Source organism: Acipenser ruthenus, chromosome 5, assembly GCF_902713425.1.
Source record: "Acipenser ruthenus chromosome 5, fAciRut3.2 maternal haplotype, whole genome shotgun sequence".
In the NCBI taxonomy this organism is placed as follows: Eukaryota; Metazoa; Chordata; class Actinopteri; order Acipenseriformes; family Acipenseridae; genus Acipenser; species Acipenser ruthenus.
Window position 1 is genome coordinate 31,379,903 of NC_081193.1, and position 144,179 is coordinate 31,524,081.

The 144,179-nt window shown below is 39.5% G+C and overlaps 3 protein-coding genes and 1 long non-coding RNA gene across 8 annotated transcripts; all 4 read left to right on the forward strand.

Moving 5' to 3' along the window:
* The first annotated feature begins 23,310 nt into the window (after window positions 1–23,310).
* Window positions 23,311–57,602, forward strand: LOC131737116 (chitin synthase-like). Its single transcript, XM_059023982.1, has 19 exons — window positions 23,311–23,416; window positions 26,597–26,732; window positions 27,350–27,532; window positions 29,256–30,331; window positions 31,057–31,152; window positions 39,040–39,213; window positions 40,031–40,214; window positions 41,036–41,134; window positions 42,297–42,438; window positions 43,260–43,460; window positions 45,943–46,227; window positions 46,332–46,511; window positions 46,626–47,010; window positions 47,440–47,498; window positions 48,226–48,290; window positions 48,637–48,747; window positions 51,381–51,598; window positions 53,117–53,222; window positions 54,465–57,602. The coding sequence occupies exons 1-19, from the start codon at window positions 23,382–23,384 to the stop codon at window positions 54,555–54,557; spliced, it is 3,828 nt and encodes a 1,275-aa protein (XP_058879965.1). The 5' UTR covers window positions 23,311–23,381; the 3' UTR covers window positions 54,558–57,602.
* Window positions 57,603–67,261: 9,659 nt separating this feature from the next.
* On the forward strand, window positions 67,262–100,659 carry LOC117969334 (chitin synthase chs-1-like). 3 transcript variants are annotated; one of them, XM_059023983.1, is made up of 19 exons: window positions 67,262–67,367; window positions 70,526–70,661; window positions 71,279–71,461; window positions 73,173–74,248; window positions 74,974–75,069; window positions 82,903–83,076; window positions 83,894–84,077; window positions 84,899–84,997; window positions 86,155–86,296; window positions 87,118–87,318; window positions 89,801–90,085; window positions 90,190–90,369; window positions 90,484–90,868; window positions 91,298–91,356; window positions 92,084–92,148; window positions 92,495–92,605; window positions 95,252–95,469; window positions 96,988–97,093; window positions 98,336–100,659. In XM_059023983.1, the coding sequence occupies exons 1-19, from the start codon at window positions 67,333–67,335 to the stop codon at window positions 98,426–98,428; spliced, it is 3,828 nt and encodes a 1,275-aa protein (XP_058879966.1). In that variant the 5' UTR covers window positions 67,262–67,332; the 3' UTR covers window positions 98,429–100,659. The 3 variants fall into 3 exon arrangements, with proteins under 3 accessions (XP_058879966.1, XP_058879969.1, XP_058879967.1); XM_059023986.1 differs by lacking the exons at window positions 67,262–67,367; window positions 70,526–70,661; window positions 73,173–74,248; window positions 74,974–75,069 and having other exon boundaries at window positions 71,348–71,461; XM_059023984.1 differs by lacking the exons at window positions 67,262–67,367; window positions 70,526–70,661; window positions 71,279–71,461; window positions 73,173–74,248; window positions 74,974–75,069 and adding an exon at window positions 80,483–81,500.
* A 24,214-nt stretch (window positions 100,660–124,873) lies between these two features.
* Window positions 124,874–137,862, forward strand: LOC131737117 (uncharacterized). Of its 2 annotated transcripts, XR_009328688.1 has the most exons (5): window positions 124,874–125,286; window positions 126,595–126,717; window positions 130,598–130,712; window positions 137,223–137,457; window positions 137,772–137,862. XR_009328688.1 is itself a non-coding variant. In XM_059023987.1 (2 exons), exons 1-2 carry the CDS (start codon window positions 129,254–129,256, stop codon window positions 130,607–130,609), a joined length of 1,260 nt encoding a protein of 419 aa, XP_058879970.1. In that variant the 3' UTR covers window positions 130,610–130,712. The 2 variants fall into 2 exon arrangements, 1 of the variants encoding a protein (XP_058879970.1); XM_059023987.1 differs by lacking the exons at window positions 124,874–125,286; window positions 126,595–126,717; window positions 137,223–137,457; window positions 137,772–137,862 and adding an exon at window positions 129,254–130,501.
* Window positions 137,863–138,015: 153 nt separating this feature from the next.
* On the forward strand, window positions 138,016–141,699 carry LOC117969335 (uncharacterized). 2 transcript variants are annotated; one of them, XR_004662525.2, is made up of 5 exons: window positions 138,016–138,124; window positions 138,350–138,475; window positions 138,820–139,621; window positions 140,126–140,205; window positions 140,757–141,699. It is a non-coding gene; the product is annotated as an uncharacterized LOC117969335 (long non-coding RNA). The 2 variants fall into 2 exon arrangements; XR_009328689.1 differs by having other exon boundaries at window positions 138,350–139,621.
* The last annotated feature ends 2,480 nt before the right edge of the window (window positions 141,700–144,179 follow it).

Here is a 144,179-nt window from a genome sequence, read left to right on the forward strand (position 1 = left end):
AATGCAACTTAGCAAAAAAACGTTTCCAGAATTAAAACAGTGTCCAAAGTCCGTATTCAAAATTGCAGAAATTAGTGCTCGATAAGGCCCTAATGTCACAGTTCAGTTGCAAATGAAAATGCACAAAAACAACTAAAGATCACAGATTTAAAAAAAAAAAAAAAAAACATCACAGTATCTAAAACTGTTTAATGATTACCAGTAACTGTTTTACATTCCTGTAGCTTGTCTCGTTAGCTTTTTTTTGCTGCATTTTCGTCATGTGAAATTGGAGGAAGCGCTGTGCAACTGCACAATAAAAACAGACTGATTTGGCATGCGAGAAAAAAAAAACACGGGCTGTGATGGATAAACAAGTACATTGTAACACTTAAGAGATGGGCTTTGTATCAGAAAACTGGTGACAAAGTCAGAAATCGCGTGTGATGGCTAAGTGCATTAATTTGTTACATAAATATAATGGGAACTGATTTGTTTCTTAATACAAGGATGGTAAAATGCGACTGACATGTAGCTGAGTGTCATACATCCAAGTGCTGACTGTATTATAAAAATGTAATCGTTTGCACTAGACCAGGGGTCTCCAACCCTGGTCCTGGAGGGCTGTTGTCCCTCCTGGTGTTTGTTCTAACTGTACCCTAAATTACTTAATTGGACCAATTAAGTGCTTATTAGAAGCTTAATTGGTCCAATTCATTAATTTAGTGTACAGTTAGAACAAAAACCATGAGGGACACCAGCCCACCAGGACCAGGTTTGCAGACCCCTGCATTAGATTATAAGCATAGCCTACTTGTATCTGTTTGAATCAAAGTTTCATTGAAAGCCCTTTTTAGCCAGACAAGTTAAACTTCAGTGTGTACGCCTGTAACTCTTAGTAACTTCTAAACTTGAATGACTGGTTAACACACATTATGAATATGGCCCTGTAACAGGGCGAGCAGCCCTGTACATTGTTTTGTGTTATTTTTAGAACGAGGGTTCATCCTCCGCCCCTGTGCAAAGTATTGTTTTTGTTTATTATGATTTATTGTATTTATGTCGGCGAGCGCCGTATGTTTGTTATTGTTTCGTTTATTTTTAAAACGTGTCCTGGCAGAGGCGAGATCGGTGCTCGTCCTCTGCCAGGAGTAATAATTAATAAACTCGTGCAGAAGGTGAACCATCTCCCGAATTAATTACGGGATTAATTTTGTTGCTAATTGGGAGATGGTTCACCTTAATAAAAGCCTGCAGCTCTCTAGTTCGGGGTGGGTGATAGAGACGGAGAGCGAGAGAAGGTTTATTTAAAAACGAAACTAAAGCATAGCCTACAGGAACAGTGACAGCGACTGCCCAGCCTGACCTGTATGGTTTATTTATTTTGGATTTTGTGTTCGAGATTTGTTTTTGTTTACACTTTTATTTTGCTCTGTGAGCAAGTGTTCTTTTGTTTAAATATTTATTTTATTTTTGGATTCATTAAATAAAACGGCGCCCGCGCCACTGCACAATACCTTTTTGTTTTTGTTGTCCCTTCTTCTGCCGTGACGTCAGACCACTCAGCCGTTCCTGCCACACGTGGTGTCCTGCGTGGGATCGCAGCGCCTCCAGGACGCAGGCAGAAGAGGGTACTGCAGGTTTTTTCGTTTTTTTTCGTTTTTGTGTGTGGAGAAAAGGAGAGTGAAGAGGTGGATGGGAGGAAGGAAGATGGGAGGAAGAAGGAGGATGAGGGGACAGCAGCCGCTGCAGCAGCAACAGCCGCAGCAAGTCTGCCTTACCTGCCTGTTGGGGGAGGAGTGGTGTTTTAACTGTGGGGAGCCATGGCACATTTCCCCTGGCACCTTCCCCATATGGCAGGAGGAGGGGACACAGACAGAGGTGAGGAGGAGGAGGAGGAGGAGGCAGAGAGGAAAAGTGGAACGAGGGGAAGAGGAGTGGTGCACCAACTGCATGAGATACGGGCATGAGGAGCACCACTGCCTGGAGGTCTTCAAAGACACGGACCTGGAGTGGGAGGAGCCCGAACATCCTGCGCCTAAAAGGGAGGAGCCCGAACGTCCTGCGCCTAAAAGGGAGGAGCCCGAACGTCCTGCGCCTAAAAGGGAGGAGCCCGAACGTCCTGCGCCTAAAAGGGAGGAGTCGGTGCGTCCACGGCCCAAGAGGGGGGAGTCGGTGCGTCCACGGCCCAAGAGGGGGGAGTCGGTGCGTCCACGGCCCAAGAGGGGGGAGTCGGTGCGTCCACGGCCCAAGAGGGGGAAGGCCGAAGGTCCACAGCCCAGGTACCTGCCAGCAGAGGGGGAATACCTGCTGGTGCCGCCTCCATCTCCATGGGAGGACTGTGAGTCACTCCCACCTCCGCCAGCAGAGGGAGCATTCCTGCTGGTTCCACCTCCACCGCCCGGGGAGGACTGTGAGTCGCTCCCACCTCCGCCAGCAGAGGGAGCATACCTGCTGGTGCCATCTCCACCGCCCTGGGAGGAATGTGAGTCGCTCCCACCTCCGCCAGCAGAGGGAGCATGCCTGCTGGTTCCACCTCCGTCTCCATGGGAGGACTGTGTGTCGCTCCCACCTCCGCCAGCAGAGGGAGCATTCCTGCTGGTTCCACCTCCACCGTCGTGGGAGGACGACGTGTCGCTCCCACCGCCAGCAGAGGGAGCATTCCTGCTGGTTCCACCTCCACCGTCGTGGGAGGACGACGTGTCGCTCCCACCACCAGCAGAGGGAGCATACCTGCTGGTGCCACCTCCGTCTCCGTGGGAGGACGACATGTTGCTCCCACCACCACCACCAGCAGAGGGAGCATGCCTGCTGGTTCCGCTTCCACCACAACCAGCAGAGGGAACATGCCTGCTGGTTTCCCTGTCGCTGCCAGAGGGGGAGGAGCCGCCTTCGCTGCCAGAAGGGGAGGAGCCGCCTTCGCTGCCAGAAGGGGAGGAGCCGCCTTCGCTGCCAGAAGGGGAGGAGCCGCCTTCGCTGCCAGAAGGGGAGGAGCCGCCTTCGCTGCCAGAAGGGGAGGAGCCGCCTTCGCTGCCAGAAGGGGAGGAGCCGCCTTCGCTGCCAGAAGGGGAGGAGCCGCCTTCGCTGCCAGAAGGGGAGGAGCCGCCTTCGCTGCCAGAAGGGGAGGAGCCGCCTTCGCAGCCTGAAGGGGAGGAAGCCCTGCCGCCTTCGCAGCCTGAAGGGGAGGAAGCCCTGCCGCCTTCGCAGCCTGAAGGGGAGGAAGCCCTGCCGCCTTCGCAGCCTGAAGGGGAGGAAGCCCTGCCGCCTTCGCAGCCTGAAGGGGAGGAAGCCCTGCCGCCTTCGCAGCCTGAAGGGGAGGAAGCCCTGCCGCCTTCGCAGCCTGAAGGGGAGGAAGCCCTGCCGCCTTGGCCGCCTGAAGGGGAGGAAGCCCTGCCGCCTTGGCCGCCTGGAGGGGAGGAAGCCCTGCCGCCTTGGCCGCCTGAAGGGGAGGAAGCCCTGCCGCCTTGGCCGCCTGAAGGGGAGGAAGCCCTGCCGCCTTGGCCGCCTGAAGGGGAGGAAGCCCTGCCGCCTTGGCCGCCTGAAGGGGAGGAAGCCCTGCCGCCTTGGCCGCCTGAAGGGGAGGAAGCCCTGCCGCCTTGGCCGCCTGAAGGGGAGGAAGCCCTGCCGCCTTGGCCGCCTGAAGGGGAGGAAGCCCTGCCGCCTTCGCAGCCTGAAGGGGAGGAAGCCCTGCCGCCTTGGCCGCCTGAAGGGGAGGAAGCCCTGCCGCCTTCGCAGCCTGAAGGGGAGGAAGCCCTGCCGCCTTCGCAGCCTGAAGGGGAGGAAGCCCTGCCGCCTTCGCAGCCTGGAGGGGAGGAAGCCCTGCCGCCTTGGCCGCCTGGAGGGGAGGAAGCCCTGCCGCCTTGGCCGCCTGAAGGGGAGGAAGCCCTGCCGCCTTGGCCGCCAGAAGGGGAGAAGCCTTGGCCGCCAGAGGAGGAGGAGCCCCTGCCACCTTTACTGTCAAGAGGAGAGGAGCAGGAGCTACCTCTACCTCCACCACCACCACCACCATTGGGAGAAGTGGAGCTCCTGCTGCCGCCTTCATGGCCAGGGGCTCCCCTCCCGCCGTCAGCATCGCCTTGGGTCGCCTGTGTCTCCCTTGCGTCTCCAAGGGTTGCTGCCGGTCCTGCGTCACCTCCCGAGGGTCCGCTGCCGTTGCCTCCCGAGGGTCCGCTGCCGTTGCCTCCCGAGGGTCCGCTGCCGTCGCCTCCCGAGGGTCCGCTGCCGCTGCCGTCGCCTCCCGAGGGTCCGCTGCCGCTGCCGTCGCCTCCCGAGGGTCCGCTGCCGCTGCCGTCGCCTCCCGAGGGTCCGCTGCCGTCGCCTGGGGTCGCCAGGGATCCTGCTTCACCTGGGGTCCCTACACTGTGGTCGGAGCCCCACGGAGGGGAGCTGCCGGCCATCAAGAAAGGGGGGGAGGTCAGGAGACCAGCTCCCCCAGCCGCACTTTCGCGGCCAGAGGTCATGTGGTCGGAGCCCCACGGAGGGGAGCTGCCGGCCATCAAGAAAGGGGGGGAGGTCAGGAGACCAGCTCCCCCAGCCGCACTTTCGCGGCAGGATATTGTGTGGTCGGAGCCCCACGGAGGGGAACTGCCGGCTATGAAGAAGGGGGGGGAGGTCAGGAGACCAGCTCCCCCAGCCGCACTTTCGCGGCAGGAGTTTGTGTGGTCAGAGCCCCACGGAGGGGAACTGCTGGCCATGAAGAGGAGGGGGAAGGTCAGGAGACCAGCTCCCCCAGCCGCAATTTCGCGGCAGGAGAGAGTGTGGAGGGAGCTGCCGGCCACGAAGAATTGGGGGGTGCCGGAGATTCCACCATGGCCACCCCCCAGAAGCAACTCTCTTCCCCCTCGTCCGGGACTTTGAGACTGAGGGGGGAGGTGGCCGTTGGGGCCATGTGTGCGTTGCACAAGGGGGGGGATATGTAACAGGGCGAGCAGCCCTGTACATTGTTTTGTGTTATTTTTAGAACGAGGGTTCATCCTCCGCCCCTGTGCAAAGTATTGTTTTTGTTTATTATGATTTATTGTATTTATGTCGGCGAGCGCCGTATGTTTGTTATTGTTTCGTTTATTTTTAAAACGTGTCCTGGCAGAGGCGAGATCGGTGCTCGTCCTCTGCCAGGAGTAATAATTAATAAACTCGTGCAGAAGGTGAACCATCTCCCGAATTAATTACGGGATTAATTTTGTTGCTAATTGGGAGATGGTTCACCTTAATAAAAGCCTGCAGCTCTCTAGTTCGGGGTGGGTGATAGAGACGGAGAGCGAGAGAAGGTTTATTTAAAAACGAAACTAAAGCATAGCCTACAGGAACAGTGACAGCGACTGCCCAGCCTGACCTGTATGGTTTATTTATTTTGGATTTTGTGTTCGAGATTTGTTTTTGTTTACACTTTTATTTTGCTCTGTGAGCAAGTGTTCTTTTGTTTAAATATTTATTTTATTTTTGGATTCATTAAATAAAACGGCGCCCGCGCCACTGCACAATACCTTTTTGTTTTTGTTGTCCCTTCTTCTGCCGTGACGTCAGACCACTCAGCCGTTCCTGCCACAGGCCCTATAAGTGTTGATACACTTAGAAAATATGACAAGTCTAGATCTTACTCAAGTCTAAATTCCTTGTTTTATATGTGTGTCAAAAAGATACGTATGTGTTTGTTTGTTAATGTTTAGCTTATAAACAGTTACCAAAAAAAAGTTTTACATTTGGGAATGAAATATAAAATAAAATTGCACAATAACCAGTCTGATTATCTCCCCCCTTTACAATGTCAAAAACATCTCCAAATAATTTTAAAATGCGCAAAAAAAAAAAAAAAACGATATACTGATATGTGTTTTTAAATAGAAATGATATATCAAGAAATACATTTGTTCATAAGGCACTTTATATGTAATATATGTTCATAGATCAGTCATTTCTGCAGTTTGTATCTATGATTATGTATAAAAATAGGCTTGCATATGGCCTTTTTGTTTATAAACTAACAAACAAACACAATGGTTGCTAGGTTGCTACCATAATTTAAGGGAAACTTGGATCATAGCCACACTAAGGTATCATTGTATAAATCTAACATGCCAACATCATTTTGTGTTAGGCCATCACTTGTGACTCAGCTTCTTGTGAAGTCACACGGTCATAGCTCACTTTAACCTAGTCTTTATTCTTTATTGTGCTGTCTATCTATGAAGTACTTGTCTCTCCTCCTTGAATGGATTGGCTTTCCATCCCTTGAATAGAGAGACAGTTGTCATGTCCAATTGCAACCTGGAACTAACAATGCATTTTTTACATAAAAAATAATGTGCTGCAAGTAAGAAGAAGTACAAGTTTTTTATTAATGCGTAAAAACTATCCAGAATTATAACCGATACTTGTATGATACCCCTCCTCTGATCTCTCTATCTCTGTTCCTCTGGAATCTACCACACTATCTCCCTCTTCCTCCGCTAAGAACCTTGGAGTCACCCTGGACCCCTGCCTCTCTTATTCCCAGCACATCTCCACTCTGGCACGCACTTGCCGATTCTTCCTGAGCAACATCCGAAAAATCCGACCCTTCCTCACCAACTATGCTACCCAGCTCCTGGTCCAGGCCCTGGTACTCTCCCACATAGACTACTGCAACTCCCTCCTGGCTGGCCTCCCTGCGTCCGCCACCCGTCCGCTCCAGCTCATCCAGAACTCTGCTGCCCGCCTGGTGTTCTCTCTGCCTCGCTTCGCCCACGCTACTCCACTACTCCGCTCGCTCCACTGGCTCCCGATCACCGCTCGCATCCAGTTCAAGACTCTTGTACTAGCCTACAGATGCCTTGACCAGACTGCACCCAGCTACCTCCAGACCCTCATCTCTCCCTACACCCCCACTCGACCTCTCCGCTCCGCCTGCACTAGAAGACTGGCTCTACCTCCGTTACGCTCCCCTGCCTCCCGAGCCCGCTCCTTCTCCACCCTTGCTCCGCAGTGGTGGAACGACCTTCCTACAGATGTCAGGACTGCCCAGTCCCTGACTACATTCCGGCGCCTCCTTAAGACTCACCTCTTCAAACAGCACCTGTAGAACTCCTCTGTTGTATCTTGGGACACTATCACCCTTCATTTAAATGTGCTTTATTTTGCTCTTATCTGCCCCCTATTTTACTGCATTTAATCCTGTACTTCAGAATATTGTAATCTGCCAAGTGTTTAACCTGTAGTATTTTGTACTTAATCATATCCTGATGTAACTATCACTATTTAATCATATCCTGATGTAACTATCACTATTATCTGCTGTATTATTGAATTGTGGTTTGTCACATTTGAACAAAAATTATTGTATTTCTTGCTCTTATTGTATTACTTGTATTGTAACACTTGAATGTATTTGCATTTGCTTGCGATTGTAAGTCGCCCTGGATAAGGGCGTCTGCTAAGAAATCAATAATAATAATAATAATGATGTAATTACTTGGCATACCCAAGTAAACCCTCAGATAGCAACTCATAACACAACACAACAAACATTTGGTTTGACCAGTCTGTAGTCACTGCAGCAGTTAATAATGGAAAGATCTTTGCCCTATAATGTCACAGGCCAGCTTCCGTTCCAACCCCTGTTGTTTTAAATACTAGAGTACAAGTGGCTTGGACAAAAAAAGAATGATCCTAAGACAATTGATAAAACAGTAGAAAAATGAAAATGTGCAATGTCTCTACCTTGTTCTTTCTCTCATTATGTGTATTTTCTTCTAGCTACATATATGATGTATGCTGATTTATGCAAGAAAAGTATTATTAAGTACCTACAGTTATTTCCATGTGATATGGCTCAAGATTGCTAACAACATTATTATTCAGGGTTTACATCTGTTTGAATCCCAACAATTTGGATCCAATAACGCTAAAACAAGCAGCAACTGAAATCAACTGCACAGGAATTCAATTATTGGACATTACTAATTGGATTACAGCAATGACAGCCAAATAAATCATTTTATATTTGAAGAGGGGCAGGAGAGGTGGGGAATCTGTGAACCTCAGATGGTTATTTGGAGAAAGGGCAACATTCTGGAAGATGGGAATTTTGCCTGCAAATGATGACCAAAATGAAATATTTACCTTGGAAACTGTTTCACCTTTAATGCAACTACCATAGGGTATATTTGCAGAAATTAACTTGTTTATTGTCACATTCTTATGTTTTCCATGTGTATCAAACTTTATGTACTGTAGGTCCACCTCTGCAATTTTGCAAATTGTTCCTACTTTGCATGCATTTTTTATGTCAGTGCTGTCCTTAAACAACTTCAGAATGCTGTTCAGAACTATGAGAACTGATACATATTAAAATATATATTTAAAGATGGTGCTGACATAAAAAAATAAATAATGCAAAGTATGAAGAATGTACTTAAATGGGCCTAAATAGGATTTGATACATATGAAAAAAAACAATGTGGCAATAGCAGGGCTCCAGACTATGACTAAAATGGTCACCATTTGACCTAAGAATAGTTTTGGCAACTGATGTTTGGGGTTGAGGCACCATTGGTTCCTGACACTAAAATACTGCCTTTCCCTTTACGGTGGGTGTGGCAGGGCAGAAGAAAAGCCCTACACATAATTAGGGGGCAGGGAAAAGCCCTGCATGTAAATAAACGTATTGTGTTTAATGTATTATTATTTAAAAGATATGTATTGTTTGTGTTTATTTAAAATACGATGTGTCCATTGGTTATTGTTTAGTTTAAGTGTGGTCTGACAGTGTGGTGTTAGCAGCTTGTCTCTGCCAGACAGCTCGTGAGAATGCGTGGTCAGCAGTGAATTAATTAACAGAGTTGCTGTCGACCATGCTAATATTAAAAACCCTGTACAGAATGTGACCATCTCCATGTTCATTGATTAATTTAATGCTAATCTGGAGATGGTCACCGGTATAAAAACTAGCAGTTTTTGCCAGTCGGTGTGGGTGTTTGGAAGGAGGAATGTGAGCGAGCTGAAAGAAAATCTAAAACAAAACAGAAAGTAAAAGCAATTGCTACTCCTGCTGGGCAGACCAGCACGGAATTTGTTTGGTGTTTTGTGTTCAAGATTTGTTTTTGTTCAACCTTTTATGTGGTTCTGTGAGCCGTGTTTTGTACAATCTTTTGTTTTATTTTTGTGTGAATAAAAACCGGCGCATCAGCGCCTTCATTCGCTAATACCTGTGTCTCTGTCAGCTTTCTGGTCTGGGAACGTCAACACTCAGCCTTCTTGTTACAATGGGTTTACACTAGGCAATTATTATTAGCAATACTTGCTGGCAATAATTGCTAGAAATGTTTCTAATCTGCACTTGTTAGCAATGTCATGGCAATTCAGTGATTCAACCAAAAACAGAAATGAGGACTTTAAATAATGGCTACATGTGCATAACAAATATTATTATTAGTTTATTTAGCAGACGCCTTTATCCAAGGCGACTTACAGAAACTAGGGTGTGTGAACTATGCATCAGCTGCAAAGTCACTTACAATTACATCTCACCTTAAAAGGCGGAGCACAAGTGACTTGCTCAGGGTCACACAATGAGTCAGTGGCTGAGGTGGGATTTGAACCGGGGACCTCCTGGTTACAAGCCCCTTTCTTTAACCACTGGACCACACAACCTGCATGTTTAACTAAAGAAAATACTGTACACATATATAAAAACATATTCAATATATTTATATTGGGTATTTAGGTTATTAAATAAATATAGGGTTTCATGTTACCTATAGTGAAGCTGCAAAGTATACAGTCCTTTGTAGCTCCCCAATCTCAAGGTAAAATTGTTGCCTGTGTCGTGTACTGCTGTTTTACAGTACAGTATGCAGTGTAGGCTACAATTCAGAACAATGTTTCTTCTAAATATTACTTAATCTTTTCATCTGTTTAAATAAAATGACCACATAAATACAAAAATAAACAGTAGTACTGTAATTGACTTTTTTTTTTTCTTAAATCTTAAAAAAAAAATGTATCTACTTTCATCAGGATATAGATTACCTCAACACTGAAATGTGCAGTTAGCAAAATAATTAATCAACTAAGGTCAGTGGCGTAGCTGGAGGGGGGGGGGGGTCTGTAAAGAGTTAAGAAAGCATAAACATGCTAGTGAATGAGGAAAAAAACTAGGGAATTAAATTAAATTCAATGCAGCTTATAGATTGCAGTAGAAGAACTGCTATGCACTAAATTTAACTCTTAGATTGTGTTAAAGAAGAAAGGTTTGGAAGTATCTAAAACATATGACAACGGTACAGCATGTGGCGAGTTCATTGAAGTAACTGGGGATGAAATAAGAGGTGATTTACAGAAAGGGGTTCACAGTGCAAATTAGATTTCCATTCTGATTGACTGTGGAACAGATGTAGCTGGGAGAGATAATGTAATGGTGTACTGTAGGTATGTTTCTGCAGGTCTGGTAGTAAATCATCTGGTAGGCTTAGCTGAACTAGTTCACTGTCATGCACAAGGAATCTTAAACAAAACCACGAATTTGCTTGGAAATGATGACAAAGAATGTTCAGATTGGTGGAGAGACAAACAGCTTTTGGAGCCAAGGCCAAAGCAAGTTGTACAGGAAATGGAAAAAACTTGCTTTGTAGGGGTTTGCCATTTGATTTGCCATTTGATTTCTTTTCAAAGGTTTCACAGCTTAGCTTTATACTGTAGAATAATAATGTAATTATTCCAAAAAGCTGTTGCAATTACTGAGAACTGTGTCTTAACAATTAAAAGTATTAAAAGCCATTACAAAATGGCAAACTAGAGAAAGGTTTGCAACATGTGGCTTCCAAACCAGAGCCTCATCCACAGCAGCAGTCAGTCAGACAAGGGCATCAGCAGGGCCACCACCAGTAGATTTCAGGATATTAAACTTAAGGGCCCCCCAGAGTTCATTTAAAAATGACCTGAACACACAAAATTGTTGAAATCACAGTTTGGGACTTTGAGTAAAGGTTTGGCTACATGATTAAGATTTCCACTGAGGAGGGGGTTTCAGTGTTTTTCAACTGCCTGCCATGATGCATGGCCTGATAATCCTGTTGACTTTGGTGATGAACAAGTAGAAGTCTTACTGAATTGGTATACCTTTTAGTACAGAATAATTGCAAGGTTGATGCAGTTCAACCAGAATGGAGAATGCTTAAAACACTGGTCAAAAGGTCAGTGTATGGCTAAATCCTGCATTGGTTTATGGCAGGTCATGCTAACCTTTTCGCACAGATTTAAAAAATCTTCTACCTTTACTGCCGATATCAGCTGCCCAATGAGAATGTGGATTTTCTGAACAAAACAGAATAAAATCCAAGCTACGCAACTGTGGCAATGTGCCCCGCCCCTGTGTGCATTTCTGTGTTATATGTTGCGTGTGGTGTGTTAATGTTGGTGTATAGATATTGCTGCACGGGTTATAAATGGGTGTGTGTAGCACAAGTTATTTAAAATGTATAATTGTATTTAGGCACGTGCATTTAAAGTATTTAATATGTGAGCACGGGGTTGCACAGATTTAGTTCACGTGCTGGGATTCAAGTGAATAATTAATTGGTAATTGAATCCCAGCACAATTGTTGATATAGATGCACGTTTCATTCACTCGGGGTTGTGTGTTCGGTGAGTGGAGAATGGGTGTGGGTGAGAAAATAAAAAGTAAAATAATGTAAACATAAGTTGTTTAGACTCACCGTGTTTGTTTGTCTATTCATCCACTGTTTGTTTAGTGTTGAAATGTTTGACCCAGAGCCTTGTGTTAAGAACTAGCTTTCCTCATGTAAAAGGAAACAAAGACAAAATGGCACATCCTGGCCAAGTGAAGTAGACATTTTAACTGTTGGTGACACTGGCTGAACAATAAGAAAGACTGGATAGTTGTATATCGTTCGCAGGCTTAAGTTAAGGCCAGGTTCCAATTAATTAAGAAATGCAATACCAAAAGGCAGAACTACAGGAAATTTGAAGTTAACTTTTAAAAGTACCAGAACAGCAGATCACATGCCAAGAAGCACAGGCCATGCAGAGCAAGTCAGTGTCAGGCAGTATAGATGAACAACTAGGCTGCAAACAGTTTTTTCGTGGCACCCAACAATTGTATTTGTCACCAAATATGTTTGATCAAACTGCCAAATAATTTTTCATAGACTATCATTCAATCCATGCATTTATCATGATTGTAACAAAAATTATAAATAAAAACAAAGTGGATTCAGATTTGCATAAAATGGTCAGATTAGAACATGGTGACTGGAAAATAATAAACAGGCCAATCACAGGCCAATCAAGTGCACCTTTGTCTACAGCAGGAATAGGACAGCAGTGAGCACAGCGTTGCAGGAACAAAGTCCTCAATAAAACAATTTAAACTTCCTGGTTTGTTTTAATCTTCTTTCATCTGGTTATTTTAATACAGTCCCTTTTTACACATTCTCAAAAGCACTCAGGTGTGCTCATGCCCTGTTTGTCTTGTGGTTGCACACTTCTTTTGTTACAAGTACATACTTCTGTTACAGGCTGTTTTTCAGGGTATTAAAATGTCACTTAAGTTTACAGTTCTTTGGAAAAGTTATGTTATTTAGTTTTTGCGGTCCTGCAACACTACACAAGCCTTCAATTAGACTTGGTAAACAAAACCAGTTGCAGACGTTTTGTTAAGTAACTCACATACATAAACATTAGCTTGTTCTGTTTTTCACTTGCACAGATAAACAACTAAACACTGTTGTTTTGGCACAAACACACCTCCAATACAATCCAGCTTAAATCCTAAGCGATACAGTGTAGTATTTGAATCCTTACTGTTTTTGTACGATTTTCATTGGCACCCACAGCACCTCCAACTGGTTGCGTCTCTTTTCGAAATCACGTACACCTCGGTGACACTGTACTACATGCTCTACTCTCTCTGCTCTCCCCTCTTCCACTGCCTGGCTGCGTTTAATATACCCATAATTCCCGCCTCCCCAGATCAGTGATTCGTGGTGATACATGGGATTTATAGTTGGTATACACACGCTCCCATTTACTACAAACCTGTGCTTTTTTATTTTAAATTACTATCAACGAAAATATACCTGTTCCACTTTTTCTAGCGATGTACTTTACACCTGTGCATTATTTGTAACACAATCGCGAGTTGCTTTTTAAATTAAACTAAACCTTTATTTATGTTCTCAACAGTTTATACACACAGAGATGACAATGCAGTATTGCTAGCCCAGTGACATACATTACAAAACCCCACTTTTCTATGTATGACCCCGCTATCACTGCTTTGTCACAATATAATTTAAATACAAATGAAACTTCAAATGTGAACTTACCGTGCTCAATCCTGGAAGAGGAGCAGAATTCAGATAATACTGTGGTAACATTCAATGCTGCCAACATATTTTCGGCACTTAAAACTCCACGCCATTAGTACCAGAAACACGGTTCAGTTTCTTTACTGATTTTTTTCTCTCTAACATTCTTTCTGGATCTTTAGAAGAGAGATTTTTGCTCTATTTTTAGGCTTCAACCAAACTTATCTGCTTCCGTTTGCGCAATACTACCACTAAATAAACAGTACAATTCTATAAGCCTAAAATGTCTGTTTTTCTTTTTAACAATTTTTTTATTCATTTTCCAATTTTTCAATGTCCAATTATTATTCAACCTGGCTCACCGCTGCAACGCCCAAACTAACTCAGGAGAGACGTGGACGTGCACTTGCGTCTTCCGAAATGAGTGCCTTCAGTCGTCTCCTTTTTTCGCTCTGTAAGCCCGCCGTACCTAACGACCTAACCCCTACCCCGCCTGGGCAGCACTTGGCCAATTGTGCGCCGCCCACTGGGAACTCCCGTCCATGGTTGGCAGTGGCATAGATTGGATTCAAACTCCCTATAGCTCTCCAAGCTATAGGGCACATCCTGCACTCTGGGTGGAGTGCCTTTACTGGATGTGCCACTCGGGAGCAGCCTTAAAATGTCTGTTTCATGTCAACCGATCACACAAGATTGAATGCGAGTCCACATTATGAAGCCAAAATTTTGCAAACCAATAGTACATACAGTGCGTAATGTGCACACAGCTGCGGGCACCAATGGTCATCTGAGTAGTCCAGACCAAATGAAACATTATCAGCATCTGTGGTTGCTGAGAAAAAAAAAAATTAAACATGTCTACTGGAGCCTGAATGTAATGCTGTTGATGCTATATTCCTGCATAGTAATTGTCAATTAACAAAATAATCATTAATGTCAAAGAATGTATTCATTTCTGCATACAAATTCTTCATTAATGTTAAAGATGTCAGAAATGCACAGAATGAAGACGTTGTCATCAAAAGAGTGCTGTACAAAAGAGTACACCACAATGCTTTTAGGAACAAGAACATATTAAAAGAGAGAACACCAGTCAGGCGTCTGCTTCAAGAATGGTCCCATTAGAATTCAATGAGGATAGAGTTCTTAAAATAAAAAACTACAACAAGGTCTCAGGTCATTCCTGAGAGGTACAAAAGCCTGGTTTACAAGCAATTACATGAGGAGATAGGTGACTTGACCTTACAGGGTGACTGCACTGGTGGCCAGGTGCTGCTTCTACTAGCTGAAAATGAGAGAAGAAAATGCGACTTAAAACAGAAGCCAATTCAGCTTACAAGAGCTCCATTGCAGAGTATCGTGTGCCCTGCAGTAGTAGGAATACATACTTTTGCTTGCATTTTCTGTACACCCTTTTTAGGGTTTGTCATAGAAGTTGCAAGTACAGAAGCAAGTGCCTTTAGGTCAATAAGTGCTTCTCCCTTTTATTTATTAATTTATTTTTATTGTCAAATGTTTGGTTTTTCTTTTTGTATTTTGCAGTGTTCCTCAGTTGACAGACCTGGCTTTCTGGTTTAAAGGTTAAAATAATTATTTTGTTCAGTGACGCTTCTACATTTTTGTGATGTGTGAGTTCAATAGGCTTGTCTGACCCCAGGCCATATTGAATGGTTGCGTTACCCTTCCTACTGTAAGTATACTTTTTTTTTTTTTTTTTTTTTTTTTTTTAAATTTAGTCGTCGCCAATTATTTTTACCCTGGTTTTCACCCCAATTTAGCATGCCCAATTATTATCTGTATCCCCGGCTCACCGCTCGCAACCCCCCCGCCGACTCAGGAAACGGAGGCTGAAACACGCGTCCTCCGAAACGTGCTCCTTCCAAGCCGTCATTTTTCGCACTGCAGATCCACAGCAATGCTACCAGACCTATAGTGCCGGAGGACAACACAGAACTGGCGGCTACGCTGCAGAGCCACAGGCGCCCTATCGGCCACAGGGGTCGCTGATGCGCGGTGAGCCGTGGATTCCCCTGCCGACCTAAGCCCTCCCTACCCGGGCAGCGCTCAGCCAATTGTGCGCCGCCCCCTAGGAACTCTCGGTCACGGTCAGCTGTGACATAGCCTGGATTCGAACCTGCGATCTCCAGGCTATAGGGCACATCCTGCGAGGAGCGCCTTTACTGGATGCGCCACTCGGGAGCCCGTTACTGTAAGTATACTTAATTTTGTACACACTAAAATCACTCCTGCCTCACAACTTCACTTGTAAATCAGTATCTCCATAATCAGACCATCAAACCTCTTGGTGGCCTCCCTGACAAGTGCCCTTCTCGCCTAGACAGATTCACAGTTGTGCCATATTCTCTCCATTTCTTAATAATGGACTTTACTGTGCTCCGGGGGATATTCAATGCCTTGGAAATGTTCTTATATCCTACCCCTGATTGGTGCTTTTGAAGAACCTTATTGTGGATTTGCTTTGAATGTTCCTTCGTCTTCATGATGTAGTTTTTGTTAGGAAATATACTAACCAACTGTGGGACCTCCCAGAGACAGGTGTATTTAACCTGAAATCATGTGAAACACCTTAATTGCACACAGGTGGACTCCATTCAACTAATTATGTGACTTCTAAAGACAATTGGTTGCACCAGAGCTTATTTAGGTGTGTCATAGCAAAGGGGGTGAATACTTATGCAATCAATTATTTTCTGTTTTGTATTTGTAATTAATTTAGAACAATTTGTAGATTTTATTTTTCACTTTGACATTATGGACTTTTTGTGTTGATCAGTGGCAAAAACTCCTAATTAAATCCATTTTGATTCTATGTTGTAACACAATAAAATGTGGAAAAGTCCAAGGGGGGTGAATACTTTTGAGCGCCACTGTATATATTAAATAACTATAACTATATTTACTAGATTTGTTGGCACAGTAACCCTGCAAATAGGGCAGCAGTGCGGAGTAGTGGTTAGGGCTCTGGACTCTTGACTGGAGGGTCGTGGGTTCAATCCCCAGTCGGGGACATTGCTGTTGTACCCTTGAGCAAGGTACTTTACCTAGGTTGCTCCAGTAAAAAAAACCCAGCTGTATAAATGGGTAATTGTATATAAAAATAATGTGATATCTTGTAACAATTGTAAGTCGCCCTGGATAAGGACGTCTGCTAAGAAATAAATAATAATAATAAATATGAGGTCAGTACTACAAATGTATTTTTGAGATGAGGCTCAGATACTATGGTGATGGCAGCTTTAAAAAAATGTATTAGCAAAGCCTACACACTCGAACTTAACCAAGAAAATACAGCTGTGTACTGAGATTGAAGCAAAATCTCTAATCTTTAGGTCTTTATCTTAGAAGTGTGCTTAAGTCTCTGTGATTTCCCAATGTAATATAAGCTTGCTGTAGTAGGAGATGACTTGTTACCAACCAGGGTTTCCTAATGTGTTTTGCTTTTATAAATCTGTTCAATAAACATGACTACTTCACAATTTATCTCCTGCTCTGTTTGAAGTATCACTTACCTTTACTGGGCTGCTTGAATGGTAAGTCTAGAACAGTTTTTTGAAAATAAAACTTTATTTTATTCATAAAAACAGTGTTCAGTCTTTAAATAACTAATGAATGTTTTGTTAAAAATGATAACAATGTATTCAAACATTTTGTGTTTTGCTGTAATTGATAGACAGATAATCAAGAAGTGTAAGAACCTGGATTACAGAGAAATGAAGTCCTCTCAAAAATTTCTCAATATATGTTCACAACTTATAGGAGTTATAAGATATAAAAATCCATTCACAACAGTAGCTTCAGTATTTAGTATTTGCGGTCCTGCAACACTACACAAGCCTTCAATTAGACTTGGTAAACAAAACCAGTTGCAGACGTTTTGTTAAGTAACTCACATACATAAACATTAGCTTGTTCTGTTTTTCACTTGCACAGATAAACGACTGAACACTATTGTATTGGCACAAACACACCTCCAATACAATCCAGCTTAAATCATAAGCGATACAGTGTAGTATTTGAATCCTTACTGTTTTTGTACGCTTCTCGTTGGCACCCACAGCACCTCCAACTGGTTGCGTCTCTTTTCGAAATCACGTACACCTCGGTGACACTGTACTACATGCTCTACTCTCTCTGCTCTCCCCTCTTCCACTGCCTGGCTGCGTTTAATATACCCATAATTCCCGCCTCCCCAGATCAGTGATTTGTGGTGATACATGGGATTTATAGTTGGTATACACACGCTCCCATTTACTACAAACCCGTGCTTTTTTATTTTAAATTACTATCAACGAAAATATACCTGTTCCACTTTTTCTAGTGATGTACTTTACACCTGTGCATTATTTGTAACACAATCGCGAGTTGCTTTTTAAATTAAACTAAACCTTTATTTATGTTCTCAACAGTTTATACACACAGAGATGACAATGCAGTATTGCTAGCCCAGTGACATACATTACAAAACCCCACTTTTCTATGTATGACCCCGCTATCACTGCTTTGTCACAATATAATTTAAATACAAATGAAACTTCAAATGTGAACTTACCGTGCTCAATCCTGGAAGAGGAGCAGAATTCAGATAATACTGTGGTAACATTCAATGCTGCCAACATATTTTCGGCACTTAAAACTCCACGCCATTAGTACCAGAAACACGGTTCAGTTTCTTTACTGATTTTTTTCTCTCTAACATTCTTTCTGGATCTTTAGAAGAGAGATTTTTGCTCTATTTTTAGGCTTCAACCAAACTTATCTGCTTCCGTTTGCGCAATACTACCACTAAATAAACAGTACAATTCTATAAGCCTAAAATGTCTGTTTTTCTTTTTAACAATTTTTTAATTCATTTTCCAATTTTTCAATGTCCAATTATTATTCAACCTGGCTCACCGCTGCAACGCCCAAACTAACTCAGGAGAGACGTGGACGTGCACTTGCGTCTTCAGAAAATGAGTGCCTTCAGTCGTCTCCTTTTTTCGCTCTGTAAGCCCGCCGTACCTAACGACCTAACCCCTACCCCGCCTGGGCAGCACTTGGCCAATTGTGCGCCGCCCACTGGGAACTCCCGTCCATGGTTGGCAGTGGCATAGCTTGGATTCAAACTCCCTATAGCTCTCCAAGCTATAGGGCACATCCTGCACTCTGGGTGGAGTGCCTTTACTGGATGTGCCACTCGGGAGCAGCCTTAAAATGTCTGTTTCATGTCAACCGATCACACAAGATTGAATGCGAGTCCACATTATGAAGCCAAAATTTTGCAAACCAATAGTACATACAGTGCGTAATGTGCACACAGCTGCGGGCACCAATGGTCATCTGAGTAGTCCAGACCAAATGAAACATTATCAGCATCTGTGGTTGCTGAGAAAAAAAAAAATAAACATGTCTACTGGAGCCTGAATGTAATGTTGTTGATGCTATATTCCTGCATAGTAATTGTCAATTAACAAAATAATCATTAATGTCAAAGAATGTATTTACTTCTGCATACAAATTCTTCATTAATGTTAAAGATGTCAGAAATGCACAGAATGAAGACGTTGTCATCAAAAGAGTGCCGTACAAAAGAGTACACCACAATGCTTTTAGGAACAAGAACATATTAAAAGAGAGAACACCAGTCAGGCGTCTGCTTCAAGAATGGTCCCATTACAATTCAATGAGGATAGAGTTCTTAAAATAAAAAACTACAACAAGGTCTCAGGTCATTCCTGAGAGGTACAAAAGCCTGGTTTACAAGCAACTACATGAGGAGATAGGTGACTTGACCTTACAGGGTGACTGCACTGGTGGCCAGGTGCTGCTTCTACTAGCTGAAAATGAGAGAAGAAAATGCGACTTAAAACAGAAGCCAATTCAGCTTACAAGAGCTCCATTGCAGAGTATCGTGTGCCCTGCAGTAGTAGGAATACATACTTTTGCTTGCATTTTCTGTAAACCCTTTTTAGGGTTTGTCATAGAAGTTGCAAGTACAGAAGCAAGTGCCTTTAGGTCAATAAGTGCTTCTCCCTTTTATTTATTTATTTATTTTTATTGTCAAATGTTTGGTTTTTCTTTTTGTATTTTGCAGTGTTCCTCAGGTGACAGACCTGGCTTACTGGTTTAAAGGTTAAAATAATTATTTTGTTCAGTGACGCTTCTACATTTTTGTGATGTGTGAGTTCAATAGGCTTGTCTGACCCCAGGCCATATTGAATGGTTGCGTTACCCTTCCTACTGTAAGTATACTTAATTTTGTACACACTAAAATCACTCCTGCCTCACAACTTCACTTGTAAATCAGTATCTCCATAATCAGACCATCAAACCTCTTGGTGGCCTCCCTGACAAGTGCCCTTCTCGCCTAGACAGATTCACAGTTGTGCCATATTCTCTCCATTTCTTAATAATGGACTTTCCTGTGCTCCGGGGGATATTCAATGCCTTGGAAATGTTCTTATATCCTACCCCTGACAGGTGGACTCCATTCAACTAATTATGTGACTTCTAAAGACAATTGGTTGCACCAGAGCTTATTTAGGTGTGTCATAGCAAAGGGGGTGAATACTTATGCAATCAATTATTTTCTGTTTTGTATTTGTAATTAATTTAGAACAATTTGTAGATTTTATTTTTTACTTTGACATTATGGACTTTTTGTGTTGATCAGTGGCAAAAACTCCTAATTAAATCCATTTTGATTCTATGTTGTAACACAATAAAATGTGGAAAAGTCCAAGGGGGGTGAATACTTTTGAGAGCCACTGTATATATTAAATAACTATAACTATATTTACTAGATTTGTTGGCACAGTAACCCTGCAAATATGAGGTCAGTACTACAAATGTATTTTTGAGATGAGGCTCAGATACTATGGTGATGGCAGCTTTAAAAAAATGTATTAGCAAAGCCTACACACTCGAACTTAACCAAGAAAATACAGCTGTGTACTGAGATTGAAGCAATATCTCTAATCTTTAGGTCTTTATCTTAGAAGTGTGCTTAAGTCTCTGTGATTTCCCAATGTAATATAAGCTTGCTGTAGTAGGAGATGACTTGTTACCAACCAGGGTTTCCTAATGTGTTTTGCTTTTATAAATCTGTTCAATAAACCTGACTACTTCACAATTTATCTCCTGCTCTGTTTGAAGTATCACTTACCTTTACTGGGCTGCTTGAATGGTAAGTCTAGAACAGTTTTTTGAAAATCAAACTTTATTTTATTCATAAAAACAGTGTTCAGTCTTTAAATAACTAATGAATGTTTTGTTAACAATGACAACAATGTATTCAAACGTTTTGTGTTTTGCTGTAATTGATAGACAGATAATCAAGAAGTGTAAGAACCTGGATTACAGAGAAATGAAGTCCTCTCAAAAATTTCTCAATATATGTTCACAATTTATAGGAGTTATAAGATATAAAAATCCATTCACAACAGTAGCTTCAGTACATGACATAGAAATATCTGAGATGTTTCCAGTTTTTAATTAGCATTGTTAGCAGCTTCTAAGAATACCCAACTTTAAAAACCTATTTGGCATTTTGAAATGTACAGTGTTAAAGTATCCTATCCTGTGAGTCACAATCTTGGCATTCATCTTTGTCAAAGCAACCTAGACAACAGACTTGCGAAATTCTGAAATTTCGCTTTCCATTTGCTTGTTGCCCTGTGCTGTTCATCCTTGCAATGGAAGATATCACAAGTCCCATCGGAGTTGTAAAAGGGTTTTGTGCCTATATAAGTGTACGCTAACCATAGCATACACATAGACTGGAAAACAATACTCTGTTTGAGATGGTATTCAAGCCCAAGAAGTGTACAGTAGGTGTTTGACAACACTGCAAGGTCTCATTAGCTGTTATTATGGGAATTGTCACAACCTCAATCAAGAATACAGCTAGAAGAAGTTTCAATTTTCTTTCATGTCAAATATTGAAAGTCAGTTTTTAGGATTCTGTGAGCCTCAAGAATGAGTTAAGACATCAAGGTGACACCTATTGTCAGGGTGCAGAACAGAAAGTGGAATCAATTCTTATTATTGATTTCTTAGCAGACGCCCTTATCCAGGGCGACTTACAATCGTAAGCAAATACATTTCAAGTGTTACAATACAAGCAATACAATAAGAGCAAGAAATACAATAACTTTTGTTCAAGTGTGACAAACCACAATTCAATAATACAGCAGATAATAGTGATAGATACATGAGGATATGATTAAATAGTGAGAGTTACATAAGGATATGATTAAATACAAAATACTACAGGTTAAACACTTGGCAGATTACAGTATTCTGAAGTACAGGATTAAATGCAGTAAGATAGGGGGCAGATAAGAGCAGAATAAAGCACATTTAAATGAAGGGTGATAGTGTCCCAGGATACAAACAGAGGAGTTCTACAGGTGCTGTTTGAAGAGGTGAGTCTTAAGGAGGCGCCGGAATGTGGTCAGGGACTGGGCAGTCCTGACATCTGTAGGAAGGTCATTCCACCACTGCGGAGCAAGGGTAGAGAAGGAGCGGGCTCTGGAGGCAGGGGAGCGTAGCGGAGGTAGAGCCAGTCTTCTAGTGGAGGCAGAGCGGAGAGGTCGAGTGGGGGTGTAGGGAGAGATGAGGGTCTTGAGGTAGCTGGGTACAGTCTGGTCAAGAATTCAGTGGCAGGACCTCTGGGAGTGATGCATGGGGGTGGTGCCTAATCACAGTCATTTCTTTCAAGTCACTGGGACAGATCTATAGGCAGATTTGGCAGGGTGAAAGCCCTGCACTTAAACATAAGAAACTGTGTAACAGAAAGCCCAAATATGGGCATAATGTTAGGAGACAGGTGGCCGAATTGTATAAATGGGTAATTGTATGAAAAAAATAAATGTGTAAAAAATAATGAAATTGTATGTAAATAAAAAAAAAATAATGTGACATCTTGTAACAATTGTAAGTCGCCCTGGATAAGGGTGTCTGCTAATAAATAAATAAATATAATAATAATAATAATAATAATAATAATAATAATAATAATAATAATAATAATAACAACAACAACAACATGCTATTACCTGGATGCTGTATTACATGGCTGCTAAGTGACATAAGCATGATATCACTTTTCTGTTTTTTTTTATTTGGGACCATAATGTTGTGAATATATATCTGCATACAATTATAACCAGAAACTGATCCCCACTACCGGCCACAGCTGCATCTCCGCCTGACAAATTAAAATACAACATACTGCATTAGGCAAAAATGTAGTTTGTGTTGTGTTTGAAATAAATCCATGAAATAAAAAAATGGGTACGACAACCATCAGAAATAGTCTCCTCATCTGTTTTAGACTTTTTAAAAACAAAAGAACTGACTGGATAGGTATAATTACATGGCTATAATTAGGCTAAGCGTTTATTAACATAGTATCTTCACGGTTCAAGGTATGTACTGTGGTTATGCTGGATTTATGCTGTGGATGAGTGTTAAATGAATGGCTATACCAAAGCCACTACAGAGTAAATACACTGTATAATACTGTATGAGATCACTGCCCATTGGTCTTGTCCATTGGAGCCTTTAGCACAGCTGACTATTGCCACAATGAGGCAGCCAGAGAGCTCCTGATGAGCATCCCACCTTGGGTCCAAACCTGAAGTGACACAAAACACAACCACACCATTTACTAAATCTTTGCAGTGGAAATGCTTGACAAACTCTGTTCCTGGGGGAAATAAATGACCTTAGTTTACCCCTGCGAGCTACAATAGTTACATAAATATAGTAGCTTCACAGAAAAAGTCTACATACAAAAATACTTTGGCATTACAGGATTAATAATACTTTAAATAACAGCAGGTACAATTTGCCTATTCTATATATACCATATAGAGATTGGAATATAACTAGTAAGTATTGTGGTATGCTGATGTAGCACCCCACCTTACAAAGCATCCTGTTTAGAAGCGACAGTATTTTAATTTATGCAAATTGTACCACACCTCTACTTACAGGGGGCATTTAAAAGAGACTGCAGTCATTCTTGTAGGTGCAGAGCACAGTGTGACAAAAATACTAATACAAAATATATAACAAAATAAAAAGAAAACAATGAAAGACACAAGAAAGAAGAGAGAAGAGCTCAGGTAATATACTGTATATCTATATTTATGTGTATTAGTTGTGGAGTAGTGGTTAGGGATCTGGATTCTTGACCGGAGGGTTGTGGGTTCATTCCCAGATGGGGGACACTGCTGCTGTACCCTTGAGCAAGGTACTTTACCTAGATTGCTCCAGTAAAAACCCAACTGTATAAATGGGTAATTGTATGTAAAAATAATGTGATATCTTGTAACAATTGTAAGTTGCCCTGGATAAGGGCATCTGCTAAGAAATTAATAATAATAATAATAATTAGTTTATCTATCGTGGAAGTAAATACTAAAGTATATAACTAAACATTACATTTGAAATCATACATTCTTCTATTACTGCTATTTGACATAGGACATAATAAGTGAATTGTGAATTGTGAAGTGAAGAGTATGACATGATGAAAAACTGGAATTAAAAAAGGACAACAAAGAAAAATATATACTTTTCCCATTCCTCATCATGAAAATGTAAAATTCTTATTCCACATTTTAAATGGACATGTAATCACAATAATATTACATCGCTCTAGTAATTTCCTATGCGCCAGGGAATCTTTCTTTGGTATGTGCATAGTTTAATTTTTGAAGTTTTAATCAAAGTAGTGGAACTGAGCATGGAAGTGTATTTAATATGACTGTTAGTTGATTTTATTAACAATGGTATACCAGTTGGTCAGAATAGGCAAGGTGGATTCTAATTGTGGCGAGATGGAGGACAGAATCTGCTTTATTTTTTTTTCCTCATGACCGTACAATGTACAGAGTAAGAAAGTGTGACATACTCTTTTGCACAGCGGTATCGTCGCTATGCTTTAGTGCGAGAGGTCCCGGGTTCACGCCCGCCCTCCGCCTGTGTGTGGATTGCATCGCCCTGTGTTATGCGCCTGCCTGCGTTAACCGAGATCGCTACAGTATGTTTAATCGAGAAATATCTAGAAATACCTTCTGTAAAGTGTGTATAATAGTGATCAGCAGGGAAAGTGAAAAGGAATTGTTCTGAACAGGAAAGTCTTTTAAAAAACGGTAATAATAATAATAATAATAATAATAATAATAATAATAATAATAATAATAATAATAATACCACCATACAATAAAGGGCTTGATTCTACTGTATGCCTTAATATTTTTTTTTCATCTTAATATGTAAAATATATTGCCATTTCTCTGTCCACAACTTTACCTACATTCACATTAAAACCTTTTGTAGCATGTAATGCAAGTATTTTAACAATGCTCGAATTACGAGGGGGTTGGGGGGACAGATTAACGCCGTTTTCAGTTTTTAATTTTTTGTCCCGGTCGTAAACAGTATCTTAACTGTTCAATCATCCTGGTTTTGCTACTGTGTTCTCTTTTTTTATTTAAGTACAGACCTGTAGCAGTGTGCTCAAGCAAGGCAACAGCAGAAGCATTATGTTAGCTCCATTCAGAAAAAAAGATAAATATTTCTGATTATATATTTATTAATACAAATAATAATAATGCATACGTATAGCGTGCACAGTATATAGAAAACTACAAAGCGTTATGTAATTCAGTATGTTAATATAACATTATTCAGCAGGTTTCATTCAACTTTATGAAGCAACATTATTAAGCCCCTTTCACACTGGCATGATCTACCCACGTCAGAACCTACCCGGGCAGTACCCGGTATCAATGCCCCGGAAGCAGCTTGTTACTGATGTTTCCATCCGAGCTTCTCTGGATCAAACCGTCACCCACATTTTTAATTAGAGCCAATGGCTGCGTTCACGTACGCATATTTTCCTAATGCTGCACAGATTTTGTGCAAAACTTGTCCAAGTTCGCCATCTGCGTGAACTCATCCAGAAAAGACGTCACCAGGGCACGCATATCCCGAGCGCAGATTCTGCGCAGATCGCGCATCTCCCGACAGGTACTGCGCTGGAGCAGCCGCGGCTCAAAACAATAGACGAGCGTTGGCTGACAAAGAAGTGTGTAGGCAACCAGATACAATCCTCACTCCATGTGGTACTGCCACCTAGCCAGGGGGTGTAAATCGCCTTCGAGTCTGTTATTAATTATCTTATGAATGATTTGTAATACAAATTAAAATGATTTGACTCTACACAGTTATTATACTTTTCAAATATTCAGATATTTATTCTAAAGGTTTAAACATGTAAAAAAAAAAAAAAAAAACTAAACGGTTGAAATACACCTAAAACCGCTGTGTTATTTTCAGCAGGTGTAATTGGTTATTGATGAAAGGCTATCAGGGACAGGGAATAACCTACTTTGAATTAAGGAGAATAAATCAGCTTTAATAACAGGTAGTTGAAGTGAGACATGTGACCATATGTGCAAGTATTTGAACTATTTTTGTCCCAGATCAAAATACAGTACTGTCTAACAAACCCTTGTGAGAGGGCGGGGGGAATCCTGCCCGTTATAATACTCATTAATTTGTCTCACATCACAAAACATACGTTTATATTATCTCTTTATAGCAGGGACTGTTTCTACTATACATTTTCTGATCGTGCTGTAAATTATGAAGCTGGTAGAGCACAAAGGGAACTTTGATTGTATCCACTTCTTCTGTGATTAGAATTTCTCTCAACACCACCTCCATTTTGGTTCTGCTCAGAACTGTTGTTCATCTACCAAAGCTCTCCATGCTGCATCTGCACAGACCGTGACGTCAGACGCAGACTCCCGTCTGCAATATAGCCGTCAAAAAAGTATTGTGAACGCACCCAATGTTTCTACATCCCTGCTGCAATCTGACTCATGTTGTGTCTCAATCAACAAAAATATGGCTAAGCAGAATAAATAGAAACGTTCAAATATGTTGATTTTCTATTAATACTAGCCTTCATGTGTGTCCTGGGATATTGTGATTTACATTGTGAGTTTGTAGTCTGAGAGGAAAGCATTGATTGGCTGTTCTAACAGTCACTTCGGGCTCACATTTTAGCCCCCCACCCCCATTTTTACTTCAACTTTTCTCACGATCTGTGTTCCTTTATCACCACCAGATGACACCATTGTATCAATTGTGCCAAAGCTTTCTTAGAAATGTTATGTACTGTACATTCTCTGTTCTGATACAACCATGCCTTGCTTAATTGTTTACTATGGTATAATTTATGATACGCATTGCTTTGAACTGGTCTTTTTTTTTTCTTCTTTTTAAAACAGGAAGACATGGGACCCATTTCTACTTGTGCCCTTCACAGACCAAGAGGAGAAAACAGGCAAATTGTTTGTGTTTTTGTATTATGTCATCATTTTCATTATTGGTCTGTTAGTGCTTGCATTTGGCTTCTTCAGTAAGGTAAGGCAGATACATATTTAAAACAATGTACAATTTCCAAACACAATACAACACAATTCAGTATCCTTTCGTTACTGCACACAATCTAATGTCTGTTTATCATAACTTCATTAAAATGTTGCTTTTTATGTTATATAGTAATGAATACTGTAGTATTACTGTTTCTGCTCAGGGACATTTTTTTAAATGTCATATTATTTCAACTGCTGCTTTAGCTCGATTAGTGGCAATGAAACATAAAATAACATTGGAGTTAGAAGATCCTATATAGAAGTCCCAAAGGCAGTTGTTAACCCTGAAAAAGAACTGTAGGGGGTGCTACAATCTTGGAATTATGATATAAATTCAGAACAATATTGCCACAAGTCAGAAAGCTTTCTTTCTAGCTAATCTAAGCTCTTTTATAATGAAAAACATTATAAAAGAGCTGAGATTGGAATATGTCCTTGTAGAACAACAGATTAATTGTTTCTGTTCATCTTCAAATATCAGCTACAATTTATGTCATTTTCCCTTTGAAATATATTTCAAGCACAATGTTGGATTTATACCTGATGTGTATATCTTATTTACAAGACTAAATCCTATTAAATTAAAGTTTTCCCCTTCCCCCACAGTCTGCCTTAATGATGTTGATTAGTGTGTCAAGTCCAGATGCTACCACGATATCAAATAGGCCTTTCAGTCTGTTGTTTCTTGGGTGTGGTCTGATTGTCCCCAATGTGCTGGTGTTTCTGAAAATGCTGTGGAAAATTACTTTTACAGACTCAAGTTTACCTTCTAAAGAGGTTTTGTTTTTGGTAAGTAACTGTTCTTGAAACCATCTTCTGTTAATAAGTAGTTAGGTTAACCAAATTGTGTGTAAATTAAGTAAAGAAGAATTGTTTTTGTAAGGCGTGCTAGTCAAAAATCAATATTACTGGCCCCCTTTATTGCGCTAAGATTATTTTGGTTCTTCTCTTTGCTAATTCAGGAGATGCATATATTTCAAACACAACTATTTACATAAACTGCTGCAGCACATAAGTCACATCCAGTGGTGTAGTCAAGCCAGAATTAACTTAAGAACATTTACTGATTTGTTATGAAAATGCTTATTTAGTGCCCGACCGCTCTAATTTAGGTGCCTGGACATCAATGAAGCGATCCATTTTCTGTCGGGAAATCAAATCAGTCTTTCCATTGAATACACACTACGAACAAAAAGATCTGTGTCCGATTCCCTACATACCAGTTTCGATGGTACACTCCGAATCTGAGTCCCTGGCGTGTATTTTAAATGTTTACAGTCAAATCTCCCACACAATCGTCTGATTCAGTCAGTCGTCATTGTGATGCAATGAAAAGAACATTAGGGACTTCTATTACAAACTACAGTATTACTTTAAGAAGCCTAATAATTTTTTTGTAAAAATGCTGACGGCAAAAGTGCATCCTACGACTGTGGCCATAAGCACGGGTTTAAAGCAGCTTTGTACATCGGTCACAGAGACCTGGGGATTGGAATGAACGACTGCCCTTGCAATCGTTCATTCTGCCGTTGGTTTTAAGATGCTCACATTTATTTAAAATAATAAAATAAAAAAATAAAAAACTGGCAAGTAATGTTATAAACTATTTTTCTGCTTTGCTTTTTTCTTTCACAACTTACATTACCAGAACCGCTGTTTGTTTGTTTTTTTGTTTTGTTTTGTTTTTGTTTTTGATCCACGAAAAAAATAAAATATTCAGAATGTAGTGTACAATTAAATTGACCGAAACTATCGGCAGGTGGTCTTTAAAAATACATTTAAAAAACCAAAACAATTTAAATTGTACTGATACAGTTATTAAATTGGTGACGAATAAAAAAAAAAATGACTGTTTGTGTGATTCGTAGTTTTATTGGATGCAGAGCTCCAGAAAAAAGACGGGAGGAGAACGTGATACACTCATAGGACAGGGCATCGTGGTGATTGAAGATCTGCGCTAGTGATGACATAATCGAAAGGATTAGAAAAATAAATAAATAAATAAATAAATAAATAAATAAACACGCATGATAAAAGCAGTGAAAACATAACCAAACCACCATAGACAACATTAACCTGCTGATGCTTTCAAAACAAGCCAAATCTGACTGGAAAAACGCCAGCACGAGTTTGTATAATTTGTTTAGCTATATTTTAATTGGCGTTCCGGTTCTTTAAGAATTAGGATTACACCACTGGTCACATCAACTGATTGCAGCTAGATGATTGGATTGAGGTTGAACTGAAGTGATTTGGTGAAGCAGCAGCAACTTGTCATCTGTTTTGTTTCTAAAATATCTGCTAGTTCCAAAATTGAAGTATAACGTAAACCTACGCCAAGTTGCTCTTTAACATCAATAGAATGCAATTGTGTTTGTGGAAGCCATCAGAACTTACAAATAAGTATATACTTACATCCATTGCAAAATACATGTTTTTTTTTTTCTTCTTTTACAATGAACTACAACAAATCCTCTGATGACGTGTAATATACACTTGTTCTGTCTTTCAGGTGTGTGGGATTGAACTACTTGTAGCTTTTGGCACGACAGTTCTCACAGTGGTTGCCATGCCTCATTTCGACATTATTACTAATATCATGATCCTGAACAGTGTCTGCATACTGCCTGCTGTAATTCAAGTAATACATCCAACCATGGACAAAATGACAAAATGGTTAATGCTCCCTCCACTGCTTTCCATTTTCCTAGTGCTTGTAGGTTTTGTGCTTTTCTTTGTGGGTTACCAAATGCAAAGAACAACTTATGGTGTGGTTGGCAATAAGGACATATACCTGTACATTGGGCTAGCCATAGGGAGCACTTTATTGGTCTCCCTAAACTGGTGGGAGAACTTTACATCCATGATTAAGAGCAAAAGACTAGACAGAATTAGACTTGATCTGGAAGCCTCCAGAAACATGACCTACTTGATCTCTAGTGTAGTGCGAATTGTTGTCACAGGTATTGTGGTAGGTGCGTATGTCCCACTTTCAGGTCAAAGTTGGTCTTCCATTAGAAATGTTTCAAGTGATAAAATTACAATTGTCCTCAGCCTGTTTGCCATACAAGCAATTTCCTCGGCTTTGTGTCACTGGTTTGGGGTCATTGCTTGCAAAATGCATGCATTTCGACGTGGTTTTACTTTGCCCACGATCTTTACCACTCCTGCTGTGTTTGTTGCTTTCCTCTTCATGCTTGGGATGCGCTACAACACAGTTAAGGGTGCCTCTGGTGTTGGGAATTTTTCTCTGACTATGTACTGTGGTGAACTTAATTCCACTCTTGGCAACGGGGTTCTTGTAGCTGAGATGCTCTTCAGAGATGTTAGCTATGGTTTCTGCAGCAATATCAGAGTAGGGGGTCAGAATGGATTTGGCATGGCACTGCTTGGTGTCTCAGCAATTAGCTGGTGGATAGGGCTGGTACTTTCCACACTGTATGTCTGGTTGACCAATATGACACGACTTGAAAGGACTACAGAGCTCTTTGTTCGACGGCTGTATGAAGCTGCATTCGTAGACCAGTCCATGCTGCTCAACACACGGTTCCACATTTGGTTGTCTGATATCAAAACCACAGAAGCTAGGTAATCATCTTAATTTTTTTCCCTGAGTGTTTCTGTTCGCCCATTGAATCCTTTTCTTATGACTATATCATTCTGAGAAACAAGCTGCTTCTACCACTTCCTCTTTATCTGAATTGTTGCTGATATCTTAAAACTGTTTTGGCAATTGTTTAAACAATTTGAGTGATTACCTAATCAGATAATGTTTTATTAGTCTGACTGGATGTGTCCCAGAATTGCTTCATTACCATCCCATTTGTAAAGCAAAACGAAAGTGGGATTTTAACACTATGTTCCCTTATCTAAAAGTATGCGCATTAACTTACCTACAGTCTTACAGTCAGGAAACATAATTAGGGATAACAAGATTTGTATAGATTTTTTGTTTTTTTGTTACAATACAATAATGTAATTGTCACAACAAGTAGGCCTTGTGGTCTTGCCCACCAGAGCCTTCAGCTCAGCCAGCTTTATTCTAAAAGGAGGCAGCTCACCCGGCATCACTGCAAAACCTGCTGCAAGGTGGAGCGTGAAACAAAACAAACGAACATAGGGGGAAGTAGTTGTTTACTGAGTGGATTAAAGATCATTTAGTTCCCTTCCCGATATAGCAATATACTACTTCTTATTAATCATCCATATGAATTGTGCACATACGAATGTGATGACAATACTATACTAATACACCAAAAAACAAAATCCCTACCACAGTAGTAATATATATAAATATATATTTTTTCTTTCAGTATAAAGACCTTGGACCATGTGACAGTTTACCTGTGTTCAACAATGTGGCATGAAACATATGATGAAATGATGACATTTATTTCCTCATTGTTCAGGTAAAAATTATTTTGGAAGCTAAATCCCGGACGGGAGCAAGAGAATTCGAGGCAAATAAAGTATGCACACAGGTGTAGTACGGTCAGAACATTCACGCAAAAACACTCAGGGGAGTGTTTTCAACGTACGTTCAAAACACTATACGTGTTTTTAGTGTACGTTTAAAACACTATACGTGTTTTTAGTGTACGTTTAAAACACTATACGTGTTTTTAGTGTACGTTTAAAACACTCCACTAGTCACTTTCAAAACACTCAGGTCACGTTCATAACACTCTACTTCTATGTTCAAAACAACACACTACGTACTTTCAAAGCCTCACGCTCAAAACACCCTATACGTTACGTTCAATTTACTACTTATTATTTATTACTTTCAAAACACTCTTAAGGGCTATTTATAGTTAGGCACGCAAAAACAGCACCCGTCTCTTCATTCTTCCATATGGAACTCTTTATGTGATGCGCGTACAAACTCTGACTGAGAAATTGTCAAGCGTAAATGTGCGCATTGGCATAGTTTAGCGCGTCCGCATACAAAAACATTGCAACCGAAGAAGAGGGATTTGTTTACTGCTGCTATACAGACATATGAAAAAAAGGAAGAGGCAGTGGTGTGTCCGCCCTCTAAATAAAAACAGGGAGAGAGTAGGTGAATTTACTTCAACAGTGAAGGAAATACGTATTTTAGATGAGGAAAAACATTTCCACACTAAAACAAGGCAACAGTTCGGGGAATACCACCGGGTTGGTTGTTAAGGCCCTAATGTGATTATTATTATTGGTCAACATTATTAAAACAAAGCGCCATTTTACAGAAATACAAAACCAGTGGTGCTCCCCGTCACTTGGACTAAAATTAAAGTAAAATAGAGAGATATATACCATTAATTTCCAATTTTTCTGCTATTTCTTGCCATGTGTGGCGGCCTTCTTTTTATTGTCTTTAACCACTGACACTGGCACCATAAAGAACATTACGTTTCGACTTTAATAATTAAATTCTCGTTGATGTGCTTTTTTCTGTGGTAATCTCTGCGTGAGAGTCTGACACCCACTACCTTTTACATTATTTCTGATTGATCCATTGCAACGCTGTTTTGGTGTGCATTACTCCATTTAAAACAATAGTTTTAAATTATGTTGTATTTTATCGCGTCTGGTGTACATAGCCCTTCAACATGCACGCCCAATCCCATTGACGCGTTTGATTTGGCATTGTATGCTCCAGAGCTGCGCTTACACAATGGGTGCGTTGTTGTAGCACAGATTTCCACAGATCTGCACAGTTGTGCGAGGGATGCCTCGTGACGTCACAAAGCTCCACACTCAAAAATCTGTGCAGATCCAGCACAGCCCAGCCCAGAACCAGCGGAGTTTTGAAAAGTAGCTGCGGGAGGCTGGCTGCGGCTGTGAATCAAAGAGACGATGCAGAGATCATGAGTGACCTGCCAATCGTAATTCAAATAGCTACTAAAACTACTGCTGCCCCCCTTATTAGTGGAGGGGAACGACATGTTATCTTCATGCAAAGAAGGGTGAACAGCCTTGTCAGCGCTATATCAAATAAACGTTAACACTTAAAAATAAGCGTCTGTTCTGTAATTCATGGTGAATTGCAGACATGGAATTAAATTATTAGAATTAGAAGTGCATTCATCATGAACTCCTATTTTATCATGCTAATAAATTAGTTAATACGTAATTCATCATGAATTACAGACACTTATTTTAAAGTGTTACCCACATAAATAAATGAATTAATCAATATAAAATAATAATAGTAAATTCACTGGGCGTGAGCTGGGGGGGAAAGATAAGGCAGAAGAAGCAGCAAGGAGCAGTTAGTAGGACAGAATGTGGTCACCGACTGGGGCCGACGCTGTCGACATCCCAGGGGCGGAGGACCCGGCAACCGAAACAGGATAGAAAAGAGGTCACCGACTGGGGCCGACGCTGTCTACATCCCAGGGGCGGAGGACCCGGCAACCGGAAACAGGATAGAAATGAGGTCACCGACTGGGGCCGACGCTGTCGACATCCCAGGGGCGGAGGACCCGGCGACCGGAAACAGGATAGAAAAAGAGGTCACCGACTGGGGCCGACGCTGTCGACATCCCAGGGGCAGAGGACCCGGCAACCGAAGGAGGAGATTAAAGAGGTACCCAGCATCTGAGGCTTCTGTAAGGGGCGCTCGTAGAACCCCTGATTGGCCGAGACATCACGCTGCCTGGGACCTGAAAATAAGGACAAAGCATTGAGGTTAGTATAGGACTCGGCCCGAGTGACCACATCCTGAAGAGAGGCAGAATAGAAGAGAGCCTCGAGTGAGGTGAGCGCAGGAGCTGCGACAGGACAGAGTTTGGCCGGGGGTCCGCTCTGACTCACGCGGTGAGAACCCCTGAAGGTAAGGGAGGCGGCTGCCTAGCCCTGAGGTCAGTGAGACCATGAGACAAACAAGACGGCACATGCCAACGCATAACATAAACAAAAGACCAGAAGGACGAACAGAGGGAGATTAGTAAATTTGTTAGTGGGACGTGACTATGTGTATACCTGCCGCTCAGTGGAGAGGAAAAAAACCCTTGTGGCAGATTAGGGGAAAACCTCTGGTGGCCCCTGGCGAACAGGTAGCCCCCACTCCGGGCATGCTAGCGATTTTAAAATGGGCTGCAACTATATCGGAGGAGATGAATGAACGTAATAATCTACTGCGGAAGAGGACCAGCGGCCCATGGTCTTGATCAGACTGTGGTTGATGCTGGATCTTGCAGCGGAGGTAGCTGCACCTATGCGAAATGAATGGGGAGAATACAGCTGAGGAGGGAGGCCTGCTCTAGAAAGGAGGGTGGAGAGGTGGGCTAATTAGGAGATCTTCGTCGCTGCAGGGAAGCTTGAAGCTGAAGAAACTGTGTATTCTGAGCTTCCGAGGAAGCCGAAGAAGGCTGTGAGTGATGTTGGCCCTCGCAGCAGAGGGGGCTGTGCCTACGGAATGATTGGGGGGGAGGCCCGCTCTGGAGGCAAGATAGGTTGGAATCCAGTGACGAGTGATCCTAGGAGCGAGAGAAATCAATGAGGGGGTGAAGTAGAGGAGGGAGGCTTGCTCTGGAGGGTGGAAGGTGGGTTAAGAACCAGCAATGAGTGATGATAGGAGCGAGAGGAATCAATGAACCGAGGGTCCTGGGGGGGGGGGGGGGTTCTTGCTGGGGAGATACCTTGATGATGAAAGGGGCAGATAGGGGACTCTACTTGACAGCTGAATGGACTAACCACGTTGAAATTGATCCCTCTTGGAGGTACGACCGAATGGTGAAGTAAATCAGAAGCAGAAGAAACTGCGAGTTCTGAACGTAATAATCTACTGCGGAAGAGGACCAGCGGCCCATGGTCTTGATCAGACTGTGGTTGATGCTGGCTCTCGCAGCGGAGGTAGCTGCACCTATACGAAATGAATGGAGAGAATACAGCTGAGGAGGGAGGCCTGCTCTCGAAAGGAGAGTGGAGAGGTTGGCTGATTAGGAGATTTTCGTCGCTGCATGGAAGCTTAAAAGCTGAAGGAACTGTGAATTCTGAGCTTCTGAGGAAGCCGAAGAAGGCTGAGAAGCAGATGAGATACCTTGATGTTGAAAATAAGGGTCAGATAGGGGAATCTGCTTGACAGCTGAATTAACTGACCGCGCTGAAATGGATCCGTCTGGAGGTACACGACTGAATGATGGAGTAAATTAGAACTGTGGATTCTGAGCTCCGAAGGAGACCGAAGAGGGCTCAGATGCAGATGATCTCCCTAGGTAGATCCTTGTATGGGGAGAAGTGGCGTTTCAGAAGAGTAGAATGAGCAAACTGAGAATGGTCATTGATGCGGACAGCGGGAAAGTGAGGCAGAAGGGAAGGCTCTTAAGAATCAGCTGTTAGGCAGATGGTCTCCAAGAGGAGGTCTTCGTAAGGGGACAAGCAAACTTTCCAAAGAGTAGAGATGAGTGAATGGAGAATGTCTGTTGATATGGGCAGGCGGGAAGGTGCAGCAGGGGGGGGGGGGTCTTTGAAGATTCCGCAAAGAGTCAGACAAACTACTGGTATGGAGAGAATGGTGGGAAGAAAAAAATCCCTAGCTGGACGATGAAAGCCATGATCTGGTTTGATTTGAAGGAATAGGATGAATCCGATTCTGGCACAGAACGTTTAAAACACTGACCAAGCTGTACAATATGAAGCTGTCGAAGGAGGGAGAGAGCTGCAGATATGAAATGCTGAGCAGATTGAAGGAGGTTACTGAGAGTATGATTCAGTCAAATGACAGCTGGTGAAGCTGGTGAATCGGGGGGGGGGGGGGGGGGATTACGCAGCAGACGAGACCAGTCGACGGAACTTGAATACTGTTGAACTTGAATTAAGTGGAGGCCGAAGAGGAGCTGGAACTGACAGTTGAGGTAGCAGCTGGAACTGATGAACGTGTGTAAATCGACTGCTGGGGAAGCTCAGCACGCTTTGTGCTCCATTTACTGGAATGGAGGGCAGAGATGAGATGTTGACTATCCTACGTGTCAGTTAATACGGGATCAATCGGCAGTCTGCTACTATCATGTCTGCTTGAAATGGAAATGGAAAAGGTGAACTCACATTGAGAGACTGGGTTTCACAACTCCAGTTATTCTCCTAGAGTGGAACTCCTTAACTCATAAACAAGACAGATTTCCAGTCTCACCGCGTCTCTCACCATGTATTAATGCTGTAATATTTGAGAGGATGTGTGGACATATGAATAGATTGCTGAGAAAGACAAGCACCTCCTATTTTTGATTTGATGGGGATTAGCATTAGCCTTGACTGCGGAATGCTTCCACGATCTGCGTATTGGAGGAAAGCGGAAGCGTTGGAAGATCTGGAGTAGTGCAGGTACAGATTTAGACTGTGAACTAAAGCAACTTGCATGCTATAATAGTGAGTAGATCTGAAGAGGGAGCAGAGATCTGCTGCAGTGAGGAGCAATTAACAGTAGAGGACGGGATCTGCTGAACGGTGCAGAGATCTGAGGAAGTAAACAAAGAAGTGCTGTCAATAATGAGCGGTGGTCTGCTGTAGAGAGAGAGAGAGAGAGATCTGCTGAAGCAGTGATCTGTTATTGTGAATGGTGGACTGCCATTGGTAGAGCGAGGTGGTCTTCTGCAGAACGCAGATATCTGCTGAAGCAGGGATCTGTAATAGTGAATGGTGGATTGCCATCGGTAGTGTGATGATCTGCTGTAGAGCACAGACATCTGCTGAATGCGGTGGATCTTGGACTGTGAGTTAAAGTGATTTAGATGAAGCCAGAGATGGAGAATACATAGAGCTGAGGCCGCTGTAGAACCTAAGAGGGGGAAGAATCCACTGCTCTGAGGCTGTTGAAAAATCTATTGATTTGGTCGGGAGCAGTCCGCCTCAAAGGGGCGGGGGGAGGGGGGGTAAGAGTTGAAATTGAAGAATGTCATTTGATATAGATAGACAGGGGATGAGGCAGGAGGGGGAACTCCCGAGAATCCATCCGAGTGAGAACTGCGGGAATAGATAGAAAAGCTGTAGTGTCCGAGCTTTGCAGCGAAACCAGAATGGTTTAATGTATAGAGAGAGAGCTTGTGGTATTATACTGCCATCCAGAGGTTATGATTGGAATTACATCATTGACTTGAGTGAATCAGGGTAGAATCTATGAAGTTATTATGATTAAAATCCTTGTCTATGTAGAACAACATTTGCTTATTCCTTTAGATTTGAATAATAAATATTCTAGACGTGTTTAGGACAGATAGTCATGAATATAAATAAGTTAACGCAGTATTTAGATGTCATGGTTCGGCGCGTTGAATTCGTCTCTGCAGTTGTGAAAGCGCAGCAACAGGAAGCCGGAAGATTGCAGTGCTGGGGAGCAGAGCACGCAGAGCCTGCTGAAGCTGCCTGGTCACCATGACGACTTACCACTCCCCGCAGTCACTCAATAAGGGCGTTGCCGTGGTAACCATAGTCTGTGAGGCGCCGGTGGAAAAGTTACAGTACAATAGTGTCATTGGAGAATGTTGTGACCAGTCGAGTCACGAGCCGCCATTGGTTAAAAATTGAGTTTAGAATTGGCTGGATACGTCTTTAAAAGGTTGAACGTAGCTGATGGAGGTCCAGGGCAGGATCTTCTGATGGAATGGTAATTGTGCTGGCTCTGTGGGAGCGGGGGAGGGGCGTCTGATTGCAGGCGAGGAGTAAAGAAAGATTCCGCCGACAAAACTTCGTAGTAGAATTAAATAGAGCTAAGGTAAGGCAATCGCAGACAACGGGAATGTCGATGTCATGTCGAAGGAGCTTGAAAGTTTAACGGCGGACCAGACTTTCTGATAAGGTTGCAGACAAGTTGAGTAATGAAGCTGCGCTTTGGACGGCTATGATGCCGAGGTGGAGACTGGATGGAACAGGAAAGAGAAGCTGAATGAAAAGAAAGATCACCTGAGCAGGTAAGTAAATGATTGATAATATCTTGGCAGCGATGTGCAGAGAAACGACCTGCGTGAGCGAGGCAACGAAGTTTAGATATTAGCGATGAAGCACGAAACGACGGCGTCTAAACGTTTGCTACAAAACGAAACACTAGACAGAAAAGGTGCAGGTGATCAGGTCTTAAATAGTAAATAGATACTAATTAACGGGAGATTAGAAAATTGAAAGATTAGAGATTAGCGCCCCCCCCAGCTCTACGCCCCCCGAACCTCGCAGGCTAACATTTAAACATAATGTACTAATCCATGATTAGTAATGTATTGTAATGTCGGGTCTCACAGTACCGCCGAATGGGACTTTTGGTTTGCTACCTTAAACTTGCGTGGGGGGGGGGACAGGGGCTGTACAGAGTGTGTGTGCGCTGTCCTGTCTTCCCCGCATTTTGTGTGCGTCACCATGCGTGAGTCTGTGAGTGGAAACGTGTTTCATGTCAAGGCAGTGCTGGCGTGCTGCCTGGGGTGTCACGTGCACAGTGCAGCTGTCTGTATATGGGGTCTGTGTTGGGTGCCCTGTGATTTGTGTTCTGTTCCGCCAGTCAGCTGTTTGCTTGGGACCGAGGGTCTGAGCGATTGGTCAGTGTGCATGTAAATGTGCCCTTGTGTGTGTGAGCCAATAGGGCTCAGGTGGGATCACTATTTAGGAGCCGCCTGCAGGCAGCTTTGTGTTGTGTATTGTGTGGTTGGCACTGCTTAACTGAGCTACACAGTCGTTTGCCTGCAGTTCAATTTTCAATAAAAAATAGCAGTTTTAACTGCTTTGAACTGAGATTTGTGCGATCTTCATTTTTTCCGTTGCGGACCAGATACACCTCCGCCACAATATATTGTTGCAATAAAGTTAAGATACAACAATTACATCAAACTGACTCTGTTTAAAATGAAAACTAAGTTATAATGGACTGCAAATAAATGCAATCCCCATGTGTGATACATTGTGATAAATAATTAAATGTAATTATGTTTCATTATGTACATCAAACAATTAGAAGTCATTAATTATGCAACTACATATAAATAGTAGACCATGTTAAACCATTAGTGCTTTTTTTTTTTTTTTTTTTTTACACATGGAAGCTGCCATTTCGGCTCTGTTCATTACAGTTTCACTGACACGCTCGCTACTTTAAACATCATTTAGCCGGTTCTACAAGTCTTCGAGTGATCGTCAACTGCTCATTTGAAAACTAAGAACTTGGACACACACACCCCTCACCACCACACACCCACACACTTTGCCTACCACTGAAATAGATGATTGAAGAGTTGTGCTACTTTGGCTATTACTGATAATATATAGAGGGCATGTAATTGATGACTTATTTAGAAATAGACATTAATTAAAGCCTTATGTTTCCCCATTTAAAGACTGGACAGATACAGACCCAAACATCGGTCACAAAGAGACCGGTTAAGTTTGGAGGGACACATTTACTTCGATGATGCTTTTATTGAGGAGACCAATGAACAATCAGGAAAGAAGACCCTATACGCAAATACACATGTAGAGCTCCTAGTGAGGGTTATAGAAGAAGTATTCAGGTAAGCATCTGTAATAGGGGGTTGTGGGTTATCCGCTGACAGACCAGACACAGTTGTTGCTTTTGACCACGCCACTCAGGTGCGCAGATTTATTTGTTTGTTGCACAGTTGTTGTTGTTGTTGTTGTTGTTGTTTTAAAGTAATTATAAGGTGGCACCACTAGACCAGCACCTAGAATGGAGTGAGGTAAGTAGGAAACCATGTGACTGTACCAACAAGGGTATCGGGTGCATATACATGGATGGGAGTGTACACAGAGAAAGTGTGGACAGCAGTGTGGAGTAGTGGTTAGGGCTTTGGACTCTTGACCGGAGGGTTGTGGGTTCAATCCCAGGTGGGGGGACACTGCTGCTGTACCCTTGAGCAAGGTACTTTACCCAGATTACACCACTAAAAACCCAACTGTATAAATGGGTAATTGTATGTAAAAATAATGTGATATCTTGTAACAATTGTAAGTTGCCCTGGATAAAGGTGTCTGTTAATAAATAAATAATAATAATAATAAAGAGAAATAATAGATACAAAACAAAACACAGCTCATCAAAACAAAAGCTGACTTACAGGCAGCCGAGCACTACCTCCATGAAAAGGAATGTCCGACCCCAGGAACCTAGCACACTACGCCCCCTATTTATACTGCAGCGGGATACTAAAGGGATTCTAAGCTAGCCCTAGTGATACGTATTTCAATCATCCTAGTTAACACAAGGTGATTTTTAACACAGACGTAAGAAGCAGATGTGTTTCTCTTTCTACAGGTTTTTTTTTTTAAACTGTATGAAAATAAACTTGATATTTAATTTCTTTTGTTTAGGAGTTTTGGTAGCAGTAAGTACTCTATCTTCGATGAACATAAGCGCCTCTCTGATACTGGGGAACAGAAAATCATGAGTACTCCTTACGGGGGTCGAATCTGTTATGTCCTTCCAAATGGCAACCACTTGTACATCCACTTAAAAGATAAACTTCGGATACGTCACAAAAAGAGATGGTCACAGGTTAGGTCATGTTTTAAACTTTTTTAATGCACCATGTTATCAATACAACTACAGTAATCCGTTGTGTATCCAACTGCGGTGGGACCAGAGTAAGGGCGGATATGTAAATAGCAGAATAATTTAATCATGTTTAAAATACCATTATGCCCTGCTGGAACAATTACTATATTCCCACAATTATGTATTGAGATTAAGCTTTTATTAGGAGCTAGATCCTTTGTTTAGAAAGATACAGGGTATTAATGCTTGTGACAGATACAGTTGTCTCACGTGTGGGTGCATGCATTCACTGCTGAGTGACAGGCAGGAGATCGAGATAGAGGTTGAAGTTGATACGCCCCACAGGCGAACAGGATTTATTTACATATCAACACACTGAACAGCTCATGTGACACTATCAGCAATGGTTGCGCACAAAGCACATACAACACAGTGTAAGAAAACTTTGGTATGATCTACAATCTCTGAACTATTCTGTTCAATGTTAAACTAACATTGCTAAAGAGCTTGATCATGGCGGATAAACGGTTATGGCAGATATGTGACAGGTGGATACCTGACAGATTACTGTTCCAGAATCAGATGTTGTTTACTACCCATTAAATGCGACAATTTGAAGAAAAGAAAAACAAAACTTTACAATGCACTTTGTGCGACTCACTGTTATCTGTCAAAGTGATGTACTAGCCCTCGTGTTTAAGAACGATATACAGTTTGATCATTGATAATGAAAATTATACATATTGAAAAAAAATGTAATAAAAATATAATTGAATACATTTACTCATAAATCATGAGCTTTCTCTTTTGACTGTTTTCAGGTCATGTATCTTTACTATCTGCTTGGCTGGAAGCTTACCAGAAAATATCTTATCCGGCAGGACAGTGAAGACCATAAAATCTTGGAACAACAGCTGAAGGTGAAAACATACAGTATAAAGCCCGCCGCACACAGCCCGAATCTAGCAGTCCCGACTCTTCTCATCTCAACTGGCCGTACAGAGTCTGGATGAATCGTAGCAGTGTGCGTGCCCTTAAAACCAAGATTATGCAGATTTCAGTCGGGATGTCTTCAGATTTGAAGATTGAACATGTTGAATCTTTTTCAGACGCAGTTTCATACAGATGTGATCAGTCTGTGTGTGGCGGTTTCCGACCAAGACTGATTAGTCATAAGTGTGTCAACCAATGGTGATGCAGGTTTAAGTGACGTAGCTTGTCATTTAACTTGTCATACAAGATAGCAGAATATTGACAGCTTTAGTTCCACAGGTAAAAATACATTAGTCTTGAATTGCGGAATGTCCCGAATTAAAAAATACCACATATGTGCACATTTGAATAGTTTTTTAAGGCGTTTACTAATCAAAGGTAAATGATCAATTTACCTTTTTATTATCAATCTACTGGCAGCCTATATTTTGTTACTTCTGCGCTAAACAGAAGTAACCGGTGCGTCGATGTCCAATAGGTCACAAATCACAAGCCCCTAGATCCACACGTTGAGAAAAAAAAAAAAAAAAAAAAAAAACAAAGTCAAATAAAAATCAACAGGTTGGATTTTATTTACCACACGCTAAAATGTAGTAGACAAACTATACAAAAAGCCAAACGCTGCCTGAAACGTTTGCATGGTGTAAATGGTCAATAGCTAAATTAATAGTCTAAGCGTTTCTTTTGGTTGCCTCGCGGCGCTGTCTCCACAGTCTAATCAGCATACGATGCTATGCATAATGTGAGGGTCGCTATCATGGGCTAAGTTAATACAAAAATGTGTACAGGGCAGTATTAATTAAATCTGCATACATAGTAATCACCAGTATCTAGTTGTGGTCAGTAATTCAGTTTTAGCAGTGTGCGACACCCAGTCGGGAAAAACTCAATTGCGACGTCAAACCAAAAGTGAGCACAACTGATCGCAGAATCTGTGCATACTCAGATGAGATGAGTCGGGACGGCTTGAGTCGGGCGGCATGTTATGGATCCAATGTTTGTACTGCATATGGTGTTGTAACTGATCGTCTTGATTTTTGTTAAACTAGATAAATGCTTAACTGGTTTGTTTTCTACATCTCTTAACAGAAAGAGAAACAAAACACCTACATTCTGGCCTTGGATGGTGACATGAACTTCCAGCCATCAGCTTTAATGCTCTTGATTGACCGTCTTAGAATGTATCCCACAGTAGGAGCTGCCTGTGGAAGAATTCACCCAACAGGGTTTGGTATGAAGATATTATTTTCCTATCGGGTGCATAGATCTGATAATACTGGGACACAACTCTCATTTGAATTTTAAAAATATTATTTACTGCTATGGCCAAAGGTTTTACATCACTATAGAATTAGCTAATTTTGCTTCATAAAGTTGAATGAAACCTGCTGAATACTGTTACGTTAACATATTGAATTATACACCGCTTTGTAGTTTTCCATATCCAGTAAACGAAAAACTGACAAATTGAAAAATGTGACATTTCGAAATCTAACATGAAATACTGTGCTACTATTATGGCATCTTGTAGACTTTTTCGATATCTTTTTGCAGTTTCATTGATATGATGTTAAATAAAAGACCAACATTTTTTTTCAATCCTAAAATTGTAGGTGATGCAAAACTTTTGCCCATAGCTGTATATTAGATTTTTCAATAGCTTAATTTTACTTTGATATATCTCACCCCAATTGGGATGAAATGATTATTATAATGTATAGCATAGATTGGACATTTAACATAATACAACTATACATGCATTGACTTAAGGGCATGATGTGTTGTGTTGAAAAGAGTAGTTTTAGTATATTTTAAGACTGTGAGAGTAAAGAAAGTTCAAGCAAGTTGTAAAGAAGAATTTTTATAGCACTTGAGACACTGAGTAACATTTCAATCATCAACAACGTATGGCTTGAGGGCAGCAGGGAAGATAAATAAATAATAGTGTTAAAGTGAAGATATTTGAATTATCCAATCTTTAAAAGTCATTTATGCCAACACAGGACTTATACTTTAGCAAATGTATTAATTTTGTGTGGTGTTCTGTTTCAGGTCCAACAGTCTGGTTTCAGAAATTTGAGTACGCCGTGTGTCACTGGTTTCAGAAGACAGCCGAGCATGTTTTTGGATGTGTGCTCTGCAGTCCCGGCTGCTTCAGTTTGTTCAGGGGAGCTGCCCTGATGGATGACAATGTAATGAAGAAATATGCTACGAAAGCCACAGAGGCAGCCCAATATGTGCAATATGATCAAGGTAAATCAAATGTATGCAAATTGAAAATGTTAAATTGGCATTTGGAATTATAACACACCTTTAGTCTACACATGCATCATTTTCTGTTACTCCAATTTTGTAAAATATACTCTGCAAATAGCATTGCAATATCCTGCTCTATGAAATCCAGATATTGTATTTATTTACAAGCTACTGTATATATCTCTGCACCATTCTCAACTACTGTATCAATCCAAATGACATAGAACCTACCTTACTGTAAAGAAAAAATACCAGTGGGCTGCCATTATAATTTCCTGTTCCTCAGAATTATGTAAATAAGAACTTTGAAAAATAAAAAGCCACTGTAATATCCTGCCTTTTTCAGAAAAGTCACCGGCAGGTGCTATGACCCTCCCGCCCCCGAATAAGCCATACGTTATACAGGTATATCTCACCTTCCAACCGTGAGCACCCTCCCTGCCTTTATTTAAAATGCTTTCCCTGTTAAAAATGTACTGATGGTACGCATTTGCGTCTTAAAGAACAATATCGAAGTCCGCATTTTTCTTTATTGGTCCATATGCATACCTGCATACCAGTTATGTGAACCCCGGATTATAATTATGGCTACTGATTTTTAGTTTTAACCGATAAAACACCCCTGAAAGAAAAAAAATGAAATCGGTGTATAGCTAATAACACCTGAAAAACAATGGAAATGGTTAATCAATTCACGATGACCACACCTTTCCCTTTAAAAAATAAAACCTACTACTACAAAAAAATAAGTTTCCCAGTGCAGCTGGGCAGTGTTCTCCTTTCTGACTTGTATCTATCATTGATTCGTTCTGAATACTTTAAACCCACCCCGACTACTGAGTGACAGCACATTCCTACATTTCTTTTGGAGACTCCACTTGCGAGATTTAAAACGAGATTACAATTAGCAATGGAGGCTTGTTCATGGGATTTAAAGCTGCATTACAGTTAAGATACGCAGGATGTAAAACATTTGCATGAGCAGCGGAGCGCCACCTCGATCCTGCAGGTTGGTCGCCACCGCCTTCCCGTGGGCCCATGGTCAGATTCACCACCTGAGGTATATCAAATCCAAGCACGGCACTGTCAGCACCAGGAGCCCTGGCCCATCATGCCATCGCCGCACCAGCCAGCGACCTCTCACCCCCAACACCGTCACCAGACCAACAGCCTTCGAGGGGGCGATAGTGGAACTGTGGCAATGCAACTGCACCGGCCATTGGAGTGGGTATTGGCAAGTCGAACTGGACCCTGCAGCTCGCTCGAAGACAGCCTTCTCCATCGGGCAGTTCACTGTCATGCCATTCGGACTGTACAATGCCCCGGCCACTTTCGAGCGCCTGATGGAGAGGGTCCTGGTGGGTGTGCCCCGGACCGCTTGTGTGGTCTACCTAGAAGACCTTATGGTGCACGCTCCCACCTTCCAACAAGCCATAACCTTTGGACTGTCTTCTCCAGGGTACGGCAAGCCCACCTCAAACTTCATCTGGGCAAGTGTCACCTGCTGCGGCGAGAGACCACCTTCCTGGGGCACATCGTTGGGGCCAATGGAATCGCCACCGACCCAGACAAGGTGAACACGGTGCGGGAGTGGCCAGTGCCCACCTCGGTGGCGCATGTGCGCAGCTTCCTCAGACTGGCATCTTACTACCGGCGGTTCGTGCAGGATTTTGGCCAGAGATAGGACGCTGGTTCCAATGGGACCCCGACTGCTTGGAAGCTTTCAGAAAATGAACAAGTGGTGGCCTACTTCAGCAAGACGCTGGGGAAGGCGGAACGCAACTACTGCGTAACTCGACTAGAGCTGCTGGCTGCAGTGAAAGGAATCAAGCACATCCGCTCCTACCTGTACGGGCAGCTGTTCCATCTACAGACCAACCACGCCTCACTCCAGGCTGCTGTCCTTTAAAGAGCCAGAGGGACAGGTAGCCCGCTAGATAGAGGCCCTGCAAGGGTTCGACTTTGGCATCCGCCACCGAGCCAGCCACCGTCACGCCAATGCTGATGCTCTTCACCCCAAAAGCGATGGCCTGGTAGAAGCCTGGTAGCAAGATGCTCGCCATCCAGTTGGCGATCCTAACCTTCGATTTGTTTCCTGGTTCTTAATCCTGAAACACGATGAACAAGAATGCTACAATACTATACATAATTTGACAGAAATAACGCCCAAGCATTTTGGAAAGTAACCTAAAACACTTTTTTAATACAGTACATAAAAAGCGGAAGCCCAAAAAAAAAAAAAGCACCGAAAAGTCAAATTAAGAAAAACAGAAGCCCTGCTTATAATACTAGTTTCAGATGTTAAAATATCAGTCCCTCATCTGTGTAATCTAACATCTTGTTCAGTTTTGCACTGTTTTAAAATATATATATTTTGCATTAAATTATAGATAATATCTAGTAGCATTTTAATTTTTAGCATATTACACATGTAGATTTGAACTTTATTCTCTGATTTGTTTTGATTTGTCTTCAAAAGGTGAGGACCGCTGGCTGTGTACTTTGCTTCTACAACAAGGCTGGCGAATAGAGTACACTGCATCTTCTGATTCCTACACGAATGCCCCTCAGGAGTTTAAAGAGTTTTACAACCAAAGGCGGCGCTGGGGACCCTCATCTTTGGCAAACACTCTTGACCTTCTGAACACAGGAAAAGAAACTTCAAGGAAAAATTCATCTATATCAAGACTGTATATCCTGTATCAGATTTTACAAACCGCCTTCTCCATTTTAGCACCTGCCACAGTTTGTCTCATGATAGCAGGTAAAAAAAATATTAAAGAGAAGTTTGGGAGTCTTACTACAGACTCAGGTTTGCAGATTGTACATTGTTTTAGAAATGTGTTTTTTTTGTTGTTTTTTTTGCAGGATGCTTCACGTTTATCTTTGGCTTGAATGGAAATATCTCCCTTTTTCTGGCTGTTCTTCCTCCAGTTTTCTACATGGTGATCTGTTTCACATGTAAATCTGACAACCAAATCCTGGTTGCTGGTTTCATGAGTATATTTTATGCATTTCTCATGGCAGCCACCTTCCTCAGCATTATAGGTCAGTATAATAGAACATTGTTTTACAAATTAAATATAGTGCAACATAAATGTACTGGCTATTAAGAAATCTGGTAATTATAATAACAGCTTTTTTCTTCTTTTTTTCCTTTAGTTGACATGGTCAAGCAACAAACATTCATCACCCCCAGTGGTCTGTTTTTCATTTTTTTAGTGGTGCTTTACTTTGTAGCAGCTCTGATGCACCCCCAGGAATTCCACCTTGTCCTCTATGGATTTATTTATATAATTTGTGTGCCAAGTGCTTATCTGCTCTTAAACATATACACACTGGTCAACCTGAATAATATTTCCTGGGGAACCCGAGAGACAGCAACCTATGAGAAGCTGGGAACAAGAAAAGCCAAAAAATATGTGAAGTATGAAAAGAAGTGCAAATGTCTCTGCTGGAATTTAGAATTTCAAGTAAATGAGGACCAGAAAATATCAGCTTCCTCCAACCCAGAAGAAGTAGTGCTTCTGAATGATGCTTCTGAAAGGTACGCCGTCGCTTTGCAATTTAATCTCTCCTGAGACAGCAGTTCCCAAACTTTCTTAGCCCAAGGCCCCCACCAAATCAATCCATAAAAATGTGAACCTTTGTTGTTCTCCTTACAATCACCTAGTTTTGTTGCACAATGCCAATCTTGCTGCTACATTAGAGTGCTGCAACCACCCCAAACAAAACATCCAGGCCCCTAGTTTAGAACCACTGACATAAGACAGCATAAAACAAGTGCTGTGTTAAAATGTGGTCCTTTTTGTGTTTCATGTTTGTGTCAAATATGATTTATGTGTGAACACATTTTGCAAAACAATCAGGATTATACAGCATGGGAAACATCCAGGTTAAATGTATGAATTGCCTTTTTTCTAAACACAGTCAAAGGTGGATGTTAATACATTTCATTCAAATGTTTGTGTTTTAGCCAAAATGAAGAAACTGAAAACTTTGAGGCCGGTGCAATAGATGACACTGTGGATGAAAGTAAGAACATAATTTATCTAGATATTTATTTATTTTAAAATAAGGGTTAGAGATCAGATACATTATTTATTTTTAAACCAATACAATATTTATAATAGTTATACACTTCCTGTTTAAAATCATAGACGGCATATCTCACTGATATTGGATAAGTGCCCATATCCTGTCACTGACCCTTAAGGCCTTTGCACACTGGATCTGTTCCGTCATGGCATCTCAAAAAGTCGTCCGTCAATCCATTGCACACTAGATGCGTTAATATCGTACTTTAGAGCGCTGATGTGCAGTAGAGGCTTTGTAGTAAATATACCTAGTAAATTTTTATTACAATTTTTAGTAAAAAATAAATACAATTCTGTTAATTCTTACATAACTTTAAACACAAAAAATGTTAAATGTAGTATAAACTTAATGATCAACAAACGCTGATGGAAAACGTTTGCTAATGATGACGTTTCTACTAGACTACAATAATGTTGTTACGCAATACATAAATAATAATAATAAAAAAAAATTTCAAGTTAACTGTAAAATCGTATAAGTGACTTGAAATCTGCAACTTGTTGGAGCTGAGAACAATTAAAAAGGTCTAATTAAGCAAATGATTTGTTCAATTATGGGTTTAGTTAAGTAATTGAAAGCTCAGTTGGAATGAAAACCCAAAGACGCTGGGGTCCCCGAGGATCGGGGTTGAAAACAATTGATTTTAATGTTATCTTTATTTAAGGATGGATTCAGCAGCTTCAAGAGAACACAGATCATATTGAACTTGTTGAAGATAAACTTGATGAAGTAAGTTCCTTCTTTTTATAATAATAAAAAATACTTTAAAATAAATAAGCCTACAGGTTACAAATAAGTGATTTATATTTACATAAAAAAGTCAAGTTAAACTAGACAACACTGGGGCTTCAATAACAACCCCCCCCCCCCTCAAAAAAAAAGGTTAAACAAGACTGTTAGAACCCTTTACTTTAGTATAAACAAGTGTAAAAGAAATGAACTAAATCCTAGATTTTTTACCACGTTTGGTCCTGTACAGCAGTTGTAATGTAACTTGGTAGTACATTTGTTATTTCTATGTACAAAAAAATGAATGTGTGATTCTAAAAACATTATAACCATTCATATATTTCAGGATGAAATTCCCTTTTGGAAAGGGCTCATACATTATTACTTAGAACCTCTCAAGGAAGATAAGCAGAAACAATCAGAAATAATCAAAGACCTCAGAAACCTCAGAAACAAGGTAATTAAAAAGACTATTAACTGTAGCTGCCCCCAGCAACCCCTCTCTTAATCAGTGCTGATATGTTTAAGTTTCATTCACCATAGTTTTCTGATTCCTCATACTGCAACTGTTTCCGAATCACATTCCACATGCTATAGGAAGTGTGTGTTTAAAACACTGTACGACTTTAAAAAGAGTGGGCAAATCGTTTGACCAAAAACAAATAGTTTTTTGCATGGAAACATGTACGGAAGCCGTACTTTACGAGATTTCAGCAGTGAAAATCCAGTTTGTGACATAACCTTGCGTAACGTTCTACTATAGTAAAGGCCGTCCCAAGCAATCCTTTATTATCTGAGACCTGCTTTAAGTAGCCATGTCAAGGTTCTTTTGATCAAATAGGAAAACAAAGCATACAGTACGAGGGGTTTAGAGACCTCTGTTCAGTATTTTTGTTTTTTTATGTCACACCCTTTATTTAGTGTTTCAAATTATTATAAGTGCTTTATAGTTTGTTTGTATAAGCAAGGTTATAAAAAAAATATTTAAGCTACTACAAATAAAAAAATGCAACACTTAAATAACGAAGATCTTTGCAAAGCATAGATTGTTTTTTTCATCCACACTTTTGTTAGCTTTGTGTTTGGTGATGAGATAGCCAATTTGCTTTAAGCTTAGACTTTTCTGTCCATTGGCTATAAAATGCAATACACTGTATACTAGCCTCTTAAGTAGCATCTATCATGGGTACCTACCAAGGACAAAAAAGTCAAGTTTGTACCTCCAAAATGTATTAAAATGAGCATAGCTGGGAATTCGTTGCCAGTGGCTTTATTATTGCTACTGACAGCACCAGACATGAGCGTCCACCTAGAGTTGAAGTAATATATCTTAAACCTAATTAATTTAAGATTTGTTTTAGAAGAAGTATAACATGAAAAGAAAAAAAAAAGTTTTTCAAAAAGACATTAACATCAGCCAGGTGGATTACCATCTACTGGATCCCCAATAACTATATAGATAGATAGATTATATATATATATATATATATATATATATATATATATATATATATATATATAGTAAAAGATTGTACTTGTTTTAAAGGTTCATAGCCCCTTTTCATGCAAACCCAGACACATGATTTGAAGTTTTTCAGCACTTCCGTACGTTTTTATTAATTACAGAAATAAAATAAAAAATAGAAAAAAAAAGAAAAAAAAACTTACTCACACACAAACTTTTTACAGTCCCTAAACTAACAAAAACTGGACAATTAAAACAATTCTTCAAACACAAAGGTTTCCACACTACCTTTACAAAACCACACAGGTTTCTTTACAGTGACAGCCTCTCTCCTCACACCGACTGGAGACTGCCCTGCTTTGTAATAATCACAGGCAGGTGGCATTCATTCATAATTAGATCCAGGTGAACCTCATCCTGGCTCTCTCCCATGGCATTCTGGGGGTTGTAGTTCTTTAGCCCCTCCATGGCTACATTTTTCTCTCCTCTTCCTTTTGATAAGTATATTTTGTCCATATAAAAATGATCTATTCAAAATGTCTAGTACAATTCATTTGTTAAATACTGGTTGTAAACTTACAATAGGCTACCCTAATCACCCACATTTCCCACTACAATATTCTTATAATTATAATACTACTGTACTATATATATATTAGTACAGAATATATTAGTATCAGAAATTCTGAAACTAATGTTCTGTAGGAAAACTTGTATATATTATATATGTGTGTGTAAAAGCTTTATAATATATATATATATATATATTTTTTTTTTAATTTGTGTAATGCTATCTCAGTTTTCATTTTCTTTCCCAGTCTGCACTTACAGTGCTTCAACATAACCTAACAAGTTCATGGTAACCCACTTTAAGAAAGCTGTACGATATCAATACTCGCTGGAAATATAAACTGGAAATATTTAATATTTAAATATACCCTAAATATATAATATTAATCATGTTATTTGCATTTGGAAGGAATTTGTTTCTGGCTAAAATAAAACAACATGGAAACACACACCCCAAAGTAGTACCAAAATAGTGAGAAAATGGTGAGACTTATTTTTCTTTTTCCATGGAAACTGCCCCATTGCTGCACATAAATTTGAAGGCAAAACCACAAATACGTATCACAACGTGTTTTGCCTAGCGGCAATTTACCGTCTAGCCAGAATTTGCGCAACACTTTCTAAAATGCAAGTGATCTGTGGGATTAACATAAAAAAGCAGGATTTACAAAGTGCTGCGTTGGATTTGGCACGCGAGTCAGGACCCAACTTGCAGGGTTCACGCTATGTATCGTATCAGTGATCAACAGTTTGTTTTGTTGTGATGTTTTTTTCTGTTATGGGGAGTTTATAAATGAAAACCAGAACGGTGATTTTTTTTTTCTTTGTACAATGTGCAGGATAGCCACCAGTAAGTGTTGGTGGACGCACTGTGAGACCACTAAAAAGTTAATTTGAAAAACACTGGACTAGGATTTTATCTTTCCCATCTTTATGTAATGACATAATTTAATATTGCATGTGTCAAAACAATATGTAATATCCCATTTAAAAATGTGGGTTATATGCTAGATAGATTGATTGATTTGAAATTCACTATTCTATGTTTGTTCCAGGCTACCTTCGTATTTTTCTTCATCAACTGTTTATGGATAGTTTGCACATTCTTTCTTCAACTAATTGGTTCTGGTGTCAGCATAAATCTACCGAAGATATCTGTAGACGGTGAAACAGTAAAAGATGCAGAGATACATATTGATGCAATTGGACTGGTAATACTCCTGGGTTTTGCTGGCTTGCTGATGGTGCAGTTTGTTTCCATGATTTACCACAGGTATGAAGGCTTCAGTTGCAATAAGGATTTAGTCTAATTGACAATATGAACGATCAGGCATTTTTATAACATTCAGATTCATCTTCTTCTGAAACAGATTTCTTGTGTCACACAATAGTGCATGTTCCTCCCATAGCTATTTCCTCCCATTCCCATTAAAACCTAATTATTGTAGCCTGGATTCTCCAAGTAATGTATTGGTACAGGAATGAATATCATAATGTAACAACTTGTACAGATCACACACTAGCTATGTTTCCATCAACAAGACAAAAACCTATGTAGCAAACTTGCAAAGTTATGCAAATCTTATCGTACAAAAACAGGTTTCCATTAAACTGGATTCTAGTGAACAAACAGCTGTACGTAATGACGTCACAAGCTTAAAAAAGTGGTTATCGCATACATTTTCTTAATCCAAAAAAAATAAATAAGTTTTTATTTCCATCAGTTTTTTTCTATTCGCTCTATCAGCTGGCTCATAAAATTCGTTCAGAAAGTATGTCCATTGCATTTGTGAGCATCATTTATTGTACAGGATACATTTCTATCCACCCCTATTGAACTTTTTTTCTTTTTCCGCCCATTTCCATCACAATTGTCAAGCTTTTTTTTTTTTATATGCATGACTTTTAGTGCATAAAAAAGTTTGATGGAAACATAGCTACTGTTTAACTTGATTTGCTCTTTATTTTTTCTTTCTCACAATCTCTTTACATAATTTAAACCAAAACAGCATATAACCTGTGATGTATAGTGGAATCCAATCAAACTTTGAGAGCACCCCCAGAATGCTAATGTAACCCCACTTCCACACTAACAGTCTGGAAAGTTTGATTGAATATCACAATAAATACAGGTCTTGACTATTTTTGAAATTCAAATTTTCGAGATATATGTATAGATGTATACATATCCATTTTAATATACATAAATAGATATATAAATAATAATATATGCCTATTTACACATCAATTATCCATGCATATATATTTTCATATATCTTATTATATGGCAGCCTGCATCTGATAATTATGTATTTCACCTTTTATTTAAATAATTTATTGGTTTCCACATTTTAATACAGCATTTAGTTTTCCTCTGTCCACTTAAATAAAGTTGTTCAGTTTTTAGGAAGTTAATAATTATGTGTTTTCACTCTAAAATTTTTATTTCAATATTTAAGTATTCTTCTTTTAAGGGAAAAGGGTACCATTAATACAGATTCCTAATAAACAATACTCCGGTATTATATTGTAACAAGTGTTATCACTTTTGGCTCTAGTATTAAGAATGTATCAACAATTTGAAACATGACCATAAAATATTTCACAACTGATGTCTTTTTTAAACTGAATCCAACTCTTCGTTGTTTTACTAAAAAACCTTTTCAAAACTTTAACATATAACTGCTAAATAATCGGGGTTATGTTTGTGATGTCACAGTGATCAAATTAATTGCTTTGGTTTCAAATCCCAGTCTCTCTTCTGACTCTTCTGAATATTTCTGTTTTCCAGAATCTACACACTGATCCACCGAATGGCCTATATTGGATCAGCAAGTAAAGAGTCAGAAAAAAAACCTTTACTAAAGTCAAAAGCTGAACCCTGGGACCCGGAAATGGTAAAGGAGTTTATTTATTGATAAATACCACTCATGTGGCTACATGTTTGTCTTATGTCATGACTGGATCATTTTTTCTTTTTTCATCGTGACATACTGCAATGCAAATACATTCTGTTACTAAACATGTGTGTCTTTTAAAACAAACTCTATTTACAAAAACGTTGATATTCACAAAATACCAAATACTGTAAGATGGAAGTAAACTTTAAAAAAAGATATTTTAACAGAGGAATTTAAAATACAGACTTTCGTTTGCCGTGTCCGCCCAGGATATAAATACAGTATATCATGTTTTTTCTTTTTAAACCTCATCTAATCGAGTGCATTCATGTACTTGAAAAAGCAATATTAACCTTTTGTCAGCAGCAATATTTGTGCTCACACGGAAGGGTGGAAAGGAGGGGCAAATGGACCCATGTACATAAATAAATGTGGTTAACTTAAAATTAGCTTTCTAAGCGCCTGGCCAGTAGGCTTCACCGTTGCACGATGAGGAGAAACAATGACGGCGTTTACATTGACAAGTCACGACAGTTTTCCTCACAGTGTTTTTGCCGTACTTTTCAGGAAACGCATTGCTATGCTGTTTAGGAAAAAAAGTTGGCCGTACCAATGCAGATGAATCAATTCATAGTAATTTAGGGGAGGGATATTTAAATGTCCGTGTCTGCCTAGGAAAAGAACGACTTCTTCTATCGTGAGGAGACCTTCATGCATTGCCATGAAGATTAAAAGAAATTAAAACAGGATCTTGACTGCTGAAACCTCTTGAGCCACAAGCACGATTCCTGCTCTGGTTTACATGGGTTTTTGCAGCTATTTTTATCATGAGAAAGCAGTTGACCCTGCCCTTAAAGTCACGCTGACCAAAGGACGTTCTTTTGTTGTTTCACGATGTAATCACGTGACAATGGTCACACAGTCATGACTGTAGAGTCGATTTTCACTTGCATGTAAACCCAGCCAGTGACTCTTGGTTTTGCCTCCCTAAACTGCGGGAGCATCAGATCCAATGCAACGCTCCCTGCGGAATCCCCAGTGAAGACCATCGACTTCACACAGCCAACTATCGGAAGGCGGTGACGTGACGAAGGCTTAAACGATAAAGCACTCTCATTATTCATAATTTTTATTTTAAGTTTTGGATAATAGAGTTTGCAGTACTTGCAAAATCTGTGGTAATTAAGCTACTTGTAAAAAATGGTCTCTTTGCTTAAGATTATTGCTTTTGCCATTTAGATTCCGGAACCTGAAAAGAATATCCAGAAAAAAAGGAAAAGTTTCGATGGACAGCTGGAATACAGTGGGATAAACTGCCATGGAATGGACTAGATGTAATATAGGACAGTAAACCCAGGAAAAATAACAACATATTTCTTGCTATTTGATGTGTTCACTTTTTTAATGCTATCTGTACATTTCTGCTCTATGTAAAGTGTGATGTGTCAATGTCCCATCACCTTTTTTGCATCAATTAGGGTATTTTTAATCAGTCATTTTAATTGAAGAAGTACTTAATCTGTATGTTTGATTGCAATGAGCATAAGTATTCTGATATTTTTCATGTTGTAAGGTTTCAAATAAACATGTACTAATGTATTTTGTGTATAGATATGCATTTGGAAGGAGTCCCGTGTTAGCCTGGTATTAGGGTGTATGTAAGTTTCCTATTGTATTGTTCCCACAGGAGTACAGGGTTAGAATGGTGAAATGGTCTACCATTGTATAGGTTCATTATATGTGAGAGGGCTGTGTCAGCTAAAGTGAAACAGATGTAAACCAAAACCAGATGTCAGAGTATGGAATTCTATAGGATTAAGACTGCGTATGTTCCCAGCCAAATGAAATGCAACTATAAAAGCTTCAATGGGATTACACTTATTTGAATTGCTCGGGTCTGAAAGGGCATTCCCAGTTGAAGGTTTATGGCTAATTACTGACTGCAAGTTAGACTATCATTATTCGACTAGAAGAATGGGTTGCAATAATTGTGATGCTTCTGTAGCTTGAAAAACCAGTGAATATAAACAGATGTAATCATGTATTGACTCATGAATTGTTAAGAATAATCTTTTTTTTATTAATCAATAAACTCTGTAATTCAAATTATAAAAAGTAGAATTGTCTGATTCATTATAAATTAAGAAAATTTCCACACCCTATAAAGTCATGTAAACGCAGTTTTCCAAAAACGTAACAGAACATTTTAAAAGTACATTTTCATAAAACATCACCTAGAATATTACAATAGTATTCTGAAAACATTTATGGTGTAAACACACTTCAGAGCACCCACATTTTAAATAGGACCAGTTATTTAAATAGCCCTGCTACCTACTCTTACTGTCAGTATAAATGTAGAGTAGGTGATGGGTTTATCTGTCTTTTATAATAGCTGCTTCAATTTGCTTAATGATCAGCATTAATGATACAAGCACATTGAAATTTAACTGGGCAGCAGTGTGGAGTAGTGGTTAGGGCTTTGGACTCTTGACCAGAGGGTCGTGGGTTCAATTCCAGGTGGGGGACACTGCTGCTGTACCCTTGAGCAAGGTACTTTACCTAGATTGCTCCAGTTAAAACCCAACTGTATAAATGGGTAATTGTATGTAAAAATAATATGATATCTTGTAACAATTGTAAGTCATCCTGGCTAAGGGCGTCTGCTAAGAAATAATAATAATAAAAATAATAATGATGTAATTACTTGGCATACCCAAGTAAACCCTCAGATAGCAACTCATAACACAACACAACAAACATTTGGTGTGACCAGTCTGTAGTCACCGCAGCAGTTAATAATGGAAAGATCTTTGCCCTATGATGTCACAGGCCAGCTTCCGTTCCAACCCCTGTTGTCTTAAATACCAGAGTAAAAGTGGCTTGGACAAAAAAAGAATGATCCTAAGACAATTGATAAAACAGTAGAAAAATGAAAATGTGCAATAATGTTCTTTCTCTCGTTATGTGTACCTACAGTTATTTCCATGTGATATGGCTCAAGATTGCTAACAACATTATTATTCAGGGTTTACATCTGTTTGAATCCCAACAATTTGGATCCAATAACGCTAAAACAAGCAGCAACTGAAATCAACTGTACAACTGCAGGAATTCAATCATTGGACATTACTAATTGGATTACAGCAATGACAGCCAAATAAATCATTTTATATTTGAAGAGGGGCAGGAGAGGTGGGGAATCTGTGAACCTCAGATGGTTATTTGGAGAAAGGGCAACATTCTGGAAGATGGGAATTTTGCCTGCAAATGATGACCAAAATGAAATATTTACCTTGGAAACTGTTTCACCTTTAATGCAACTACCATAGGGTATATTTGCAGAAATTAACTTGTTTATTGTCACATTCTTATGTTTTCCATGTGTATCAAACTTTATGTACTGTAGGTCCACCTCTGCAATTTTGCAAATTGTTCCTACTTTGCATGCATTTTTTATGTCAGTGCTGTCCTTAAACAACTTCAGAATGCTGTTCAGAACTATGAGAACTGATACATATTAAAATATATATTTAAAGATGGTGCTGACATAAAAAAATAAATAATGCAAAGTATGAAGAATGTACTTAAATGGGCCTAAATAGGATTTGATACATATGAAAAAAAACAATGTGGCAATAGCAGGGCTCTAGACTGTGACTAAAATGGTCACCATTTGACCTAAGAATAGTTTTGGCAACTGATGTTTGGGGTTGAGGCACCATTGGTTCCTGACACTAAAATACTGCCTTTCCCTTTACGGTGGGTGTGGCAGGGCAGAAGAAAAGCCCTACACATAATTAGGGGGCAGGGAAAAGCCCTGCATGTAAATAAACGTATTGTGTTTAATGTATTATTATTTAAAAGATATGTATTGTTTGTGTTTATTTAAAATACGATGTGTCCATTGGTTATTGTTTAGTTTAAGTGTGGTCTGACAGTGTGGTGTTAGCAGCTTGTCTCTGCCAGACAGCTCGTGAGAATGCGTGGTCAGCAGTGAATTAATTAACAGAGTTGCTGTCGACCATGCTAATATTAAAAACCCTGTACAGAATGTGACCATCTCCACGTTCATTGATTAATTTAATGCTAATCTGGAGATGGTCACCGGTATAAAAACTAGCAGCTTTTGCCAGTCGGTGTGGGTGTTTGGAAAGAGGAACGTGAGCGAGCTGAAAGAAAATCTAAAACAAAACAGAAAGTAAAAGCAATTGCTACTCCTGCTGGGCAGACCAGCACGGAATTTGTTTGGTGTTTTGTGTTCAAGATTTGTTTTTGTTCAACCTTTTATGTGGTTCTGTGAGCCGTGTTTTGTACAATCTTTTGTTTTATTTTTGTGTGAATAAAAACCGGCACATCAGCGCCTTCATTCGCTAATACCTGTGTCTCTGTCAGCTTTCTGGTCTGGGAACGTCAACACTCAGCCGTCTTGTTACAATGGGTTTACACTAGGCAATTATTATTAGCAATACTTGCTGGCAATAATTGCTAGAAATGTTTCTAATCTGCACTTGTTAGCAATGTCATGGCAATTCAGTGATTCAACCAAAAACAGAAATGAGGACTTTAAATAATGGCTACATGTGCATAACAAATATTATTATTAGTTTATTTAGCAGACGCCTTTATCCAAGGCGACTTACAGAAACTAGGGTGTGTGAACTATGCATCAGCTGCAAAGTCACTTACAATTACATCTCACCTGAAAGGCGGAGCACAAGTGACTTGCTCAAGGTCACACAATGAGTCAGTGGCTGAGGTGGGATTTGAACCGGGGACCTCCTGGTTACAAGCCCCTTTCTTTAACCACTGGACCACACAACCTGCATGTTTAACTAAAGAAAATACTGTACACATATATAAAAACATATTCAATATATTTATATTGGGTATTTAGGTTATTAAATAAATATAGGGTTTCATGTTACCTATAGTGAAGCTGCAAAGTATACAGTCCTTTGTAGCTCCCCAATCTCAAGGTAAAATTGTTGCCTGTGTCGTGTACTGCTGTTTTACAGTACAGTATGCAGTGTAGGCTACAATTCAGAACTATGTTTCTTCTAAATATTACTTAATCTTTTCATCTGTTTAAATAAAATGACCACATAAATACAAAAATAAACAGTAGTACTGTAATTGACTTTTTTTTTTTCTTAAATCTTAAAAAAAAATGTATCTACTTTCATCAGGATATAGATTACCTCAACACTGAAATGTGCAGTTAGCAAAATAATTAATCAACTAAGGTCAGTGGCGTAGCTGGAGGGGGGGTCTGTAAAGAGTTAAGAAAGCATAAACATGCTAGTGAATGAGGAAAAAAACTAGGGAATTAAATTAAATTCAATGCAGCTTATAGATTGCAGTAGAAGAACTGCTATGCACTAAATTTCACTCTTAGATTGTGTTAAAGAAGAAAGGTTTGGAAGTATCTAAAACATATGACAACGGTACAGCATGTGGCGAGTTCATTGAATTAACTGGGGATTAAATAAGAGGTGATTGACAGAAAGGGGTTCACAGTGCAAATTAGATTTCCATTCTGATTGACTGTGGAACAGATGTAGCTGGGAGAGATAATGTAATGGTGTACTGTAGGTATGTTTCTGCAGGTCTGGTAGTAAATCATCTGGTAGGCTTAGCTGAACTAGTTCACTGTCATGCACAAGGAATCTTAAACAAAACCAAGAATTTGCTTGGAAATGATGACAGAGAATGTTCAGATTGGTGGAGAGACAAACAGCTTTTGGAGCTAAGGGCAAAGCAAGTTGTACAGGAAATGGAAAAAACTTGTTTTGTAGGGGTTTGCCATTTGATTTGCCATTTGATTTCTTTTCAAAGGTTTCACAGCTTAGCTTTATACTGTAGAATAATAATGTAATTATTCCCAAAGCTGTTGCAATTACTGAGAACTGTGTCTTAACAATTAAAAGTATTAAAAGCCATTACAAAATGGCAAACTAGAGAAAGGTTTGCAACATGTGGCTTCCAAACCAGAGCCTCATCCACAGCAGCAGTCAGTCAGACAAGGGCATCAGCAGGGCCACCACCAGTAGATTTCAGGATATTAAACTTAAGGGCCCCCCAGACTCATTTAAAAATGACCTAAACACATAAAATTGTTGAAATCAAAGTTTGGGACTTTGAGTAAAGGTTTGGCTACATGATTAAGCTTTCCACTGAGGAGGGGGTTTCAGTGTTTTTCAATTGCCTGCCATGATGCATGGCCTGATAATCCTGTTGACTTTGGTGATGAACAAGTAGAAGTCTTACTGAATTGGTATACCTTTTAGTACAGAATAATTGCAAGGTTGATGCAGTTCAACCAGAATGGAGAATGCTTAAAACACTGGTCAAAAGGTCAGTGTATGGCTAAATCCTGCATTGGTTTATGGCAGGTCATGCTAACCTTTTCGCACAGATTTAAAAAATATTCTACCTTTACTGCCGATATCAGCTGTCCAATGAGAATGTGGATTTTCTGAACAAAACAGAATACAATCCAAGCTACGCAACTGTGGCAATGTGCCCCGCCCCTGTGTGCATTTCTGTGTTATATGTTGCGTGTGGTGTGTTAATGTTGGTGTATAGATATTGCTGCACGGGTTATAAATGGGTGTGTGTAGCACAAGTTATTTAAAATGTATAATTGTATTTAGGCACGTGCATTTAAAGTATTTAATATGTGAGCACGGGGTTGCACAGATTTAGTTCACGTGCTGGGATTCAAGTGAATAATTAATTGGTCATTGAATCCCAGCACAATTGTATATATAGATGCACATTTCATTCACTCGGGGTTGTGTGTTCGGTGAGTGGAGAATGGGTGTGGGTGAGAAAATAAAAAGTAAAATAAAGTAAACATAAGTTGTTTAGACTCACCGTGTTTGTTTGTCTATTCATCCACTGTTTGTTTAGTGTTGAAATGTTTGACCCAGAGCCTTGTGTTAAGCACTAGCTTTCCTCATGTAAAAGGAAACAAAGACAAAATGGCACATCCTGGCCAAGTGAAGTAGACATTTTAACTGTTGGTGACACTGGCTGAACAAAAAGAAAGATTGGATAGTTGTATATCGTTCGCAGGCTTAAGTTAAGGCCAGGTTCCAATTAATTAAGAAATGCGATACCAAAAGGCAGAACTATAGGAAATTTGAAGTTAACTTTTAAAAGTACCAAAGGATGAAAAATGACAGTATGAGGACAAAGAACAGTTACAGGAGCAGCATCTGAGGACCGGTGTTGTGGCAGAACAGCAGATCACATGCCAAGAAGCACAGGCCATGCAGAGCAAGTCAGTGTCAGGCAGTATAGATGAACAACTAGGCCGCAAACAGTGTTTTTGTGGCACCCAACAATAGTATTTGGCACCAAATATGTTTGATCAAACTGCCAAATATTTTAATGTAGACTATCATTCAATCCATGCATTTATCATAATTGTAACAAAAATTATAAATAAAAACAAAGAGGATTCAGATTTGCATAAAATGGTCAGATTAGAACATGGTGACTGGAAAATAATAAACAGGCCAATCACAGGCCAATCAAGTGCACCTTTGTCTACAGCAGGAATAGGACAGCAGTGAGCACAGTGTTGCAGGAACAAAGTCCTCATTAAAACAATTTAATTTATCTGGTTTGTTTTAATCTTCTTTCATCTGGTTATTTTAATACAGTCCCTTTTTACACATTCTCAAAAGCACTCCGGTGTGCTCATGCCCTGTTTGTCTTGTGGTTGCACACTTCTTTTGTTACAAGTACATACTTCTGTTACAGGCTGTTTTTCAGGGTATTAAAATGTCACTTAAGTTTACAGTTCTTTGGAAAAGTTATGTTATTTAGTATTTGCGGTCCTGCAACACTACACAAGCCTTCAATTAGACTTGGTAAACAAAACCAGTTGCAGACGTTTTGTTAAGTAACTCACATACATAAACATTAGCTTGTTCTGTTTTTCACTTGCACAGATAAACGACTGAACACTATTGTATTGGCACAAACACACCTCCAATACAATCCAGCTTAAATCATAAGCGATACAGTGTAGTATTTGAATCCTTACTGTTTTTGTACGCTTCTCGTTGGCACCCACAGCACCTCCAACTGGTTGCGTCTCTTTTCGAAATCACGTACACCTCGGTGACACTGTACTACATGCTCTACTCTCTCTGCTCTCCCCTCTTCCACTGCCTGGCTGCGTTTAATATACCCATAATTCCCGCCTCCCCAGATCAGTGATTCGTGGTGATACATGGGATTTATAGTTGGTATACACACGCTCCCATTTACTACAAACCCGTGCTTTTTTATTTTAAATTACTATCAACGAAAATATACCTGTTCCACTTTTTCTAGCGATGTACTTTACACCTGTACATTATTTGTAACACAATCGCGAGTTGCTTTTTAAATTAAACTAAACCTTTATTTATGTTCTCAACAGTTTATACACACAGAGATGACAATGCAGTATTGCTAGCCCAGTGACATACATTACAAAACCCCACTTTTCTATGTATGACCCCGCTATCACTGCTTTGTCACAATATAATTTAAATACAAATGAAACTTCAAATGTGAACTTACCGTGCTCAATCCTGGAAGAGGAGCAGAATTCAGATAATACTGTGGTGACATTCAATGCTGCCAACATATTTTCGGCACTTAAAACTCCACGCCATTAGTACCAGAAACACGGTTCAGTTTCTTTACTGATTTTTTTCTCTCTAACATTCTTTCTGGATCTTTAGAAGAGAGATTTTTGCTCTATTTTTAGGCTTCAACCAAACTTATCTGCTTCCGTTTGCGCAATACTACCACTAAATAAACAGTACAATTCTATAAGCCTAAAATGTCTGTTTTTCTTTTTAACAATTTTTTTATTCATTTTCCAATTTTTCAATGTCCAATTATTATTCAACCTGGCTCACCGCTGCAACGCCCAAACTAACTCAGGAGAGACGTGGACGTGCACTTGCGTCTTCCGAAATGAGTGCCTTCAGTCGTCTCCTTTTTTCGCTCTGTAAGCCCGCCGTACCTAACGACCTAACCCCTACCCCGCCTGGGCAGCACTTGGCCAATTGTGCGCCGCCCACTGGGAACTCCCGTCCATGGTTGGCAGTGGCATAGATTGGATTCAAACTCCCTATAGCTCTCCAAGCTATAGGGCACATCCTGCACTCTGGGTGGAGTGCCTTTACTGGATGTGCCACTCGGGAGCAGCCTTAAAATGTCTGTTTCATGTCAACCGATCACACAAGATTGAATGCGAGTCCACATTATGAAGCCAAAATTTTGCAAACCAATAGTACATACAGTGCGTAATGTGCACACAGCTGCGGGCACCAATGGTCATCTGAGTAGTCCAGACCAAATGAAACATTATCAGCATCTGTGGTTGCTGAGAAAAAAAAAATTAAACATGTCTACTGGAGCCTGAATGTAATGCTGTTGATGCTATATTCCTGCATAGTAATTGTCAATTAACAAAATAATCATTAATGTCAAAGAATGTATTCATTTCTGCATACAAATTCTTCATTAATGTTAAAGATGTCAGAAATGCACAGAATGAAGACGTTGTCATCAAAAGAGTGCTGTACAAAAGAGTACACCACAATGCTTTTAGGAACAAGAACATATTAAAAGAGAGAACACCAGTCAGGCGTCTGCTTCAAGAATGGTCCCATTAGAATTCAATGAGGATAGAGTTCTTAAAATAAAAAACTACAACAAGGTCTCAGGTCATTCCTGAGAGGTACAAAAGCCTGGTTTACAAGCAACTACATGAGGAGATAGGTGACTTGACCTTACAGGGTGACTGCACTGGTGGCCAGGTGCTGCTTCTACTAGCTGAAAATGAGAGAAGAAAATGCGACTTAAAACAGAAGCCAATTCAGCTTACAAGAGCTCCATTGCAGAGTATCGTGTGCCCTGCAGTAGTAGGAATACATACTTTTGCTTGCATTTTCTGTACACCCTTTTTAGGGTTTGTCATAGAAGTTGCAAGTACAGAAGCAAGTGCCTTTAGGTCAATAAGTGCTTCTCCCTTTTATTTATTAATTTATTTTTATTGTCAAATGTTTGGTTTTTCTTTTTGTATTTTGCAGTGTTCCTCAGTTGACAGACCTGGCTTTCTGGTTTAAAGGTTAAAATAATTATTTTGTTCAGTGACGCTTCTACATTTTTGTGATGTGTGAGTTCAATAGGCTTGTCTGACCCCAGGCCATATTGAATGGTTGCGTTACCCTTCCTACTGTAAGTATACTTAATTTTGTACACACTAAAATCACTCCTGCCTCACAACTTCACTTGTAAATCAGTATCTCCATAATCAGACCATCAAACCTCTTGGTGGCCTCCCTGACAAGTGCCCTTCTCGCCTAGACAGATTCACAGTTGTGCCATATTCTCTCCATTTCTTAATAATGGACTTTCCTGTGCTCCGGGGGATATTCAATGCCTTGGAAATGTTCTTATATCCTACCCCTGACAGGTGGACTCCATTCAACTAATTATGTGACTTCTAAAGACAATTGGTTGCACCAGAGCTTATTTAGGTGTGTCATAGCAAAGGGGGTGAATACTTATGCAATCAATTATTTTCTGTTTTGTATTTGTAATTAATTTAGAACAATTTGTAGATTTTATTTTTTACTTTGACATTATGGACTTTTTGTGTTGATCAGTGGCAAAAACTCCTAATTAAATCCATTTTGATTCTATGTTGTAACACAATAAAATGTGGAAAAGTCCAAGGGGGGTGAATACTTTTGAGAGCCACTGTATATATTAAATAACTATAACTATATTTACTAGATTTGTTGGCACAGTAACCCTGCAAATATGAGGTCAGTACTACAAATGTATTTTTGAGATGAGGCTCAGATACTATGGTGATGGCAGCTTTAAAAAAATGTATTAGCAAAGCCTACACACTCGAACTTAACCAAGAAAATACAGCTGTGTACTGAGATTGAAGCAATATCTCTAATCTGTAGGTCTTTATCTTAGAAGTGTGCTTAAGTCTCTGTGATTTCCCAATGTAATATAAGCTTGCTGTAGTAGGAGATGACTTGTTACCAACCAGGGTTTCCTAATGTGTTTTGCTTTTATAAATCTGTTCAATAAACCTGACTACTTCACAATTTATCTCCTGCTCTGTTTGAAGTATCACTTACCTTTACTGGGCTGCTTGAATGGTAAGTCTAGAACAGTTTTTTGAAAATCAAACTTTATTTTATTCATAAAAACAGTGTTCAGTCTTTAAATAACTAATGAATGTTTTGTTAACAATGACAACAATGTATTCAAACGTTTTGTGTTTTGCTGTAATTGATAGACAGATAATCAAGAAGTGTAAGAACCTGGATTACAGAGAAATGAAGTCCTCTCAAAAATTTCTCAATATATGTTCACAACTTATAGGAGTTATAAGATATAAAAATCCATTCACAACAGTAGCTTCAGTACATGACATAGAAATATCTGAGATGTTTCCAGTTTTTAATTAGCATTGTTAGCAGCTTCTAAGAATACCCAACTTTAAAAACCTATTTGGCATTTTGAAATGTACAGTGTTAAAGTATCCTATCCTGTGAGTCACAATCTTGGCATTCATCTTTGTCAAAGCAACCTAGACAACAGACTTGCGAAATTCTGAAATTTCGCTTTCCATTTGCTTGTTGCCCTGTGCTGTTCATCCTTGCAATGGAAGATATCACAAGTCCCATCGGAGTTGTAAAAGGGTTTTGTGCCTATATAAGTGTACGCTAACCATAGCATACACATAGACTGGAAAACAATACTCTGTTTGAGATGGTATTCAAGCCCAAGAAGTGTACAGTAGGTGTTTGACAACACTGCAAGGTCTCATTAGCTGTTATTATGGGAATTGTCACAACCTCAATCAAGAATACAGCTAGAAGAAGTTTCAATTTTCTTTCATGTCAAATATTGAAAGTCAGTTTTTAGGATTCTGTGAGCCTCAAGAATGAGTTAAGACATCAAGGTGACACCTATTGTCAGGGTGCAGAACAGAAAGTGGAATCAATTCTTATTATTGATTTCTTAGCAGACGCCCTTATCCAGGGCGACTTACAATCGTAAGCAAATACATTTCAAGTGTTACAATACAAGCAATACAATAAGAGCAAGAAATACAATAACTTTTGTTCAAGTGTGACAAACCACAATTCAATAATACAGCAGATAATAGTGATAGATACATGAGGATATGATTAAATAGTGAGAGTTACATAAGGATATGATTAAATACAAAATACTACAGGTTAAACACTTGGCAGATTACAATATTCTGAAGTACAGGATTAAATGCAGTAAGATAGGGGGCAGATAAGAGCAGAATAAAGCACATTTAAATGAAGGGTGATAGTGTCCCAGGATACAAACAGAGGAGTTCTACAGGTGCTGTTTGAAGAGGTGAGTCTTAAGGAGGCGCCGGAATGTGGTCAGGGACTGGGCAGTCCTGACATCTGTAGGAAGGTCATTCCACCACTGCGGAGCAAGGGTAGAGAAGGAGCGGGCTCTGGAGGCAGGGGAGCGTAGCGGAGGTAGAGCCAGTCTTCTAGTGGAGGCAGAGCGGAGAGGTCGAGTGGGGGTGTAGGGAGAGATGAGGGTCTTGAGGTAGCTGGGTACAGTCTGGTCAAGAATTCAGTGGCAGGACCTCTGGGAGTGATGCATGGGGGTGGTGCCTAATCACAGTCATTTCTTTCAAGTCACTGGGACAGATCTATAGGCAGATTTGGCAGGGTGAAAGCCCTGCACTTAAACATAAGAAACTGTGTAACAGAAAGCCCAAATATGGGCATAATGTTAGGAGACAGGTGGCCGAATTGTATAAATGGGTAATTGTATGAAAAAAATAAATGTGTAAAAAATAATGAAATTGTATGTAAATAAAAAAAAAATAATGTGACATCTTGTAACAATTGTAAGTCGCCCTGGATAAGGGTGTCTGCTAATAAATAAATAAATATAATAATAATAATAATAATAATAATAATAATAATAATAATAATAATAATAACAACAACAACAACATGCTATTACCTGGATGCTGTATTACATGGCTGCTAAGTGACATAAGCATGATATCACTTTTCTGTTTTTTTTTATTTGGAACCATAATGTTGTGAATATATATCTGCATACAATTATAACCAGAAACTGATCCCCACTACCGGCCACAGCTGCATCTCCGCCTGACAAATTAAAATACAACATACTGCATTAGGCAAAAATGTAGTTTGTGTTGTGTTTGAAATAAATCCATGAAATAAAAAAATGGGTACGACAACCATCAGAAATAGTCTCCTCATCTGTTTTAGACTTTTTAAAAACAAAAGAACTGACTGGATAGGTATAATTACATGGCTATAATTAGGCTAAGCGTTTATTAACATAGTATCTTCACGGTTCAAGGTATGTACTGTGGTTATGCTGGATTTATGCTGTGGATGAGTGTTAAATGAATGGCTATACCAAAGCCACTACAGAGTAAATACACTGTATAATACTGTATGAGATCACTGCCCATTGGTCTTGTCCATTGGAGCCTTTAGCACAGCTGACTATTGCCACAATGAGGCAGCCAGAGAGCTCCTGATGAGCATCCCACCTTGGGTCCAAACCTGAAGTGACACAAAACACAACCACACCATTTACTAAATCTTTGCAGTGGAAATGCTTGACAAACTCTGTTTCTGGGGGAAATAAATGACCTTAGTTTACCCCTGCGAGCTACAATAGTTACATAAATATAGTAGCTTCACAGAAAAAGTCTACATACAAAAATACTTTGGCATTACAGGATTAATAATACTTTAAATAACAGCAGGTACAATTTGCCTATTCTATATATACCATATAGAGATTGGAATATAACTAGTAAGTATTGTGGTATGCTGATGTAGCACCCCACCTTACAAAGCATCCTGTTTAGAAGCGACAGTATTTTAATTTATGCAAATTGTACCACACCTCTACTTACAGGGGGCATTTAAAAGAGACTGCAGTCATTCTTGTAGGTGCAGAGCACAGTGTGACAAAAATACTAATACAAAATATATAACAAAATAAAAAGAAAACAATGAAAGACACAAGAAAGAAGAGAGAAGAGCTCAGGTAATATACTGTATATCTATATTTATGTGTATTAGTTGTGGAGTAGTGGTTAGGGATCTGGATTCTTGACCGGAGGGTTGTGGGTTCATTCCCAGATGGGGGACACTGCTGCTGTACCCTTGAGCAAGGTACTTTACCTAGATTGCTCCAGTAAAAACCCAACTGTATAAATGGGTAATTGTATGTAAAAATAATGTGATATCTTGTAACAATTGTAAGTTGCCCTGGATAAGGGCATCTGCTAAGAAATTAATAATAATAATAATAATTAGTTTATCTATCGTGGAAGTAAATACTAAAGTATATAACTAAACATTACATTTGAAATCATACATTCTTCTATTACTGCTATTTGACATAGGACATAATAAGTGAATTGTGAATTGTGAAGTGAAGAGTATGACATGATGAAAAACTGGAATTAAAAAAGGACAACAAAGAAAAATATATACTTTTCCCATTCCTCATCATGAAAATGTAAAATTCTTATTCCACATTTTAAATGGACATGTAATCACAATAATATTACATCGCTCTAGTAATTTCCTATGCGCCAGGGAATCTTTCTTTGGTATGTGCATAGTTTAATTTTTGAAGTTTTAATCAAAGTAGTGGAACTGAGCATGGAAGTGTATTTAATATGACTGTTAGTTGATTTTATTAACAATGGTATACCAGTTGGTCAGAATAGGCAAGGTGGATTCTAATTGTGGCGAGATGGAGGACAGAATCTGCTTTATTTTTTTTTCCTCATGACCGTACAATGTACAGAGTAAGAAAGTGTGACATACTCTTTTGCACAGCGGTATCGTCGCTATGCTTTAGTGCGAGAGGTCCCGGGTTCACGCCCGCCCTCCGCCTGTGTGTGGATTGCATCGCCCTGTGTTATGCGCCTGCCTGCGTTAACCGAGATCGCTACAGTATGTTTAATCGAGAAATATCTAGAAATACCTTTTGTAAAGTGTGTATAATAGTGATCAGCAGGGAAAGTGAAAAGGAATTGTTCTGAACAGGAAAGTCTTTTAAAAAACGGTAATAATAATAATAATAATAATAATAATAATAATACCACCATACAATAAAGGGCTTGATTCTACTGTATGCCTTAATATTTTTTTTTCATCTTAATATGTAAAATATATTGCCATTTCTCTGTCCACAACTTTACCTACATTCACATTAAAACCTTTTGTAGCATGTAATGCAAGTATTTTAACAATGCTCGAATTACGAGGGGGTTGGGGGGACAGATTAACGCCGTTTTCAGTTTTTAATTTTTTGTCCCGGTCGTAAACAGTATCTTAACTGTTCAATCATCCTGGTTTTGCTACTGTGTTCTCTTTTTTTATTTAAGTACAGACCTGTAGCAGTGTGCTCAAGCAAGGCAACAGCAGAAGCATTATGTTAGCTCCATTCAGAAAAAAAAGATAAATATTTCTGATTATATATTTATTAATACAAATAATAATAATGCATACGTATAGCGTGCACAGTATATAGAAAACTACAAAGCGTTATGTAATTCAGTATGTTAATATAACATTATTCAGCAGGTTTCATTCAACTTTATGAAGCAACATTATTAAGCCCCTTTCACACTGGCATGATCTACCCAGGTCAGAACCTACCCGGGCAGTACCCGGTATCAATGCCCCGGAAGCAGCTTGTTACTGATGTTTCCATCCGAGCTTCTCTGGATCAAACCGTCACCCACATTTTTAATTAGAGCCAATGGCTGCGTTCACGTACGCATATTTTCCTAATGCTGCACAGATTTTGTGCAAAACTTGTCCAAGTTCGCCATCTGCGTGAACTCATCCAGAAAAGACGTCACCAGGGCACGCATCTCCCGAGCGCAGATTCTGCGCAGATCGCGCATCTCCCGACAGGTACTGCGCTGGAGCAGCCGCGGCTCAAAACAATAGACGAGCGTTGGCTGACAAAGAAGTGTGTAGGCAACCAGATACAATCCTCACTCCATGTGGTACTGCCACCTAGCCAGGGGGTGTAAATCGCCTTCGAGTCTGTTATTAATTATCTTATGAATGATTTGTAATACAAATTAAAATGATTTGACTCTACACAGTTATTATACTTTTCAAATATTCAGATATTTATTCTAAAGGTTTAAACATGTAAAAAAAAAAAAAAAAAAACGAAACGGTTGAAATACACCTAAAACCGCTGTGTTATTTTCAGCAGGTGTAATTGGTTATTGATGAAAGGCTATCAGGGACAGGGAATAACCTACTTTGAATTAAGGAGAATAAATCAGCTTTAATAACAGGTAGTTGAAGTGAGACATGTGACCATATGTGCAAGTATTTGAACTATTTTTGTCCCAGATCAAAATACAGTACTGTCTAACAAACCCTTGTGAGAGGGCGGGGGGAATCCTGCCCGTTATAATACTCATTAATTTGTCTCACATCACAAAACATACGTTTATATTATCTCTTTATAGCAGGGACTGTTTCTACTATACATTTTCTGATCGTGCTGTAAATTATGAAGCTGGTAGAGCACAAAGGGAACTTTGATTGTATCCACTTCTTCTGTGATTAGAATTTCTCTCAACACCACCTCCATTTTGGTTCTGCTCAGAACTGTTGTTCATCTACCAAAGCTCTCCATGCTGCATCTGCACAGACCGTGACGTCAGACGCAGACTCCCGTCTGCAATCTAGCCGTCAAAAAAGTATTGTGAACGCACCCAATGTTTCTACATCCCTGCTGCAATCTGACTCATGTTGTGTCTCAATCAACAAAAATATGGCTAAGCAGAATAAATAGAAACGTTCAAATATGTTGATTTTCTATTAATACTAGCCTTCATGTGTGTCCTGGGATATTGTGATTTACATTGTGAGTTTGTAGTCTGAGAGGAAAGCATTGATTGGCTGTTCTAACAGTCACTTCGGGCTCACATTTTAGCCCCCCACCCCCATTTTTACTTCAACTTTTCTCACGATCTGTGTTCCTTTATCACCACCAGATGACACCATTGTATCAATTGTGCCAAAGCTTTCTTAGAAATGTTATGTACTGTACATTCTCTGTTCTGATACAACCATGCCTTGCTTAATTGTTTACTATGGTATAATTTATGATACGCATTGCTTTGAACTGGTCTTTTTTTTTTCTTCTTTTTAAAACAGGAAGACATGGGACCCATTTCTACTTGTGCCCTTCACAGACCAAGAGGAGAAAACAGGCAAATTGTTTGTGTTTTTGTATTATGTCATCATTTTCATTATTGGTCTGTTAGTGCTTGCATTTGGCTTCTTCAGTAAGGTAAGGCAGATACATATTTAAAACAATGTACAATTTCCAAACACAATACAACACAATTCAGTATCCTTTCGTTACTGCACACAATCTAATGTCTGTTTATCATAACTTCATTAAAATGTTGCTTTTTATGTTATATAGTAATGAATACTGTAGTATTACTGTTTCTGCTCAGGGACATTTTTTTAAATGTCATATTATTTCAACTGCTGCTTTAGCTCGATTAGTGGCAATGAAACATAAAATAACATTGGAGTTAGAAGATCCTATATAGAAGTCCCAAAGGCAGTTGTTAACCCTGAAAAAGAACTGTAGGGGGTGCTACAATCTTGGAATTATGATATAAATTCAGAACAATATTGCCACAAGTCAGAAAGCTTTCTTTCTAGCTAATCTAAGCTCTTTTATAATGAAAAACATTATAAAAGAGCTGAGATTGGAATATGTCCTTGTAGAACAACAGATTAATTGTTTCTGTTCATCTTCAAATATCAGCTACAATTTATGTCATTTTCCCTTTGAAATATATTTCAAGCACAATGTTAGATTTATACCTGATGTGTATATCTTATTTACAAGACTAAATCCTATTAAATTAAAGTTTTCCCCTTCCCCCACAGTCTGCCTTAATGATGTTGATTAGTGTGTCAAGTCCAGATGCTACCACGATATCAAATAGGCCTTTCAGTCTGTTGTTTCTTGGGTGTGGTCTGATTGTCCCCAATGTGCTGGTGTTTCTGAAAATGCTGTGGAAAATTACTTTTACAGACTCAAGTTTACCTTCTAAAGAGGTTTTGTTTTTGGTAAGTAACTGTTCTTGAAACCATCTTCTGTTAATAAGTAGTTAGGTTAACCAAATTGTGTGTAAATTAAGTAAAGAAGAATTGTTTTTGTAAGGCGTGCTAGTCAAAAATCAATATTACTGGCCCCCTTTATTGCGCTAAGATTATTTTGGTTCTTCTCTTTGCTAATTCAGGAGATGCATATATTTCAAACACAACTATTTACATAAACTGCTGCAGCACATAAGTCACATCCAGTGGTGTAGTCAAGCCAGAATTAACTTAAGAACATTTACCGATTTGTTATGAAAATGCTTATTTAGTGCCCGACCGCTCTAATTTAGGTGCCTGGACATCAATGAAGCGATCCATTTTCTGTCGGGAAATCAAATCAGTCTTTCCATTGAATACACACTACGAACAAAAAGATCTGTGTCCGATTCCCTACATACCAGTTTCGATGGTACACTCCGAATCTGAGTCCCTGGCGTGTATTTTAAATGTTTACAGTCAAATCTCCCACACAATCGTCTGATTCAGTCAGTCGTCATTGTGATGCAATGAAAAGAACATTAGGGACTTCTATTACAAACTACAGTATTACTTTAAGAAGCCTAATAATTTTTTTGTAAAAATGCTGACGGCAAAAGTGCATCCTACGACTGTGGCCATAAGCACGGGTTTAAAGCAGCTTTGTACATCGGTCACAGAGACCTGGGGATTGGAATGAACGACTGCCCTTGCAATCGTTCATTCTGCCGTTGGTTTTAAGATGCTCACATTTATTTAAAATAATAAAATAAAAAAATAAAAAACTGGTAAGTAATGTTATAAACTATTTTTCTGCTTTGCTTTTTTCTTTCACAACTTACATTACCAGAACCGCTGTTTGTTTGTTTTTTTGTTTTGTTTTGTTTTTGTTTTTGATCCACGAAAAAAATAAAATATTCAGAATGTAGTGTACAATTAAATTGACCGAAACTATCGGCAGGTGGTCTTTAAAAATACATTTAAAAAACCAAAACAATTTAAATTGTACTGATACAGTTATTAAATTGGTGACGAATAAAAAAAAAAAAGACTGTTTGTGTGATTCGTAGTTTTATTGGATGCAGAGCTCCAGAAAAAAGACGGGAGGAGAACGTGATACACTCATAGGACAGGGCATCGTGGTGATTGAAGATCTGCGCTAGTGATGACATAATCGAAAGGATTAGAAAAATAAATAAATAAATAAATAAACACGCATGATAAAAGCAGTGAAAACATAACCAAACCACCATAGACAACATTAACCTGCTGATGCTTTCAAAACAAGCCAAATCTGACTGGAAAAACGCCAGCACGAGTTTGTATAATTTGTTTAGCTATATTTTAATTGGCGTTCCGGTTCTTTAAGAATTAGGATTACACCACTGGTCACATCAACTGATTGCAGCTAGATGATTGGATTGAGGTTGAACTGAAGTGATTTGGTGAAGCAGCAGCAACTTGTCATCTGTTTTGTTTCTAAAATATCTGCTAGTTCCAAAATTGAAGTATAACGTAAACCTACGCCAAGTTGCTCTTTAACATCAATAGAATGCAATTGTGTTTGTGGAAGCCATCAGAACTTACAAATAAGTATATACTTACATCCATTGCAAAATACATGTTTTTTTTTTTCTTCTTTTACAATGAACTACAACAAATCCTCTGATGACGTGTAATATACACTTGTTCTGTCTTTCAGGTGTGTGGGATTGAACTACTTGTAGCTTTTGGCACGACAGTTCTCACAGTGGTTGCCATGCCTCATTTCGACATTATTACTAATATCATGATCCTGAACAGTGTCTGCATACTGCCTGCTGTAATTCAAGTAATACATCCAACCATGGACAAAATGACAAAATGGTTAATGCTCCCTCCACTGCTTTCCATTTTCCTAGTGCTTGTAGGTTTTGTGCTTTTCTTTGTGGGTTACCAAATGCAAAGAACAACTTATGGTGTGGTTGGCAATAAGGACATATACCTGTACATTGGGCTAGCCATAGGGAGCACTTTATTGGTCTCCCTAAACTGGTGGGAGAACTTTACATCCATGATTAAGAGCAAAAGACTAGACAGAATTAGACTTGATCTGGAAGCCTCCAGAAACATGACCTACTTGATCTCTAGTGTAGTGCGAATTGTTGTCACAGGTATTGTGGTAGGTGCGTATGTCCCACTTTCAGGTCAAAGTTGGTCTTCCATTAGAAATGTTTCAAGTGATAAAATTACAATTGTCCTCAGCCTGTTTGCCATACAAGCAATTTCCTCGGCTTTGTGTCACTGGTTTGGGGTCATTGCTTGCAAAATGCATGCATTTCGACGTGGTTTTACTTTGCCCACGATCTTTACCACTCCTGCTGTGTTTGTTGCTTTCCTCTTCATGCTTGGGATGCGCTACAACACAGTTAAGGGTGCCTCTGGTGTTGGGAATTTTTCTCTGACTATGTACTGTGGTGAACTTAATTCTACTCTTGGCAACGGGGTTCTTGTAGCTGAGATGCTCTTCAGAGATGTTAGCTATGGTTTCTGCAGCAATATCAGAGTAGGGGGTCAGAATGGATTTGGCATGGCACTGCTTGGTGTCTCAGCAATTAGCTGGTGGATAGGGCTGGTACTTTCCACACTGTATGTCTGGTTGACCAATATGACACGACTTGAAAGGACTACAGAGCTCTTTGTTCGACGGCTGTATGAAGCTGCATTCGTAGACCAGTCCATGCTGCTCAACACACGGTTCCACATTTGGTTGTCTGATATCAAAACCACAGAAGCTAGGTAATCATCTTAATTTTTTTCCCTGAGTGTTTCTGTTCGCCCATTGAATCCTTTTCTTATGACTATATCATTCTGAGAAACAAGCTGCTTCTACCACTTCCTCTTTATCTGAATTGTTGCTGATATCTTAAAACTGTTTTGGCAATTGTTTAAACAATTTGAGTGATTACCTAATCAGATAATGTTTTATTAGTCTGACTGGATGTATCCCAGAATTGCTTAATTACCATCCCATTTGTAAAGCAAAACGAAAGTGGGATTTTAACACTATGTTCCCTTATCTAAAAGTATGCGCATTAACTTACCTACAGTCTTACAGTCAGGAAACATAATTAGGGATAACAAGATTTGTATAGATTTTTTGTTTTTTTGTTACAATACAATAATGTAATTGTCACAACAAGTAGGCCTTGTGGTCTTGCCCACCAGAGCCTTCAGCTCAGCCAGCTTTATTCTAAAAGGAGGCAGCTCACCCGGCATCACTGCAAAACCTGCTGCAAGGTGGAGCGTGAAACAAAACAAACGAACATAGGGGGAAGTAGTTGTTTACTGAGTGGATTAAAGATCATTTAGTTCCCTTCCCGATATAGCAATATACTACTTCTTATTAATCATCCATATGAATTGTGCACATACGAATGTGATGACAATACTATACTAATACACCAAAAAACAAAATCCCTACCACAGTAGTAATATATATAAATATATATTTTTTCTTTCAGTATAAAGACCTTGGACCATGTGACAGTTTACCTGTGTTCAACAATGTGGCATGAAACATATGATGAAATGATGACATTTATTTCCTCATTGTTCAGGTAAAAATTATTTTGGAAGCTAAATCCCGGACGGGAGCAAGAGAATTCGAGGCAAATAAAGTATGCACACAGGTGTAGTACGGTCAGAACATTCACGCAAAAACACTCAGGGGAGTGTTTTCAACGTACGTTCAAAACACTATACGTGTTTTTAGTGTACGTTTAAAACACTATACGTGTTTTTAGTGTACGTTTAAAACACTCCACTAGTCACTTTCAAAACACTCAGGTCACGTTCATAACACTCTACTTCTATGTTCAAAACAACACACTACGTACTTTCAAAGCCTCACGCTCAAAACACCCTATACGTTACGTTCAATTTACTACTTATTATTTATTACTTTCAAAACACTCTTAAGGGCTATTTATAGTTAGGCACGCAAAAACAGCACCCGTCTCTTCATTCTTCCATATGGAACTCTTTATGTGATGCGCGTACAAACTCTGACTGAGAAATTGTCAAGCGTAAATGTGCGCATTGGCATAGTTTAGCGCGTCCGCATACAAAAACATTGCCACCGAAGAAGAGGGATTTGTTTACTGCTGCTATACAGACATATGAAAAAAAGGAAGAGGTAGTGGTGTGTCCGCCCTCTAAATAAAAACAGGGAGAGAGTAGGTGAATTTACTTCAACAGTGAAGGAAATACGTATTTTAGATGAGGAAAAACATTTCCACACTAAAACAAGGCAACAGTTCGGGGAATACCACCGGGTTGGTTGTTAAGGCCCTAATGTGATTATTATTATTGGTCAACATTATTAAAACAAAGCGCCATTTTACAGAAATACAAAACCAGTGGTGCTCCCCGTCACTTGGACTAAAATTAAAGTAAAATAGAGAGATATATACCATTAATTTCCAATTTTTCTGCTATTTCTTGCCATGTGTGGCGGCCTTCTTTTTATTGTCTTTAACCACTGACACTGGCACCATAAAGAACATTACGTTTCGACTTTAATAATTAAATTCTCGTTGATGTGCTTTTTTCTGTGGTAATCTCTGCGTGAGAGTCTGACACCCACTACCTTTTACATTATTTCTGATTGATCCATTGCAACGCTGTTTTGGTGTGCATTACTCCATTTAAAACAATAGTTTTAAATTATGTTGTATTTTATCGCGTCTGGTGTACATAGCCCTTCAACATGCACGCCCAATCCCATTGACGCGTTTGATTTGGCATTGTATGCTCCAGAGCTGCGCTTACACAATGGGTGCGTTGTTGTAGCACAGATTTCCACAGATCTGCACAGTTGTGCGAGGGATGCCTCGTGACGTCACAAAGCTCCACACTCAAAAATCTGTGCAGATCCAGCACAGCCCAGCCCAGAACCAGCGGAGTTTTGAAAAGTAGCTGCGGGAGGCTGGCTGCGGCTGTGAATCAAAGAGACGATGCAGAGATCATGAGTGACCTGCCAATCGTAATTCAAATAGCTACTAAAACTACTGCTGCCCCCCTTATTAGTGGAGGGGAACGACATGTTATCTTCATGCAAAGAAGGGTGAACAGCCTTGTCAGCGCTATATCAAATAAACGTTAACACTTAAAAATAAGCGTCTGTTCTGTAATTCATGGTGAATTGCAGACATGGAATTAAATTATTAGAATTAGAAGTGCATTCATCATGAACTCCTATTTTATCATGCTAATAAATTAGTTAATACGTAATTCATCATGAATTACAGACACTTATTTTAAAGTGTTACCCACATAAATAAATGAATTAATCAATATAAAATAATAATAGTAAATTCACTGGGCGTGAGCTGGGGGGGAAAGATAAGGCAGAAGAAGCAGCAAGGAGCAGTTAGTAGGACAGAATGTGGTCACCGACTGGGGCCGACGCTGTCGACATCCCAGGGGCGGAGGACCCGGCAACCGAAACAGGATAGAAAAGAGGTCACCGACTGGGGCCGACGCTGTCTACATCCCAGGGGCGGAGGACCCGGCGACCGGAAACAGGATAGAAAAAGAGGTCACCGACTGGGGCCGACGCTGTCGACATCCCAGGGGCAGAGGACCCGGCAACCGAAGGAGGAGATTAAAGAGGTACCCAGCATCTGAGGCTTCTGTAAGGGGCGCTCGTAGAACCCCTGATTGGCCGAGACATCACGCTGCCTGGGACCTGAAAATAAGGACAAAGCATTGAGGTTAGTATAGGACTCGGCCCGAGTGACCACATCCTGAAGAGAGGCAGAATAGAAGAGAGCCTCGAGTGAGGTGAGCGCAGGAGCTGCGACAGGACAGAGTTTGGCCGGGGGTCCGCTCTGACTCACGCGGTGAGAACCCCTGAAGGTAAGGGAGGCGGCTGCCTAGCCCTGAGGTCAGGGAAGTGAGCCTCACTTGCCCCCCAAAGGATGGACCCCCGGCACCTCACGAAAACTCCCACACCATGAGACAAACAAGACGGCACATGCCAACGCATAACATAAACAAAAGACCAGAAGGACGAACAGAGGGAGATTAGTAAATTTGTTAGTGGGATGTGACTATGTGTATACCTGCCGCTCAGTGGAGAGGAAAAAAACCCTTGTGGCAGATTAGGGGAAAACCTCTGGTGGCCCCTGGCGAACAGGTAGCCCCCACTCCGGGCATGCTAGCGATTTTAAAATGGGCTGCAACTATATCGGAGGAGATGAATGAACGTAATAATCTACTGCGGAAGAGGACCAGCGGCCCATGGTCTTGATCAGACTGTGGTTGATGCTGGATCTTGCAGCGGAGGTAGCTGCACCTATGCGAAATGAATGGGGAGAATACAGCTGAGGAGGGAGGCCTGCTCTAGAAAGGAGGGTGGAGAGGTGGGCTAATTAGGAGATCTTCGTCGCTGCAGGGAAGCTTGAAGCTGAAGAAACTGTGTATTCTGAGCTTCCGAGGAAGCCGAAGAAGGCTGTGAGTGATGTTGGCCCTCGCAGCAGAGGGGGCTGTGCCTACGGAATGATTGGGGGGGAGGCCCGCTCTGGAGGCAAGATAGGTTGGAATCCAGTGACGAGTGATCCTAGGAGCGAGAGAAATCAATGAGGGGGTGAAGTAGAGGAGGGAGGCTTGCTCTGGAGGGTGGAAGGTGGGTTAAGAACCAGCAATGAGTGATGATAGGAGCGAGAGGAATCAATGAACCGAGGGTCCTGGGGGGGGGGGGGGTTCTTGCTGGGGAGATACCTTGATGATGAAAGGGGCAGATAGGGGACTCTACTTGACAGCTGAATGGACTAACCACGTTGAAATTGATCCCTCTTGGAGGTACGACCGAATGGTGAAGTAAATCAGAAGCAGAAGAAACTGCGAGTTCTGAACGTAATAATCTACTGCGGAAGAGGACCAGCGGCCCATGGTCTTGATCAGACTGTGGTTGATGCTGGCTCTCGCAGCGGAGGTAGCTGCACCTATACGAAATGAATGGAGAGAATACAGCTGAGGAGGGAGGCCTGCTCTCGAAAGGAGAGTGGAGAGGTTGGCTGATTAGGAGATTTTCGTCGCTGCATGGAAGCTTAAAAGCTGAAGGAACTGTGAATTCTGAGCTTCTGAGGAAGCCGAAGAAGGCTGAGAAGCAGATGAGATACCTTGATGTTGAAAATAAGGGTCAGATAGGGGAATCTGCTTGACAGCTGAATTAACTGACCGCGCTGAAATGGATCCGTCTGGAGGTACACGACTGAATGATGGAGTAAATTAGAACTGTGGATTCTGAGCTCCGAAGGAGACCGAAGAGGGCTCAGATGCAGATGATCTCCCTAGGTAGATCCTTGTATGGGGAGAAGTGGCGTTTCAGAAGAGTAGAATGAGCAAACTGAGAATGGTCATTGATGCGGACAGCGGGAAAGTGAGGCAGAAGGGAAGGCTCTTAAGAATCAGCTGTTAGGCAGATGGTCTCCAAGAGGAGGTCTTCGTAAGGGGACAAGCAAACTTTCCAAAGAGTAGAGATGAGTGAATGGAGAATGTCTGTTGATATGGGCAGGCGGGAAGGTGCAGCAGGGGGGGGGGGGTCTTTGAAGATTCCGCAAAGAGTCAGACAAACTACTGGTATGGAGAGAATGGTGGGAAGAAAAAAATCCCTAGCTGGACGATGAAAGCCATGATCTGGTTTGATTTGAAGGAATAGGATGAATCCGATTCTGGCACAGAACGTTTAAAACACTGACCAAGCTGTACAATATGAAGCTGTCGAAGGAGGGAGAGAGCTGCAGATATGAAATGCTGAGCAGATTGAAGGAGGTTACTGAGAGTATGATTCAGTCAAATGACAGCTGGTGAAGCTGGTGAATCGGGGGGGGGGGGGGGGGGGATTACGCAGCAGACGAGACCAGTCGACGGAACTTGAATACTGTTGAACTTGAATTAAGTGGAGGCCGAAGAGGAGCTGGAACTGACAGTTGAGGTAGCAGCTGGAACTGATGAACGTGTGTAAATCGACTGCTGGGGAAGCTCAGCACGCTTTGTGCTCCATTTACTGGAATGGAGGGCAGAGATGAGATGTTGACTATCCTACGTGTCAGTTAATACGGGATCAATCGGCAGTCTGCTACTATCATGTCTGCTTGAAATGGAAATGGAAAAGGTGAACTCACATTGAGAGACTGGGTTTCACAACTCCAGTTATTCTCCTAGAGTGGAACTCCTTAACTCATAAACAAGACAGATTTCCAGTCTCACCGCGTCTCTCACCATGTATTAATGCTGTAATATTTGAGAGGATGTGTGGACATATGAATAGATTGCTGAGAAAGACAAGCACCTCCTATTTTTGATTTGATGGGGATTAGCATTAGCCTTGACTGCGGAATGCTTCCACGATCTGCGTATTGGAGGAAAGCGGAAGCGTTGGAAGATCTGGAGTAGTGCAGGTACAGATTTAGACTGTGAACTAAAGCAACTTGCATGCTATAATAGTGAGTAGATCTGAAGAGGGAGCAGAGATCTGCTGCAGTGAGGAGCAATTAACAGTAGAGGACGGGATCTGCTGAACGGTGCAGAGATCTGAGGAAGTAAACAAAGAAGTGCTGTCAATAATGAGCGGTGGTCTGCTGTAGAGAGAGAGAGAGAGAGATCTGCTGAAGCAGTGATCTGTTATTGTGAATGGTGGACTGCCATTGGTAGAGCGAGGTGGTCTTCTGCAGAACGCAGATATCTGCTGAAGCAGGGATCTGTAATAGTGAATGGTGGATTGCCATCGGTAGTGTGATGATCTGCTGTAGAGCACAGACATCTGCTGAATGCGGTGGATCTTGGACTGTGAGTTAAAGTGATTTAGATGAAGCCAGAGATGGAGAATACATAGAGCTGAGGCCGCTGTAGAACCTAAGAGGGGGAAGAATCCACTGCTCTGAGGCTGTTGAAAAATCTATTGATTTGGTCGGGAGCAGTCCGCCTCAAAGGGGCGGGGGGAGGGGGGGTAAGAGTTGAAATTGAAGAATGTCATTTGATATAGATAGACAGGGGATGAGGCAGGAGGGGGAACTCCCGAGAATCCATCCGAGTGAGAACTGCGGGAATAGATAGAAAAGCTGTAGTGTCCGAGCTTTGCAGCGAAACCAGAATGGTTTAATGTATAGAGAGAGAGCTTGTGGTATTATACTGCCATCCAGAGGTTATGATTGGAATTACATCATTGACTTGAGTGAATCAGGGTAGAATCTATGAAGTTATTATGATTAAAATCCTTGTCTATGTAGAACAACATTTGCTTATTCCTTTAGATTTGAATAATAAATATTCTAGACGTGTTTAGGACAGATAGTCATGAATATAAATAAGTTAACGCAGTATTTAGATGTCATGGTTCGGCGCGTTGAATTCGTCTCTGCAGTTGTGAAAGCGCAGCAACAGGAAGCCGGAAGATTGCAGTGCTGGGGAGCAGAGCACGCAGAGCCTGCTGAAGCTGCCTGGTCACCATGACGACTTACCACTCCCCGCAGTCACTCAATAAGGGCGTTGCCGTGGTAACCATAGTCTGTGAGGCGCCGGTGGAAAAGTTACAGTACAATAGTGTCATTGGAGAATGTTGTGACCAGTCGAGTCACGAGCCGCCATTGGTTAAAAATTGAGTTTAGAATTGGCTGGATACGTCTTTAAAAGGTTGAACGTAGCTGATGGAGGTCCAGGGCAGGATCTTCTGATGGAATGGTAATTGTGCTGGCTCTGTGGGAGCGGGGGAGGGGCGTCTGATTGCAGGCGAGGAGTAAAGAAAGATTCCGCCGACAAAACTTCGTAGTAGAATTAAATAGAGCTAAGGTAAGGCAATCGCAGACAACGGGAATGTCGATGTCATGTCGAAGGAGCTTGAAAGTTTAACGGCGGACCAGACTTTCTGATAAGGTTGCAGACAAGTTGAGTAATGAAGCTGCGCTTTGGACGGCTATGATGCCGAGGTGGAGACTGGATGGAACAGGAAAGAGAAGCTGAATGAAAAGAAAGATCACCTGAGCAGGTAAGTAAATGATTGATAATATCTTGGCAGCGATGTGCAGAGAAACGACCTGCGTGAGCGAGGCAACGAAGTTTAGATATTAGCGATGAAGCACGAAACGACGGCGTCTAAACGTTTGCTACAAAACGAAACACTAGACAGAAAAGGTGCAGGTGATCAGGTCTTAAATAGTAAATAGATACTAATTAACGGGAGATTAGAAAATTGAAAGATTAGAGATTAGCGCCCCCCCCAGCTCTACGCCCCCCGAACCTCGCAGGCTAACATTTAAACATAATGTACTAATCCATGATTAGTAATGTATTGTAATGTCGGGTCTCACAGTACCGCCGAATGGGACTTTTGGTTTGCTACCTTAAACTTGCGTGGGGGGGGGACAGGGGCTGTACAGAGTGTGTGTGCGCTGTCCTGTCTTCCCCGCATTTTGTGTGCGTCACCATGCGTGAGTCTGTGAGTGGAAACGTGTTTCATGTCAAGGCAGTGCTGGCGTGCTGCCTGGGGTGTCACGTGCACAGTGCAGCTGTCTGTATATGGGGTCTGTGTTGGGTGCCCTGTGATTTGTGTTCTGTTCCGCCAGTCAGCTGTTTGCTTGGGACCGAGGGTCTGAGCGATTGGTCAGTGTGCATGTAAATGTGCCCTTGTGTGTGTGAGCCAATAGGGCTCAGGTGGGATCACTATTTAGGAGCCGCCTGCAGGCAGCTTTGTGTTGTGTATTGTGTGGTTGGCACTGCTTAACTGAGCTACACAGTCGTTTGCCTGCAGTTCAATTTTCAATAAAAAATAGCAGTTTTAACTGCTTTGAACTGAGATTTGTGCGATCTTCATTTTTTCCGTTGCGGACCAGATACACCTCCGCCACAATATATTGTTGCAATAAAGTTAAGATACAACAATTACATCAAACTGACTGTTTAAAATGAAAACTAAGTTATAATGGACTGCAAATAAATGCAATCCCCATGTGTGATACATTGTGATAAATAATTAAATGTAATTATGTTTCATTATGTACATCAAACAATTAGAAGTCATTAATTATGCAACTACATATAAATAGTAGACCATGTTAAACCATTAGTGCTTTTTTTTTTTTTTTTTTTACACATGGAAGCTGCCATTTCGGCTCTGTTCATTACAGTTTCACTGACACGCTCGCTACTTTAAACATCATTTAGCCGGTTCTACAAGTCTTCGAGTGATCGTCAACTGCTCATTTGAAAACTAAGAACTTGGACACACACACCCCTCACCACCACACACCCACACACTTTGCCTACCACTGAAATAGATGATTGAAGAGTTGTGCTACTTTGGCTATTACTGATAATATATAGAGGGCATGTAATTGATGACTTATTTAGAAATAGACATTAATTAAAGCCTTATGTTTCCCCATTTAAAGACTGGACAGATACAGACCCAAACATCGGTCACAAAGAGACCGGTTAAGTTTGGAGGGACACATTTACTTCGATGATGCTTTTATTGAGGAGACCAATGAACAATCAGGAAAGAAGACCCTATACGCAAATACACATGTAGAGCTCCTAGTGAGGGTTATAGAAGAAGTATTCAGGTAAGCATCTGTAATAGGGGGTTGTGGGTTATCCGCTGACAGACCAGACACAGTTGTTGCTTTTGACCACGCCACTCAGGTGCGCAGATTTATTTGTTTGTTGCACAGTTGTTGTTGTTGTTGTTGTTGTTGTTTTAAAGTAATTATAAGGTGGCACCACTAGACCAGCACCTAGAATGGAGTGAGGTAAGTAGGAAACCATGTGACTGTACCAACAAGGGTATCGGGTGCATATACATGGATGGGAGTGTACACAGAGAAAGTGTGGACAGCAGTGTGGAGTAGTGGTTAGGGCTTTGGACTCTTGACCGGAGGGTTGTGGGTTCAATCCCAGGTGGGGGGACACTGCTGCTGTACCCTTGAGCAAGGTACTTTACCCAGATTACACCACTAAAAACCCAACTGTATAAATGGGTAATTGTATGTAAAAATAATGTGATATCTTGTAACAATTGTAAGTTGCCCTGGATAAAGGTGTCTGTTAATAAATAAATAATAATAATAATAAAGAGAAATAATAGATACAAAACAAAACACAGCTCATCAAAACAAAAGCTGACTTACAGGCAGCCGAGCACTACCTCCATGAAAAGGAATGTCCGACCCCAGGAACCTAGCACACTACGCCCCCTATTTATACTGCAGCGGGATACTAAAGGGATTCTAAGCTAGCCCTAGTGATACGTATTTCAATCATCCTAGTTAACACAAGGTGATTTTTAACACAGACGTAAGAAGCAGATGTGTTTCTCTTTCTACAGGTTTTTTTTTTTAAACTGTATGAAAATAAACTTGATATTTAATTTCTTTTGTTTAGGAGTTTTGGTAGCAGTAAGTACTCTATCTTCGATGAACATAAGCGCCTCTCTGATACTGGGGAACAGAAAATCATGAGTACTCCTTACGGGGGTCGAATCTGTTATGTCCTTCCAAATGGCAACCACTTGTACATCCACTTAAAAGATAAACTTCGGATACGTCACAAAAAGAGATGGTCACAGGTTAGGTCATGTTTTAAACTTTTTTAATGCACCATGTTATCAATACAACTACAGTAATCCGTTGTGTATCCAACTGCGGTGGGACCAGAGTAAGGGCGGATATGTAAATAGCAGAATAATTTAATCATGTTTAAAATACCATTATGCCCTGCTGGAACAATTACTATATTCCCACAATTATGTATTGAGATTAAGCTTTTATTAGGAGCTAGATCCTTTGTTTAGAAAGATACAGGGTATTAATGCTTGTGACAGATACAGTTGTCTCACGTGTGGGTGCATGCATTCACTGCTGAGTGACAGGCAGGAGATCGAGATAGAGGTTGAAGTTGATACGCCCCACAGGCGAACAGGATTTATTTACATATCAACACACTGAACAGCTCATGTGACACTATCAGCAATGGTTGCGCACAAAGCACATACAACACAGTGTAAGAAAACTTTGGTATGATCTACAATCTCTGAACTATTCTGTTCAATGTTAAACTAACATTGCTAAAGAGCTTGATCATGGCGGATAAACGGTTATGGCAGATATGTGACAGGTGGATACCTGACAGATTACTGTTCCAGAATCAGATGTTGTTTACTACCCATTAAATGCGACAATTTGAAGAAAAGAAAAACAAAACTTTACAATGCACTTTGTGCGACTCACTGTTATCTGTCAAAGTGATGTACTAGCCCTCGTGTTTAAGAACGATATACAGTTTGATCATTGATAATGAAAATTATACATATTGAAAAAAAATGTAATAAAAATATAATTGAATACATTTACTCATAAATCATGAGCTTTCTCTTTTGACTGTTTTCAGGTCATGTATCTTTACTATCTGCTTGGCTGGAAGCTTACCAGAAAATATCTTATCCGGCAGGACAGTGAAGACCATAAAATCTTGGAACAACAGCTGAAGGTGAAAACATACAGTATAAAGCCCGCCGCACACAGCCCGAATCTAGCAGTCCCGACTCTTCTCATCTGGCCGTACAGAGTCTGGATGAATCGTATCAGTGTGCGTGCCCTTAAAACCAAGATTATGCAGATTTCAGTCGGGATGTCTTCAGATTTGAAGATTGAACATGTTGAATCTTTTTCAGACGCAGTTTCATACAGATGTGATCAGTCTGTGTGTGGCGGTTTCCGACCAAGACTGATTAGTCATAAGTGTGTCAACCAATGGTGATGCAGGTTTAAGTGACGTAGCTTGTCATTTAACTTGTCATACAAGATAGCAGAATATTGACAGCTTTAGTTCCACAGGTAAAAATACATTAGTCTTGAATTGCGGAATGTCCCGAATTAAAAAATACCACATATGTGCACATTTGAATAGTTTTTTAAGGCGTTTACTAATCAAAGGTAAATGATCAATTTACCTTTTTATTATCAATCTACTGGCAGCCTATATTTTGTTACTTCTGCGCTAAACAGAAGTAACCGGTGCGTCGATGTCCAATAGGTCACAAATCACAAGCCCCTAGATCCACACGTTGAGAAAAAAAAAAAAAAACAAAAAAAACAAAGTCAAATAAAAATCAACAGGTTGGATTTTATTTACCACACGCTAAAATGTAGTAGACAAACTATACAAAAAGCCAAACGCTGCCTGAAACGTTTGCATGGTGTAAATGGTCAATAGCTAAATTAATAGTCTAAGCGTTTCTTTTGGTTGCCTCGCGGCGCTGTCTCCACAGTCTAATCAGCATACGATGCTATGCATAATGTGAGGGTCGCTATCATGGGCTAAGTTAATACAAAAATGTGTACAGGGCAGTATTAATTAAATCTGCATACATAGTAATCACCAGTATCTAGTTGTGGTCAGTAATTCAGTTTTAGCAGTGTGCGACACCCAGTCGGGAAAAACTCAATTGCGACGTCAAACCAAAAGTGAGCACAACTGATCGCAGAATCTGTGCATACTCAGATGAGATGAGTCGGGACGGCTTGAGTCGGGCGGCATGTTATGGATCCAATGTTTGTACTGCATATGGTGTTGTAACTGATCGTCTTGATTTTTGTTAAACTAGATAAATGCTTAACTGGTTTGTTTTCTACATCTCTTAACAGAAAGAGAAACAAAACACCTACATTCTGGCCTTGGATGGTGACATGAACTTCCAGCCATCAGCTTTAATGCTCTTGATTGACCGTCTTAGAATGTATCCCACAGTAGGAGCTGCCTGTGGAAGAATTCACCCAACAGGGTTTGGTATGAAGATATTATTTTCCTATCGGGTGCATAGATCTGATAATACTGGGACACAACTCTCATTTGAATTTTAAAAATATTATTTACTGCTATGGCCAAAGGTTTTACATCACTATAGAATTAGCTAATTTTGCTTCATAAAGTTGAATGAAACCTGCTGAATACTGTTACGTTAACATATTGAATTATACACCGCTTTGTAGTTTTCCATATCCAGTAAACGAAAAACTGACAAATTGAAAAATGTGACATTTCGAAATCTAACATGAAATACTGTGCTACTATTATGGCATCTTGTAGACTTTTTCGATATCTTTTTGCAGTTTCATTGATATGATGTTAAATAAAAGACCAACATTTTTTTTCAATCCTAAAATTGTAGGTGATGCAAAACTTTTGCCCATAGCTGTATATTAGATTTTTCAATAGCTTAATTTTACTTTGATATATCTCACCCCAATTGGGATGAAATGATTATTATAATGTATAGCATAGATTGGACATTTAACATAATACAACTATACATGCATTGACTTAAGGGCATGATGTGTTGTGTTGAAAAGAGTAGTTTTAGTATATTTTAAGACTGTGAGAGTAAAGAAAGTTCAAGCAAGTTGTAAAGAAGAATTTTTATAGCACTTGAGACACTGAGTAACATTTCAATCATCAACAACGTATGGCTTGAGGGCAGCAGGGAAGATAAATAAATAATAGTGTTAAAGTGAAGATATTTGAATTATCCAATCTTTAAAAGTCATTTATGCCAACACAGGACTTATACTTTAGCAAATGTATTAATTTTGTGTGGTGTTCTGTTTCAGGTCCAACAGTCTGGTTTCAGAAATTTGAGTACGCCGTGTGTCACTGGTTTCAGAAGACAGCCGAGCATGTTTTTGGATGTGTGCTCTGCAGTCCCGGCTGCTTCAGTTTGTTCAGGGGAGCTGCCCTGATGGATGACAATGTAATGAAGAAATATGCTACGAAAGCCACAGAGGCAGCCCAATATGTGCAATATGATCAAGGTAAATCAAATGTATGCAAATTGAAAATGTTAAATTGGCATTTGGAATTATAACACACCTTTAGTCTACACATGCATCATTTTCTGTTACTCCAATTTTGTAAAATATACTCTGCAAATAGCATTGCAATATCCTGCTCTATGAAATCCAGATATTGTATTTATTTACAAGCTACTGTATATATCTCTGCACCATTCTCAACTACTGTATCAATCCAAATGACATAGAACCTACCTTACTGTAAAGAAAAAATACCAGTGGGCTGCCATTATAATTTCCTGTTCCTCAGAATTATGTAAATAAGAACTTTGAAAAATAAAAAGCCACTGTAATATCCTGCCTTTTTCAGAAAAGTCACCGGCAGGTGCTATGACCCTCCCGCCCCCGAATAAGCCATACGTTATACAGGTATATCTCACCTTCCAACCGTGAGCACCCTCCCTGCCTTTATTTAAAATGCTTTCCCTGTTAAAAATGAACTGATGGTACGCATTTGCGTCTTAAAGAACAATATCGAAGTCCGCATTTTTCTTTATTGGTCCATATGCATACCTGCATACCAGTTATGTGAACCCCGGATTATAATTATGGCTACTGATTTTTAGTTTTAACCGATAAAACACCCCTGAAAGAAAAAAAATGAAATCGGTGTATAGCTAATAACACCTGAAAAACAATGGAAATGGTTAATCAATTCACGATGACCACACCTTTCCCTTTAAAAAATAAAACCTACTACTACAAAAAAATAAGTTTCCCAGTGCAGCTGGGCAGTGTTCTCCTTTCTGACTTGTATCTATCATTGATTCGTTCTGAATACTTTAAACCCACCCCGACTACTGAGTGACAGCACATTCCTACATTTCTTTTGGAGACTCCACTTGCGAGATTTAAAACGAGATTACAATTAGCAATGGAGGCTTGTTCATGGGATTTAAAGCTGCATTACAGTTAAGATACGCAGGATGTAAAACATTTGCATGAGCAGCGGAGCGCCACCTCGATCCTGCAGGTTGGTCGCCACCGCCTTCCCGTGGGCCCATGGTCAGATTCACCACCTGAGGTATATCAAATCCAAGCACGGCACTGTCAGCACCAGGAGCCCTGGCCCATCATGCCATCGCCGCACCAGCCAGCGACCTCTCACCCCCAACACCGTCACCAGACCAACAGCCTTCGAGGGGACGATAGTGGAACTGTGGCAATGCAACTGCACCGGCCATTGGAGTGGGTATTGGCAAGTCGAACTGGACCCTGCAGCTCGCTCGAAGACAGCCTTCTCCATCGGGCAGTTCACTGTCATGCCATTCGGACTGTACAATGCCCCGGCCACTTTCGAGCGCCTGATGGAGAGGGTCCTGGTGGGTGTGCCCCGGACCGCTTGTGTGGTCTACCTAGAAGACCTTATGGTGCACGCTCCCACCTTCCAACAAGCCATAACCTTTGGACTGTCTTCTCCAGGGTACGGCAAGCCCACCTCAAACTTCATCTGGGCAAGTGTCACCTGCTGCGGCGAGAGACCACCTTCCTGGGGCACATCGTTGGGGCCAATGGAATCGCCACCGACCCAGACAAGGTGAACACGGTGCGGGAGTGGCCAGTGCCCACCTCGGTGGCGCATGTGCGCAGCTTCCTCAGACTGGCATCTTACTACCGGCGGTTCGTGCAGGATTTTGGCCAGAGATAGGACGCTGGTTCCAATGGGACCCCGACTGCTTGGAAGCTTTCAGAAAATGAACAAGTGGTGGCCTACTTCAGCAAGACGCTGGGGAAGGCGGAACGCAACTACTGCGTAACTCGACTAGAGCTGCTGGCTGCAGTGAAAGGAATCAAGCACATCCGCTCCTACCTGTACGGGCAGCTGTTCCATCTACAGACCAACCACGCCTCACTCCAGGCTGCTGTCCTTTAAAGAGCCAGAGGGACAGGTAGCCCGCTAGATAGAGGCCCTGCAAGGGTTCGACTTTGGCATCCGCCACCGAGCCAGCCACCGTCACGCCAATGCTGATGCTCTTCACCCCAAAAGCGATGGCCTGGTAGAAGCCTGGTAGCAAGATGCTCGCCATCCAGTTGGCGATCCTAACCTTCGATTTGTTTCCTGGTTCTTAATCCTGAAACACGATGAACAAGAATGCTACAATACTATACATAATTTGACAGAAATAACGCCCAAGCATTTTGGAAAGTAACCTAAAACACTTTTTTAATACAGTACATAAAAAGCGGAAGCCCAAAAAAAAAAAAAGCACCGAAAAGTCAAATTAAGAAAAACAGAAGCCCTGCTTATAATACTAGTTTCAGATGTTAAAATATCAGTCCCTCATCTGTGTAATCTAACATCTTGTTCAGTTTTGCACTGTTTTAAAATATATATATTTTGCATTAAATTATAGATAATATCTAGTAGCATTTTAATTTTTAGCATATTACACATGTAGATTTGAACTTTATTCTCTGATTTGTTTTGATTTGTCTTCAAAAGGTGAGGACCGCTGGCTGTGTACTTTGCTTCTACAACAAGGCTGGCGAATAGAGTACACTGCATCTTCTGATTCCTACACGAATGCCCCTCAGGAGTTTAAAGAGTTTTACAACCAAAGGCGGCGCTGGGGACCCTCATCTTTGGCAAACACTCTTGACCTTCTGAACACAGGAAAAGAAACTTCAAGGAAAAATTCATCTATATCAAGACTGTATATCCTGTATCAGATTTTACAAACCGCCTTCTCCATTTTAGCACCTGCCACAGTTTGTCTCATGATAGCAGGTAAAAAAAATATTAAAGAGAAGTTTGGGAGTCTTACTACAGACTCAGGTTTGCAGATTGTACATTGTTTTAGAAATGTGTTTTTTTTGTTGTTTTTTTTGCAGGATGCTTCACGTTTATCTTTGGCTTGAATGGAAATATCTCCCTTTTTCTGGCTGTTCTTCCTCCAGTTTTCTACATGGTGATCTGTTTCACATGTAAATCTGACAACCAAATCCTGGTTGCTGGTTTCATGAGTATATTTTATGCATTTCTCATGGCAGCCACCTTCCTCAGCATTATAGGTCAGTATAATAGAACATTGTTTTACAAATTAAATATAGTGCAACATAAATGTACTGGCTATTAAGAAATCTGGTAATTATAATAACAGCTTTTTTCTTCTTTTTTTCCTTTAGTTGACATGGTCAAGCAACAAACATTCATCACCCCCAGTGGTCTGTTTTTCATTTTTTTAGTGGTGCTTTACTTTGTAGCAGCTCTGATGCACCCCCAGGAATTCCACCTTGTCCTCTATGGATTTATTTATATAATTTGTGTGCCAAGTGCTTATCTGCTCTTAAACATATACACACTGGTCAACCTGAATAATATTTCCTGGGGAACCCGAGAGACAGCAACCTATGAGAAGCTGGGAACAAGAAAAGCCAAAAAATATGTGAAGTATGAAAAGAAGTGCAAATGTCTCTGCTGGAATTTAGAATTTCAAGTAAATGAGGACCAGAAAATATCAGCTTCCTCCAACCCAGAAGAAGTAGTGCTTCTGAATGATGCTTCTGAAAGGTACGCCGTCGCTTTGCAATTTAATCTCTCCTGAGACAGCAGTTCCCAAACTTTCTTAGCCCAAGGCCCCCACCAAATCAATCCATAAAAATGTGAACCTTTGTTGTTCTCCTTACAATCACCTAGTTTTGTTGCACAATGCCAATCTTGCTGCTACATTAGAGTGCTGCAACCACCCCAAACAAAACATCCAGGCCCCTAGTTTAGAACCACTGACATAAGACAGCATAAAACAAGTGCTGTGTTAAAATGTGGTCCTTTTTGTGTTTCATGTTTGTGTCAAATATGATTTATGTGTGAACACATTTTGCAAAACAATCAGGATTATACAGCATGGGAAACATCCAGGTTAAATGTATGAATTGCCTTTTTTCTAAACACAGTCAAAGGTGGGTGTTAATACATTTCATTCAAATGTTTGTGTTTTAGCCAAAATGAAGAAACTGAAAACTTTGAGGCCGGTGCAATAGATGACACTGTGGATGAAAGTAAGAACATAATTTATCTAGATATTTATTTATTTTAAAATAAGGGTTAGAGATCAGATACATTATTTATTTTTAAACCAATACAATATTTATAATAGTTATACACTTCCTGTTTAAAATCATAGACGGCATATCTCAATGATATTGGATAAGTGCCCATATCCTGTCACTGACCCTTAAGGCCTTTGCACACTGGATCTGTTCCGTCATGGCATCTCAAAAAGTCGTCCGTCAATCCATTGCACACTAGATGCGTTAATATCGTACTTTAGAGCGCTGATGTGCAGTAGAGGCTTTGTAGTAAATATACCTAGTAAATTTTTATTACAATTTTTAGTAAAAAATAAATACAATTCTGTTAATTCTTACATAACTTTAAACACAAAAAATGTTAAATGTAGTATAAACTTAATGATCAACAAACGCTGATGGAAAACGTTTGCTAATGATGACGTTTCTACTAGACTACAATAATGTTGTTACGCAATACATAAATAATAATAATAAAAAAAAATTTCAAGTTAACTGTAAAATCGTATAAGTGACTTGAAATCTGCAACTTGTTGGAGCTGAGAACAATTAAAAAGGTCTAATTAAGCAAATGATTTGTTCAATTATGGGTTTAGTTAAGTAATTGAAAGCTCAGTTGGAATGAAAACCCAAAGACGCTGGGGTCCCCGAGGATCGGGGTTGAAAACAATTGATTTTAATGTTATCTTTATTTAAGGATGGATTCAGCAGCTTCAAGAGAACACAGATCATATTGAACTTGTTGAAGATAAACTTGATGAAGTAAGTTCCTTCTTTTTATAATAATAAAAAATACTTTAAAATAAATAAGCCTACAGGTTACAAATAAGTGATTTATATTTACATAAAAAAGTCAAGTTAAACTAGACAACACTGGGGCTTCAATAACAACCCCCCCCCCCCTCAAAAAAAAAGGTTAAACAAGACTGTTAGAACCCTTTACTTTAGTATAAACAAGTGTAAAAGAAATGAACTAAATCCTAGATTTTTTACCACGTTTGGTCCTGTACAGCAGTTGTAATGTAACTTGGTAGTACATTTGTTATTTCTATGTACAAAAAAATGAATGTGTGATTCTAAAAACATTATAACCATTCATATATTTCAGGATGAAATTCCCTTTTGGAAAGGGCTCATACATTATTACTTAGAACCTCTCAAGGAAGATAAGCAGAAACAATCAGAAATAATCAAAGACCTCAGAAACCTCAGAAACAAGGTAATTAAAAAGACTATTAACTGTAGCTGCCCCCAGCAACCCCTCTCTTAATCAGTGCTGATATGTTTAAGTTTCATTCACCATAGTTTTCTGATTCCTCATACTGCAACTGTTTCCGAATCACATTCCACATGCTATAGGAAGTGTGTGTTTAAAACACTGTACGACTTTAAAAAGAGTGGGCAAATCGTTTGACCAAAAACAAATAGTTTTTTGCATGGAAACATGTACGGAAGCCGTACTTTACGAGATTTCAGCAGTGAAAATCCAGTTTGTGACATAACCTTGCGTAACGTTCTACTATAGTAAAGGCCGTCCCAAGCAATCCTTTATTATCTGAGACCTGCTTTAAGTAGCCATGTCAAGGTTCTTTTGATCAAATAGGAAAACAAAGCATACAGTACGAGGGGTTTAGAGACCTCTGTTCAGTATTTTTGTTTTTTTATGTCACACCCTTTATTTAGTGTTTCAAATTATTATAAGTGCTTTATAGTTTGTTTGTATAAGCAAGGTTATAAAAAAAATATTTAAGCTACTACAAATAAAAAAATGCAACACTTAAATAACGAAGATCTTTGCAAAGCATAGATTGTTTTTTTCATCCACACTTTTGTTAGCTTTGTGTTTGGTGATGAGATAGCCAATTTGCTTTAAGCTTAGACTTTTCTGTCCATTGGCTATAAAATGCAATACACTGTATACTAGCCTCTTAAGTAGCATCTATCATGGGTACCTACCAAGGACAAAAAAGTCAAGTTTGTACCTCCAAAATGTATTAAAATGAGCATAGCTGGGAATTCGTTGCCAGTGGCTTTATTATTGCTACTGACAGCACCAGACATGAGCGTCCACCTAGAGTTGAAGTAATATATCTTAAACCTAATTAATTTAAGATTTGTTTTAGAAGAAGTATAACATGAAAAGAAAAAAAAAAGTTTTTCAAAAAGACATTAACATCAGCCAGGTGGATTACCATCTACTGGATCCCCAATAACTATATAGATAGATAGATTATATATATATATATATATATATATATATATATATATATATATATATATATATATATATATATATAGTAAAAGATTGTACTTGTTTTAAAGGTTCATAGCCCCTTTTCATGCAAACCCAGACACATGATTTGAAGTTTTTCAGCACTTCCGTACGTTTTTATTAATTACAGAAATAAAATAAAAAATAGAAAAAAAAAGAAAAAAAAACTTACTCACACACAAACTTTTTACAGTCCCTAAACTAACAAAACTGGACAATTAAAACAATTCTTCAAACACAAAGGTTTCCACACTACCTTTACAAAACCACACAGGTTTCTTTACAGTGACAGCCTCTCTCCTCACACCGACTGGAGACTGCCCTGCTTTGTAATAATCACAGGCAGGTGGCATTCATTCATAATTAGATCCAGGTGAACCTCATCCTGGCTCTCTCCCATGGCATTCTGGGGGTTGTAGTTCTTTAGCCCCTCCATGGCTACATTTTTCTCTCCTCTTCCTTTTGATAAGTATATTTTGTCCATATAAAAATGATCTATTCAAAATGTCTAGTACAATTCATTTGTTAAATACTGGTTGTAAACTTACAATAGGCTACCCTAATCACCCACATTTCCCACTACAATATTCTTATAATTATAATACTACTGTACTATATATATATTAGTACAGAATATATTAGTATCAGAAATTCTGAAACTAATGTTCTGTAGGAAAACTTGTATATATTATATATGTGTGTGTAAAAGCTTTATAATATATATATATATATATATTTTTTTTTTAATTTGTGTAATGCTATCTCAGTTTTCATTTTCTTTCCCAGTCTGCACTTACAGTGCTTCAACATAACCTAACAAGTTCATGGTAACCCACTTTAAGAAAGCTGTACGATATCAATACTCGCTGGAAATATAAACTGGAAATATTTAATATTTAAATATACCCTAAATATATAATATTAATCATGTTATTTGCATTTGGAAGGAATTTGTTTCTGGCTAAAATAAAACAACATGGAAACACACACCCCAAAGTAGTACCAAAATAGTGAGAAAATGGTGAGACTTATTTTTCTTTTTCCATGGAAACTGCCCCATTGCTGCACATAAATTTGAGGGCAAAACCACAAATACGTATCACAACGTGTTTTTCCTAGCGGCAATTTACCGTCTAGCCAGAATTTGCGCAACACTTTCTAAAATGCAAGTGATCTGTGGGATTAACATAAAAAAGCAGGATTTACAAAGTGCTGCGTTGGATTTGGCACGCGAGTCAGGACCCAACTTGCAGGGTTCACGCTATGTATCGTATCAGTGATCAACAGTTTGTTTTGTTGTGATGTTTTTTTCTGTTATGGGGAGTTTATAAATGAAAACCAGAACGGTGATTTTTTTTTTCTTTGTACAATGTGCAGGATAGCCACCAGTAAGTGTTGGTGGACGCACTGTGAGACCACTAAAAAGTTAATTTGAAAAACACTGGACTAGGATTTTATCTTTCCCATCTTTATGTAATGACATAATTTAATATTGCATGTGTCAAAACAATATGTAATATCCCATTTAAAAATGTGGGTTATATGCTAGATAGATTGATTGATTTGAAATTCACTATTCTATGTTTGTTCCAGGCTACCTTCGTATTTTTCTTCATCAACTGTTTATGGATAGTTTGCACATTCTTTCTTCAACTAATTGGTTCTGGTGTCAGCATAAATCTACCGAAGATATCTGTAGACGGTGAAACAGTAAAAGATGCAGAGATACATATTGATGCAATTGGACTGGTAATACTCCTGGGTTTTGCTGGCTTGCTGATGTTGCAGTTTGTTTCCATGATTTACCACAGGTATGAAGGCTTCAGTTGCAATAAGGATTTAGTCTAATTGACAATATGAACGATCAGGCATTTTTATAACATTCAGATTCATCTTCTTCTGAAACAGATTTCTTGTGTCACACAATAGTGCATGTTCCTCCCATAGCTATTTCCTCCCATTCCCATTAAAACCTAATTATTGTAGCCTGGATTCTCCAAGTAATGTATTGGTACAGGAATGAATATCATAATGTAACAACTTGTACAGATCACACACTAGCTATGTTTCCATCAACAAGACAAAAACCTATGTAGCAAACTTGCAAAGTTATGCAAATCTTATCGTACAAAAACAGGTTTCCATTAAACTGGATTCTAGTGAACAAACAGCTGTACGTAATGACGTCACAAGCTTAAAAAAGTGGTTATCACATACATTTTCTTAATCCAAAAAAAATAAATAAGTTTTTATTTCCATCAGTTTTTTTCTATTCGCTCTATCAGCTGGCTCATAAAATTCGTTCAGAAAGTATGTCCATTGCATTTGTGAGCATCATTTATTGTACAGGATACATTTCTATCCACCCCTATTGAACTTTTTTTCTTTTTCCGCCCATTTCCATCACAATTGTCAAGCTTTTTTTTTTTTATATGCATGACTTTTAGTGCATAAAAAAGTTTGATGGAAACATAGCTACTGTTTAACTTGATTTGCTCTTTATTTTTTCTTTCTCACAATCTCTTTACATAATTTAAACCAAAACAGCATATAACCTGTGATGTATAGTGGAATCCAATCAAACTTTGAGAGCACCCCCAGAATGCTAATGTAACCCCACTTCCACACTAACAGTCTGGAAAGTTTGATTGAATATCACAATAAATACAGGTCTTGACTATTTTTGAAATTCAAATTTTCGAGATATATGTATAGATGTATACATATCCATTTTAATATACATAAATAGATATATAAATAATAATATATGCCTATTTACACATCAATTATCCATGCATATATATTTTCATATATCTTATTATATGGCAGCCTGCATCTGATAATTATGTATTTCACCTTTTATTTAAATAATTTATTGGTTTCCACATTTTAATACAGCATTTAGTTTTCCTCTGTCCACTTAAATAAAGTTGTTCAGTTTTTAGGAAGTTAATAATTATGTGTTTTCACTCTAAAAATTTTATTTCAATATTTAAGTATTCTTCTTTTAAGGGAAAAGGGTACCATTAATACAGATTCCTAATAAACAATACTCCGGTATTATATTGTAACAAGTGTTATCACTTTTGGCTCTAGTATTAAGAATGTATCAACAATTTGAAACATGACCATAAAATATTTCACAACTGATGTCTTTTTTAAACTGAATCCAACTCTTCGTTGTTTTACTAAAAAACCTTTTCAAAACTTTAACATATAACTGCTAAATAATCGGGGTTATGTTTGTGATGTCACAGTGATCAAATTAATTGCTTTGGTTTCAAATCCCAGTCTCTCTTCTGACTCTTCTGAATATTTCTGTTTTCCAGAATCTACACACTGATCCACCGAATGGCCTATATTGGATCAGCAAGTAAAGAGTCAGAAAAAAAACCTTTACTAAAGTCAAAAGCTGAACCCTGGGACCCGGAAATGGTAAAGGAGTTTATTTATTGATAAATACCACTCATGTGGCTACATGTTTGTCTTATGTCATGACTGGATCATTTTTTCTTTTTTCATCGTGACATACTGCAATGCAAATACATTCTGTTACTAAACATGTGTGTCTTTTAAAACAAACTCTATTTACAAAAACGTTGATATTCACAAAATACCAAATACTGTAAGATGGAAGTAAACTTTAAAAAAAGATATTTTAACAGAGGAATTTAAAATACAGACTTTCGTTTGCCGTGTCCGCCCAGGATATAAATACAGTATATCATGTTTTTTCTTTTTAAACCTCATCTAATCGAGTGCATTCATGTACTTGAAAAAGCAATATTAACCTTTTGTCAGCAGCAATATTTGTGCTCACACGGAAGGGTGGAAAGGAGGGGCAAATGGACCCATGTACATAAATAAATGTGGTTAACTTAAAATTAGCTTTCTAAGCGCCTGGCCAGTAGGCTTCACCGTTGCACGATGAGGAGAAACAATGACGGCGTTTACATTGACAAGTCACGACAGTTTTCCTCACAGTGTTTTTGCCGTACTTTTCAGGAAACGCATTGCTATGCTGTTTAGGAAAAAAAGTTGGCCGTACCAATGCAGATGAATCAATTCATAGTAATTTAGGGGAGGGATATTTAAATGTCCGTGTCTGCCTAGGAAAAGAACGACTTCTTCTATCGTGAGGAGACCTTCATGCATTGCCATGAAGATTAAAAGAAATTAAAACAGGATCTTGACTGCTGAAACCTCTTGAGCCACAAGCACGATTCCTGCTCTGGTTTACATGGGTTTTTGCAGCTATTTTTATCATGAGAAAGCAGTTGACCCTGCCCTTAAAGTCACGCTGACCAAAGGACGTTCTTTTGTTGTTTCACGATGTAATCACGTGACAATGGTCACACAGTCATGACTGTAGAGTCGATTTTCACTTGCATGTAAACCCAGCCAGTGACTCTTGGTTTTGCCTCCCTAAACTGCGGGAGCATCAGATCCAATGCAACGCTCCCTGCGGAATCCCCAGTGAAGACCATCGACTTCACACAGCCAACTATCGGAAGGCGGTGACGTGACGAAGGCTTAAACGATAAAGCACTCTCATTATTCATAATTTTTATTTTAAGTTTTGGATAATAGAGTTTGCAGTACTTGCAAAATCTGTGGTAATTAAGCTACTTGTAAAAAATGGTCTCTTTGCTTAAGATTATTGCTTTTGCCATTTAGATTCCGGAACCTGAAAAGAATATCCAGAAAAAAAGGAAAAGTTTCGATGGACAGCTGGAATACAGTGGGATAAACTGCCATGGAATGGACTAGATGTAATATAGGACAGTAAACCCAGGAAAAATAACAACATATTTCTTGCTATTTGATGTGTTCACTTTTTTAATGCTATCTGTACATTTCTGCTCTATGTAAAGTGTGATGTGTCAATGTCCCATCACCTTTTTTGCATCAATTAGGGTATTTTTAATCAGTCATTTTAATTGAAGAAGTACTTAATCTGTATGTTTGATTGCAATGAGCATAAGTATTCTGATATTTTTCATGTTGTAAGGTTTCAAATAAACATGTACTAATGTATTTTGTGTATAGATATGCATTTGGAAGGAGTCCCGTGTTAGCCTGGTATTAGGGTGTATGTAAGTTTCCTATTGTATTGTTCCCACAGGAGTACAGGGTTAGAATGGTGAAATGGTCTACCATTGTATAGGTTCATTATATGTGAGAGGGCTGTGTCAGCTAAAGTGAAACAGATGTAAACCAAAACCAGATGTCAGAGTATGGAATTCTATAGGATTAAGACTGCGTATGTTCCCAGCCAAATGAAATGCAACTATAAAAGCTTCAATGGGATTACACTTATTTGAATTGCTCGGGTCTGAAAGGGCATTCCCAGTTGAAGGTTTATGGCTAATTACTGACTGCAAGTTAGACTATCATTATTCGACTAGAAGAATGGGTTGCAATAATTGTGATGCTTCTGTAGCTTGAAAAACCAGTGAATATAAACAGATGTAATCATGTATTGACTCATGAATTGTTAAGAATAATCTTTTTTTTATTAATCAATAAACTCTGTAATTCAAATTATAAAAAGTAGAATTGTCTGATTCATTATAAATTAAGAAAATTTCCACACCCTATAAAGTCATGTAAACGCAGTTTTCCAAAAACGTAACAGAACATTTTAAAAGTACATTTTCATAAAACATCACCTAGAATATTACAATAGTATTCTGAAAACATTTATGGTGTAAACACACTTCAGAGCACCCACATTTTAAATAGGACCAGTTATTTAAATAGCCCTGCTACCTACTCTTACTGTCAGTATAAATGTAGAGTAGGTGATGGGTTTATCTGTCTTTTATAATAGCTGCTTCAATTTGCTTAATGATCAGCATTAATGATACAAGCACATTGAAATTTAACTGGGCAGCAGTGTGGAGTAGTGGTTAGGGCTTTGGACTCTTGACCAGAGGGTCGTGGGTTCAATTCCAGGTGGGGGACACTGCTGCTGTACCCTTGAGCAAGGTACTTTACCTAGATTGCTCCAGTTAAAACCCAACTGTATAAATGGGTAATTGTATGTAAAAATAATGTGATATCTTGTAACAATTGTAAGTCATCCTGGCTAAGGGCGTCTGCTAAGAAATAAATAATAATAAAAATAATAATGATGTAATTACTTGGCATACCCAAGTAAACCCTCAGATAGCAACTCATAACACAACACAACAAACATTTGGTGTGACCAGTCTGTAGTCACCGCAGCAGTTAATAATGGAAAGATCTTTGCCCTATGATGTCACAGGCCAGCTTCCGTTCCAACCCCTGTTGTCTTAAATACCAGAGTAAAAGTGGCTTGGACAAAAAAAGAATGATCCTAAGACAATTGATAAAACAGTAGAAAAATGAAAATGTGCAATAATGTTCTTTCTCTCGTTATGTGTACCTACAGTTATTTCCATGTGATATGGCTCAAGATTGCTAACAACATTATTATTCAGGGTTTACATCTGTTTGAATCCCAACAATTTGGATCCAATAACGCTAAAACAAGCAGCAACTGAAATCAACTGTACAACTGCAGGAATTCAATCATTGGACATTACTAATTGGATTACAGCAATGATAGCCAAATAAATCATTTTATATTTGAAGAGGGGCAGGAGAGGTGGGGAATCTGTGAACCTCAGATGGTTATTTGGAGAAAGGGCAACATTCTGGAAGATGGGAATTTTGCCTGCAAATGATGACCAAAATGAAATATTTACCTTGGAAACTGTTTCACCTTTAATGCAACTACCATAGGGTATATTTGCAGAAATTAACTTGTTTATTGTCACATTCTTATGTTTTCCATGTGTATCAAACTTTATGTACTGTAGGTCCACCTCTGCAATTTTGCAAATTGTTCCTACTTTGCATGCATTTTTTATGTCAGTGCTGTCCTTAAACAACTTCAGAATGCTGTTTAGAACTATGAGAACTGATACATATTAAAAATATATTTAAAGATGGTGCTGACATAAAAAAATAAATAATGCAAAGTATGAAGAATGTACTTAAATGGGCCTAAATAGGATTTGATACATATGAAAAAAAACAATGTGGCAATAGCAGGGCTCTAGACTGTGACTAAAATGGTCACCATTTGACCTAAGAATAGTTTTGGCAACTGATGTTTGGGGTTGAGGCACCATTGGTTCCTGACACTAAAATACTGCCTTTCCCTTTACGGTGGGTGTGGCAGGGCAGAAGAAAAGCCCTACACATAATTAGGGGGCAGGGAAAAGCCCTGCATGTAAATAAACGTATTGTGTTTATTGTATTATTATTTAAAAGATATGTATTGTTTGTGTTTATTTAAAATACAATGTGTCCATTGGTTATTGTTTAGTTTAAGTGTGGTCTGACAGTGTGGTGTTAGCAGCTTGTCTCTGCCAGACAGCTCGTGAGAATGCGTGGTCAGCAGTGAATTAATTAACAGAGTTGCTGTCGACCATGCTAATATTAAAAACCCTGTACAGAATGTGACCATCTCCATGTTCATTGATTAATTTAATGCTAATCTGGAGATGGTCACCGGTATAAAAACTAGCAGTTTTTGCCAGTCGGTGTGGGTGTTTGGAAGGAGGAATGTGAGCGAGCTGAAAGAAAATCTAAAACAAAACAGAAAGTAAAAGCAATTGCTACTCCTGCTGGGCAGACCAGCACGGAATTTGTTTGGTGTTTTGTGTTCAAGATTTGTTTTTGTTCAACCTTTTATGTGGTTCTGTGAGCCGTGTTTTGTACAATCTTTTGTTTTATTTTTGTGTGAATAAAAACCGGCGCATCAGCGCCTTCATTTGCTAATACCTGTGTCTCTGTCAGCTTTCTGGTCTGGGAACGTCAACACTCAGCCTTCTTGTTACAATGGGTTTACACTAGGCAATTATTATTAGCAATACTTGCTGGCAATAATTGCTAGAAATGTTTCTAATCTGCACTTGTTAGCAATGTCATGGCAATTCAGTGATTCAACCAAAAACAGAAATGAGGACTTTAAATAATGGCTACATGTGCATAACAAATATTATTATTAGTTTATTTAGCAGACGCCTTTATCCAAGGCGACTTACAGAAACTAGGGTGTGTGAACTATGCATCAGCTGCAAAGTCACTTACAATTACATCTCACCTTAAAAGGCGGAGCACAAGTGACTTGCTCAGGGTCACACAATGAGTCAGTGGCTGAGGTGGGATTTGAACCGGGGACCTCCTGGTTACAAGCCCCTTTCTTTAACCACTGGACCACACAACCTGCATGTTTAACTAAAGAAAATACTGTACACATATATAAAAACATATTCAATATATTTATATTGGGTATTTAGGTTATTAAATAAATATAGGGTTTCATGTTACCTATAGTGAAGCTGCAAAGTATACAGTCCTTTGTAGCTCCCCAATCTCAAGGTAAAATTGTTGCCTGTGTCGTGTACTGCTGTTTTACAGTACAGTATGCAGTGTAGGCTACAATTCAGAACAATGTTTCTTCTAAATATTACTTAATCTTTTCATCTGTTTAAATAAAATGACCACATAAATACAAAAATAAACAGTAGTACTGTAATTGACTTTTTTTTTTTCTTAAATCTTAAAAAAAAAAATGTATCTACTTTCATCAGGATATAGATTACCTCAACACTGAAATGTGCAGTTAGCAAAATAATTAATCAACTAAGGTCAGTGGCGTAGCTGGAGGGGGGGGGGTCTGTAAAGAGTTAAGAAAGCATAAACATGCTAGTGAATGAGGAAAAAAACTAGGGAATTAAATTAAATTCAATGCAGCTTATAGATTGCAGTAGAAGAACTGCTATGCACTAAATTTAACTCTTAGATTGTGTTAAAGAAGAAAGGTTTGGAAGTATCTAAAACATATGACAACGGTACAGCATGTGGCGAGTTCATTGAAGTAACTGGGGATGAAATAAGAGGTGATTTACAGAAAGGGGTTCACAGTGCAAATTAGATTTCCATTCTGATTGACTGTGGAACAGATGTAGCTGGGAGAGATAATGTAATGGTGTACTGTAGGTATGTTTCTGCAGGTCTGGTAGTAAATCATCTGGTAGGCTTAGCTGAACTAGTTCACTGTCATGCACAAGGAATCTTAAACAAAACCACGAATTTGCTTGGAAATGATGACAAAGAATGTTCAGATTGGTGGAGAGACAAACAGCTTTTGGAGCCAAGGCCAAAGCAAGTTGTACAGGAAATGGAAAAAACTTGCTTTGTAGGGGTTTGCCATTTGATTTGCCATTTGATTTCTTTTCAAAGGTTTCACAGCTTAGCTTTATACTGTAGAATAATAATGTAATTATTCCAAAAAGCTGTTGCAATTACTGAGAACTGTGTCTTAACAATTAAAAGTATTAAAAGCCATTACAAAATGGCAAACTAGAGAAAGGTTTGCAACATGTGGCTTCCAAACCAGAGCCTCATCCACAGCAGCAGTCAGTCAGACAAGGGCATCAGCAGGGCCACCACCAGTAGATTTCAGGATATTAAACTTAAGGGCCCCCCAGAGTTCATTTAAAAATGACCTGAACACACAAAATTGTTGAAATCACAGTTTGGGACTTTGAGTAAAGGTTTGGCTACATGATTAAGATTTCCACTGAGGAGGGGGTTTCAGTGTTTTTCAACTGCCTGCCATGATGCATGGCCTGATAATCCTGTTGACTTTGGTGATGAACAAGTAGAAGTCTTACTGAATTGGTATACCTTTTAGTACAGAATAATTGCAAGGTTGATGCAGTTCAACCAGAATGGAGAATGCTTAAAACACTGGTCAAAAGGTCAGTGTATGGCTAAATCCTGCATTGGTTTATGGCAGGTCATGCTAACCTTTTCGCACAGATTTAAAAAATCTTCTACCTTTACTGCCGATATCAGCTGCCCAATGAGAATGTGGATTTTCTGAACAAAACAGAATACAATCCAAGCTACGCAACTGTGGCAATGTGCCCCGCCCCTGTGTGCATTTCTGTGTTATATGTTGCGTGTGGTGTGTTAATGTTGGTGTATAGATATTGCTGCACGGGTTATAAATGGGTGTGTGTAGCACAAGTTATTTAAAATGTATAATTGTATTTAGGCACGTGCATTTAAAGTATTTAATATGTGAGCACGGGGTTGCACAGATTTAGTTCACGTGCTGGGATTCAAGTGAATAATTAATTGGTAATTGAATCCCAGCACAATTGTTGATATAGATGCACGTTTCATTCACTCGGGGTTGTGTGTTCGGTGAGTGGAGAATGGGTGTGGGTGAGAAAATAAAAAGTAAAATAATGTAAACATAAGTTGTTTAGACTCACCGTGTTTGTTTGTCTATTCATCCACTGTTTGTTTAGTGTTGAAATGTTTGACCCAGAGCCTTGTGTTAAGAACTAGCTTTCCTCATGTAAAAGGAAACAAAGACAAAATGGCACATCCTGGCCAAGTGAAGTAGACATTTTAACTGTTGGTGACACTGGCTGAACAATAAGAAAGACTGGATAGTTGTATATCGTTCGCAGGCTTAAGTTAAGGCCAGGTTCCAATTAATTAAGAAATGCAATACCAAAAGGCAGAACTACAGGAAATTTGAAGTTAACTTTTAAAAGTACCAGAACAGCAGATCACATGCCAAGAAGCACAGGCCATGCAGAGCAAGTCAGTGTCAGGCAGTATAGATGAACAACTAGGCTGCAAACAGTTTTTTCGTGGCACCCAACAATTGTATTTGTCACCAAATATGTTTGATCAAACTGCCAAATAATTTTTCATAGACTATCATTCAATCCATGCATTTATCATGATTGTAACAAAAATTATAAATAAAAACAAAGTGGATTCAGATTTGCATAAAATGGTCAGATTAGAACATGGTGACTGGAAAATAATAAACAGGCCAATCACAGGCCAATCAAGTGCACCTTTGTCTACAGCAGGAATAGGACAGCAGTGAGCACAGCGTTGCAGGAACAAAGTCCTCAATAAAACAATTTAAACTTCCTGGTTTGTTTTAATCTTCTTTCATCTGGTTATTTTAATACAGTCCCTTTTTACACATTCTCAAAAGCACTCAGGTGTGCTCATGCCCTGTTTGTCTTGTGGTTGCACACTTCTTTTGTTACAAGTACATACTTCTGTTACAGGCTGTTTTTCAGGGTATTAAAATGTCACTTAAGTTTACAGTTCTTTGGAAAAGTTATGTTATTTAGTTTTTGCGGTCCTGCAACACTACACAAGCCTTCAATTAGACTTGGTAAACAAAACCAGTTGCAGACGTTTTGTTAAGTAACTCACATACATAAACATTAGCTTGTTCTGTTTTTCACTTGCACAGATAAACAACTAAACACTGTTGTTTTGGCACAAACACACCTCCAATACAATCCAGCTTAAATCCTAAGCGATACAGTGTAGTATTTGAATCCTTACTGTTTTTGTACGATTTTCATTGGCACCCACAGCACCTCCAACTGGTTGCGTCTCTTTTCGAAATCACGTACACCTCGGTGACACTGTACTACATGCTCTACTCTCTCTGCTCTCCCCTCTTCCACTGCCTGGCTGCGTTTAATATACCCATAATTCCCGCCTCCCCAGATCAGTGATTCGTGGTGATACATGGGATTTATAGTTGGTATACACACGCTCCCATTTACTACAAACCCGTGCTTTTTTATTTTAAATTACTATCAACGAAAATATACCTGTTCCACTTTTTCTAGCGATGTACTTTATACCTGTGCATTATTTGTAACACAATCGCGAGTTGCTTTTCAAATTAAACTAAACCTTTATTTATGTTCTCAACAGTTTATACACACAGAGATGACAATGCAGTATTGCTAGCCCAGTGACATACATTACAAAACCCCACTTTTCTATGTATGACCCCGCTATCACTGCTTTGTCACAATATAATTTAAATACAAATGAAACTTCAAATGTGAACTTACCATACTTACCGTGCTCAATCCTGGAAGAGGAGCAGAATTCAGATAATACTGTGGTAACATTCAATGCTGCCAACATATTTTCGGCACTTAAAACTCCACGCCATTAGTACCAGAAACACGGTTCAGTTTCTTTACTGATTTTTTTCTCTGTAACATTCTTTCTGGAACCAAACTTATCTGCTTCCGTTTGCGCAATACTACCACTAAATAAACAGTACAATTATATAAGCCTAAAATGTCTGTTTTTCTTTTTAACAATTTTTTTATTCATTTTCCAATTTTTCAATGTCCAATTATTATTCAACCTGGCTCACCACTGCAACGCCCAAACTAACTCAGGAGAGACGTGGACGTGCACTTGCGTCTTCCGAAATGAGTGCCTTCAGCCGTCTCCTTTTTTCGCTCTGTAAGCCCGCCGTACAGCCATATTTAGAACTTACAGTGTCGGAGGACACCACAGGGGTCACTGGTGTGCGGTGAGCCAAGGACTCCCCAGCTGACCTAACCCCTACCCCGCCTGGGCAGCACTTGGCCAATTGTGCACCGCCCACTGGGAACTCCCGTCCATGGTTGGCAGTGGCATAGCTTGGATTCAAACTCCCTATAGCTCTCCAAGCTATAGGGCACATCCTGCACTCCGGGTGGAGTGCCTTTACTGGATGTGCCACTCGGGAGCAGCCTTAAAATGTCTGTTTCATGTCAACCGATCGCACAAGATTGAATGCGAGTCCACATTATGAAGCCAAAATTTTGCAAACCAATAGTACATACAGTGCATAATGTGCACACAGCTGCGGGCACCAATGGTCATCTGAGTAGTCCAGACCAAATGAAAAACTATCAGCATCTGTGGTTGCTGAGAAGAAAAAAAATTAAACATGTCTACTGGAGCCTGAATGTAATGTTGTTGATGCTATATTCCTGCATAGTAATTGTCAATTAACAAGATAATCATTAATGTCAAAGAATGTATTTATTTCTGCATACAAATTCTTCATTAATGTTAAAGATGTCAGAAATGCACAGAATGAAGACGTTGTCATCAAAAGAGTGCTGTACAAAAGAGTACACCACAACGCTTTTAGGAACAAGAACATATTGTGGTTTGTCAAACTTGTACTTTACTTGAACAAAAGTTATTGTATTTCTTGCTCTTATTGTATTACTTGTATTGTAACGCTTGAAATGTTTTTGCTTACGATTGCAAGTCGCCCTGGATAAGGGCGTCTGCTAAGAAATAAATAATAATAATATTAAAAGAGAGAACACCAGTCAGGCGTCTGCTTCAAGAATGGTCCCATTACAATTCAATGAGGATAGAGTTCTTAAAAGAAAAAACTACAACAAGGTCTCAGGTCATTCCTGAGAGGTACAAAAGCCTGGTTTACAAGCAACTACATGAGGAGATAGGTGACTTGACCTTACAGGGTGACTGCACTGGTGGCCAGGTGCTGCTTCTACTAGCTGAAAATGAAGACTTAAAACAGAAACCAAATCAGCTTACAAGAGCTCCATTGCAGAGTATCGTGTGCCCTGCAGTAGTAGGACTACATACTTTTGCTTGCATTTTCTGTACACCCTTTTTAGGGTTTGTCATAGAAGTTGCAAGTACAGAAGCAAGTGCCTTTAGGTCAATAAGTGCTTCTCCCTTTTATTTATTTATTTATTTTTATTGTCAAATGTTTGGTTTTTCTTTTTGTATTTTGCAGTGTTCCTCAGGTGACAGACCTGGCTTACTGGTTTAACCCATTAATGCCTAGCGTCCCATATATGGGACAGGGTGAAAATGTGCATCTCCTCGGGTGTGTGTTCACTGAAATGAAATAATGAAACCTGTAAAATATTCCCCTCTTATAGCTCTATTATTCCTGCTTTTATTATTTGGCTGCCAGGTTTTTTCTTCCCTCGGCATCAAATGCAATCTTTCAAATTGAGCAAAAAACGCAAAGAAGCGATAGCTTAGAGATATTGATGCAAATCTATTTAGCCATTATCTTTCATTCTTATTTTTTCATGGATTTATGTTGGTTAGGGTATGCCGTAGCTGTACATAATCATTTTATAATTTTTTTTTTGCATATTTTCTAAACTGAGCATTGTTTTTGTAGCGTCCCATATATGGGACGCCAGGCACAGATGCATACAGGTTTTTTTCTGTGGTAATATAACAGAGTGAAGATGTATGTAATATGTTGCAGTCTCACAATTGATGAAACATGATAGATTCGAAGAGATCCTCTGATATTTGCACCTTGCTGATAACAGCAGACTACCTGTTGGAGACAAGCTTGGCAAGATAACGCCATTCTATGAAATGATGAATGAGAGATTCCTCAAGGCCTTCCAGATTTAACAAAATCTGTGTATAGATGAAGCCATGATTCCCTATTATGGGAAGCACTCAGCTAAACAGTTCATGAAGAGCAAACCAATCAAGTTTGGTTATAAGCTGTGGAATGGAATGATAACAGCTTGGTCACAATGTCATCTAATTGTCAGCCAGTAATGCCTATTGGAAAGGCAAAGCGCTACTCTCAGGCTGAGAAGGTGGTGATTGAAGTTGATGAGCCACAGGTAATTTGATACTACAATAAGTACATGGGGTGGACCAAAACATTAGCTACTACAGAATTTCCATCCGCTCAAAGAAGTGGTGGGTGCCCTCCTTTATGTTCATGCCTGATGTGGCCATACAGAATGCATGGCTTCTGTATAGGAACTCTGCAGGGCACAAGAATAGATCCCTGGGCCTGCTGGCTTTTCAAAGAGAGTTGGTAAATGTGTACAGGCTAACGTTTTCAGTTGAGGTGAGGAATGCTCCTGGCATTGGTCGGCCACTCACTGCAGGACGCCAAAGAAAGGAGAAAATGCCCAAAGCTGTGTGACGGGATGAACAAGGTCACTACCCCAAAAACAAATCAGACGCAGAGAAGGTGTGCTTATTGCAGCAAGAAGGCTAAAGTTGCATGTTGCAAATGTCATGTTGGACTGCACACTGACTGTTTCAAGCCATTCCACCAACAGTAATTAGCAAAGTGGTGTCAGAGGTCCCCAGTTCGTTTTCAATGCGTGTTGACAGAATATCAGGTTGAAGTAAAAATATCAAGTGACTTATATTATAACATGCTGTAAAGTAGGTTTTGCTATGAGTTATGTTTTTTTACCACATACTTGTTGATACAATTAAGTTGTTTATTTTGAGTTAATTGATTTACAATAAATGAGAGTTCTTGTTATACAATACGAGTTATTGATATAAAGTATAATAAATGGAAGTTATTGATATATAATAAATAAAAGTTATTGTTATATAAATAAAAGTTATTGTTATATAATATTGTGGTTTGTTACTTTATTTAGTATTCATGAATATTATTATTGGTAAGATATATAGCATATTAAAACATGTACCCACCTGTGCCTGGCGTCCCATATATGGGACGCAAAAAAAAATATGATTTCTTTGAAAATTGCAAAGGCTAATTTAAAAAAAAACACTAGAAATGTTCATAAGTCACATCTGCGCATAAGTATAGCAAAGGAAACTTAATTCAGAAAATTTAGGCAAGAATAGGTTAAAGGTTAAAATAATTATTTTGTTCAGTGACGCTTCTACATTTTTGTGATGTGTGAGTTCAATAAGCTTGTCTGACCCCAGGCCATATTGTATGGTTGCGTTACCCTTCCTACTGTAAGTATACTTAATTTTGTACACACTAAAATCACTCCTGCCTCACAACTTCACTTGTAAATCAGTATCTCCATAATCAGACCATCAAACCTCTTGGTGGCCTCCCTGACAAGTGCCCTTCTCGCCTAGACAGATTCACAGTTGTGCTCAGGGGGATATTCAATGCCTTGGAAATGTTCTTATATCCTACCCCTGATTGGTGCTTTTGAAGAACCTTATTGTGGATTTGCTTTGAATGTTCCTTCGTCTTCATGATGTAGTTTTTGTTAGGAAATGTACTAACCAACTGTGGGACCTCCCAGAGACAGGTGTATTTAACCTGAAATCATGTGAAACACCTTAATTGCACACAGGTGGAATCCATTCAACTAATTATGTGACTTCTAAAGACAATTGGTTGCACCAGAGCTTATTTAGGTGTGTCATAGCAAAGGGGGTGAATACTTATGCAATCAATTATTTTCTGTTTTGTATTTGTAATTAATTTAGAACAATTTGTAGATTTTATTTTTCACTTTGACATTATGGACTTTTTGTGTTGATCAGTGGCAAAAACTCCTAATTAAATCCATTTTGATTCCATGTTGTAACACAATAAAATGTGGAAAAGTCCAAGGGGGGTGAATACTTTTGAGAGCCACTGTATATATTAAATAACTATAACTATATTTACTAGATTTGTTGGCACAGTAACCCTGCAAATATGAGGTCAGTACTACAAATGTATTTTTGAGATGAGGCTCAGATACTATGGTGATGGCAGCTTTAAAAAAAATGTAATAGCAAAGCCTACACACTCGAACTTAACCAAGAAAATACAGCTGTGTACTGAGATTGAAGCAATATCTCTAATCTTTACGTCTTTATTTTAGAAGTGTGCTTAAGTCTCTGTGATTTCCCAATGTAATATAAGCTTGCTGTAGTAGGAGATGACTTGTTACCAACCAGGGTTTCCTAATGTGTTTTGCTTTTATAAATCTGTTCAATAAACATGACTACTTCACAATTTATCTCCTGCTCTGTTTGAAGTATCACTTACCTTTACTGGGCTGCTTGAATGGTAAGTCTAGAACAGTTTTTTGAAAATCAAACTTTATTTTATTCATAAAAACAGTGTTCAGTCTTTAAATAACTAATGAATGTTTTGTTAACAATGATAAGAATGTATTCAAACGTTTTGTGTTTTGCTGTAATTGATAGACAGATAATCAAGAAGTGTAAGAACCTGGATTACAGAGAAATGAAGTCCTCTCAAAAATTTCTCAATATATGTTCACAACTTATAGGAGTTATAAGATATAAAAATCCATTCACAACAGTAGCTTCAGTACATGACATAGAAATATCTGAGATGTTTCCAGTTTTTAATTAGCATTATTAGCAGCTTCTAAAAATACCCAACTTTAAAAACCTATTTGGCATTTTGAAATGTACAGTGTTAAAGTATCCTATCTTGTGAGTCACAATCTTGGCATTCATCTTTGTCAAAGCAACCTAGACAACAGACTTGCGAAATTCTGAAATTTCGCTTTCCATTTGCTTGTTGCCCTGTGCTGTTCATCCTTGCAATGGAAGATATCACAAGTCCCATCGGAGTTGTAAAAGGGTTTTGTGCCTATATAAGTGTATGCTAACCACACATAGACTGGAAAACAATACTCTGTTTGAGATGGTATTCAAGCCCAAGAAGTGTACAGTAGGTGTTTGACAACACTGCAAGGTCTCATTAGCTGTTATTATGGGAATTGTCACAACCTCAATCAAGAATACAGCTAGAAGAAGTTATATAATTGCATGCCCCGGTAGCTAAATGCTTAGTTACGGCTTTGGGCAAAACCAAAGCCCATGGCCAGTATACAATATTTTTCTGTATGCATTCTTTTCTGTTGAGCACTACTGACACCGTTGAAACGGTGAGTCTTAGGTCGCCTGCGGATACATTAGTCCAATAAATGCGTCTGAACCTGGTGTGTAATCCCAAGGCAACTGCTCACTTTTAACACGTTTTAAAAATTTAATTCACGTTTTAAGTTAATTCACGTTTTAAGTAATACAGTGTCCCCTCAAGACATGTTAAAGGAGAGATTTGGAAATAACATTCAAAACTATACCATCCTAACTCCTACCATCCAAAAAAAAAAAAAAAAAACGAACAATAATATATATATATCCCTGTTCTGTCCTCCTGTCCTCGTCCTCGTCCTCTGCCCTCCCTCCGCTGTTGCTCCTCCAACCCCTCTAACCTCATTTCTCTGTCTCTCCCCCCCTCCCGCACACTCTCTGGTGCACTCTGGAACTGTCACTCTTCTGCTAACAAAGCTGATTTAATCTCTGCCTTTGCCTCCCACCTCTCGCTCGATTTCCTTGCTCTTACTGAAACCTGGCTGTCCCCTGATAACACTGTTACTCCTGCTGCCCTGTCCTCTCTCTACGTCCTGTCCCATAGCCCGCGTCTCACTGGACGGGGAGGTGGGACGGGTCTTCTCCTCTCTCCCTCCTTACTCTTTTCTGTCCCCTCCGATCTCACCTCCCTCTCTGTCAGTACCTTTGAATTTCATGCAGTGCAACTAACCTCTCCCTGTCAACTCCTGTTCATTGTTCTGTACCGCCCCCCTGGGCCTCTCACTCACTTTCTGGATGAACTCGACTATCTACTCTCCTCCCTCCCCTCTCTGTCTACCCCGACTTTCCTGTTGGGTGACTTCAACATCCATCTCTCCAACCCCAGCCACTCTGCTGGATTCCTCCCTCTCCTTCACTCCTTCGACTTCTGTCTCTCTCCGTCCCCTCCTACCCACAAAGCTGGCCGTCAACTGGACCTCACCTTCTCCAGGGCCTGCTGCCCCTCCAACCTCTCTGTCACCCCCCTGGACCTCTCTGATCACTATTTCATCTCTTTTTCTCTGTCTCTCCCCCCTCTCCCTGCTCCTCCTACCCCCACTGTCACCTCTCGCCGTAACCTCCGCTCTCTCTCCCCCTCTGTCCTTCCCTCCACTGCTCTCTCTCACCTCCCTCCTATCGACTCCTTTTCACAACTCTCCGTAGACTCTGCTACCTCCACCCTCTTCTCCTCACTCACCTCCTCCCTCGACTCCCTCTGTCCCCTCACCTCCCGACCTGCTCGCCCCTCCCCTCCCCATCCCTGGCTCTCCTCTGTGCTCCGCTCGGCAAGAATCACACTGCGATCTGCTGAAAATAAATGGAAGAGAACCAAACTCCCTGCTGCCCTAGACCTTTACCGCACTCTCCTCTCCTCCTTCTCCTCTGCTAAATGTGCTTATTTCCAATCTGTAATCCAAGCCTCCACTAACAACCCACGTAAACTACTCTCTACCTTCTCCTCCCTCCTAAACCCTCCCCCCTCCTCCTCCCTCCTCTATCTCCCCTGACGACTTTGCCTCCTTCTTCTCTTCTAAAATCTCAGATATCCGCAAACTCTTTAACACCTCTCCCTCCCCCGCACCCCATCCTGCTCCAACCCCTACACCCACTACATCCCCTACTAACTCGCCCTCCCTCTCCACCTTCTTGCCCCTCTCAGACTCTGACCTCTCCTCCCTGCTCCAGGGTCACAAACCCACCACGTGTGCCTTGGACCCCCTCCCCACTCACCTCTTTCAAGCTGCTGCTCCTGCTCTACTCCCCTTCATCTCCTCCCTCCTCAACACCTCTCTACTTTCTGGTATCTTTCCCTCTGCCTTCAAAAAAGCTTCCATCACTCCCCTCCTCAAAAAACCTACCCTCGACCCCACCTCCCTCCAGAGCTACCGTCCTGTCTCCCTCCTACCCTTCCTCTCCAAAACCCTCGAGCGGACTGTACACTGCCAGCTCTCTGCTTTCCTGTCCAACCACTCTCTGCTTGACCCTCTCCAATCTGGCTTCCGCTCTGCTCACTCCACTGAAACCGCTCTCCTCTCTGTCACCAACTCACTTAAGTGTGCCCGAGCTGCCTCTCTCTCCTCTGTCCTAATTCTCCTCGAACTCACTGCTGCCCACTCTATTCTACTATCATCTCTTGCTGACCTGGGGATCACTGACACTGCTCTGGCCTGGTTCTCCTCCTACCTCTCCAACCGCACTTACCAGGTAACCTGGCGTGGAGCAACCTCCACACCTCACCCTCTCTTAACTGGAGTCCCCCAAGGGTCAGTCTTGGGTCCTCTCCTGTTCTCTCTCTACACCCGCTCCCTGGGCCCCCTCATCGCATCCTATGGTATCTCATACCATTTCTATGCTGATGATGCTCAGATTTTCCTCTCCTTCCCCACCTCTGACTCCACCATCTCCTCCCGTATCTCTACCTGTCTGTCTGCTATTTCCTCCTGGATGCACTCGCATCACCTCAAACTCAACCTCTCTAAATCTGACCTCCTTTTCTTTCCCTCCTCCTCCCCCTCCTCTGATCTCTCTATCTCTGTTCCTCTGGAATCTACCACACTCTCTCCCTCTTCCTCCGCTAAGAACCTTGGAGTCACCCTGGACCCCTGCCTCTCTTATTCCCAGCACATCTCCACTCTGGCATGCACTTGCTGATTCTTCCTGAGCAACATCCAAAGAATCCGACCCTTCCTCACCAACTATGCTACCCAGCTCCTGGTCCAGGCCCTGGTACTCTCCCGCCTAGACTACTGCAACTCCCTCCTGGCTGGCCTCCCTGCGTCCGCCACCCGTCCGCTCCAGCTCATCCAGAACTCTGCTGCTCGTCTGGTGTTCTCTCTACCTCGCTTCGCCCACGCTACTCCACTACTCCGCTCGCTCCACTGGCTCCCGATCACCGCTCGCATCCAGTTCAAGACTCTTATACTAGCCTACAGATGCCTTGACCAGACTGCACCCAGCTACCTCCAGACCCTCATCTCTCCCTACACCCCCACTCGACCTCTCCGCTCCGCCTGCACTAGGAGACTGGCTCTACCTCCGCTACGCTCCCCTGCCTCTCGAGCCCGCTCCTTCTCCACCCTTGCTCCGCAGTGGTGGAACGACCTTCCTACAGATGTCAGGACTGCCCAGTCCCTGACCACATTCTGGCGCCTCCTTAAGACTCACCTCTTCAAACAGCACCTGTAGAACTCCTCTGTTGTATCCTGGGACACTATCACCCTTCATTTAAATGTGCTTTATTTTGCTCTTATCTGCCCCCTATTTTACTGCATTTAATCCTGTACTTCAGAATATTGTAATCTGCCAAGTGTTTAACCTGTAGTATTTTGTACTTGATCATATCCTGATGTAACTATCACTATTTAATCATATCCTGATGTAACTTTAACTATTATCTGCTGTATTATTGAATTGTGGTTTGTCACACTTGAAAAAATTATTGTATTTCTTGCTCTTATTGTATGAATTGTATTGTAACACTTGAATGTATTTGTATTTGCTTGCGACTGTAAGTCGCCCTGGATAAGGGCGTCTGCTAAGAAATAAATAATAATAATAATAATAATAATAAATATATATATATATATATATATATATATATATATATATATATATATATATATATATATATATATATATATATATATATATATATATATATATATATATATATATATATATATATATATATATATATTTGCATGCCCCGGTAGCTAAATGCTTAGTTACGGCTCTGGGCAAAACCAAAGCCCATGGCCAGTATACAATATTTTTCTGTATGCATTCTTTTCTGTTGAGCACTACTGACACCGTTGAAACGGTGAGTCTTAGGTCGCCTGCGGATACATTAGTCCAATCAATGCGTCTCAACATGGTGTGTAATCCCAAGGTATCTGCTCACTGTTAACACGTTTTAAGACGTTCATTCACGTTTTAAGTAATACAGTGTCCCCTTCAGACATGTTAAAGGAGAGATTCGGAAATAACATTCAAAACTACACTCTAAAATGTAAGGGTTCTTTGAGGGTTCCTCAGGGAACCTTAGGGTTCTATTGCAAGTTTTTTTTTTTCTCAGTAAGGGTTCGTTTGGGAACCTCTGGTTGCTCTGTCTAATATAATATTGCAAAGGGTTCATCTTAGAACTCTTTATATCAATACATTGTAAATTGTGCTCTACAATATTGATGTGCAAATCGCAATTTTTAATACACAATACATGATGAGAGAAAAAGTCTGTCATAAAAATGTAAACACCATAAATGGTTATAATTTTGTACACGGTATTGAGAGGAAATCAAAGAGCAGATAATATTTTGCCAAATATTTAACTAGAATTTATAATAGTATATGTATGTATAACATGTGTATTGTAGTTTATTTCCATTTGTATCCATCTTGAAGAGAACCTTTAATTGGATAAATATGTAGGAGAAACCCATACGACGTTCAACACAATAATAAAACCTCAGGGCAAGATGCCCCTGCACAACACAATACAACATAAATAAATAAATAAATACATTATGCTATCGCTGGCAAAAGGCTGTTTGAAATGTTTTAACTACTAAATGTAGAAAAAGCGCGGTCCACGAAGAAATGCCCCAGCAACAGCGGTTGCCCTCTCAACCAATCAGCTGCCATCGCAACCCACAGCGCGAGGCAGGTGTTCAACGTTTCTTCACAGGCGGGAGAGCTTTCTTCACTGAGAGGTGAGTAAAACCTTTTAATAACGCTAATTATCTTTATTTGTGTGAATGAATGAAAAATATAAACTAAAGACTGTACAACATCCACGAGTAAAATAAAAAAAAAGGTTATTTTGCTTTTGTTAATGATGCAGGTCAATGATAGAATTTCTGAGGTAATTTTTTTTATTTATTTATTTTTTTACTAAACCTGATGACGATAATCAATTGGCCTGAACTGAGAGAGGAAAAAGGTAATACTTATGATACTTCTGGGAACTTTCTGACGTAAAATGTTTCATTAAGTCTATTGTTTAATGACGATTTCTAGGATACATGAGTATTAAGTATGAGGTAAATATAAGATTTGCTTCACTGCTACGATTTCTCGGGCGGTTCTGGTACGAAAATAATAAAACACAAATTACTGTATCTTTTTCTCTTGACTAAATGATACTTTTTTAACGACGTTCTTTTAAAACCATGGTGTTTAATATAATTTGTCACTCATGCAAACTGAAAACAATTTTATTTTAGTACTACTGTAAAAAAAAAAAACAACGTTAAAATACAGTACTGAATAATTCCTGGTAATTGTGTGACAAAGCATTAAGTATTGTAGTTTACGGTGTCAATATATGACAGCGTCTGAAATGGTGCGCATCACTTGAACAGTTGTGTAAACGTTCTTTCGCGGGCTAGGATGTAGGCTACACCGCCTTGCAGGTCCAGTGTGCCTAACAACAGAACATTAACATAACATTCAACACCAAATCACAAATCACAAAGCGCACACACACACACACAGTCCAGTGGCCACGCCTTCCTGCTCGCACACAACATTATAAACATAAACATTTGCCTGCCGAGAAAAGCTTAGCTATTTTTCTGTTCGTATGTCACCAGGCATGTAGACAAAGACGTAAACACACAAACAGATTTAATAAGAAAAAGAGGCACATGATAGAAAAAATCAATGTAATTCTGCATATGAAGTTAATTTGATGCATTGGTATTGGGAGACACAAGTACTGTACCTCTAATCAATCTGATCACTTTAGAGGAGGGGCAGTTTCAGTTGCCAACAAACAGCATATAGCATATAAAAAAACAAAACCCTGTGCATATCCTGTTCATGTTACGAAGGTGAAATTTATCATATTTTAAAGCCTGGAGACTATTAATGCAAACTGCAAAGCGATACAACAAATTCCTAAAATTACCCTATTCACACTGTTAGAAATATGTGATATTAAAAGGACAAGAAGAATAGAAGTTATAGATATGAACACGTAGATGGGTTTATACCTTCATTGAGAGACATGCGTTTGGTTCACTGCTATTGAAGTTAATGCTGACACTGATGACACTGATGCTACAACTGGAACTGGTAAGACTGGTGCTGCTACTTCTGGAACTGATGCTGACACTGCTGGGACTGGCAGGACTGGTGCTGCTACTGCTGGAACTGGTAAGACTGGTGCTGCTTGGACTGGTAAGTGGTTCTGCTACTGCTGGGACTGGTAAGACTGGTGCTGCTACTGCTGAAACTGGTAAGACTGGTGCTGCTACTGCTGGGACTGGTAAGAGTGGTGCTTCTACTGCTGGAACTGGTAAGACTGGTGCTGCCACTGCTGCTACTGCTGGGACTGGTTGCTGATACTAATGCTAAGACTGATCGGACTGCTGAGACTGTATGATGCCACAATTAAAAACTGATTTAGAAGACTTTACTTTAAATCAGGGTTTGCTAATCCTCCTATGGCCTGATCTATTAAAACGCTGTAACACTTCCTCCTGGGACATGTCCGGACATATTAGCAGGGCAAGGCCATTCAGTCTATTTTTACCCATACTGCTGCGAGACCAATCAAACATATCGAAACAATGCACTCAGTTAAACTCTTTCTCATCATGAACAGAGACCGTAAGAATCTGTTTGCTGCGGAAAACACGTACTGTCTATATGCTGTCAGAGAATATTCGGTTTTACACTTGGGGCGGGGCAAAAAACATGCAAGGATTTTTTTGTTTGTTTGTTTGAGAACCAAACTAATACACTTATCATATATAATCATGAACAAAGACAATGTTGCTTTAAATGTACATAAATCTACTTTAAACTGCTTCTGGTGTACAGAGGTCAAGGTTGAACGTGGCGCACTGTCCGTGTCTCATTCATGCTGGAACGTAGCTGCAGTTTACTTCAGTATCCAGTGCGTGGTTACCACTGAACAAGCTGTTTAAAGATGCTGAAAATGATTAATTAATTAATAAATAAATAAATAAATAAATAAATAAATAAATCACCTGTATTAAAAACTTTGGATTTTTGTCTCTAAAGAAAACATTCGGAATATATATATATATATATCTATATCTCTATATATCTATATATATATATATCTCTCTCATATATATATATATATATAAACTGCTGTTGCCAAACAGTGAATTTATAAATAGAATTACCTCCAATTCTTCTAGCCCATGGCATCAAATACAATACATGAAAAGTATTAAAAACTAACAGCTATGAATTATTACATCAGGGGAGAGGGATGGTGTTGAAATTGAAGAATTAAGGGAATGGGAATATGCAAATAAAGATGATCACAATATAACCTAAGACGCTGCGTCAGCATTTTATTTTTAAAATACAGTGTAAGTGATTTATTTTTCTCTTTTTCTTTTTTTTTTTTTTTTTTTTTTTTTTTTTTTTTTTAAGGACCCTACAACTCCCACACCTGTCCTTATCCAGGGAAACCCCTTCCATCTTGATACAAAAATTGGTCTGAGAATGAATGGACAACATCTACTTGCTGAGGAGGCTGTGTGGTCCAGTGGTTAAAGAAAAGGGTTCGTAACCAGGAAGTCCATGGTTCAAATCCCACCTCAGCAAACTGACTCATTGTGTGACCTTGTGCAAGCCACTTAACCTCCTTGTGCTCCGTCTTTCGGCTGAGACATAATTGTAAGTGACTCTGCAGCTGATGCATAGTTCACACTCCCTAGTCTCTGTAAGCCTTGGATAAAGGTGTCTGCTAAATAAACAAATAATAATAACCTGAGGCCCTCACCCAGAGATTTGGGCTTCTTTTTTCCTTGTATTTTGTGTACAATATCAAATACCCACAGAGAAAAAACAGCCTAATATTATATTGAGAAATGTATTTTGGGTACTCAAAAAGATCAGAAAACTCCACCTAGTATAGTGGGAATAGTAAACTTTCTTTTGTCAGGCGCCAGGTCGGGAAAGCAATAAGGGTGTTGGTTGTGCTATAATAACCACAGGCCCAGGGATTACTATTTTTTTATTTATTTTTTATTTTTTTATTTTAGCAGACACCCTTACCCAGGGCAACTTACAGTTGTATACAGCTATGATGATGATAACCAGCTATTATCTGTCCCTAAAGCAAGGACATTCTTCTGCCTGGGTGTTATTAGCTACTTGCCTTACAGACATCAAGCATTGGATGTCACAGAATCTCCTAATGTTGAATTGAGATAAAACAGAGGTTATGCTAGTGGGCTCACAGAACCAACTAAAAGGAAATGTAGGATTACATGAGCACGACCCTTGCAGTCTCTCATCAAAATTTAAACTCGAAATTAAGAGTTTGAGGGTAATCTTTGAGTCTGATCTATCATTTTAGACTCATACTAGGGAAGTTACTAAAGTATATTTTTACCATTTGAGAAATATAGCCAAACTTAGACCAACTCCCCAGTAATGTTGTTGAAGCTGACACCCTGGGATCCTTCAAGAAGCTGCTTGATGAGATTCTGGGATCAATAAGCTACTAACAACCAAACAAACAACTTTCTTATGTTCTAATTATTTCTGTATCTGATGCCGAGAGAATAATACATGTCTTTGTTTCATCTAGAATTGATTATTGTAATGTACTTTTTTAAATGGTGATTTTGCCGTTAACTTATAAGGCCTTGAATGGATTAGCACCTCATTATTTACAGGAGTTACTGACACCGTATCTTCCAAACCACACTCTGAAATTACAGGATGTGAGGCTGCTGGTTATTCCTAGGGTCAACAAAACAACACGGGAGGCAGGGCTTTTTTCTGGAATGCTCAGCCTTCGTTTATCAGGAAATCTGGGTCCATTACAGTTTTCAAGTCAAGACTAAAAACACACTTTTATAAAATGGCTCGCTTCTCTTAGTGGGTTTTAATGTAACTTTAAAATTGGTGCTTTTGTATTGTGTATACTGTTTAAATCTGTATTTAAATGGGCTGAGTGTAGCAGTTATATGTGTGACCTGCTATACAAACGGATTGTGATTTTTTTCCTGCTATGTACTATACAGTGCTTTGTGATACTTTTGTATAAAAAGCGCTATATAAATGCAATAAATAAATAAATAAAAATAAATGTGTTAATATTTTTTATAATACTTGTTTTATAAAATACTTGTGACTAAAGTTAGGTTTTTGCTTGTTTTGTTTGTAATTAAATTAATTACATTATGGATAATATATTATGATTAGTTATAATTAATATATTTATATATCTACCTGTCAAGAAATATTGTCAGCCTTTCACTTATTTGTGTATTTGTTATTCTAAGAGTAACGAAACATATACAGACTGTTTTATTTGTATGCATTTATTTATGTGTTATAATTAAAAGTATAACTCCTATACTGTATTTATTTATTTTATTGCTCTACCTGTAATAAAGGGTTTCTATAAAAAGTATTTCTTTGTTTTTATTGATATTGCAAACCAGTAATTCCTAGCACGTTATTTAACCAGACAAATTATGCAGACACGCACATATATATATATATATATATATATATATATATATATATATATATATATATATATATATATATTATTATTATGCATGTAAGTTTGTAAATAAACATAAAAGATTCCAAGTAGAACCTTGAGGTTCTTAAAAGATCCTTATTTGTAAGGTTCCTCATGGAACCCTAGTAAAAAGGTTCTTCGAAGCACCTTAAAAGGTTCCTCCACAGTATCAACCCCAGGAACCCTAAAAGGTTCTTACTAGAACCTTTACTTTTTAGAGTGTGCCCCTTGTCAGTAAGTAAAACTTTCACAAACACCAGCTTCAGCGAGGGACGAATTTGTAAATAAAATGTTACATCCTTACAGTCCCATGTGAGTAACAATTAATACAAAAAAAGAAGCTATCAGCTATGAAGGTCTGCAGAAGAGGTACTAGTTTCCCTATGCTCTCTGTGGTGATTGCAGTGTCCCTTATTCAGGATTATGTTCTATGAAAAATAAAATCTAAACTTCACACAACTTTAAATTATTGCAACTTTTTTAAAACACATTTTAATACAGGATTCTATTGTTAATGAGCACATTTGCTGTAAATGCTTTTTTTTAATACTGTATAACATACAGGCACTGTAGTAAATACTACTGGCAATTACACCTCCTTGAAAGTATGCTATAGTAAATTCTGAAAATTGCTATAACCACTGAAGTATGCATTATTCAAGGATGTTATAGTAGACTACAGTACTAAGTATGGCCACTATAGTTTACTGTTGTATAATAAAAATTACCACTTTAAAGTATAGTGTTTACAGCAAAATACTGGAGTAAAATGCTGCAGTAGCACAGTTCATTTTATTAAATAAATAAACCAAATCTTGAATCAGCAATAGACAATTGGAGTGTTCTGATGTAGTTAAGACTGAAGGTGGCCTCCATAAGGAAAAAACACCAAAGCCCAATGACAAGGAACAAAGCATATTAATGTGTAGCAGGCTACTGTCCCGTTATCAAAAAAAGGGTTTAAAGCTGCCTGACAATGTGAACTGTACGCATTGGATACTTCAGCATAAACGCCCTTGCCCTAATACTTTACTGGAGTAGGCTTTCATCCCAGCTAGTATTATTAGACTCCTTCAGAAAATGAATTTGGGATCTAAAACTGAAATATTGTGAAAACAATTGGCATTTCCTAGACTTATTTGGTAAACTGACCGTGGTTAGACGTGTTGGGAATAATGTTTTAGTTTCACTAATTACAAGACACAGTACAGTTCCACTTGTGCAATTACGATACGTACTCCTAACAAGAACACACACCCTTCATGTACAGTAATACAAAACAGCTCACGTCTTAACCACGACCATTCTTCATTGCAAGTACACATTTACTATCAACTGCAGCTTCAATATATTCAACTTTCGTTTTTTTTCTTCAGTAAACAACCTCTGAATCCCGTAACTTGAGAGAGCACTTATAAATGAATAACACTTCTCTTGGTTCTTACCTCATTCACTTACAGAAACGACTTCTTCATTGTCGTAATACTAGAAGCTTCGTGTTGTCGTAATACTAGAAACTGCGTATGAACTTTGTGCTCCTCAATGTTTCACAACGACAGTTTAAACTTGTTCCCGCCACATATTTTTTTAGATTTCAACAACAAACAAAAAAAATAGGTTATTATTAACAGTTTTTACCTAACTTAAACATATCTAAAATTAAAATATATAAAAAGTGATTTAAAACGTGTAGAAATGCTTTTTTATGCACCAAATCCTGCTACCCTTTCCTTCTCGGCGGCCATCTTGGATTTAAGTGTTGCACTCTACTGACTTTAGCTTTCTGAATTAAAAAAAAATAAATAAAAAAAATTAAAAAACAAAAAAAAAATTAAAGAAAAAGTTTACGCTAAGCTTGGTCGTGTTTTTCAATTGAAAGTTAGTTTTTCTTTTTATGCAACAACCTGCCCCTCAAAACGCATCTCACCCAAGTGTCAGGACTGCCCAGATGGCGTGGCACCTACAGACACGTGTCTGTGCAGTAAATCTGTACTGAAAAAAATGGGTTAGGTGTCATTTTTAAATGCAAGGGTTTTGTTTATAATGTATCGCAACATAACATATTATAGCTTGTTTAAAAGCGTTTTTATTTGTCTGTTAAGAAATTATAACTATTCCAGTTTTGCAATATGTGTTATAGTGTTTGTTTAGGGTTCAAAAGTCATCATAACAATGTTTTACATGTTAAGAATTTGTAAAGAGTGCATTTGCCACTGAAAAGGCAGGTAATGTGATTATTTGTATATAAATAAAGTGTTTAGCATTTTTAATTTATTAATATATTAATCTAATTTAAACTTGTGTAAATTGTTACACAATTGCAACTTTGTCATTTCTATAAAGTTGATATATTTAAAGCATAATATATAATTTGGTATCATATTTGTTGCCGTTGAGTAGTTTAAAACAACAATGGTTAAAATAAATAAAATAAGTATTTAATTAATATGCAAATGACCACTTTGTGACGTTTTGTTACATGTTAAAACTACCGAGCCTAAAAATATTCAACCTACACAGGAGATATGAGCTCAAACGGCAGTCTAATGACAGACACACACACAAGCATATGTCAGAGATCTATGTGATATCAACATTATCTATAGTTTTTAACTGTTTACCTATATCAACTACTGTACTAGCGTATTTTAAATGACCTAGTTCATGTTCAGCATTGCTGGAGCTGCGGCACTGTTTCACCCCCCCGTACAACGAAAGGCAGTTTGTCTAAGCTTAATTTCACACATTTTATTTCTATTTTCAATTAATTCCATCACGTTCTACACCATTTTTGTTTAAAATTTAAGTTCTTGATTTTTTAAATTAAGGATGAAGTAGTGATTAAAATATCACAAAACGCATATTTCAGGGGTCGATCATTTTGTCTAGCAACGGCAAATACATATATTTCGTGTATAACTCCATTACTCAAAATCTGTACATATAAATTATCATTTACATTTTTATAATTTAATAACTTTAATAAATGTAATAACTCTATTCCTAATTCCGTACAATAAAGTATTGCTTTGCTGCGTCCGTATAGTACTCGCTGTTAGAACTTTGGGAGCAACGCTCCCCATCATAACAAACACCATACTGAGGACTGTTCGAAAATTACAAGTTCGTCACAAGGTCCGTACAATGTTAACACCTTAATATCTAAAATGTCGACCATGATTGGCTCTTGATTTAAATTACGTATTATTATAGACACCTTCAACAACCAATAGTTTAAGTGTCAGCTCGGCCCTGATTGGTTTAGGTGTTGAGATCATCGCGTAAAGGAAAAAAAATGAAAAAAAAACGCCCTTCTGTAGGACGTACATTTTAGGGCCTACACTGACAAAAAGTTTAGACTGTCTACTTTTAATTTATTACACAAACATGAATCAAAATCGACCAGGACTCATCAACCGTGAGTTTAAAAAAGTGTAGAAAAATAATACTCGGTGCCGCGGACCCGTTCGAAATGCATATTTTGCACTATCAAGAAAACAGGTGGTGCCGTGATGCGTTGTTTTGAGAACACTACGAGAAAGTACTACGAGCAAAAATAAATTACATTGCACATGTTATGTCTTCTTCAGTTACTATACTATACTGAAAATGTGTGTTTTAGATTTAATTTAATGTTTTTATTCATTTTCTACCAGTTTGAATATGCTTGAGACCGTATTATTTTCAGAAATGGCAGTTTTTAAAGGGAAATAAAACAAAAACCGTCAAAGTATGAGTATGATGAATGTTATTTATGTTTACCGGAGTATTTATACTTCTACAAAATACAGAAAGATGGTGCTTAACTGATTTGTATTTAATTATACAACGAGTTGAAAACTGCCAAGTTCATGAGTATCAGAGAGCGCTCTGAGCAGCGTGGCCATCTAGAGGCAGAATTGCCAGGTGCATCTTGAATGGGACACTATTACTTAAAACGTGAATTACCCTCTTAAATCGTGTTAAAAGTGAGCAGTTACCTTGGGATTACACACCAGGTTCAGACGCAATGATTCGACTTATGTATCCGCAGGCGACCTGAGACTCACCGTTTCAACGGTGTCAGGAGTGCTCAACAGAAAAGAATGCATAGAGAAAATTATTTTATACACTCTTAAAAAAAATTTAAAACAATATGTTAGTGTGTCATTGTACTCATTCACACTTATTCTTTCTTTAAGGTTTAACGGTTCTTAAGCCCCTTTATTCATACTGAATAATATAACATGCGTTTTATTGATTGCAGTCGTGTAACGGCTTGGATAACGACATTATCTTTAGCTAATTAAAAATATACATATAACAAATTAATATGTAACATTTACATGCATCACACTACATAATATTTGTCATACATCGCTGAGGAGAATCTGTTTGAGACTTTCAAGCTATAGATACGTCACTAAAGCAGAAAAAGTCCACAGAGGTCCACGAACAGTGAGCTTTCCCTTTGGAGCTGCCCCAGCAACAGAGAGTGCCTCCTCAACCAATCGCTGCCAAGGAACCCACACCGCTCGAGGCGGGTATTTTCTCACAGCACAGAATGCCTTTCCTCACAGCGACAAGTGTTGAGGTGGGTAAGGTCTATTAATAATCCTAATAATGTTAATTTATATTATACTTGATTTTTGAAATGGTTAATCGATGAAAACTTTTAAAAAAGATAACTGTAAAACATTCATGAGTAAACAAAAAAGGTTTTGCTTTTGTTAATTATGTGGGTCAATTTTATATTTTTAGGTAATTTTACCAATGACTGAAAACGATAATCAAATAGTCAGAATTGAAGAAAAAAAAAATACTTCTGGAAGTTTCTTTTTTTTTTTCAAGACGCAGCTCCGAAAGCCGATCAAATATAGTCGTGTCATAATTGTTATTATTACTATTGTTCGTATGTTTTATTGATTAACGCCGAATTCTAGATTATGTAACTATTACATTTGAGATACATTTAGTAACTTTAATGGCTTCACTGTAAGTAGACTACGATTAAAGATTCAACCTCTGTTACAAAGTCAGTGAGGCACACACAAATTACTGTGTTTTTTAGGGGGAAAATATACTTTTTAATGATGTATTTTTAAAGCTACACTGTTTAATTTGTCACCCATACAATCTGAAACAATCTTCGATAGCTTCCCATTAGTTGTATTTACTTTGTAATATTGTAAAATAATAACAGTTAAAATACTGTACTGTAGAGTGTGGCTTAATTTGTGGTAGTGATGTAATGTGTATATATATATATATATATATATAAGACATTCATTAGTTAGGACTAGCCCGTTTCTTTAAAAACCGTTCCTAAACCGTTGAATTTCGGAGCGCTCGAGCACACTGGCCGCTCCAGTTTCAGAGCTGGAGAACGTTCACTTTCAAAAAGGCTAACGGCTCGCTGTGGTGGATGCGGGTATATTCTAAAACTATTTTTATTATTTATTTCATATTTGTCATTTTAATGTTTTTTGAGAAAAAAAAAAAAAATTCACATATTTTAAGTCCGGGTTTTACATTTTGAAGCGACTGAAGGGGAAGAGTCGTATGTAGGCTAGCCTTGTTCAACACCAATTAGAAATGAGCAGTTTATATATATATATATTATATATATATATATATATATATATATCTCAAACTGAAGAGCAGCAGTAATAATTACAGTATTATTATTAGACTTAAGAGTTGAAAACTCATATAGAAAATCGGTTATATCGGTCTCAAAAAAGCCATTTAACTGCATAATGATCATAGTTAATAATAACACAGAATGTAAGCTTACAATAAAACTGTATTTCCAAATTTGAAAAAAACTTTTAATTGAAAACTTATAAGATGTATCTTTCCAACATAATACTCATGTAAACGGTCTTGTCATTTTTTTCAGATTCAAAGGTGAATGCCTGGTAGCACAATATGGAAAAGTCAGCTGTGGAGGAATGGACTGTTGAAAATGTAGTGGAGTGGATTTCTGGTTTAGGTCTGGGCAACTTCACGGCAACATTTACAGGTGCAAAATTGATATGCCAGTCTACAAATGTACTTATTGTAGTGTCATAAAGTACACAGTTAAAAAATATTTGTCTCATTTAGAGCTTGCTCACCAACACATTCCTCATTTCACTATCAGATGTAGTGTGGAAAACTGCAGAAAACAGTTTGGAACCGTCAATTCTTTGAGAAAGCATTATTATAAACATCACACAAATTACATCAGAGGACAGCAGTCAACATCCTTGGATTGTAACAATGATTATGCAGATCCAGAAAGTAATAGAGACTCTGACACTGCTTTGCTTTCTGTCTGTAGTGAAAATTTCAGTCAGGTGTCTGTGCATGACTTCCAGTTTGAGCTAACAAAAAATATTGCCACATTTATTTAAAAAATCCAAGAAAAGCATTTACTATCTAAAGTAGTCCAGGACAGCTTGGTTCATAATTTACAATTCATTCTAGATTATTTTCATGAAAATTATTCACAACTAATTAGACAGTGTTTAAATGAAGCAGGCTTCAATGTTGAAGAGAATTATTATTATTATTATTATTTATTTCTTAGCAGACACCCTTATCCAGGGCGATTTACAATCGCAAGCAAATACAAATACATTCAAGTGTTACAATACAAGTCATACAATAAGAACAAGAAATACAATAATTTTTTCAAGTGTGACAAACCACAATTCAATAATACAGCAGATAATAGTGAAAGTTACATCAGGATATGATTAAATAGTGATAGTTACATCAGGATATGATTAAGTACAAAATACTACAGATTAAACACTTGGCAGATTACAATATTCTGAGGTACAGGATTAAATGCAGTAAAATAGGGGGCAGATAAGAGCAAAATAAAGCATATTTAAATGAAGGGTGATAGTGTCCCAGGATACAACAGAGGAGTTCTACAGGTGCTGTTTGAAGAGGTGAGTCTTAAGGAGGCGCCGGAATGTGGTCAGGGACTGGGCAGTCCTGACATCTGTAGGAAGGTCGTTCCACCACTGCGGAGCAAGGGTGGAGAAGGAGCGGGCTCGGGAGGCAGGGGAGCGTAGCGGCGGTAGAGCCAGTCTTCTAGTGCAGGCGGAGCGGAGAGGTCGAGTGGGGGTGTAGGGAGAGATGAGGGTCTGTAGGTAGCTGGGTGCAGTCTGATCAAGGCATCTGTAGGCTAGTACAAGAGTCTTGAACTGGATGCGAGCGGTGATCGGGAGCCAGTGGAGCGAGCGGAGTAGTGGAGTAGCGTGGGCGAAGCGAGGCAGAGAGAACACCAGGCGGGCAGCAGAGTTCTGGATGAGCTGGAGCGGACGGGTGGCGGACGCAGGGAGGCCAGCCAGGAGGGAGTTGCAGTAGTCTAGGCGGGAGAGTACCAGGGCCTGGACCAGGAGCTGGGTAGCATAGTTTGTGAGGAAGGGTCGGATTCTTCGGATGTTGCTCTGGAAGAATCGGCAAGTGCGTGCCAGAGTGGAGATGTGCTGGGAATAAGAGAGGCAGGAGTCCAGGGTGACTCCAAGGTTCTTAGCTGAGGAAGAGGGAGAGAGTGTGGTAGATTCCAGAGGAACAGAGATAGAGAGATCAGAGGAGGGGGAGGAGGAGGGAAAGAAAAGGAGGTCAGATTTAGAGAGGTTGAGTTTGAGGTGATGCGAGTGCATCCAGGAGGAAATAGCAGACAGACAGGTAGAGATACGGGAGGAGATGGTGGAGTCAGAGGTGGGGAAGGAGAGGAAAATCTGAGCATCATCAGCATAGAAATGGTATGAGATACCATAGGATGCGATGAGGGGGCCCAGGGAGCGGGTGTAGAGAGAGAACAGGAGAGGACCCAAGACTGACCCTTGGGGGACTCCAGTTAAGAGAGGGTGAGGTGTGGAGGTTGCTCCACGCCAGGTTATGAACAGCTTAGCAAACTATTAGCTGAAGAAAATGTCCTGAACAAAGCAGTAGACTTTGTTGCCACAGACTATAAATTGGTTGAGTTTTGCAAAGAAACTCTAGGACTTGTTGAACCTGTATCACATTTTCCTTTTATTATGTACCGATCTTGGACCTTCTTAAACAGGAAGACATCTGGGAATGTGTAAACAGAGAAACTGAATCAAAACCTGGCGATTACTTATGTGACTTCTGTGACAGTGACATTTTTCAGAAACAATTTCCCCGAAATTCTCACTCTTAGGATTCACCTATATACAGATGAATTTGAGGTTGTTAACCCCTTGGGCTCCAAAAAAACAATTCATAAAGTTTGTGCTTTCTATTTTACTTTAGGAAATGCATCTGTGAAATACAGATCACAACTAAGTCACATTTTTTTGTGTGTTCTAGTAAAATACAAACTTTTGCAGACAAAATACAGTTATAGTGACATACTACAACCTTTAATAAATTACCTAAAAGTGTTGTTCACAGATGGTATTCAAGTAACAGTAAATGGTGAAACTAGACATTTTTGTGGATCTGTAGTAACAATATCAGGGGACAACCTTTCATCTCATGCTTTGGCAGGATTTAAACGTTCATTTAACTGTGGGCGTATATGCAGATTTTGCATGATATTGCATGAAGAGATTTCAGACAAGTACTCCGAGGATGATTTGATCATTCGAGCATCTGATGCTCACAGATCACATTTGCATTCACGGGAGGTTAATGCAGAAGTTGCCAGTATAGCGTATGGAGTTGTTGCTGAATGTACGTTTGAACAGCTACCGTATTTTGACACTACTTCTTTCCCTCCAGATGTTATGCATGATATCCTTGAAGGAGTTATTCCATTACTTTTACGACAACTTTTGCTCACGTTGCATTCAAGACAAATTGTTTCTGTTCAAAACATTAACACTGAACTTGATTTATTTTCCTTTGGACAAAATGACAAGAAAGGAAAGCCAGTTAAATTGTCATTAAAGCATTTAAATGCTGGTACTTTTCCTGGCACTGCCATTCAAAAATGGTGCATGTTTAAATTTCTTCCATTTCTAATTGGCCATTTTGTCCCAACAGAAGATGAACACTGGCAGCACTACCTTCTGTTTCGTGAAATAGTAGACTTTGTAATGTCTCCTGTTGTGAAAAAGTCGTCACTTTCACATTTGCAGATTTTAATTGGAGAATTTCTCAGTGAATTTAATAGACTGTATCCTGGTAATTTTATACCAAAATTGCATTACTTGGTACACTACCCCAGATTGCTAGCTGAATTTGGACCACTTCGATCACTTTGGTGCTTACGTTTTGAAGGAAAGCACCAGTACTTTAAGCGGCTTGCAAGAAATGTGTGCAACTTCCGGAACATCTGCTTTACTTTAGCAAAAAGACATCAACAAAGACAGTGTTGGGATTTTTGTTGTGCAGATGCTTTGCATCAGTCATATGAGCAAGAAGGGTCTTGTGTTGTTCAGCTATCATCTACATCTTTGAAAGACATTATTCTTGAAAAATGCAATATTCAAGCCAGTGAACTTGAAGCTGATGAAACCATACTGAAAGTAAAGAAACTAACTGTGGATCACGTGAAATACGAAGTCAAGGATTACTTCATTGTCGATGTAGTCCATGAGGATTTACCCATTTTTTTCAAAATCTTGCATATCATTCAGTTTAGGTGTACATGGATTTTGTGTGGGAAACTGTATTTTGCTCTGGAATTTAATTCTCACCTTCATGCCTTCAAAATAGAGGCTTTGCATGAGTGGTGTACATTAACACCTGGCAATGAAGTTGACTACCATGCACTCGATGCTTATGAAGACAGTGATGGATGTTTATATATTGCACCTCATCATACTGTGTATAAGGTACTGCTTGCATTTAAAACTGTGAAATTAATTACAATGGCAGGTTAACATTGGTGCTTATTTTTCTGATTAATGTTATGTTTTTTTGTTCATTAGGTGAAGAAATAGATGGTGAGACTCTTTTAGGTCTGACAGAACATATGATTGGAAAAATCTTCCGAACTATGAAGGACCAAGTCAAATTTTTAAAGGCTCTCGAGAACCTTAAAAGGTATGTAATGACAAATATATTATACATTATGTTAGTCTATTGTTGTGTTTTAGTATTTACATTTAAATACCACATACTATACAGGAATCACTTTGAAAAGTATAAATTACTACTACCAGTACGCTTTTTGTATTGTAATGTTGTATTGTAAGAAAGATGTATATTAGGGGAGTACATTTTTTTATGGAAACACAGAGAGAGAGAGAGAGAGAGAGAGAGAGAGACTTTTTGACTTTTTAGATCCTTTATTAAACCATTCCAATTAAAATCCATTCAATAACAATAATAAGGTAAAACACGATTAAGATACTTGCTGGCTCCTGGGAACAGCCGAAACCTCCCCAGAGCATCAGCATAAAATCCTAAAAAACAACATCATGTTCTCCTTTAAAACCAGATTTTAACCAAATAAAAGGATCATAAAATATAAATAAAACACAAAAAGCCAATATTAAAAAACTAAACAGTGTTTTCCTGTAAAAACAGTAAAGTGATAAAAACACTGTAAAAACAATAAAACAAAAATAAATTCAAACTAGAAATTAAACAGCAGCTCTCCCTCCTCACTCAATGAGCACAAGGCGTCTCCCACACACCACCTCTCCTGAAAGCCCTCCAGGTTACTGACCATTTTAAAATAGTTAAAATCCACCATTACCCGGCTGACAACTAAAATACGAAATAATCTGGCAGCATCTGCTAGCCCTGCCTCTAAAATCTTATTTTTCCTAGATTTTAAAATGGCCAATTTTGCCTGCCCTAAAATAAAATTAATTAAAACACACCTATCCTTATTTTTAAAACTATAGGGGAACCCAAAAATAAAAGTATCTTTGCTGAAAAACACCCCAAGGATCTGCAGGAGCCCCTGCAAGAGATGAAAGAGCGACCCCAGCCTGATACAGTCAGTGAATGTGTGGAACACGGTCTCCTCCTCCCCACAGAAGCAGCACTCAGCACTGATGCTGGGGTCCACTCTGTGGAGGAACCTTCCGGTAGATACGGCACAGTGCAGGATCCTCCACTGCAGGTCCCCTGCTCTCTTGCTTAAAGGCAGTTTATACAGCACCCTCCATACTGGCTGTCTCTCTTCTGCTACCTGCAAATGGCTTCTCCATTTTGTGTCCACAGTCCCTTTTAGGTGGCTGGACTGGACTGTTTTAACATGCAGCTTGTATAGTTTTTTCCCCTCTGCTTCTTGGAGTGCTATATTTTTAACTCCCTCCATATTCCTTATTCTCTCTCCATCCCTACCCTCTTCCTCACCTAAACCTGGGGATAAAAAAACTGTGGGAAAAAAGGGGTCCCCTCCCTGATCAGGCCCCCCAGCTATTCCCTCCCCCAAAGCCTCCTTGAGCTTTGGTGAGAGAGAGTTCTTCAACTCATGAATCATCTTCTCAGCCAGCCTCTCCGAGTGCCAGCCCAGCCACCTAGCCAGCTGAGCTGCTGAGATCCAACAGGGGGGCCCTGACACGATCAGGTGAGCCAGTCGGGTTACACCAGCCCTGACAAAACTGGTACACAGTGCCCCCGACTGAAAAAACTGAATGGGAAAAAGGGGATTAAAAAAGAGGGGTTCCTCCAGTAGAGACTGGCCTGTCACCGACCCTTCCTCCCTCTCCACGCTTACTGTCTGCCACACTTTAAAAAGATTCACATAAAAAGAGGGGAGACCTGTCTTGTCTAGCCTGGAGAAATCAATTAAAAACAAGTTGCGATCTAACCCCATTCCTCCTACCCGTCTCAGAAAATAAAAAGCTATCTCTCTCCAGTGAGCCCCTTCCTCGGCGTACAGGAGCCTCTTCACTGCCTGCAGTCTGAAAGCTGCCACCCTGCTGGCAATGCTGACCAGGCCTTGCCCCCCTTCATCAGTGGGGAGGTACAGGACTGCCGGCCTCAACCAATGTCTCCCGCTCCAGAAGAAATCCAGCAGTACTCTCTGAATTTCCTCTACCATTCCCCGTGGAGGGTCCAGGCACACCAGCTTGTGCCATAACATAGAGGCCACCAAATTATTGATGACCAGGACCCTCCCCTTGAATGACAGCTGAGCCACCAGCCCCTGCCAGCTGAGCAGCCGCCCCCTCACCTTCTCCACCAGGCCCTCCCAATTCCTCTGCATGAAAAGCTCTGTCCCAAAGAACACCCCCAGCACCTTAATCCCAGTCCGATCCCACTGCAGGGCCTGAGGCAGCATGGGGGGGACCCCCCTCCTGACAGAAAGGTGTTGCATTTTTCCCAGTTTATCTGTGCTGAAGATGCTCTCTGAAACACTGCCAAGCTCTCCTCCAGGACCTGGACGTCCCCATCACTGCACACAAACACATTCACATCATCAGCGTAAGCTGATACTTTCACAGAGACAGGGACGGGTGAGGCAGGCACCGCCCAGCCAGACAACCTGCCCCTCAGTAGATGCAACAGTGGCTCTATAGACAATGAATACAGCATGCCAGACAGAGAGCAGCCCTGTCTAATGCCCCTGCTCACCGAGAAAGGTTTACTCAACCCGTTATTAATCTTTAAGACACTAAAAACATTTGAGTATAAAAGCTCTATGTAAGAAATAAAAACAGGGCCAAACCCGAAGGCTCTCAGGACTTTCACAAGGTAGGTGTGGTCGACCCTATCAAAAGCCTTCTCCTGATCAAGGGAGACCAATCCCACATTAAAATGACATGTTTCACTCAGGGTTAAAAAATCTCTAATTAAAAACAGGTTATCAAAAATAGATCTTCCTGGGATACAATATGTTTGATCCCTATGTATTACAGTACCTATACATTTCTTAACCCTATTTGCGATACACTTGGAAATTATTTTCGAATCGGCACATAACAGCGAAACAGGTCTCCAGTTCTTTAAAAGGCAGAGGTCTCCTTTCTTAGGCAGCAGTGTGATCACTGCCCTGCGGCAGCTGAGAGGCAGTTCTTTTCTCTCCAGACTTTCCTTCAGCACCTGGAAGAAGTCCTCCCCGATCACTGTCCAGAAATGTTTGAAAAACTCAGCGGGGAGGCCATCTATCCCAGGCGCCTTCCCGCTGGAGAGCTGTGTCATCGCAATGGTCAGTTCCTCAAAGGTCAGCTCTTTGTCCAGTCCACCCTGCTCCTCTTTGCTCAGGCTAGGTAGATCCTGGAGCAGGGTCTCTGTGTCATCTTGATCACACTGTTCTTTTGTGAACAGCTGCTTGTAGAACTGCACAGCCGCCTCACTGATCTCCTCTCTGCTGTGTAGTTCTCTGCCGCAGGGCATCCGCACACATCTCAGCTGCTGGCTGTATGCTCTCTTCTTCTCCAGGCCAAAGAAGAAGGAAGTGGGTGCATCCATGTCCCTCAGCGCCACGAAGCGAGAACGCACCAACGCCCCCTTCACCTTCTCCTCCAGCAAGCTGCCCAGCACATGTCTTTTTTCTTTTATTTTTTGAAAAGTTTGCTCATTAGAGAGATCCCCATTATTCTCTAGGTTTAGAATGTCTCTCTCTAACTCCCTGACTGCCTTGTCCAGTGACCTGGTAGCCTCCAGGGTGTACTGCTGACAAAAAATTCGAATTTGTTTTTTCCCCAATGTCCCACCACTGCCTTAAATCTTGATAATTGTTTTTTTGATTTTGCCAAACTTTCCAAAACTCTTTAAAAACATTTCCAAATTTACAGTCTTTTAATAATTGAATATTGAAATGCCAATAAGAAGATTTGTGTCCTTCGGTTGGAATAAGTACACTGACTAACAGGCAGTGGTGGTCCGATAGACTGTTAGGAATAATGCTTGCCCCTACAAAAAAAATTGAGGTGACAACGAAATGAATAAAACTGATCCAGTCGTGCTCTAGATGTATAGTTATTACGAGACTGGGACCAGGTGTACTGTCGGGCTTGAGGGTGCAGACACCTCCAAACGTCAACCAGGTCACCGGACTGTAAAACTGCAGTCAGCTCTCTGGAGGATTGAGGATGTGGCTCTTCAGTATTCCTATCTTTAGTAAAATCTATAGTGCAGTTAAAATCACCCGCAACCACTAATACGTCATTATTACTGCATTTTAAAATAGTTTGTTTCAACTTGTTAAACAATAAAATTCTGTCTCTTCCCGTATTTGGTGCATAAATATTTATAAAAGTAAAGTTAAAACCAGCTATTTGTGTCTGTACTTTTAAAAGCCGCCCCTTCTCAATCTCTTCTACGTGCTGTACACTGACAGGCAGGTCTGATTTAAAAAGCACCGCTACTCCCGCGCTGGTGCTGGAGCCGTGACTGAACACACCCTGACCGCCCCACTCTGACAGCCAGACCGCCTCACTCTCCTGTTCAATATGCGTCTCCTGCACCATCACAACCCCAGCCCTTTTCTGCTTTAAAAATTCAAATAACTGTGCTCTTTTAAAAGACTGTCTACAACCATTAACGTTAAAAGAAATAAAAGTACACTTTTCCATGGCGGATAAAATATTTAAGACCATCAAGTTAAAACAAACACTAAAAAATACAAATAAAATGTTCCTTTTTTTAAAAAAATCCATTTTAAAATAAAGTTTTTGATCGTACCATCATTTTCTTTACAGTCTATGCTACTTTTTTTAAACGGTACCTCTTCTGCTGATCTAGCTCCTCAAGCGTTGACTTCCTGGAGACTATATGCGCAGAATGTAAAAACAATTTTAAATCAGGAAAAAAAGTTTTAATGTCCACTCCCCTCTTACCTTTAGTACTGTCGAGAAAGTTGTTAATGTACTGCAGTGTATAGAGTTTTCTCCTGACGGGTTGGCTGTCAGGGACGTCCGAGATTAACGAGGAATCAGAGAGCCCCTCGTCATCCGACTCGTACATGCCCTCGTCTTCCTCGCCATCCGCCCCGTCCTCTTCAGCGGCCTCGCCGCTCTCCACAGCCACAGCTTCAGCTTCAGTGCCCCCTGTCTTGTAGCCAGACTGGGGGAGATCTGTGCTTCTGCCTCCTTCTTCAGGGAAAAGTGGCACAGCCTCTGGGGAAGACGTCAGTTCCTCCTCAGGCATCGGTTGTGGATCGCCTCCGCTCTCCGCAACTTTCACGCCGGGAGGCTGTCTTCTCTCCGCTGCTCACAGATACAGACCCAGAGTCCCGCCTTGGCTCTCCTTCCTCAGAGTGCTTGTTTTTCTTTTTCTTTTTTTTCGCCACCACTTCATCAGTTTGCCCAGCCTCTTGCCCCGAAGCTGTTTTCGCTTGGCTGTATCTTTTGAGTTGTATCAACTCTGCTTCAGGTACCGCTGACTCGGGCGCCGCTGACCCGGGCTCTGCTAGTTCTGCTAACCCGGGCTCTGATGGTTCTGCTGACCCAGGCTTTGCTGTCCCGGGCTCAGCTGATTCTGCTAACCCGGGCTCTGCTGGCTCCGCTGACCCGGGCTCTGCTGGCTCCGGGGGCTGCTCATCCTCCCGCTCTCCCCGATCGCCCCCGACCTCCTCCCCGCCAGGAGCTCCATTATCCTGCTCCGTTTCAGCCCGATCCCTGTTTCTGGGACACTGCTTTCTTTGATGTCCCTGAGCGCCACATTTAAAACACCTCATTATATCGGAACTGGCAAAAACAACACAATTCGTCCCCTCGACATTAAAATTCCACGCTACTTCAATAGTTAAATTAGGATCGTGCTGTAAAATGAACGCCTGTCTTCTAAAAGACAAAACATGTTTTACACTGGGATTTTTACAACCCAGAGGAATCGTTTTAATTGGATACATTAATTTTCCATATCTTGATAACTCTCTTTCCAGTAACTCGTTTTTTAAGAAGGGAGGGACATTAGACAGTATTACTTTGGTTACGAGTGTTACTAGAGGTGAAACTTCAATAAAAGACCCCTGCACACTAAACCCCTCCTCCACGAGCTTATTTACCAAATCTACATCAGTTAAAAAGATGACTAGAGCTTTATTCATCCTTGAAGCTGACTTTATTTTATTAAAGCCCACAACCTCTCCTACCGCTACCAGGCATTCCTCCACTGACACCCCGATATCAGGCACACAGCGGCAGCCGTGCTGGCGAGTCATCACCCCCCCTCCCCCTGAACTACACGCCATATCGGCGTTTCTGCTGATCTACGACCAGCTACACAAACAACAACGACTCACAAATATACTAAAACTATTACGATAGACAGATAAACAAACAAACAAACAAATATTACATAAAACACAAAAATATAAATATATATATAAATAAATAATTGCAAAAGTTTAGACTCTGCTGAATCACAACTCCCGCGCTCCACTCACCACCTGGCTCCTCCCACAATCCCACAATGAGAGAGAGAGAGAGAGAGAGAGAGAGAGAGAGAGAGAGGGGGGGGGGGAGGTATTTTCACTAGTTTAATTCCTGAAAATGAGGACTGGGAATGTATGGTTTTAAACTTCTGTGTAGAAAATTAATATGGCTGTTATATTATAAGGCTCTGTTTAAATATCAAGTCTTTAGATATTTTCAGGTGATTAAAATTATGAAATATTGTTTTTTTTTGTTGTTTTTTGTATTTTCATAGAACAAAAGCAAATGAGCATATTGTTTCAGAGAAGGTGCTACCAGTAGAATGCAGAGAAGTGCCACAAACCTCAACAAGTGTTCATGTTTGGACCGCATGTTATACATTGCCTATATTTCCTCCAGTTGTACAGATGGCCCTTGATAGAAAGGACATTGGTTTCAAATCAAAAGACAAATCTGCCCTTCGTGCAGCTCTAATACACTCTGTTTGATGACCTCAGCAAATATACGCTGTAAGAACTGAGATTTCGGTGTTTGTTTTAGATACATAGGCAACCAATTTTAGAATAATTACATAACATAAAATAGCATATTCATTTTTAAAAGGATTACTATTTTTTTTAAATCTATCATAACAGCAATATTTTATTCAAGAGAAAAAGTTTTATTAAATTCATTTTGATAATGCTTTTCAGCATGTTTTTTTTGTAAATTAAAGCAATTGTAAAATGCAACTGTATTTCATGACATTATTTCTCAAATATATATTTCTTACAATTCACTTACAATTCATATGCCTATATTATTTTCTAATCTGTATATTTAGGTATCCAGACCACATAATGTACAGTACTGTGCTAAGTACTTTGTGCTGTAAGTACAGATTTCTAAGGGATGACAGCCAAACTGGATATGCGAGTATACATTTGGTAGTTATATTCATAAAAGAAATAGTCGAATAAACATTAATTTGTCAAAATTATGCAGCGTTAAATATATTTTTACTAGTTGATATGTATTTTTTATAGCCAGATAATGGACATAGGTTTAACTTTCTATCATTGTTTCAGGCTACTCTACTTGAAATACTGAGAAATAAATTCAAAAAAGAGAGAAAGACGAGGAAGGAAGCGTGCACCAGAGCAACAGCAACCGCTCATGGAAAAGAGAAGAGAATCTGTAAGCCTAACTCTTGGATCTGCATTGACAGAAATAGATTGAAATAGAATTACATACTTTATATATGTACATACATGCGATTGTGTAGTTTATTAGCTAATTGGCTTTCATGGAGAGTACTTGATCTTTAGCATTTTTCCAGAGTAAAGAAAAGCACAGAGAATACATGCAGTAAATGCCTGATCATAAGTATTGAATTACTTAACGTTATGATACATATTGCAGATGCAAAGTGAGGAGTTCCCAGGAGAAGACGAGCATAGTACTGTACACACTCGGGAAAGAATGATGGAGAAGAAGTCCACTGAAGAAGTCCTTGGTCTGTTTCCATTCCTAAAGCATCCTAAACTGGTAGGTACTAGTTTTTATTCTACTATGGTGATTGATCAGAAATTTATATTTTTAGTTATAAGCATGTATAATCACTTTAATTAGTCCTCCTAGGTGACCTTTCTGCATCAGCAATCCACCTGCTCCAGCTTTTACAAAACTCCACTGCTCCTGGTTTTTCCCATGCAACTTCTTTCTGCTCGCATTCAGTTTAGTTTGATTTTGTTTTATTTATTGATTTTTTTAACTACTACATTATTTGTAAGTATTCAACTCTTTACAGCTGTGTATATCACCTTGGATAAAGGCATATGATAAATAAATAAATAAATATAATAATAATAACTTTAGCATCTGTATTTTAGCTGTTGCACGAAGTAGAACTACGTTTTGGAGTAAACTTGGAACGGAACCTAATGAGTGGCTGTGGCAAAGTGCCCCGCCCCTGTGTGCATTTGTGTGATCTGTGTTGTATGTTGCGTGCGTGTGTTAATGTTGGTGTATAGATTGGTACACGGGATATAAACGGGTCTGTGTTTCACGTGTGTTTAAAAAGTGTAGATTTGTATTTAGGCACGAGGAGAGCACAAATCACTTCACGTGCTGGTTAAATGTAATATGTGAGCACGGGGTTGCACAGAATTAATTCACGTGCTGGGATTCAAGTGAATAATTAATTAGTAATTGAATCCCAGCACAACAGTATATATAGAGACACGTAGCACTCAGTCGGGGGTTGGGTGTTCGGTGAGTGGAGAACGGGAGAGAGAAGGAGAAATAAAGTAAAAGAACGTAACGTAAAAATAGTGTTTTCACTCACCGTGTTTGTTTGTTTGTCTGTGCATCCACCGTTTGTGTGTTAGTACGTTTTGTTTGTCCTTTTATTTTGGCGTGTAGTGCCGTGTCCAGTGTTTTTGTCTGTTCCAACCTTTTATTTTCTGTTCTGTTTATTAAATGCTGAACGCGATCACGCGTTCAGCCTCACCAAAACCCCATCTCTCTGTCGTTTGTGTTCCTGTTTCTGGTCTGACGCCACCCACTCCGGCCGTCTTTGTGACAGTGGCCTATCCAGAATGGTAGATCCTATTTTCAGACTTTCTAGTGGGCATCTTCTAACTACTGTGATGTCCTACATTGAAGATGCTTCAGATAAGACACAGGAAAATGGTAATGTATAAGAAATATTTATTGTACATCAAATTGTTTTGACCTATCTCAGAATAGGATCTATAAATAACTATTAAACAGAAAATGATGCAACTTCATTTCATACACTTAGAGCATAATATTTCATGGGGAAGATAGCTGGTATTTAACTCTCACAGGGGCATAAAAACCAATGCGAAAAACCTGCATGAACAGATTTTTAGAAACTTTGTTGATACTGCTCTTAACATTTTTTTGCTCCAATCCACAATAACGTTTGTATCAGTGGTGGTCAGTCCTGGTCCTGGAGAGCTACAGTCTTGTGTGTGTTTTTTTAGGTACCTTTAAATCATTTAAACTATTCTTTATCTGTGCAGTTTAGCAAATAATGAATTCATGAATGTAACTGAGAGCACTGGTGGAATGCAAAGCCAAAGATCTGTACCTCTCAGACCAGGGTTGCTCAACATTCTTCTGTTTGCTTTGTACTTTGTATATGATCTGATACCCTATTTGTTTTTTTAGGACTAAGAATGAATGCTGCATTGTTGCTGTTGCCAGCTTTGTTTCGAGAGAGGGAAAATCTGTTGTTTGTTGTTGACCAAGTAAGTTAATTGAGCTCTACTTTTTAAATGTAGCTTAACTGAATTGATGTTTTCAATGTTAAATACAAAGTCAAATTATCATTTAGAGATATCTCAAAATGAGTTTGAGATATCTCCAAATTAATTCCTGATATCTGTAAACCATTTTGAGATATCTTAAAATATGTTAAGATATCTCTAATTATTTCAAAATATTTTAAGATATATTCAACTGATTTAAGGATATTTTGAAATATTTAAAGATATCTGTTAAATATTTAAAGGTATCTCTTAATTTGGCTTGCCATAAATGTGTACTTAATGAATTATGAGGGAGACTTGTAGGCAATTAACAGGAGTTTAAGACGTTCCTCGCTGTTTTAAGTGAGATCCAACAGTTAAAATGTTTTTAAAGGGAGGAATATTACGAAATCCCTTTAAAGTAGCCGCAGCCCCACCACACAAGCCGCCACTGCTTGTAGGTATGGTGAGATGCTGCTGAAGTACAATTTCACATAATTTATTGTTGAATAAAGTTATTAATTATTATTATTATTTTAAAATCTATACAGGTACCGCCAGCACCTACGCCAACTATCATTTTCAAGGGAACAACAAGCCCATTGGCAGCAGATGACATCTCTGTTTGTGTTGATGGAATTGAGATACTCAGTGATTATCCAGGAATGGATATCACCCTTGCTGTTGAATGTATTTTTTCTCTTTATTTTTCCTTGGGCATTGAGTATCCTAAAGCTCTAAAAAATGTTCTGACTTTCATGGAAAGGTACTTCATGAAGCTGAGTACCTCTGACAAAGTACCTTTGCCAGTGTTAAAGATGTACAGTCAAATAACTGCACTTTTACTTGGGGAATAATTATATTGATCTGATGGAATGCCATTTTAACATTTAAAATTAATTTATTGTGTCAACTATTTAATTTGATTACAAAAACAGAATGTTTGATATAAAAATGTAATTGTACATATCAAAAAAAGTATTTATTTTAAATGTAAATGGCTGATTAGAAAATTAATTGTTTATAACAAATGTAAATTGTTTTTAATAGAAGTTTTGATCTAAAAAAACTAATAAACATTCAGTCTTAATTTATAGATATCATAAACTCATAATAAGCTCTGATCTAAATACTGTACTGTAGCTCTTCTAATTTGTGCCACCAAAAAATGAATAAGAAAAAAGAAACCCATGTTCATCAGTTTCAATATACATTTTATCTCAGCTTTTTCAAGGTCTATTACATGTTCTTGAAAATGTATTTTGTGTAAGTTTCAGGAAAATCTGTGGGATGCATAGATTTATTTTCCAGTTTGCTGCGAGACCCTTTTTTTCACTGTGTAAATAATATGGTTTAATTATTAAAAACACACAGGTTGAATAAAACTGTGTAAAACTGTATATAACTAAACCTGAAACTGAAACTACTCTAATGGTTTAACCTGTAAAAACAATAAATTGTTATATAAATGTTTAATAAATAAATTGTTGGCATCCTGAATTGAGTGATTTATCAAAGCACTTACACTTCTGAGGTTGGGGGATTCTAAAGGATGTGAAGAGCTCTTAAAGGTATACATTTGTTTTTTCTCAGATGAACCAAACAACCCTCCATAGAATGTTAATTGTAAGGTTCAATAGTGTAACTCTTATGGTTCTATATTAAACCTCAATAGAAGGTTCTTCAGAGGAACCAATATGGTTCTGTATTATACCATTAATATAAGAACCATGGTGGTTCTTTATTAAACCTCTAATGCAGGGTTCTTCCAAAGAACCATTTTAAAAGGTTCCATATAGCACTTCAAAATGGTTCCAAATCTATACCAGCAGATAGAACCTTTTAGGGTTCTATATTGTACCCTTTTTTCTAAGAGTGTACTGCATAAAAAAAACGAGTGTGTTGTCGTGGCAGTTGGTGATCAAAGAATTAAAACAAAATAAAATCAATAAATAATAATGTCATAGACTTAAAGTCATACCTTTGAAGTCATAATGCATTACAAGTGTTATTAGGGAATGTTGTGCTGTGTTTTCAAGCGCTTCAATGTGCTGCTCTGCAAGGTTTGGAGACAGCGGGTGCGTTCACGGAGATCAAGAGCAGCCGGCGCAAAACACAAGGCACCCAGGGGAGAGATACCATGGTAAATAGGTTACCTATTTACCTATTTTTGTTTCGGCGAACGGTTTTGGTGAGCAGTAATGCAGGAAAGCAGCGAGAGGGATGGCGAGCTTGTCCTGCTGCTCCAACACAAGCTACCTTAAGAGCCGGTACGATGCGGGCAATGGGTGAAGTTCATCAGGAGTACTGCATAAAAAAACGAGTGTGTTGTCGTGGCAGTTGGTGATCAAAGAAATAAAACAAAATAAAATCAATAAATAATAATGTCATAGACTTAAAGCCATACCTTTGAAGTCATAATGCATTGCAAGTGTTATTAGGGAATGTTGTGCTGTGTTTTCAAGCGCTTCAATGTGACAGCGGGTGCGTTCACGGAGATCAAGAGCAGCCGGAGATCAAGAGCAGCCGCCGCAGGGGAGGGATACCATGGTAAATAGGTTACCTATTTACCATGGTATCTCTCCCCTGGGTGCGTTGTGTTTTGGTGAGCAGTAATGCAGGAAAGCAGAGGGCGGGATGGCGAGCTTATCCTGCTGCTCCAATACAAGCTACCTTAAGAGCCGGTACGATGCGGGCAATGGGTGAAGTTCGTCAGGAGTACTGCATAAAAGAACGAGTGTGTTGTCGTGGCAGTTGGTGATCAAAGAAATAAAACAAAATAAAATCAATAAATAATAATGTCATAGACTTAAAGTCATACCTTTGAAGTCATAATGCATTACAAGTGTTATTAGGGAATGTTGTGCTGTGTTTTCAAGCGCTTCAATGTGCTGCTCTGCAAAGGTTTGGAGACAGCGCGTGCGTTCACGGAGATCAAGAGCAGCCGGTGCAAAACACAAGGCACCCAGGGGAGAGATACCATGGTAAATAGGTTACCTATTTACCTATTTTTGTTTCGGCGAACGGTTTTGGTGAGCAGTAATGCAGGAAAGGAGCGGGCGGGATGGCGAGCTTGTCCTGCTGCTCCAACACAAGCTACCTAAGAGCCGGTACGATGCGGGCAATGGGTGAAGTTCGTCAGGAGTACTGCATAAAAAAACGAGTGTGTTGTCGTGGCAGTTGGTGATCAAAGAAATAAAACAAAATAAAATCAATAAATAATAATGTCATAGACTTAAAGTCATACCTTTGAAGTCATAATGCATTGCAAGTGTTATTAGGGAATGTTGTGCTGTGTTTTCAAGCGCTTCAATGTGCTGCTCTGCAAGGTTTGGAGACAGCGGGTGCGTTCACGGAGATCATGAGCAGCCGGAGATCAAGAGCAGCCGCCGCAGGGGAGGGATACCATGGTGGTTACCTATTTACCATTGTAAACTATTTGTTTGGTGTGGAAGCCAACTTGACAGTCGGAGAGAGCACACAGGACGAAAACAATATAATAAACTGGTATTTTTATTTATATTTGACTATGAATAAGGAAAACGAAAATAAACAAAAGAAAACCTGCCCTCTGGGCACTAACTGAACTGTTTTCCTTTTCCCTATCTAGCCCTGCAGAAGCTAACCTTCTAACAGGTAAACACAGTCACTTAGTGTTCAGACCACTGAGTGTAGTAGACGGGTAAATTTCTTCACTATACTTCAGTGAAACTCACATGGGCCAGCAGGTGGCACTGTTCCCCCGAACAGTGCAGGGACACCGGTAGTTATTCCCAGTTGCCCTCTGGTGGACACCGGTCACAGTTACAGCCTCACAGGCAAGTATAGACAGTATCCACGTTTTGGCAACCCTCAATGAATTATCAGTTTTGTAATCCTTTGTCTGCTCCTCCAGGTTCTTTAATTTTCCCCTTACTGAAGGAGGGACCGCCTGTGCTCCACTCTGTCCCTGAAGCGGTGATTTTTAACCGCCA

What these genes read in the sequence shown, in the direction of transcription:
- LOC131737116 (XM_059023982.1), top strand. Translation starts at nt 23,382, where the DNA reads ATGAAAGACACAAGAAAGAAGAGAGAAGAGCTCAG. An exon ending in AATTCACCCAACAGGGTTTG is followed by an intron (nt 42,439 to 43,259) that starts GTATGAAGATAT and finishes GTTCTGTTTCAG; the next exon opens with GTCCAACAGTCTGGTTTCAG. An exon ending in ATATGTGCAATATGATCAAG is followed by an intron (nt 43,461 to 45,942) that starts GTAAATCAAATG and finishes TGTCTTCAAAAG; the next exon opens with GTGAGGACCGCTGGCTGTGT.
- LOC117969334 (XM_059023983.1), top strand. Translation starts at nt 67,333, where the DNA reads ATGAAAGACACAAGAAAGAAGAGAGAAGAGCTCAG. An exon ending in ATCAAAACCACAGAAGCTAG is followed by an intron (nt 74,249 to 74,973) that starts GTAATCATCTTA and finishes TTTTTCTTTCAG; the next exon opens with TATAAAGACCTTGGACCATG. An exon ending in TTTATTTCCTCATTGTTCAG is followed by an intron (nt 75,070 to 82,902) that starts GTAAAAATTATT and finishes CCCCATTTAAAG; the next exon opens with ACTGGACAGATACAGACCCA.
- LOC131737117 (XM_059023987.1), top strand. Translation starts at nt 129,254, where the DNA reads ATGATATTGCATGAAGAGATTTCAGACAAGTACTCCGAGGATGATTTG.